Below are 120305 nucleotides of genomic sequence, written 5' to 3' on the forward strand. Positions count from 1 at the left end.
ATTTTAATTCACTACTTTCTCTCTTAAAAACTTGGTCCCTGGTGCTGTCATTCATTTATGTTTAATATATGTATGTATCATTTGTTTCAGCACCTAGCCTCAACTCTATGTTTACATTTACGTTTACAGCATTATTGCTCGTACCCACTGAAGCTTCTATATGTAATGTGTTTATGTTGTCCACTTGTCTTTGTGAGAGATAAACAATTAGATAGAGCCATCGTTTGTCTAATACATGCCTAACGGCTGTCTGTGTCGGCTCTATCGAAGTTGTTAGTGAACGGATGCTGCGAGGGTGGGGGAGGGGCTAGCTGGAGCTTGTGACCTTTGACTACTGGGGTGGTAATTTGCATACGGGCGAAATGACTCTGGATCAGAAGAATGTTTTTTTGGACATTCCGATGGTCTAGAGGCTAGTTTCGCTTGGTGCATTATCGCTAGGCGGTGGTGTCGAATCCAGTGTCACAGGTTCGGGCCTCGGTCGGCGCATGCCCTTATTTTCGTAGCATTTTAATTCACTACTTTCTCTCTTAAAAACTTGGTCCCTGGTGCTGTCATTCATTTATGTTTAATATATGTATGTATCATTTGTTTCAGCACCTAGCTTCAACTCTATGTTTACATTTACGTTTACAGCATTATTGCTCGTACCCACTGAAGCTTCTATATGTAATGTGTTTATGTTGTCCACTTGTCTTTGTGAGAGATAAACAATTAGATAGAGCCATCGTTTGTCTAATACATGCCTAACGGCTGTCTGTGTCGGCTCTATCGAAGTTGTTAGTGAACGGATGCTGCGAGGGTGGGGGAGGGGCTAGCTGGAGCTTGTGACCTTTGACTACTGGGGTGGTAATTTGCATACGGGCGAAATGACTCTGGATCAGAAGAATGTTTTTTTGGACATTCCGATGGTCTAGAGGCTAGTTTCGCTTGGTGCATTATCGCTAGGCGGTGGTGTCGAATCCAGTGTCACAGGTTCGGGCCTCGGTCGGCGCATGCCCTTATTTTCGTAGCATTTTAATTCACTACTTTCTCTCTTAAAAACTTGGTCCCTGGTGCTGTCATTCATTTATGTTTAATATATGTATGTATCATTTGTTTCAGCACCTAGCTTCAACTCTATGTTTACATTTACGTTTACAGCATTATTGCTCGTACCCACTGAAGCTTCTATATGTAATGTGTTTATGTTGTCCACTTGTCTTTGTGAGAGATAAACAATTAGATAGAGCCATCGTTTGTCTAATACATGCCTAACGGCTGTCTGTGTCGGCTCTATCGAAGTTGTTAGTGAACGGATGCTGCGAGGGTGGGGGAGGGGCTAGCTGGAGCTTGTGACCTTTGACTACTGGGGTGGTAATTTGCATACGGGCGAAATGACTCTGGATCAGAAGAATGTTTTTTTGGACATTCCGATGGTCTAGAGGCTAGTTTCGCTTGGTGCATTATCGCTAGGCGGTGGTGTCGAATCCAGTGTCACAGGTTCGGGCCTCGGTCGGCGCATGCCCTTATTTTCGTAGCATTTTAATTCACTACTTTCTCTCTTAAAAACTTGGTCCCTGGTGCTGTCATTCATTTATGTTTAATATATGTATGTATCATTTGTTTCAGCACCTAGCTTCAACTCTATGTTTACATTTACGTTTACAGCATTATTGCTCGTACCCACTGAAGCTTCTATATGTAATGTGTTTATGTTGTCCACTTGTCTTTGTGAGAGATAAACAATTAGATAGAGCCATCGTTTGTCTAATACATGCCTAACGGCTGTCTGTGTCGGCTCTATCGAAGTTGTTAGTGAACGGATGCTGCGAGGGTGGGGGAGGGGCTAGCTGGAGCTTGTGACCTTTGACTACTGGGGTGGTAATTTGCATACGGGCGAAATGACTCTGGATCAGAAGAATGTTTTTTTGGACATTCCGATGGTCTAGAGGCTAGTTTCGCTTGGTGCATTATCGCTAGGCGGTGGTGTCGAATCCAGTGTCACAGGTTCGGGCCTCGGTCGGCGCATGCCCTTATTTTCGTAGCATTTTAATTCACTACTTTCTCTCTTAAAAACTTGGTCCCTGGTGCTGTCATTCATTTATGTTTAATATATGTATGTATCATTTGTTTCAGCACCTAGCTTCAACTCTATGTTTACATTTACGTTTACAGCATTATTGCTCGTACCCACTGAAGCTTCTATATGTAATGTGTTTATGTTGTCCACTTGTCTTTGTGAGAGATAAACAATTAGATAGAGCCATCGTTTGTCTAATACATGCCTAACGGCTGTCTGTGTCGGCTCTATCGAAGTTGTTAGTGAACGGATGCTGCGAGGGTGGGGGAGGGGCTAGCTGGAGCTTGTGACCTTTGACTACTGGGGTGGTAATTTGCATACGGGCGAAATGACTCTGGATCAGAAGAATGTTTTTTTTGGACATTCCGATGGTCTAGAGGCTAGTTTCGCTTGGTGCATTATCGCTAGGCGGTGGTGTCGAATCCAGTGTCACAGGTTCGGGCCTCGGTCGGCGCATGCCCTTATTTTCGTAGCATTTTAATTCACTACTTTCTCTCTTAAAAACTTGGTCCCTGGTGCTGTCATTCATTTATGTTTAATATATGTAGGCCTAAATTTAGATCTAGTTTAAAAAAAAAATTGAAAAAAAAAGCAAATTTTAGAAGTCGGGTAATACTTGCTAAGCGTACTTAAATACATTTGTCAATAGATCTAATTCTAAAAGATCTAGATCTAGAGTCCAAGTCTAACGTATTTTTCAAATTGAACCACCTGTCCATTACTCTTATTTTTTAAATTGCTCGCCTTCACTGGATGTGGTAATGAAACAAAAACTAAAAATGGCTTACACATTTTTAAGAACACCGTTTTCCGGAAATTCCTTTTTAAATATGGCGGTGTGCTAAGGAAAGTCATTATTGCACCTTTGCCATAAATTTAAACAAAAAAGACTATAAAAATTATAAGATGTTTAAGCGCAAACAGGATGTCGACAAGCATGTAAATGCTGTATTATCAAGAAAACGGGATGACAAAGAGGTAAAGATCTATATAGACATTTTAGTCAATTGTCAATTGTCTAAATCTGATAGATTGAATCTAAATTTAAAATTACTAATTAGACTTTCACTTTATTAACTTTTTTAATAAATTAATTTAACTTTAAATTCCAATTTAACTTCTAGATCTAATTCTAAGTCGAGTAAGTCTACTCTACCTCTAAATAAATTAGTAAAAATCAAAAGTATTCTTAGTATTTCATCTTTGCTATTTCTAAGACTGACTAAGTTAAAGTTAAGTTAAAAAGTTAAGACTTAAGTGTCTTAAGACACTGACTTAGTCTTAAAAGTTAAGTTAGTTATTACTTATTATTAGATCTAGATCTAGTAAATAAAATCTAAATAATTATTGAATTATTCGATTATATATTATTAACCCTAACCCTAACCCTATTTATTATTAAAATTATTATTTATAAATATTATAATGACTGATATTTAGTGATAGTCAAATCTAATTTTAAATTTAGTTTAGTAATGAAATGAGTCTAGATTAGAAGCTGGGTTAGGCCGTAGGGAATGGAGGAATAGACAGACTCACGCCACTCACGGATAGTCTCTAGGTCTATTACTATTAGTGGATTGAATGGAGTGAGTTTAAAAAGATGGAGCTGGAAAAGACTATACTAGAATCTAGTTCTATGACTACAGTACTGTCAGTACTTAACTACATCTAGTTAATTCTAGTTAGTCTACTAGAATCTAGTTCTACAAGTACTACAACTAGAGTACTAGATCTAGTTAAAGTCTACTAGAATCTAGTTATACGACGATAGTACAAGATCTAGTAAAATCTAGTTAGTCTACAAGAATCTAGTTAATCTAGTTCTATGACTACACTACAGTTCTAGATCTAGTTAGTCTACTAGAATCTAGTTCTACGACTACAGTACTAGATCTAGAAATAGAAATGAATTGATTCTAGAAGGAGAAAAATATTACAATTAATTACAAACATTTTATTTGCCACCCCTTATTAATGTAAAAATACATGAAGTGTTAAAACCATATTTGAATGCTGTGTGGGCCTATTTCTATTGATTTTGGATGACCAATACACATTTTGCTTAACCCTAAGCAGGTCAGATAGTAGATCTAGTTATGCTAGTGATTAAATCTAGAAGAATGCTTGTCTGGTTGTTTGTGCTGTCTTTACAATGTAGAGAGCTGCCCTTTCTAGATCTATGTTTTAAGTTTCAATCTTTTTTTTTTTTTTCCAGAAAAGTCTTCAAGGTTTTCAAATTGCAAAGCTTTATGTAGATGTCAAGGAGTATGCCACAGCTAGAAAGTAAGCTTCTTCTTATTCTTATCTTAATAATTTATACACAGTTGTTTAGGTTAATCATTACATTTTGTATTTAGTTGTTTTTTTTTTTAATCAACTCCAGATCTTCATCTTGAGAAGTTAAAATAGAATTTAGTAGAGACCAACCTACTTAGATAGGTTCAAATGTGCAGCGTTTATGATCTGTAATATAGATATAGAATAAAGCTTTCTTTTTCTTCAGAATCCAGAATCTGCTGTAAATGTTCCTAAATCTAATTCAGTTGTAGATCTAGACCTACACTTTCCATCTAAGAAAACTTTTGTATTGATAGCACTTTGTTTTTATGAACATAAGGGGCTGGTTGAAAAAATATATTTTAATATTATTGATCTTGTATTTTTTTTATTTAATAATTTTACTTTAAAAAAAAATTATATGTAGATATATTAGTCAGGATTTCTAAACATATTTTAATGAATTTTTGTTTGTTCTTTTCCTTTTTATCAATCAGTTCTGGCTAGAAATGTGTGAAATGTTTTGCCCACAGGATGAAATCATTTATAAGTTAACTTATTTTTATTTTTTTTTGTTTTATAAAGATATTTGTCAGGATTTCTAAAAGTACGAGAAGATGTTCCACAGGCCTATCAACTTCTTGGAGACATTAACATTGCCCTAGGGAATAAAGAAGATGCGCTGGAAAATTATAAAAAGTTTGTATTCAGCCAATCGTTATAATGATCTTTAGAAGCAAATGTAATTTCATGAATGCATGCATTCCAGATTCTTTTAATGTGTGTTAACCAAACCCCTTCTACATTTTTTTTGAAACAGGGCAATATCTCTAGGTGGTGGCTTTGTAGGTTCCAATCGCTCACTGGTGAAAAAAGGTAATTTTTTTAAGATACAAATTTATTTTTCATTGGTTCGTTTTTAACTTTTCAAATGTAAACTTGATATTTATTAAGAATAAAGAAGCTTTTTATAATAATATTTTATTTTTTAAAATTTTTGTTTTAGTATGTGAGCTGTGTTGTGAGTTAGATGTTGATGGTCAGATGATGAAGGTCAGTCAGTAGTTAAGTCATATTATTTTCATATTATTTTTATTTAAATGGTTATAACTTTTTTGTTCTCCATAACATTTATTGAATAATATTTTGTTTTTCAATCAGTTCTGGCTAGAAAAGTGTGAACTGCTTTGCCCACGTGATGAAATCATTTATAAACTAAAGGTATTTGATATTGTTATATGTTTATTTTTTTTAAAGAAGTAGAATATTACGCATGTATTTATATACAAAATTAAAAAAAATATATTTATTATCAAGATAGAGAAACTAATAATTAAAGTAGAATTTAACTTAGAACTATTATACAAAATTTAAACATTGCTAAACATTATCCATCAGGCTAAAGTGTTAGAAACAGTCAATGGCCATGATAATGTTGACAAAGAAAATCTGATTGCATCTGAGCTGGTAAGCTATAACTAGATCCTTTCTTAAAGTTTTTTTCTGAAATCTCCAAGATAATCTAATCATATTATTCTTGAAATACAGATCAATCAGCCAACTAACTTGAGCCTGCGCATTAAGCTCCTGAATTCTTACATGGAGTCTGGGAAATACGATGAAGCCTATGACAATGCTGTGAGCACTGACTTGACAACAGCCTTTATAGATCAGCTGCAGTGGTTTGAAACATTGAGTATTGTATTCCAAGTAAGTTTTCTTTAAATTTGGTTTTTATAAGAGGGTCTCTCATATATATTCCCATTTTATAATTTTAGCCAATAGTGATTAAAGGTAAATATTCTAATCAGGTAATTGTTTTCATAATGTTAGTACATAAATAAATCTTTGTGTTTTCAAGAACCAGCAGATGATTTAAAGTTTACTGGTTTTTCAATGAAAAAAAAAGTTTTTAAAAGAGGAGTTGTTCACAAAGTATGATGGCCTACCATGTTTGTTCCGACAAATTTTTGGTATCATTTAGAGCTGAATAGACTAGGAATTAATGCCCCAAAAATACCTGTACATATCTTAGAATTTGAGTTCAATATTTTTTTACCCCTCAGACACTTAATAATTCTTCTTGTTAATAGGCTTCTATTAACTTTATCACTGAAATATGCTCACATTCATTGAAGATAAACTATCACAGAGGAATGACATATTTGTTCCTCATTTGATTGCAAAGCAGGTTCAAAAAGAAATAAATTTGAATTCAGGCCATAGAATAACCTTTAATTCGTTAAAAAGCTAAATGTATTATTACCAAGCACGTATAGTGTATTATTTATGGTCATAAAAGTGTTTTCATTACAAGAAATGAATGTTTTTGAAACAAGAACTGCAAATGAAATCCAAATAAGTGTTTACAAGAAATTATAGTTCTGCTGAAACTTCTCTCTCTCTCTCTCTCTCTTCCTCTGTCTCTCTCTTGTCTTGATACAATAAGCTTCAGTCTAATAGACATTACTACAATGTTGTTCTGATGTGTCCAGGAGTACAGCAGTAAACATCAAGACTCTCAGTCAGATCCAGGGCATAATGAGCACCTCTTGCACATTTTAAGAAACCTGTCTTACCTCAGCCTGTGGAAGAAAGATATACAGGAATGTGTCCTTGCTTTAACCAGGTAAGCCTTGTAACAGTAGTTAGACATAAGTGTGACCTTTTGTGGTTGAGATTATTGGATTGAGTGCTGTGGGTTGAACTCTGAACATATATTTTAATTTTTTGATGGCTACTATTTTTTTTTTAGTATACTATGTATGCTAGAGAAGGTTTCTGTAGCCTTTTTTTTTTATACACATTCACTTTTTTTTGTGGGGCAGGGTAAACTTATCTTTTCTAAATCCTTGTCCATAGCAAAGTTTGGGTGTATGCGGGCCATATATTTTTAATTAGTGCTATTCATCAGGATGATTGACTATATAGAAATAAGAGACATGGTTCCTCAAGAAATGAAATGTAGGCACAGTTCATTGAGGTCCACTAAATAAATGAAAAAGAACACGTGATTAAATCTGACAGGGTTGAACTTAAACAACATTGAAATTAGGAAGCCACTGACTGGATTTTGTTTTTTTCTACTGATTATTTTAAAATGTGTACAAGATGTTTAAAATAAGTCCAATTTGAATGACAGGTTTGACAGACAATTAAAGAAAGCATATTCAATTGCTAATCAAGATGAGTCTTGGACTGCCATGTTAAAGGAGATGAAAGGACAGCTGTTCTTTTTGTCTGGCTTGCTGCTGTTGAAGAAAGCCCAGAATGTAAGATCACTTATGTACTCAAATAATCACTGAAGAGAATTTAGTAATGAATTTATAATTAATCCATTTCATACAATGTCTCAGCTAGTTCATCTCTGGAGTCTATTAAAGTATAATTTCAACATTTTTTATCATTTTAATTTCAAACATATTATAAATAAAGAGAATAGAATATGCTAGATTTTGTACTTTTCATTGTTACTTTAGGTTTTGATCTAGTGGTGAATAAGTTCTCTTATCTATAGTAACCTGCTCACAACATTATCACTTTGGCCCATCTGTAGCACTTATTTTTTAAAGTATGATTGTGGTCTGGAAAATTCCTTAAGTTATGTTGTTTTTTTTTAAGTAGGATGAACTCAATACATAACAATCTTCCCTTTTTATAAGATGTTTTTGATATATTAAAAAACAGGGTCAACTTAAGTGGCAAGAAGCCAATCATCTAGCTGGAGCATGTTTTTTGGCAAGCCGCAGTGTGGATCCATTAGATGCCCAGGCTCCATGGTTTGTGACAGCTCCTCAGGACCATTCCAAATTCTATAGTTGGTGGCATTTACAGAGTTATGATAGGCTTTCTCAAGTTGGTAAGATATTGTATTGTTCTATTGATCTGATCTGTAGTTTTTACATATTGATGATATACATTTATTTTTGTCTCATTTTCATGATAAATTAGAAAATATATTACAATTCTAGAATCATTTTTTATTTTCAACCCAGAGCATTTCACATCCATCAGTCTCTAGGCAAAAATTAAGTAACAATTTTCAAAAAAATCATCTAAAAATGTACAATATTTGTATCTAAAATGTCAATTAAACAGAAAAGGAATTCACACCTTAACTTATGGATCAAGAAGTGAAATAAAACCTTTCAAACTGCTTTTCTAGGTCATATGCTGCTGAGGCTCTCTCAGGGTGAACTTACAGACTGGACAAGAACTGTCAAGCAGCAAGTTATGACAGCCGTAGGGCACCAAAAAGTTTTCAAGACTCTCTTCTTACCCAGGGACCTGAAGGAACAAGGACAGTTATCTTTCTTCTACCAAGCTTCTGAGATGTCTGATTCATCGGATAGCAAGGAGCCTCTGACAGAGAGGCAAATGTTGGAAATTGATAGAGGTTTGCACGATTCTATATTATTTTTTTGTAATGTCTAAAGTTGAAGGATTTTTTTTTTACCATCATGATGTAAATGATGTATTTTGATATAAGTATAATAAGTTTTGTGAGTGTGTATTGGATGTATTGACAGCTTTCCTTTCATCTTATTAGTGCATTAGGCTGTTAATATGACCATTCATGCTCTGCTTTTGTTCATAACTTGCAATGTTTGTTAACATGCACAAAGTCTCAATCCCTTGCAGGCCTCTGTTATGATTTGTTATGATCACTATTAAAGTGAAAAATTAAAAGATAAAATCTAAGTTTTCTCTGAATATTAAAAAAAGGAGAAAACTTTGCTGAAAAGTTTTGCTTAAAAATTATTTTGAGACTTACATGCCAGGACACTATTGTGTTTTATTTCTAACACTAAGTAATGTGATTGTAATGGATAACACTCGAAGATCTATTTTGTGATTGTAGGGATTATCTCTCTTTCTTGTAAGTATTTTGGAATCCTCTTATATAAGATCTATTCTCTGATTGTAATGAATCTCTCTCTCTTTCTTGTAAGTATTTTGGAATCTTCTTATATAGGATCTATTCTGTACATAAAGTATATAAATGATATGCTTCTTAAAATGTCTAACCACATTTACTTCAGGGCATGTTTACTTTTGCCACTCTAAAAAATTGTCTCTGTTATGACCTAAGACTTTTCAATACTACATTGTCTTGTAAAGCAATGACACAACAAATGACTGGTCTTAAACTACTTGATTGTAATTTCAACAAAACATCAATGTTCACCGTCTTGTTCCATCCACTCTACTTCTGTTTGTTAACCTCCTTTTAATCAACACGCATTTGCACTATCCCACATTCACATCGCTCTCAGACTGTAACACTCACTAATGATTTACTTACTATTTGGTTTGTAGTGGTTAGATTAAGTAATACTTAATCCATATGTTTATTGCTTACTTATACTGGCTTATCTTATTTCCAGTGGCCTACCAAGTACATCTGAATGATCTCTCTCATTTGGTCTGGTTATGTCTCCAGCGTTATTCTCCTGACAAAGAAGCCCAACCAAACTGTAAGCATCGTTTCTTTTTTTTTGATGATTGTGGTTTGAAATGATCTTAATGCATATCTACGTTAAAAGCTGTTAGCTTAAATATTTTTGCTAAAAAAAAGTTGAGTGTAGTAAGCATATGATAAGAAATAAATGTTTGCTACATTATAATCTAATAATTTGTGAAATATTAATTAATGACATGTTCTTTATTAATAGAACAGTACTACCCTGTACTACACACATTCAGCCTCATGTAGTTTTGAATGTATAGATTTGATCATTATCAAACATATATCTAGTTAATCTCACCTGAACTTTTGTATTGCTTTGGCTTTAATTGTCTGTGCTCATTTCCAGATCATTTCAGCATACTGGAGAACATTCAGCACAGCGTGAAAAATTTGGACAACTCTGGAGCTGAGACGTTATGTCAGCTGGATTTATTGGTCAGTAGGGGATTGTTTTCAGTGTACTTTGGCCTATAGCAAATCTTAGTTTACAACTGAAAATGTGAGGTTTCTGTTAAATATAATGGATAGGTCATTTAGCACTTCACTGATGTTAAAACATTTTGACCAGGAAAATATTTTAGTAAGACTGATAAGTCATGCAACAAATGATTTCATCTTGTTGTTGACTGTGTAGACAAAAATTCTTGAATTAAATGCAGCATTATAAGAAATTCTTGAAATTAACCAACATTATTCTTGAAAATACCTTGATGGTTTTGCTAAAGATTTTGGGTAAAAGATATTTTGTGCAAATGTAAATTTTGTTTAGATTAAATAATATTGATTCTTTTACAATTAAACATTTTAGGAACATACTTTATAAAGAAATAGACATTACGGAAGAATACAACCATTTCTGATTGGTTTTACTTGTGTATGTGTAGGTGTTTCTTCTGGCCACAGTGAAATGTGCTTCCAGCGCTCTCCGAGAAAATAAGTACTTGTATGATGAGCATTCTGGACAGCCCACACTGCTGCCAGTTTGTTTAAGTAAGCCTTTGTGCACACTTGAGCAGTCTGAGTGGTGGTCTGCGGCTTACAAGTTTTGTACCAACACTGTCAAGTAAGTGGAGTTCTGCTTCTGTAACTGATATGACCTTTTTAACAGTACAAACAAGTCACATCTAGGGCTTATTTCAAATTGAATGTTTACTTAAATCTATTAAATTGATCCAAAACAAAAAATGGCTAGTTATTTTGTTTTGGTTTATTTATTATTATATTTCATTATGATTATGTATATTTTCATATTGTAAGCATTGATGCTTAGCTTATAATTTCTTTTAATGACTACCTCTAGTATGTGAAATAGTTAGCTTATTGAAATGACTTGTGTAATCTAATGAAGAGACATTCATTTCAATACTGCAGACCTGAAAACTTGTTCATATTGTCATATTGTATGGCTTTTAAAACAAACTGTGTAGATTTCTATTTTATATTATATTCAAGTTTGGATTAGGATTATAATTTTAGGCTGAGAATCTAATATTCATGCCTTTATCATGAACCTCACCATCCCATTAGTTTGTCTCGAATGTCCTGTCATGATAGAGCAATGTTAAATACAATCAATAGCATACATTTTTGTTCCTGTGATCAGGGAAGATTTCTCAAAGCTAAGGAGAATCCTTATCAGAGGTATAGAGACAGTCAGGCTGATTGGGTCTCATGGAATGTCCATCTCTATGACAGTTCATATTGCTAAGTCACTTGATGCTAAGGTAACCTGAATTCATGAAAACTACTTGTAAAAGTTACATTTGTTAAATTATTATTTTTTTCCCCACTGCCTTTCTGAATGTGCTTGTAGTCATATTGCTTATGTATTTTGTTGTGCAGGTGAAAAGCATCAAAAAGTCAGAGTTTGGTTGTCGTTGTCCAGCATATGAGCTCACTGCTTTGGAAAGTAGAGCTGCCTACTACTGGGAGAAGGTCAAATTTATGCTAGAAAAGTTACATAGGTTAGAAGATGCTTGTTTTATTTTGATTATAACATCTGCTCCTTCTCTTTTTAAGTTTACACTTTTTGAAAGTTTTACAAGACAATTTCATTATCTGAAAGCTAATAGTGAACAAGGGAGATTTGACCCTCAGACCTCTCTATTATAGTTTCAATGGTTAAGGTTTTTTGAATGCTAAACTTATCTTCTCATATAATTTTTGTGTAACTGTTTATGTATTGGGCAACCATCATGCTTAAAGTATGCTCAGAGTGCTGTGGCCTATCGTTAGTGGGGGAGGGGGTTATCTGGGAGTAGATTTCTGTGCTGCCTTGAGGCACTCAGTAAACACAACTCTGGCCCCTTGATAGGTAGTTTGTTTTTTGCGACTTCTTTGTAGTAACAGTTTTATTTAAGGTAATTGTTGAAGACTAGGCCATTGAATTACTAAGAAGTTGACTGCATCACAGATTCAATAGTTTTGGGAAAAAAAGAAATAAGATAATAGTTCCTTAAGCTCCTAAGAGCAGCTTTTTCTGTGAATAAAAATGCAGTTCCATTGTAGCGTTTATTCTGATGAAAAAGGATCACATATTCATCTTTCAGAAACCAGTATACTCCTGTACCTAAGCAAAGACTTTTCAAAGAGGTGGGTGACAGTGATGTCGATCTGCCGCCACGATTGATTGACAAATTCACTGCAGAGTCCAACTTTGCTCTGGCTTTGGTGGCTATGAACAGTGGAATGTATGAGAAAGCGTTGGAAGGATTTTCCACTCACAGATCGCCTTGGGCAAAGTACCATTCTGCACAGGTCAGTAACTGTTTAGTCATGTGACATTGAGAGGCTAAGAAAAAAAAAACAACAAAATTTATTGTTCCGTCTTTAAGCCATTATTAATAAGACAGTTTAGTGTCTTGTCGCACTAGACAATTCCAAATAAATGTTTCTTTATTTCTATCTTGCTCTTTTCAAACAAAATCTTTTTTTTTAATTAGTCTCTAATTTTGTGTTAGAGAATTAGTTTTACCTACTAGTCTTCAAATCTTGAATGCAGCCTTTTTTTTTTAAATTTTACGATTCATATGGCAGTTTTATGAAGTATGAATTTCTTTCTAAATTAATTAAAATTTAAAAAAATGGAAATGCTAAGAAATACTAGATAAAGGAACAGGATGATCTCTGTATGGGTTAAAGGACATTCTTATTTATTTATTTATAAATAATTCAACTATTTGTTAGTTTAAACTATAATCTGACCATTGAAACCAATGTATCAATTTATTTGTATACTAAAATTCTTGGAACTGACAGATCTTTAAACTGTTAGCTGAACAAGAAGACAGAAATGATGGTTCCGAAGATAGCAGTATCAAGAAGCAGGCTCTGCTGAATAAAGCCAGAGATTGTCTCTATGATGTGTTGGACAGACTTGGCGGAGACAAGAGCCATGTAAGCAAACTTTTATCACTTGTATTTGTCAGGCTCTTTGAATAAGGAAAAAAGTGTTGAAATGTGAGCAATGAAAGAGCCATTGTTTTGTACACGGTTCAAGTCTAGATTCTGGTCTCCCATCATTCGGTAAAAGGTTGTTTTCTGTTCATGATCCTGGCTTCTAAAATGTAACATTTTATTATCCTTAGATAGTTGTTAGTTTTAAAAAAATTTACTTCTGGGGGGAAAATTTTTACACTTATTCTTTTTCTGTAGTTAATTGTTTTTGTTTGAATATTGTAGCAATTGAACACTCTGGTGTCCAATGATTTGGATGATATAGAGACACTTATCCATGGTGCTGAATATGGTAAGTGTATTTGTTCATTTAAAAAAAAAATAAAACACAGAAATGTTGAAATGGTTTATCTAAACCATGGTACAGTGTGCTTCTAAGGATGGTTCTCAGATTGAAAAATGTATTCAGTCTTTAAAGGTTGAATCTCTAAGCTGAAATTCACATCTCTCTAACCCATTATAAACTTTTAAAATTTTTATTAAACTCAACAAGGATCACTCTAAAGATCCAATGAACAGTAGTCCTTCAAGGTTGAATCTCTAACCTGTTAGCTAAAAGCTCAGATTCAAGTCTTTAACCCATTATAAACTTTTAAAATTATGTATAAAACTCAAATAAGGATCACTCTAAAGATCCAATGAACAATTTTCTTCCTGTTGCAAGAAATCATTGATTAGTTCTTCACCTACCTATCTTAAGAGCCCCCATAAATTGGAAGTTAATTTAGTTGCACTGGTGTCCCTCTGGGCAGGTGGTTTGTTAGGTGCTGGCTTAAATCCAAGTGAATACACTGGGGGACACTCCGTTGTATGGTGGCAGATTGTTTTACCAATTCATCAACAGCTCTAGTTTTGTACTCTCACAAAGTCAAGACTTTCATTCTTTTTGCTAGCTACACGATATCTTTGTAAACTCAAGGGACAACTCACTTCTTGCCTATAGGAGTAACTTTTTGCTTATAAAGAAACATATTTTTGTATAGTTTAACAAGATAGGGAAGATAATATCTTTTTAGAAATGTAAAGTTATTTATCAAAAAACAAATTTTAAAGTTTTTCTGTGCAAGATAAAATTTTTAGCATCCTAATCATGTTACCAATGAAATGCACCATTTTATATTATACTATTTTATTATATGTATTAACAAAAAAGATAATCTAGTTTAAGCTTCTCAGAACCACATTTTGCTTGCGGTTCTTTAGTGGGTGAAAATTTACTGCTGCAGGGGTGAACAGCTGTACAGAAAGAAAAAAAACATACCTTAATAAACCAGCAGCGTTTTCTATGTGTATGATTATTTAGTGGGTGAAGCATTTTTATTCTCCCCCTCTCCCCCAAAAAATCTACATACATTTATTTACAATCTGAAATGGTAAGAATAGCACCAGCATAGATTGATGTGTGTGGTGCTTACTTAAAAATGAATATAATACTGAATATGAAAAGATGTTGTAAAGGATGACTAAAAAACTAAATCATTGATATTTGCTGTCTATTATATCTACAGAAGAGAGAGAAGCCAGTACCAGTAGCTCTTTCCATACACCCTCCAAGTTCCCCAATGAATTAAGGGCTACACCTAGCACCAATGGTCTGGTCCACAGCACCCCCAGGAACTTCTTGTTGGAGGCTGATGAACAGGATTCTGGAAAAGTAATCTTTTACAATTTTACATTGTTAGATGTGTGTCTTTCATTTATACAAAGTCATAAAGAACAAAAAAGAATTATCTTGAATTTGATTAGATAAAGAATATTTTATGTTCTCATCTAGTTTTTTAGTACTAGCTAATATTTGTAAGTTGTAAATATCACTGGTTAATCAGACCGAATCCTATAAGAACTGAAACAAATCTATTATACACTTGAATCTGGGTAATCGAACTAGCCAGATTTTAGGACCCAATGATTGCATCTTGATGTGGTATGATTATTTGGATTTGATTGTAATGATCATTGATTACCTTGTTTACTTTAAAATAACAAAGATTTGCTGTTGCGGGGGTGAATAACTTTAAAAAATACAATAAATAAAATTATGGTAATCCTGCCATACCAAGTATAAACAAAGGACTTAGACAAACAATTAACAAATTTGTGTTCCCCTTAGGGGACAAGAGCTTTGTCTGCATTAGATGTGTCGAAATATGCAGGTCGTAACTGTGTTTGCTTAGTCATTTGAAATGCTGCACTCCTATTGTGTTGTCTTTTTTGTCTGTTTTGAAGCTGATGAAGGCCTCGTGGCCCAGACATCTTTATTTTGTTTTTACTTGGTCTGGCTGGGTTACCCATGTGTATGTTTATTGTATTGGCTACTTAAAGTAGCATTTTTATGGTTGAACATTATTGGAAAGGAAGAGTTTATTCAATGTATTTCTCCAAAGTTTGTGATTTGTCTTATCTGTTGATTAGATCAGTTTTAACTTTTTACAAAGTATTTAACCTGTTTAAAAAACAAAATTATTTCAATGCTCATGAATACTGTCCTGTAGAGCAATGTGGAAACTAATACTGGCAGAAGAGAACACAATGTTTCATCTTCCACTGACCATTACGACAGGCCCAGGCCCTCGCCAGAACGTCTTGACTCTCAGATCAGGTCACTGAGCTACAGCCAGACGTCTCTGTTTAAAATGGTTCTGGACAGGAATGAGGAGCTGATCATGATCAACGGGAAGATGATGGAGGAGCTCCGAGACAATAATGTCCAGCTGAAAAATGTCTTGACTGAAAATAAATCACTCATGGAAGAGTTGAAGGTTGGTTAAGTTGCTCTGACATTTTTTGAGAGATATCTTTACAATGGTCATTTACAATAATCAATTCTATTTAAATTGTTTGTACAGCCGTGTTAGTAATTTAAGTCTACATTTACTTTTTTTTTTTTTTGTGCAGAATTTCTTAGTTGAAAACAGAGATATGATGAAAGAAATGAAGGTACGTTTTGTTTTTGTTGACTTATTAGGGTGAGATCTGAATATTTTTGTTTACTTGCCTCACTTTTTAAAAAAATGCTTCATTAGCTTGTCTTTCATGCGCTAGCATGCTCTGTGAGCTGTGGTCTGATTTCTTTTGTGGACATGTGGGGGTGGGGTGGGGGTTACAAGGGAAATGGTTTCTGTAGCGTCTCAGCTAAATTCATATTAAAAATTCCTGGTTTACATAGAGATTTGAACTGTAGCTCTCTCTTTAGGTTGCATCTGTTTATGCCTTTCACCTACAAATGCTACTAGTCAAATCTTTTTCCAGAATGATTATTTTAGATATATATGTATATGGAATATCTTAATAACCTTAAATTAATTGGATTAAATTTTTAATTTTATTAATTTTTTTCTAATAATTTTTGTTTCTTGTCTAGTCTGAGTTAAATGCTCTCAAGGTCAGTCACCTTCCTGGGCCAACACCTCCCATCCCACCAGCACCTCCACTTTTTGTGCCCCAGATTCCTGCTGCTGGTCCACCTAGACCTTTTCCTAGCTACCCACCTCCGTCGTATGGTGGCTATGTGATCAATTCTCCTGTGCCCCAGCCTCAAGCTCCTCTGAGTGCTGCTGGGCCTACATATCGTCCAAGTGGTCTGCCAGGGTCAAGGACTTCCAATGTAGGAAAGTACAGGCCGCAGTCAGAGGAGGATGAAGAAGAGGAGGATGACTTGAGTAACATTGAGAGGGAGTATTTTGAACATGAGCAGTCCTATAATCAGTACTTTACACCCGAGGCACAGATCATTCAAGTAAATATAATCCTAAGAGTACTATTTATATGTAATTAATAATACGTTTTATGAGCCCTATATGTCTTAAAAGATAAAGCTTTCTTTGTTGGGCTTTCTATGCCAGGACATTAAGCAAGTTTCTCTTTGGACACTGCGTTTAGAAAATATAAATAAAAAAAAACTTTTTTTCATGTTATCAGTCATTCATGTCCCCCAGCTGATAAAGGCTTTCTCTGGATTAGATGGGTCAAAATTTCAGGTGGTAACTGGGTTTGCATACTCATGTGAAACACTGCATATCCTAAATCTTTTGAGTCAAAGACAGTGCCATTTATTCTTTCAATCATTTGACTTTTCTTTGAACATCTCCATTCCATAACTTTAGCAACTTGTGTGCATTCTTGTCCTATTTTCTGAAAAATTCCTAGATTCTATCAAGATTTTAACTTGATACCTTTGATTTGGTAAATAAGCTCATACCACTCACCCAGAAGCATTATTATAATAGTAATGATAATTTAATTTATAGAGCGCTGTTAACAAACATAGTGTAGGCTCAAGGAGCTGTGAAAATTTTACATGTAGCTTTCAATGTTATAAAAAGAAAATAATATGGCTTATGAATATTTTTTTTTCTTTTAATTCATTTTAATCTTATTTAGCTAAAATATTTTTTTTTATTCTTAATGTTACTTAACTAACTTGTTTAACTGTATATATTTTAATCTGTATTACCTTTTTTCTATAATCTAAGCATTAAGGGCATTATATCTTGAAATAAAACTATGGAAAATGTATATTGTTGCCTTCAGGATTGGTCAGTTACCAGCAGGCCTGGGATAGAAAGTCAACCTCCCATGTCAATTCCACCTTTACAGCCAAGAATGAACATACCTGCCCCTGGTTATTTTGCATCTGCACTAAGAGGTCAAGCCCTACAGTATACCCAGAATACACCTGTGCAGCCTCTGCCATATGCACAGAATGCTCCCGGTCAGCCTCTGCAGTATGCGCAGGCTACTCCCGGACAACCGGTCAGTCAAAATGTAGATAAAGAGAAGGTTTTCTTAGAAATCTAGATTCTTTTCATGTTAATCAAAATCTTTCGTGTTTTATTTTTTAAAGGTGAAGGCCACACCTGGTCCAGGGTTTTTCTCTTCCCCGGCATTAGTTACCACACCAGTTGTGCCAGTATGTTTTTTTTTTTTTTATGAATAACCTTAAGATAAATACTTTTATTATTTTTCAATGGCAAACTGAAAAATGAACATGGTGTCATGACTCAAAATATTATAATAGTTGCTTGGCAATTTAAAAAAAAAAACCTCTATAATTATTTCATTCTTTTAATTTCTCTTGACTGGTAACCATGTATTTGTATCTAGATATCCACACCTAGCAGCGCCAAACCTAGTGATGCATCCTCCTCACCAGCTTTGATGGCAGCTTTGACTTCTCATGGGTCCATAACAAAAGGTATTACATATGTACTGTACTTACTAATCATTATTTCATCATATTATTTACCAACATATGCACAGATACATATAGATTTCATTTCTATTTGGTTATATTAAAATGTTGTTGAGTTCACCTGTGTCTTCATTGTATTTAGGTATATCCACAACAGTCAGCAGCACAACCCCTGAAGTTGGAGCATCAACTCAAAGTGAATCCAGTAAGTATATTTTCAAAACTTGTTAATTCTAACTACAAACAGTTCAGTATGGATTAGCAGATTCTTCTGTAACATTAATTCTTGAAGTAAAAGTTTCCCTCTCAGACCTTCTATTCTTTAGGGAAGAGGATGTTTCATCTTTTTCTTTGGCCAACGGTTAACAAGCATGGTGTCATGTGGCCATCACAACTACCAACCGCTTTACTTTCCCCAACTAAAGTCAGGTACCCATTAGAGCTGGGTGGACTCAGAGGTGCCTAAGAAACTGAAATTCAAAATCCCAGTCTTCACTAAGATTTGAACTTAGGACCCCAGGTTTGGAAGCCAAGCGCTTAACCACTCAGCCATTGTGCCCCCTTAAGAGTCATCTTTAAACATAAAGTATTGAAATAATTATAAAGGATAGAAAATTAAATGCTTGTTTGGAAGCTAAACACTTTATCCTCTTTAATAAGGATAGGCATTCTAGATTGCTTACTTAGTGGCAAGTAAGCTGTATATTACTTGTCCTCAAAGAAGACATTACATGCAGAAAAAAATTCTTCTTAATGTTTCACACATTTGGGATATTATAATAGTAATAGTGGTAGTAATAGTAATAGATAAGGATGAGTGCAGTGTTTCACTTGACTACACAAACCCAGTTGTAACCTGCATATTTTGCCACATCTAACCATGTGTATATATTAGTTTTCTAAAGACATCGTCCAGCTAACATTAATTTCCTTAAATGGAATTCAAAACTTTCATCCACATTGTTTTCTTAGGTATATTACCAAATGTCTATTGTAATTTTGTTGTAAAGTTGAACTGAATAATGAAACTTTTTCTTCCGATGCAGGAGTTAAAAGTCTGTTCCAAGCTAGAGCAGTCCTGGAGCCAAAGAAGACATCAGGGAACATGACTGTAAGTTACAAACACATGTGTTCTGCTTTACATTTAGCGCCTTTTACTTGGCTGGGTATCACATACCAGGAATAGAAGCATTTGTATTTTTACAATTCAACACTCTGGCTGGCAAAAAGGAGGAACTCTGTTTAGAGAAGAAAGCTGAGCTGGTTCAGCCATATTGAAAGACATGACTTATAAAAGTCATCTTTCAAGGTACAGTGGAGGGTGCATGAGGAAAGGGTCATCCAAAAAAAGTCTGGTTGGACAACGTGAAGAATGGGCCAACCTCTCTTTGATCTCCTTCTTTCCAGCTGCCGACCAGAAAAGGTAGAGGGATTCGGTTACACCATCACAGTACCCATATTAAAAAAGTCAATCGTCAGATGATGATGATGACTTTTCAGTAAACATTAGTACTTATTGAACACAGTTTGATCAAATTTATCTGATCATGAAATGTTAAAATGAAATTTAAATGCATATTATCATTTGTAAGGAGGTAGGTACACAAATAAATTAGAAGTTCATTCTGAACACTAAAAATCAGATTTTGTAAAAATTGTAAGGCAAAAACAAACAAAAATTTATTGTTTTAAATCTTTTCTGATACGTTTAATTATTCATTCACACAACCTGCTATCCATTCTTATTATTTAAAAACTAAGTCCTCCATGTTGTCTTTCAGAATGGGTTTTGATTTCATTGCTATTCTCTTTTCACAGATCTACTTTGACTCCTTCAGCAACCGAGCCACAGTTTTAATGATGAGTGATAATAAAGAAATTCTCTTTCACCATGACGTCAATGCTCTGCGTATTGAGCCATCATTTAATCCTACACATGTCATCTGGACTGGCATTAAAGTTGGATCCCAGGACTCGCAGAAGATCACTGTAAGCTTGGAGAATGCAGCTCTAGCGAGTCAGCTCAAAGAGGTCAGAGTTTGTCAGATTTTATTTTTTTTTACTTTGTACACTAATTCATAGTTTTTTTTAAATTTATTTATTTGTGCATTTATTGAAAACAGAACTAATTGTTAAATTTAAGAAACAGAGAGTTAAGACTCTTTATATCATTCATTTTTTCTCTTTTGTAAAAAAAAAGATTTTGGCAGTAACTATATAAAGGATGCTACCATGTTTTTGAATGGCAGGTGGGAAAAACAATTTAGTATGTCTCATGTTTAAATTACAAGCAAGTGATCAGTTTATCTCTTGGAATAGTTATCAACTTATATCTAGGGACCCTTGTGTGTTGTCATCCTTGTGTTGTCCATACTCAAGTATTTATTCACACTGTGGTCGTCTCCTGTGACTGTTTTAATGTGTGATACCTTTTTGTAAAATTTCATGTTTTTTTATTGAAATCAAATCTCAATCTCATGAGGTCTTGCTTCAGTTCATTGCGTCTTTCTTCTTCTATGTTGTAGATTCAAAACAGTTATTCTGCTCTGGTTCTTGTTAGTTTGTTTCTGTATGATCCAAAAAAAAAAAAAAGAAGGGAAAAGCCTTAACGAGCACTATAAAGCTCTAATATCAAGTTATACACCCACATTTTAATACCATTTTAATGTTCATGAAAGTTTTTTGTCTTTTTCAGTATTTATGATAGTATCTAGTTGATAGCTAAACAATACTGAATATATAATTGTGAAAGCATCTTGTTTGTTGAATGGATGTATCTTCAGTTGAGTTCTCATATGTTTAAATATAATTCAGTGGTTCCATGTTCTCATAGAACTTGGCTTCAGAACAAATCCAAGAAATACAATTCTGAACACTTTAATCAATCAATCCAATAACAAGTTCAGTAGAATTATAACATTGAAATCACAGAGATTCATAAAGTCAAACTATTAATTTAAAATGAATGAACCAACAGAATCTGAACTTAACAAACCCCACTAGGCTTCTCTTTAAATACTCTTTATTGATGACTTATACAGTCCAAATATATCTTGTAGGCACATGATGACATGGCCAGTAGTTTCCATCTATTCAAGTCCTTTCTGGCATCACTGGCTGTGATGTGACAAGCAAATGGTCACCTTTTTTACCATGTGTGAAATTACTCTTCACTGTTTTTTGGTTCCAGTTTGGGGGACCTGTGCTATAAATTTAGTCGTGATGCCAATCCATGATTTTTTGTATCATGTACTTTTGCTATTTTAATTTAGTTTCATGTTGTTTTTTGTACTGTTGCAGGCTCTTCTAAAAGCTGCACAATTAATACAGCCCAAAGTTCCTGCCACGCAAGGTATTTAGTCTTAAGCTTCTCATTATCAAAGCAAAGCATATAGTAGAATTAAAATTCATTTTAACATGCAGGCTAACCATCAGATTTAAATAGGCTGCTGTCAGGGTGTTCAAACACAAATGCATAATTTTACTTTAGCATCTAAAATATCTGATGCACATTTTGCATGTAAATTATTAGTGAGTCTGGTGTGAATGTATATTTTGGTTTTCTATTGTTAAAATAATGTTTGGTGTAGTTCTACTATATGCTATGTCTTGTCTACATTTGGTAAGACAAATGTTCTTATGGATACAAAATATTATTATTATTATTGTTTTTATAATTGCAATATGTGGCAGATCATGAAATGTTCTTTTAATTCACCACTTTTACCAAGTACATTTTTTTATTGATGTCATTTCCTGTTCATTTTAGTTGCTGATTGTCACTGTGACTCCATAATGTTATTTTATTCTAGTTGCTACTCCATCTGCTGGCATTGGAAGTATTTTTGCTCCAGCAGCCACAACATCCAGCACCCCAGGCTCCCAAAAGACATCATCTACAACTTTTGGTGGCTTCAGCTTCAACACAAAGCCAATCGTTCAAGAAAGTAAAGCCCAACCTGCGACTCCAGTCCCTAATAAACCATCACCTGGTAAGAAGTGGCACTGTCAGCTTACTCCAGCAACATTGGTTGTAAAGATTTTTTTTTTGGTCAAGCTCCTCACATATAATTTATTTGGTTTATCATGACCAGTCCTTTGTGTTCCTCATGGAACCTTGGGCCTCAGTAAAAACACATCACTCTCCACTGTCTCTTCCCAGCCTTTTTCAGCACACTCTGCTTATTCAAATTTGTTGTAACAAGGCATACTTAAAGCAATAATTTTTTGCTGACTTTTTTACACAATTTCATTATTCATCACATTTTGTTCTTTTTGGTTTTCCTCTGTACCTGAACCTTGGTGGTTCCAATCTAAGGCCTGTCTAGCTCTGTTGTCGGCATCTTTTTTCTTTAGGTGTGACCAATAATCTCAGCTAAGATTTGCACCTATATATTTCTCTGTACACCAACAATTATTATCCCACTGACTAAGAAAAAAAAAAGATAGACTATTTGTGTCTCTATTTATTAGATATAACAAAATTTTGAGACCTGTATGCCAATGAAAACTGCTTTGAAAATTAAACAACCTAATGTTCATTGTTGGACATTCACTTATTGTTGTTCTATGCTCCAGCAGGTGCAACTTCTAAAGATGCTGCACCCAAACCATTCGCTGGCTTCACTTTGACTCCATCTTCCCTTGGTACTAAGTCTGAGGGTTTATTTTCAGTTCCTGCTAAAGCTGGTAAGATTTGTTTATTTTTTCAGTTCACTAAACTGACTCACTTTTGTTTGAATAATATTCCACAAAAAGTAATGGAACTTGTAGCATAGCAGAATTAGTGCAAGAAGAAAGTTTGAAATTTGAAATAAAATATTTTTTTTTTAAATTTTAAGACTCAACAACTCCTGCAGCAAGCAAGCCTCCATCAGGTCCTTCAACTCCTGTGAGTAGCAAGTCAGCTTCTGGTCCATTAAAGAGTCCAGCAGCTGTGACCAAAAGTCCAGGGGGCCATGAAGATGATCACGTTGAAGACTATGAGCCGAATGTGGACTTTAAACCAGTCATCTCACTGCCAGAGTTAGTGGAGAAGAAAACTGGAGAGGAAAATGAAACTGGGGTATGTAAATAAGCTAACCTATATTAGAAATTATAGATCTTACTTTAACACATGTTACCTTATTCATTCCTATTAATTAGAATGTAAGTCAGCTTAGTCCATGGTTTTTCAGGCAACCCATTCCATGTCTTTTAATGGTATTCAGAGAAAAGAGCTGTATGAATTTATTTTAGTTTCTAGAACATTATATATGTTTTATCTTTCTTAGTGTTTGACTATTATTGTTTTTTTTTTTAAATGGTTTTTATTTTAATATGTTCTATTCCTTTTTTACCTTTACCTTTTAATTTTCTGTCTTGTGATAAACCTTTTTTTTTGTATATATGTATATATATTTTTTTAGGGAGGCAGGGGGTTGTTGTCATAATTAATTATTTTTTTTACCAGATTTTGTTCCAGTGTTTTTGTGTAAGAGGTCATAAATAAAGTGGGTTTAAGACAAAAAAAAAAATTGTATTCACTGTCGCATCATTGTTTGTGACGTGAACTAGATGTGCTAATTAGAGCAGACCTACGTGACAACAAGTAGTACAACAGTTCAAGTGAAGGAAGGCAACCTTAATTACTGTATAGTAGACACTCTAATATTCATAATCAAATGTCACATATGAAGAAGTGACATTCACCTTAGCAAAAGTGTATAAGTAACTGATATTAACATTTCCATCTTTATGGGCTTTGATTTGCCAGGGAAATGTTCAGTAAATGGTAGTGCTCTGCAAAGCTCTTTGAACAATAGGAAAAAGTTGTATCAGATTTAGATACGAAATGCAATAACATTCCATTCTTTTTCCTTGCTTTAGTTTTCTCTTGTTACTGTTTTCCTCTGAAGGTATTTGTTGAAAGATGTATGTTGTTCCGCTTCGACCATGACAGCAAACAGTGGAAAGAGAGAGGTGTGGGGGAATTGAAAATTTTAAAGAGCAAAGACAGATTGAAGTATAGGATTGTGATGAGAAGAGATCAGGTAACCTTTCTCAGTCTACTTCTTCTAGACTTAAGTCTATTGTTACTAAATACAATTAAAAACCCAGAGAGAATGAATTGTTTGCAGTATATCTTCAACTTAATGCTTTTTTTTTTTATTACAAAATAATTTTATAAATTCTTAAGCTGAGTTTGATTAAATTCAATGCTGAATATATTGTCTCGTAAGACAATGGATGCTGAATACTGTTTCTAACTAATTGATTTTCTGTACATGAATATCCAGCCCAATTATGCTCATATTTATAATTTTACATAAATTCTACGAAATCTTGAACCTAAATTGACAAATGCCAATAATGCTGCCTATTTATTTCATTTCTTTCAATTCATTTGGTTATCTCTTTTAACTTGGGGTCTTAAAATGTTTAAAATATGACACCGTAAAAAAATGAAGTCATCTGCTACCCTAACACATTTGAAATAAGCATCTAATTAGCACAAGATGCTCCCTTCTTGACGACCCTCAGTGTTTAGGCTCCTGGGCCAGATCATCAGAAAAGTATTTTAAAATCTATACTACAAAATACTGAATATTTTAACAATGATTTAATTTGTTTTTGATCTTTTAGATTCTGAAACTGTGTGCCAACCACACTCTCAATGCTAATCTAAAACTGACTCCCATGGCAACGTCCGACAGAGCCTGGTGCTACTCTGTCATGGACTTCTCTGAAGAGGAGATGAAAATGGAACAGTTGGCAGTCAAATTTAAAACCGCTGAGAAAGCCAGTCTGTTCAAAACAGTCTTTGAAGATTGCTGTCAGCAGCTGCAAGCTGCAGAAGAAAGTGCTGATGCCAAAGAAGAAAGCTCTCTAAAGGGTATGCCATTTGAAACAGTTATGTCATCAGATGAACCCATTTCATTATTAACTATATTCGGACTCGAAGACTAGCCTAACCTTATATGAATGTATACTTTATATATATCGTTTTAAGTTACTTTTTCTGAAGTGGCTTCAATTTTGACAGGCAAAATGTGAACTAACTTCGTTTAGACACTTTCTTTAGATAGAAACTCTAACTAATTATTTCCCATTAAAATGTCTTCTGCAAGTGTTAACCCTATTAATGTTCAAATGAATCACACTTGACTCTGTGTATATCAAACTAAGCCATTTCCACAAAGTGTCCACCAAGTTCAAAGAACACCAAGGTTGCTAGTTTTAATGAGCATGATTTCTTTTTAGTGTTTCTTTCATTTCTGTTTGACTTCATCTGAATAGTTAGGAATGTAATAGTAAATTTTGGCTTTAAAATCAAGCACACAATTTAATTGCTTCATATTAGTTTTCCTGTTAAACTAAATGTTTTTTATATTCTTGTTTTTATTCACAAGAAAATATTAATACTAATATATCTACATGTTATTCACATGCATGGCAAATCAGAAGCATTGACCTTTATTTATGTTTTTGATTCTGTGTGTCCAGAGCAGAGCAAACCAGTTTCAACTAATGTAACTGATTCCAACAATTCAACTAATGCTAAACCTCTAAGTGAACTCTTCAAGCCCAAAGCTGGGGCCTGGGAGTGCCAAGGTTGTTATATCAGAAACAATACTGATGTCCTGAAGTGCCCTGCATGTGGCACTACTAAACCTGGAGCTGTGCAGTCTACAGCGCCTGTTAAACCTGCTACTGAAGCTGTCAAGCCTTTGAGTGAACTGTTCAAACTCAGCACAGGCACCTGGGAGTGTGGTGCCTGCTTGGTCAGAAATAAGGCTGATGTGGTCAACTGTGCAGCTTGCAATACTTTGAAGCCAGGTGCAAAAGTTGAAAGTACACCCAAGACAGGAGCTAGTGGGCTTGCCTCAGGCTTAAGCTCTGGATCTGGCGGTAAGTTGATACTGATTAACTCACCAGCAACAGTTCTCTAGCAGCCATAGTTCTATAACAGCCATAGCTCTCCAGCAGCCTTAGTTCTCTAACAGCCATAGTTCTATAACAGCCTTAGTTCTCTAGCAGCCATAATTTGAAACTGTTTAACTGTGATACATATTAATACCTGTAGAATGATAGTCTGTTGTATCTTTTGAAAGTGCCACACACCATCTTCATAAACATTAAGTAAACATTATCCTAATTTTAAAAAATCATAAATATTCTTCTTCATCACCACACACAAAATATTTTATGAAAATATCTCATGTCTAACTACACATTTTTTAATTATGTCTCACTGAAACATTTTCTCTGCAGGTACTGGCTTCAAGTTTGGTTCAGCAAGTACACCATCAGCTGGAGGCTTTGGTTTGTCCTCTTCTGCTACTAATGCCACATCTTCGGGTTTCATATTTGGTGGCCCTGCAGCTAGTGCTGGAGCAGCTGCTCCAACAGGAGGCTTTAAGTTTGGTGCCCCTTCAACTAGTGCTGGAGCACCTGCTCCAACAGGAGGCTTCAGCTTTGGCCTGGCCAGTACAACAACTGCTTCTTCAACCACCACGACAACTGCTACATCTACCACCACCACGACCTTGACAACAACATCTTCTGGATTTAAGATTGGTGCAACAGCTTTTCCTACAACCACCAACTCAAGTCTAAGTGGAACATCTACTGTAACCCCAACGGCCACCCCTAGTTCAAGTGGTTTTAAATTTGGAGCTTCAGCACCTTCAGAGTTCTCCTTCAAAGTGAACTCTGCAACTCCAGCTCAGCAGCCCACTGGGAAGTCAGAGTTTGTGTTTGGGACTCCAGCCAAACCCTCCACTGTACCTAACACGAGCAGCTTCTCTTTTGACAAATCTACCCCTAAAGAAGCCACCAAAGGTCCAGACACAACAGGCCTGCTGGCTAAACTACTTACATCAGAAGATACGCCTGTTGCAAGCAAATCTCAAAGTGAGTATCATGTCTTGGCTTCAAACAGACATTCTCTAAAACATAATGTCCATATTCAAGTGTTGTGTATGTATTTTTTCTTTGTTGCAATATTATATTAAACATATTTAAAACAATAGTTTTGTGCTAACTTCAATTTCATTATTCATCACCTCTTGAATACATGAACAATGTATATATTTGGAATTTGTTAGGGAACCATTTTTTATTTTACTGAGATATAAAGTTTGACAATGTTACACTGGAATTGTGTAGATCTCACTTTGCATTGACTAAATCTAGAGGATTGTTTGTTCCCACACAAGTGTATTATAAATACAAATCCATAAAGAATAAAGTTTAGAAATACTATTACAATCTAATACTTAAATTAAGAAAAATTCTACAACCACACTTTTCTGGCATTTTAGATTTTGAGAGACAATTTTGTCTCTTACCAACAGGACAATTCTATGCATTGTAATATGCGATCAATAGTTTTGCTGAAATTTTATTGCCAGACTAATCTATCCTTCTCTTATATAGTCTATTAGTTTCCTCAATCATTCTTACTAAACATTTCCTGAGCTTTTTTTTAGCCTTCTTAGAATGACTAGAAAACAGGAGATGTCATACTTTTATAATTTTCATTGTGAACAAAATGTATTAGTCACACCTGCTATCTACATTTGTGTCAAATAGCATCTGCCACCCAATGCGCGAACGGTGTGGGAGGATCTAAGTCGTAAGTAAGTAACCCTAAGCTTCTGTTGTGAATACTAAGTAACTACTTATCTTTTTACAGCTGGGTTTAACTTCACCATGCCCTCCAAGTCAAATACTTCACTATCCAATGGTCAGCCGTCTACCCCAGGGTTCCAGTTCTCATTCAACAAGTCACCAGTCAAGTCTGGTGTGCCAGAGTCTCCAGAGGTGGATGAGCAGGGCTTGTACGTGAACAAAGAGGGGGATGACTCTCATATACACTTTGAGCCAGTTGTAGCACTTCCTGACAAAGTGGAGGTAATCATGCAGAATCTTTTTTTTTTTTTAGCTTACACCAACAACGATGTGTTATGACCCACTCGGCCAGCCTTGTAAGAGAAAAAAAAACCTTCCATTTGTTCATGTTGTGTTGTTACTTAGGAAATTTCTAAGCAGAGAGATTTCCATTTTGAGATTGCTATGATACTGTGTTATAGCTATTCAGTAGTACTAATTTGAATCTTGAAATGGGTATTGCTTGTTTGAATCTTCAAGCAAATAAAATATTTAAAATGTTGAAATAGAAAAAAACAAATTTTCCTTTCCAATATTCACTACTCTGCTGTATGTTGTGCAGGTGAAGACAGGAGAAGAAGATGAGACGATATTGTTTGAGTCAAGGGGTAAGATGTACAGGTTTGTCTCTGGCGAGTGGAAAGAGAAAGGAGTTGGTGTAGTGAAAATACTGGAGCACAAAATCAACAAGAAGACCAGAGTCTTGATGAGAAGGGATCAGGTCAGTCAACAGAAACCTTGGATACACATCTTTTCAAATCTAGTCTTTTAATTTAATTTTTTTTTATAAAACCCGTTTGATTGTTATTGAAAGGTTTACTTCCCATTGTCCTTAAGACCTTCTTTAAAATTCACTTAGACAAAACTTGTTCAACTATTTATATATATTTTTATAGGTTCTAAAGATTTGCTGTAACCACATTATTGATTCAGCAATAAGTCTGCAGCCAATGGCCAAGAGTGATGGCAAAGCATGGGTCTGGTATGCTCTGGATTTTACTGAAGAAGAAGGTCAAATGGAGCAGTTGGCTGTTAGGTGAGCTACACATGTTTTAGCCATAATGGAATTCATTGATTCTGTTTGGATAGAGTACTAAGCATTGGAAGATATGTTTCACTAGTTAAGTCATTTTTAAATCAAACCAATGAAACAGGAAATAAAAGATAATGATATATCATAAGTTTTCTTATTATTAAAATATAATCCAACAAGAATTTTAAGACATCACATCCTTAGGAATATTCTCAAATGCTAATTTGCTATTTTTTTTTATTATGGTTACATGCAAATTTTTTTTTTGACCTTTCTTTAAGTTTCCCTGTTGGTGTTTGTCATATTTTTGTGATTTAATTTACATTGCGATTGAATTTCAAACTGGTTTTGATTTTTTAAAATAGGTTTAGAACAGCAGAGATTGCATCTGAATTTAAAACTGTATTTGAAAAATGTTGTGCCAATGCTAATTCTACAAGTCCTGCTAAACAGCAAGTGGAACAGTCTGCTAGCGTTACTGTGAAGAAGGAGCTTTTCAAAGGTAATGTCACCAATTTTATTATTTTTTTGCAATAAAGTGGTTTATATTATTTTCCTGAAATATACCAATATACATAATGTAAGTTTTCTTATAACATTTTTTTAACAAATGTTTAAAAATTAATTTCATTAGGTAAATAAGTGTAATGCTTTTGTCTACAATTCCTTAATAATAAAAAAAATTCACACAAACCAAAATCTACTACAAAACAGGAAAATCACTAAACTTAGAAACATTAGCTGCTGAGTAGAATTTAGAACATTAATAATAGTGGCTAAAAGTCATTAAAAAAATTAATTCGGACATGTTGATGAAAACACCTCCCTGATGTAATTTTCCAGTACCATTTGAGCATTTCATGTGTTGCCTCCACTTGTCAAGAAAACCAATTAGATAATACAAGTTAACAACTTAACTTAGAACACATCTACTTTCTTTTCTTTTTTTATATTCATTATTTACCAAGATAGGTAAATGTTAGGAGATAGTGTACTGTTGTTTTTTTCTATTTTGGAATTGTTTTTTACTTTATGTATTTATTTTATGCAAGGGATTTTCAGTTTGAATAAGATTTTCTTTTCCTCATAGTAGATGATAATACCTCCGATGATGTTGTCTTTGTGGGGGAAGACAAACCAACCCAGGAGCAGGTCCTCAAAGCTCGCCAGTACCTCCTGCCAGACACTTTCTACTTGTATGAGAACAAATCTCCATGCCCCGGCTGCATAGGCTGTAATGATGGGGAGTTGCCTGCTACAGCTTCTAGTACAGTTGCTACATCTAAGGCTACACCAGAACCAAAGTCAGTGGCTGCACCAGTGGCTACACCAGTAGCTTCATCAGCAGCTACATCGGCTCAGAAAAGTGAGTTCTATTGATTATAATAAATTGTACATGAAGAACATAACCATTGTTGGACAACGTATTCAACTCAACTAGCTTGGATTGTGTTAAAGTCTTCAGCTTTGCCATTTGGATGAAACCTTTTTGTAAAATAGAAAGCTATAGTTTCATTCAAAGAATACTCTTTTACCCTTGTTGGAATCGTTCTGTAGACTAAACTTCATATAAAAAAAAACTGTTCAATTAGGTCTTGTTTACTGGATTTTTTTTCTTACAGTTCCACTTTATTAATAATGTTTTATTGGCTTTAAATTGCAGATTTTGTTTCGAATCTGAGTTGAAAGACAATTTTTACAGTTATATTAACATAAAAGATTTTACATTCTCAGTCAGGGAAATGAAACAATCAATAATGTGTCTAAAGATGATAATTCTGTTTGAGTGAGCATTGTGTATTTATTTTTCAGAAGATTCTCAAGTCAAAGCGGCAGTGCCTTCATTGTTTGGTGAAGACAGCGCTGGTAAAAGTAGCTTTATGTTTGGTTCTAATGTGACTGTGGACTTTTCAAGCCTGGCTTCAAGTACAAGTGCTCAAGGGTTTACTTGGAAGAAAGGTAGAGAACTCATGATATTTGTTTTTAGCTCCTAATCTAATTATGTGTCTGTGAGGCCATTGATGATTCCAAGAAGATATACAGCAAGGCAAGCTCTTGGTTACCTTGACCCTTAAGAACAAGTGGTAATTTAGCCTCTAGACATTAGAAATGTAATTCCATTTTGCATGCAAACAGCTCAGCAATTTAAGGGTTAAGGACTGCTAACTTTTATTTTTAATTTTGAAGTCATTATGTTAGATTGTATTTGTGAATCAGCCAATCATTTGTACTTTCAGCTGAGTCCTCGTCTCCATTTCATTTTGCTGGTGCTGGTCAGAAACTGTTTGGAGGGGGAACTAGTAGTAGTCCATCTGGGGGTGGAGCTAAGACAGAAGAGAGTGAGGAGGGTGATGACACCGCCGTGGCACCAAGTGATGATATTCATTTTGAACCTGTTATACCATTACCTGATTTGGTGGAAGTCAAAACAGGTAAGTCTAGTTGCTACAGATTTGATTTGGTTGTGTAGATGAAAATGAGTTCTTATAGGATCATGTCCTTAGAATCAATAATAAAAATAGAAGGATTTGTTTTAAAAGTTAAAATACCATCCGAAATATATTTATATAGATTTTAGTGACCTATACATGCATCATCCGTTATTGATATGCATGTATCTTTTATCGTTGTCTCACTGATCTGTGATTTATGAATAATTCATTGATTCCCATTGCCCCCTGACCTCCCACACTTTTTTGTTTTTAGGAGAATCCCTCTAAACATCAAAATTGTAATGATAAATTTTTAATTGGTTTCAATTAGAGTCTAAAACATTATTCTTATTTGTATCTTAAACTTTCTAGAGAAACTTGAAATAGTTTACTTTCAGGTTCTTTGGTTTTTAGAACCAAATGTCATTTCTAGTTCTAGCATGCTGCTAAGCATTTTGTACAGATTTGTTTTTTTCTAATTCTTTTTTGTATTGAAAAGAAAAAAGTTTTTGAGTTGTTTCTGATTTATTCTCCAGGGGAAGAGGACTGGAGCCCATTATTCTGTGAAAGAGCCAAACTTTACAAGTTCGACAAGAGTCTTGGTCAGTGGAAGGAGCGTGGTATTGGAGATATGAAGATAATGAAACACACGATGAAAAGTAAGGGAATTGTCTAGAAATAGTTTTAAAAAGAGTTCACAAAATATTTACAACTTTTCAATTTTGGATTTCCAGAACAAATAGCGAGTGTCTTTAATCTTAAGACTGAGGAATCTGTCTTGATATGTATGCACAAGTACAATTAGATATTTTCTCACATCTAACGCATATAATGCCATTGTATGCCAAGGCTGATGAAGTTCTCTTTGAGCTGTCATATTTGGCATTTGGAGTTCAGACAGATATCTTAATCTTATAATAATTTTTTCATGAAATTAAATTCTAGGTAATCTCTTCAACATTTACTTTGTTGCTTGGTAGTTGTGATGCACAAACAGTAGTTTAGTTTTTTTCATTAGGATTCCTTTACAATTAGGATTATTTTTTTCTCCCTATGGAGATGGCATCTCGAGTAATTATCAGCAAGCAACACCTGCTCAATTCTAAAGAAAGTAAAGCTGTGATAAAAGTTTGATTTCTGTTCTGCGTTGAAAGAGTTGTGTGTTTTATGTTTAGTTTGAATGAATTAGCATTTTACTTTTTTGTCTTCTTCTCCTGCAGTCATGTTTAGAATCTTGCAGCGTAGGGAACAGGTTCTCAAAGTCTCCTGTAACCACTTGATATCTGTTGACATGGATCTGAAGCCAATGGCTACCTCTGAAACAGCCTGGTGTTGGGTAGCTACAGATTACACAGATACAGAGCCCAGCATTGAACAGTTTGCTGTCAAATTTAAGGTGGAAACATTTTCTTACTGTTGTAACTTTCTTCTGTTTATTCCTGCCACTGTTTGAGTTGATGGAATATTTGTTTCAAAACTTTATAAACTTTCCATTTTAAAAATCTTATTTATTTCTTCTGTTTTTGGTATTCACTTTGCAATCAAGAAGAGTTGAGAAGTTGTTTTTTTTCATCTCTATTTTGTGTGTCCCTCTCAGAATAAAGAGTTGGCCAGCAAGTTTAAAGACATATTTGAGCAATGCCAACGAGATCTTCAAGCAGGAGAACAAGGTATGTCTTGACTCTGAAGACAAATATGCTCGTTACTTTAATCATGTCTTTCTTTCAGCCGATGCTTTTTGTAGTTATCAGCAGGAAACAGAAGACAACAGGGCCTACCACTCTAATGTGTTGCCAGTCTACATAGCTAATGCAGTCAACTTGAAAAAACCAACTCTTGCAGCATTTTGTTTTTAAAAGTTGAGAGCATCAATGTTAAAATATTTTTATTATTTCATAAAACTTGATATGCAGTTCTAAAAAAGCTAATCAGATTCAGTCTACATGATTTATTCTGTGTGTGTGTGTGCGCGCGTGTGTGTGGTCTGTGCCTTGGAACTGTTTTATAAGGTTAAGTGTAGCTAGAATGTCTGTGGTTTTCTGGTTTGTATTTGTCATATACTACCTTTACAGCCATTTTCAGCTGAACTATGATTTTCTGTTTTGTAATCCAACTGAATATTGATTTTGGAAAGTTTTAAACAATAACAGTGAATGTAAATCTGTCTTGTAAACTACAGTTCCCTTTCACAGCTGGTATCTAAATGACTTATGTAATAAAATAAAATAGTCCATTACAGTTCAATGAAACATAATTATGTTTTGTAACGATGGGTCCACATAACCATCTAATCCACTTATATGAACATTTTCTGTTATAAGATGGTTGTGGTGAATTATGCTTGAGTTGTTTACTATAAAGCTTCAAAATGGATTAGACTTAAGTAATATAGTTAGAAGATTATATCTAATGTTTTTCTTATTTTAGTGACACCTGACCAAGAGGGAGTCTCTAAAATACACAAAAACACAACTCAGTTGTTCTCTCTACATGTTAGTCAACAAGGCACTACTGATCTTACTAAGAAAACTAGCTTGATGTACAAACCTTTTGCTGAGACAGAAAGTACATATCATTTTGTGACTCCACTTGGTGATAAAGGCAATAGACACCACACAAAAGCATTGGATGTGTCTGGACAGGATGAAATATTATCTGCATCATACACACCTTTAGGTGGAGCCAAGGAGCCATCTTTGAAGTCCACATTTGTGACTCCACTTGGTGATAAAGGCAATAGACACCACACTAAAGCATTGGATGTGTCTGGACAAGATGAAATATTACCTGCATCATACACACCTTTAGGTGGAGCCAAGGAGCCATCTTTGAAGTCCACATTTGTGACTCCACTTGGTGATAAAGGCAATATTCACCACACAAAAGCTCTGGATGTGTCTGGACAGGATGAAATATTACCTGCATCATACACACCATTAGGTGGAGCCAAGGAGCCAACTTTGAAGTCCACATTTGTGACTCCACTTGGTGATAAAGGCAATATTCACCACACAAAAGCATTGGATGTGTCTGGACAAGATGAAATATTACCTGCATCATACACACCTTTAGGTGGAGCCAAGGAGCCATCTTTGAAGTCCACATTTGTGACTCCACTTGGTGATAAAGGCAATAGACAACACACAAAAGCATTGGATGTGTCTGGACAAGATGAAATATTACCTGCATCATACACACCTTTAGGTGGAGCCAAAGAGCCAAGTTTGAAGTCCACATTTGTGACTCCACTTGGTGATAAAGGCAATAGACAACACACAAAAGCATTGGATGTGTCTGGACAGGATGAAATATTACCTGCATCATACACACCTTTAGGTGGAGCCAAGGAGCCAACTTTGAAGTCCACATTTGTGACTCCACTTGGTGATAAAGGCAATATTCACCACACCAAAGCATTGGATGTGTCTGGACAGGATGAAATATTACCTGCATCATACACACCTTTAGGTGGAGCCAAGGAGCCATCTTTGAAGTCCACATTTGTGACTCCACTTGGTGATAAAGGCAATATTCACCACACAAAAGCATTGGATGTGTCTGGACAAGATGAAATATTACCTGCATCATACACACCTTTAGGTGGAGCCAAGGAGCCATCTTTGAAGTCCACATTTGTGACTCCACTTGGTGATAAAGGCAATAGACAACACACAAAAGCATTGGATGTGTCTGGACAAGATGAAATATTACCTGCATCATACACACCTTTAGGTGGAGCCAAAGAGCCAAGTTTGAAGTCCACATTTGTGACTCCACTTGGTGATAAAGGCAATAGACAACACACAAAAGCATTGGATGTGTCTGGACAGGATGAAATATTACCTGCATCATACACACCTTTAGGTGGAGCCAAAGAGCCAAGTTTGAAGTCCACATTTGTGACTCCTCTTGGTGATAAAGGCAATATTCACCACACAAAAGCTCTGGATGTGTCTGGACAGGATGAAATATTACCTGCATCATACACACCTTTAGGTGGAGCCAAAGAGCCAAGTTTGAAGTCCACATTTGTGACTCCACTTAGTGATAAAGGCAATAGACACCACACAAAAGCTCTGGATGTGTCTGGACAGGATGAAATATTACCTGCATCATACACACCTTTAGGTGGAGCCAAGGAGCCAAGTTTGAAGTCCACATTTGTGACTCCACTTGGTGATAAAGGCAATAGACACCACACAAAAGCTCTGGATGTGTCTGGACAAGATGAAATATTACCTGCATCATACACACCTTTAGGTGGAGCCAAGGAGCCAACTTTGAAGTCCACATTTGTGACTCCACTTGGTGATAAAGGCAATAGACACCACACAAAAGCATTGGATGTGTCTGGACAAGATGAAATATTACCTGCATCATACACACCTTTAGGTGGAGCCAAGGAGCCAACTTTGAAGTCCACATTTGTGACTCCACTTGGTGATAAAGGCAATAGACACCACACAAAAGCATTGGATGTGTCTGGACAGGATGAAATATTACCTGCATCATACACACCTTTAGGTGGAGCCAAGGAGCCATCTTTGAAGTCCACATTTGTGACTCCACTTGGTGATAAAGGCAATAGACACCACACTAAAGCATTGGATGTGTCTGGACAAGATGAAATATTACCTGCATCATACACACCTTTAGGTGGAGCCAAGGAGCCATCTTTGAAGTCCACATTTGTGACTCCACTTGGTGATAAAGGCAATAGACACCACACTAAAGCATTAGATGTGTCTGGACAAGATGAAATATTACCTGCATCATACACACCATTAGGTGGAGCCAAGGAGCCAACTTTGAAGTCCACATTTGTGACTCCACTTGGTGATAAAGGCAATATTCACCACACAAAAGCATTAGATGTGTCTGGACAGGATGAAATATTACCTGCATCATACACACCATTAGGTGGTGTTGAGCAGCCTGTTGCAAGTAAAGGTAATTCCCATCGTCAAGTCTCTCATTTATTCTTAACATCAACCACTGATATATCTAACAGCTAGTCAATCTGCTACTGCTGTTCTTTCTATTTATCTCTAGTGAAGCATTCGAAAGCATCTGTCTAAAGCTCTCATTACCTGACTTAGAATATGACACCACATATAAATGTTTCCATACTTATGGTATGGATGTGAACAATATATTACCTGTAATTAGGTCCTTATTGAACTGCATATATAATGCCTCTTCAGAAATCAAATGGTTCTCTCTTATTTATTTTAAATGTGAACCTTAAAGAGAGGAATACCTATGCAATTCAAAAAAAGAAAATCACTTCATTGTAGTTATCATTTCATTTACAGTTCAGCATTAACATCATATAAACAATTGTGCTTGCATATAACGTGAACTATAAAAGCCTTTGGCTTGGGCATGTGTTGCACTGGTGATAATGCACAGCTTTCTGTAACCTTCATGACATCTGCATGTTTTGATTAACAGATGTCATCTGTAGTATTAACACTGTATTTCTCATGTACTGTTTTTATGCCAAGTACCAGCTGACAACTGTAAGGGCTGCTACTCTTAACATATCCGTTTCATATATATTTAGTGTTCATAAATATAAAAGTTTTAACAATGTATGTGATACGGTGTATATTTATGTATATAATTTAAATCACATTAATCATTTATTGGCATATATTTGAAATAATACAATCCTCTATATTGGAATATTTCGTTATTTAATACATTTAGTAAATCTGTTTACAGTATTCTTGTCTTTCAAAAATCTAAAATTTTTGTAAAAAGCTGAATTATCAACATGTTTTTAAGCTGAATTATCAACATGTTTTAAAAGCTGAATTATCAGCATGTTTTTAAGCTGAATTATCAACATGTTTTTAAGCTGAATTATCAACATGTTTTTAAGCTGAATTATTAATGTTTTTAAACAAACATAGGGCACAATAGTTATAGCATTAAATATTTTGCACACTAACATCTCTTAGATTTCTTTAATAAGCGACCCCCCCTTGGAAGGTATGAAGGTGTGAAAATTGGGCTATTAAAAAGATCAAACTATTGTACAATCTGTAGGTTTCTTTGATTCTATCCCTGTATCTGTTGATATCTCAACCAAATAATTTCTTAAATAAGATTGTTATTATTGTTATACAGGATTTCTAACTATACAGACAGCATACACAAATTTGTCGCTGTTGTAACATTTTTTCTTTTTTTCTTTCTTATTGTGGCCTTAATTTTGGGGTTGGACCAGCATCTTGTCCTTGATTTGAATGTCTTCTTTTAGTGTTAATCTTTTTTTTGCCAATGATCAATCTGTTTTTATATTTGTATTTTGATAACAAAGCAAATTTTTTTTTTTTCAGTAATAAAATTGTTTATTGTCATGATTTTTCTTTTATTAATATACTTATTTTTTTAATATCTAGTTGAGATTTTTATGTTCAAATTTAGTTTTTATTTAATGTTGATATTTTCTGAGCCTTACATGATAGAATCTATCCTTATGTACTGCTATGATGTTTTATTTTCATTTATGCATATTAGTATTCTAGATGTATGTATTTTTTTCCTGTATGCTGTCATATCATATTTATAATTATTTACAATCATCAGAAATGCGGAAAACCCTACAACATACTTCTGAGGGATTATTTCCTTTAGGGTTTATGTACATTTTGTTGTAGACCTTGAAAAGAAATTCACGTATTCAGTATACGTAATATTCATTACTGTTAAAAAATTAAACCCTTTTTTTTAATTGGATAAACATAGGTCAGAGCTGAAGTCCTTTTTATTTTTATCTAAGATGATGAGCATTAATTTGTATACAGGTTAAGTTGGTATAAAGGAAGGTCATGCTTTACTTGTAGCTTATGTATTAGCTATGTTCTGGCAATCAGGGTCATGGATTATAGATGGCTGCTTGTTGTGTGGTATGCACTCTGGACTGTTTTGTCAATGGTCTTGGGTTGGAACTCTCCTTGCTGCTATCCCCTTTCATCCCGTTTGGGCTGGGCTGGGATGTATGAAAAAAGTAATGTGCCTCTTTTCATGACCCCTGTGAACTGTAAGGGAGATGATGTCAAGAAAATTTGATTCCATGGCCAGCACCTCCAACCAACTGTCGTTACTTTTCCAAACTAAAGTCAGGTACCCTTTAGAGTAGGTAGGGGTTCAGAGGCATCCTACAGATCCAGAAACCCTTCAGTTTGAAAGCCAAGCTGTTTACCACCCAGCCACCATGCCCCTGTTTGGCTAGAATATATGTCAAACAATTCAGGGTCATATGTGCTGTAGGCTCTGTTTTCACTTCAGATTTAGGTTGAGATTTTTTACATCACTTTTGGCTTGCGCCCTCTAGTAGTCACTATTATTTCCTTTCTACATGTCTAGAACTTTCCTGTCTTGTGTACATCAGAGTAAAGCTAACACCCATAACCCTTTGGCACCTACTCTATTTGTTTGTTTTTTTAGGGTTATCCAGGCATTTCTGATGAGTATCTAGTTTCTTAGGAGCTTTCTTCCATCTACTGGGGCTTATATATCAAAGGGTTAACCATTCAATATTTAACCTCATTCAGAATATTTATGGCAATTGTATTAAGTATTTCCAACAATTCTCATAAAACAAAAAGATCTACATCTACTTTGTGGCATACAGTTAGTTCTATACATCAACTAAACTGGGATTGATACTTTGTGACATACAGTTAGTTCTATACATCAACTAAACTGGGCTTGATACTTTGTGACATACAGTTAGTTCTATACATCAATTAAACTGGGCTTGATATTTTGTGACATACAGTTAGTTCTATACATCAAATAAACTGGGCTAGATACTTTGTGACATACAGTTAGTTCTATACATCAATTAAATTGGGCTTGATACTTTGTGACATACAGTTAGTTCTATCTTCTCTCTATTTCCTTGTTGTTCATAAACTAACAATTAGTGGCACCTAGTGTATTCTGTTTAAACCTGACTTCTTTGGACTTGACAATATGTTTCTTACATTTTCATCATTTCAAATTTGTTGCTAATTAAAGATTGTAAACATAAGAGATTAATTTTCTTTTAAACCACATAGGACTAGAATTAAGACATTTTATTTTGGGGGAGGTCTTTTTGTATTTTATTTTCACCATTGGTTCCTATCTTGTTTGATGTTGTAGCCCCAGCTCCGACAGAAGGAGTGACTGTGGTAGAGGCTGATGAAGGTCAAGGAGACTATGGAGAGTACAATGAGGAGGAGGAGGAGGAAGATGGAGACAAAGTTCTTCTAGACAAAAGAGTGACTCTCAGTTCTTTCGAGAATGGCTCATGGAAGGTTTGTCTTTTGGTTTTACTTAAAACATGTTATCTTATCAGAGCTACAAAAGGAATTTTTTTTTTTAAGGAATGATGAAGTGGTTTTTAACTCAAGAGGAGATCTTTTGGAGACATTAAGTACTTAAGGGATTGATATAAGAATTAACATAAATTGCTTGAGACATGATTACATAATTAACAAAATAGCTGTACTGTAAGCTTGTGTTTGTTGTAGTGTGAACAAAGTGGGCGTAATGTAGAATTGTTTTTTTTGTTATCTGTTTGATTGGAACTTTGCTCAAGAATATTCAAGATTATACAAATATGTGCAATTATATTTTAAAATTAACAAATTTGTATCATTATATTTTGTATTTTCAGTCAGAAATGTCTGACTGAATGAAAGGGTATTATTATATTGGCCTAATAGTGAGACTTAGTTTGCAATCTGGGGCTAGATCTAAGCATCTCAACAACTATCAGAAATTCCATTGTTTAGTTGAATATTTGTGTGGCATGCTTTAACAAAGGTGTCATACAGTCGGAAACTTTTTCACCAAAACAAAGCAATGCCATGTACTAGTTTGATTTTGTAGATTTGAAACTATTATATATATATCTAACCTTCATTTAATGAGTTACATAGTTTATAAATCATGCTTATTCTAATAGTGAATTGAGAGCGTCTCAAAAATTTTCTTTGGCTTAGTTTAGTGTTACTGTTCCTGCTACCAGCTGACACTGTCTTCATGGAAGATCAAAAGTTGGAAGTTGATCAGAAACTGAAAGAAAGAATTGAATGGAGGGGACTTGGGGTGGGTGGGGGGGGGGGGAAGCCTAAAATTGTGTTCCTGAAAAAATAGTGAACATTTTATTTCAAGCTTAAGTTTCACAGATTTCAAAGTGTTAAAGCTAATAGCAAAGTTGAAAGAACATTGTGCTAAGGCTGAAACATTCAAACTTTAGAATAGCGGTGAAACATTTAATCTTTATAATAGCAGTGAAGCATTTATACTTTATAATAGCTGTGAAACATTCAAACTTTTTTATAGCTGTGAAACATTTAAACTGTATAATAGCGTTGGCTCTTGTAGTTTATTTGATTCCCCATGCTGGCCATTATTAGTTTTCAATGGCAAATAAAACATCAGTGTTTAGTGGACTATATTTCTGAACATATGTTACAGTTTGATTGTTAAACACAATATGTATATATTACTTGTATGTTTTGTTTCAGAAACTGAGTGTTGGGACTCTGCAAGTGAAATTCAATGAAGATGTTGGTGGCCACTCAGTGGAGTTTATGACAGACAATGGAGAGAGAATGTGTAACCATGTCATCTGTCAAGAACATCATGTTCACATGTAAGGACACCTTGTTGTGTGGATGTTTGTAACTTTGTTATCACTAACAGGCCATTTCAAACATTTTGCTACCCTTTCAGAACAGAGTGAATTGAAATGAAACTATTTCATGTTGTTTGATCTATTCCTTGTGGAAAACCATTCCTAAACAAAGTCACACAATGCCACAATTTTTCAACAAGTGGTATATAACTAATACTAGATTAATAATAAAATTAGTAACCCCTAAATTTTCAATTCATTTGTTGCATAAATTATTAGTTATGATATTGTTACACTTCTCTCCTAATCAGGCTCTTTGTAAACACTGCTCAACATTACAAACTCATAGCTTAAGAACTTGACAATAAGAGTTCCAAAATAATGTGGTAGTTTAATAAATAATACATCAACAGCCAATACTACACAATTGGCTCTATATTACACAACTCTACTGTCTGATACATAACTGTACTGCCCTACTAAACTCTACTGTCTGTCTGGAGTGAACTGCTTCATTTAAGGACTCACATTGTACCAGACTTCACTGTGAACTAACAGTATTGAACTGCACTGCTGTGCTCAACTGACTGGCTTCTCTTACTCTTGTCTCTATTCTGGTCTCCCAAGGTCTTCTCTAACAATCACCCAAATTAGCAGCCCTCATCCCATGACCATATGAGGGTTTAGGTGTGAAGAGTTGGTACCAACACAGTCTTTTGCCCTTTAACTTAGTTGACTGCTAAGCAGCATACTGAACTATATTACATATGTGTCATGTGATCAAACACAGTTGACCTTATCATGTCACCACTACAGTTATAACTATATTATGACTTTTAATAATTTTATTGAAATGAATAGATGTGAAATTATCATCATAATTATTTTGGTTAGTTCTCATGACATGCATTTGAGTTTTGTAAACTTGAAGTTGCTCTTCATAACAACAGTTGGTGCTGGAATAGGTTGTGGATTTGTAGTTAGACGTTCCATCTTTCACTCTACAAGCAGAATCCAGGCATCTATGCAGTGATAGAATTTAGTCTTAGAACCAGGACTTCACTATACACACAAACTGGAATTTAACCCCCTATTTATTTTAGTTTTTAAGAGGTAATAAAAAGAAAAGAAAGAATATATCTTATACCTCATGACATCTTTTGTTAGGAATAGAGTTAATGAAGTTACTGAACAAAAAATACTAGCTATAAATCTGAAAAATGTACATCTTTGATACATGATGTGTATTTGAATTACTTATTGAATACAACTGATAAACATAAACTGAACAAAGCACCTCTCATTCCAGCGATGTCAAAAAGCACACTTGTGAGTGGCAACCCATCGACTATTCTACAGATGAACCAATCAGGAAACACTTCTCTGCCCAGTTTAGCTCAGCTGCTTCAGCTGAAGAGTTTGCCCAAATATTTCAGGAGGTAAGTCTGTAGTAGGGTCTAAGACGTCCAATAGTTGACAAGCTCAAAGACAGTTCAAAGTTCATTTTTTGCTGACGTTCTAATTGCAATACAGTTTTGAGATTTAGAATAAACTTAATGCTAATTTAGATATTGATAAACCTGTAATACTTTTATGAAGGCTAGCATCAACATAAATAAGAACAGTGCTTTACTTATATTTTCTGATACAATACTAAGTACCCCTTCAGAACTTGTCATCTCTAGGGTAGATGATGTTGTCTGTTTCAATGGCTGATTGCTAATGAGGGTTATATGTCACCAGCACAACGACCAACGGCGTTATTTTCCTCAACTAATGCCAGACTTATATATTTAGAGTTGTGGACAATGGGACGTCCTTAAAATTCCGAAATAAAAATATCCCAATCTTTCCTGATTGTCAAAACCAGGAACCCCTCCGTTAGGAAGCTTTACAACTCAGCCACTACACCACTTATAATACACTATAAAATATGGTAAAATATCAGCTAACAATCAGTTAAATATATGTTTCTGTATTGAGACTTTATCTGTAAGTCTTTTTTTTTTTTCTTGCCATCTTCTAGGGCCAACAACAAGCCGCAGAGTTTGGGATCTCCGAGAATGTCCTCAATGAAATAGATGTCCCAGAAATATTTTCAGGAGGAGCTTTGACTCATTAAGGTAACGCAGACATGCCTACAGTCCTGCATTATGTGGAACCGTCCTGCAAAAGCATCAAAAAAAGCTCACATGTTCCGCATTCACGATTTTTTGTTCCGCCAAGTCTGAATTCCGACACAAAAAAAATAAAAAATCGCTGATTTTTCATTATTTATTAATAGTGCGATAAGAAAATACTGAATAAAAAATAAAATATATATATATAGGTCTGTGTTTATTGTTTACATTTCATCTCTTCCCGGACCCGGTTTGTCCTAAATTTACGAAGATATGGTTGAGCTAGATTCTGCTAGATCTAGGCATACTGATATAGATCTAGTACACTAGAAATACTTTGAAATAGATTTAGAAGGTGATGGATCTCTAGATTTCTATGTATCATTATGTAATAAATTTAGTTCCCAATAAGTCTCTAGATCTAGACATAAATATTTAGATTCTAAATTTTAGATCTATAATATAATTATTATAATCTGTGTTTTTAGACTTAAGACTGTTAGAGGACTTATTAGGTGTAGGTCTAGACTAGTAGACTCTTAAATTATTTTAGATCTAGAACTAGAGACAACATCTAGAGTTAGAGTGACTAGAGTAGAGCCTAGAAAAGGATAGATAATCAAGTAGATCTAGTCATTAGATTTAGATCTAGATCTAGTAGTAGTAACAAATAAAAATATATCTAGACTATTCTAGACTAGTAACATTTGAGTCTAGTCATTAGAATACATTTTTTTTTAGAATTCATCATATAGGAACTATTGATTTCAAACAAAAGATAATAAATATGAATTACAGGTTGTCTTACTTTTAATTATACTATTTACATCTAATTTATAAGAAGCAAACTAGTATTGTTATTAAAGTAATAATTAATATAATTGAATTTTTTATTTATATTGCGTACAGTATGGCTGACTAACATAAATGTGTTTATGTTCCACATTGGGGCCCAAAGTTCCACATTTTCAACCTGAGTGTTCCACATTCTGGGTCTTGGGGGTAGGCATGTCTGGTAACGGCTGCTGGAATATCTTACCTTCTACCCTGTATCATATGTGTATAAAGCTCTTGTCTCAAGACATTTTCTCCATCTCTTGTCCAAGGCTGCTTGAAACATATTGATTTCTGCTTTAGTCCCTTCTCAGTTATCTGTATCAACATTAGTGAAGTTTAGTTTAGTTCATTCTTTGATATACAATCAACACAGAATTCTAGTCTCAACATTAGTGAAGTTTAGTTTAGTTCATTCTTTGATATACAATCAACACAGAATTCTAGTTTCAACATTAGTGAAGTTTAGTTTAGTTCATTCTTTGATATACAATCAACACAGAATTCTAGTCTCAACATTAGTGAAGTTTAGTTTAGTTCATTCTTTGATATACAATCAACACAGAATTCTAGTTTCAACATTAGTGAAGTTTAGTTTAGTTCATTCTTTGATATACAATCAACACAGAATTCTAGTTTCAACATTAGTGAAGTTTAGTTTAGTTCATTCTTTGATATACAATCAACACAGAATTCTAGTCTCAACATTAGTGAAGTTTAGTTTAGTTCATTCTTTGATATACAATCAACACAGAATTCTAGTTTCAAGTGTTATTATACATGTATCTAAAGAATCTCACATTTTTGTTTTCTTTCCATTGCAGGTCAAGTGAGATGTGTTACTGTCCTGATCTCAATGAAACTTAATTGTGTACAAACTCTAATGTTTATATATAGTATGTTGTTTGTTTCAAATGGACTTACACAATGACAAAACTTGAAATATGTCCCATACATAAGGAAATTTAGCATTCATTATCCATGATATTGTCATAGCAGAGATCTACAACTTTGTACATTGTATGTAGTGTAAGCTTTTTACCAGAGTTCTGTACCATGTATTTTCAATAGCAAGGTATCACTATATAGTACTACATGTATTGGACATTGAGAATTGAATTATGACATTTGCATTCATCATTCCACATGTCTAAGCTGATCCTGGATCTAGTTCTTTAACATCTACGCTTTCTTTTAATGGCTTAATGTAACTTCTAATAGAATTATGTGTTTTCGGCAATTACGATGTACTGCTCTGGCCAATGGAATCTTATAAAATATTTTAGTCTTTACTTTGTTCTGTAGTGGCTAAACACAACAATGTTGCTTAGCGTTGGCACATTTTTTGTTTTTTTTATTTCTTTCTGAGACACTGGCAGAGCTTGACTGCACTGTGGTTTTAGTTAACAATCAGCTGTAGGTTCTAACTAGGCTCGAAAATTATTTTCTCCAATCATTTGGGGGTTAGGGTTACCCTTGCAAAGGCCTCACTCATTACCTGCATGGATATAATATTAGTATGGCTACTCTATTGGGCACTAGGAGTTTTTTTGTGTGCTTTCAACTGTGAATAATCATTATCACTGACATTTTTTGACCAAAATAAAACAGTGAACTGCTTATTCCAATCATTTCATTGCTTCCAAATAATTATTTTTTTATTTGTCTAATAAAAATAGTTTGGTCATTTGAGTTTGAAAATTATAGCAGTGGTTCTCAAAACTTTGCATTTTTTTTAAATAAAATTTATTTGGCTTGAGACTTCAGTTACTTTGTAAAAAAAAATAATTAAAAAATGGAAGAATGACCTTTGGAGTCATGACCTGAGATTTGAGAACTACTTGCATAGGTCAGTTTTGTTACCCTCCATTTTGTGTTCATTTGTTCAATGCAATTCTAGACATTTTATCTTACAAAAGAAAACAACCTTATGAAAATGACTAGATGATTATGTCGAACAGGAAGTGGTTCTATTTCTTTGTTGACCCATTTTCTTTCAGCCTCTTAAAATTTTATGTTCGCCTCTCATTGGTTGGTTTGTTTACCATCCGACATGCACTATTTTATGACTCAATAAACGTTTGTTAACAAAATATAAAGTGACCACTTGAAATTATTCATTGAATGAAAGAGTGCGGTACAAGGTGAAGTCTAGTTGACTTGTCGGTGTCCTAATAAAAGTGAAGTATTCCATTCAGACCTAGTGATCTATGGCACATCTGTCTCTGGGACAGTTCACGAGGGTGTCGAGTGGGAACTATTTTCTGGTATCCATTAGAGTCGGGTAGACCTCATCAGTTTGGAAGCCAAGTGGTCAGCCACCACAACTAAGTACGTAAATTCTCAGTCAAAATGAAATTTTAGTATGACATGAATGGATTCAAACACATACTAAATGTGTAATGTTAACATACGAGATTGACATTTGCTTTCAAGCATTTCCCATGGAGGGCTAATAGTGTAAACTACTGGAGACAGCATTTATGTTAGTATCTATTGCAAACTAGTAACTTACACACATACTCATAATATTCCCTTGGTGCCTAACCCTGTAAATACTTAAATCATCGATTTATCAAATTAATAGATATTACATCCTTAACTCTTTCTCGCCTAACTGACGATACCAACGTTGATTCCACCAGAATGTGGTAAATAATTACGGAGAGAAAGAGTTAATAGATATTACATCCTAAATGGTGTGGACACTTCAGTGCCTTTCTGTTTGATTCCTCACTTCCGGTGAAAGCAGAAAAATAAAAATGTATAAGTGGTTTAACGACATTAACCATGAGTATCTGATTATGTGCATTCATAATTAATCTTCGAATAAGTCCTTCTACCATTGTCAGGCCCGTCCATTCTTTTGCGCTATTTTCCCGTTGCTTTCTCTGTCTCTATCTTTCCCCTGGTACTGTTCCCTGCAGGAATGTCTTTGCGAGCCATGAGGACCTCGTGATATGGTCGTACAGTTCAAAGGTGCTCTGTTTAGCAAAGGCAAGTCGTGCTTCTTACACTGGTGATGAACTATAAATAAGGTAGATACCAAATCTATGACTTACCCTAGTAGTCGTTTTATTTAAAAAAAAAAAAAGATAACTTCCTATAGCCAGTAAGCAAAGATCGATATGGATAGTGAAGGGATTCGAAACTCGTACGATCATGTCCACTATTTAATGCGCATATTATACGCGCAGCCAGGTGGCGCTGTTGACTTAAGAATTTTTTACAAAATAGTTTTATGTAACGAGGTCGGAGGTTCCTAATTGTAACTGCTGATTTTATTTAGATTGGACCAAAAGCGCTCTGAGCATGCTATAAGCATGAAAGTAGCGCTATATAAAAGCTATAATAATAATAATTAAACGAACTTCTGTTCATTACGGTGTAGCCCTGCCTTCCCTTAAATCCGACCCTGAACGATAATAAAGTCAAACGTATATCCATGTTACTGGAAGGACGAGGGTGGGACTATATCCTATTGGTGTGTAGGGCATCAAATGATGTAAAGCCGGCCCTGCTTGAAAGTTGTCCTGCATTTATTCCATTGCGATACATCTACTGCACAATTTAATTTGAAATGTACCACGATTGAACTTTCAAAACGTGGACAAGTTAATATGACAGACATTCATTTTTTTTTAACGCGTTCACAAAGTTTCATTTAGAGATGAATATAAAAATATAAACCTAATCGTTCTAAACTTTGATTGGTACAATTTAGCCCACTTTTGGTACCTATTATTGCTAAATAGTCACTTTTCTGGCTTAATGATCTTTACTCTCCAGCCTTGCTTTTATTAGTTGGCTGAGTTGGCAGCTATGTTTGACTTCAATTAACAGCTGAAACTCCTACTTCTGAATATGAGCCATTTTGCTGAGGACCGTAAAAGCTTTTCTTCCGCCTTTTTGCTAAACCACGACTTCTTCATGAGTCTCAGATTCCGCTGGACCTTTCTTTTAGCATGTGTGTAGCGTTCTCTGCTTTGGGAGCTATCTGGATTACACAGAAAGGCCTTGAAGCAGTGTTGCTTGTGTTGAAGCAGTGTTGCTTGTGTTAAAGTAGTGTTGCCTGTGTTAAAGCAGTGTTGCTTGTGTTGAAGCAGTGTTGCCTGTGTTAAAGCAGTGTTGCTTGTGTTGAAGCAGTGTTGCTTGTGTTAAAGCAGTGTTGCTTGTGTTAAAGCAGTGTTGCTTGTGTTAAAGCAGTGTTGCTTGTGTTGAAGCAGTGTTGCTTGTGTTAAAGCAGTGTTGCTTGTGTTAAAGCAGTGTTGCCTGTGTTAAAGCAGTGTTGCTTGTGTTGAAGCAGTGTTGCTTGTGTTGAAGCAGTGTTGCTTGTGTTAAAGCAGTGTTGCTTGTGTTGAAGCAGTGTTGCTTGTGTTAAAGCAGTGTTGCTTGTGTTAAAGCAGTGTTGCTTGTGTTAAAGCAGTGTTGCTTGTGTTGAAGCAGTGTTGCTTGTGTTAAAGCAGTGTTGCTTGTGTTAAAGCAGTGTTGCCTGTGTTAAAGCAGTGTTGCTTGTGTTGAAGCAGTGTTGCTTGTGTTGAAGCAGTGTTGCTTGTGTTAAAGCAGTGTTGCTTGTGTTAAAGTAGTGTTGCCTGTGTTAAAGCAGTGTTGCTTGTGTTGAAGCAGTGTTGCCTGTGTTAAAGCAGTGTTGCTTGTGTTGAAGCAGTGTTGCTTGTGTTAAAGTAGTGTTGCCTGTGTTAAAGTAGTGTTGCCTGTGTTAAAGTAGTGTTGCCTGTGTTGAAGCAGTGTTGCTTGTGTTGAAGCAGTGTTGCTTGTGTTAAAGCAGTGTTGCTTGTGTGTTAAAAGCCGTTCGATTAGCACGCTGTTTTTGTCAAACCAATCTTGGTGCTTGCGTTTTGGCTGGCCGAGGACACGGCTAGCTATAGAGTAGCCTACACAGAATCCCTCAGTTTATTCCATCTGTTTTCCACATCCTTGTTCATGTGCATGGCTTTAATTTCACTGTCTAGTTTGTTGATGAGCTCTTGTTTGACGTTTTGTCAGCTTACCAACAGGGCCGGTCCTAGCAATTGCGGGGCCCTATGCGAAACCTAGTCTGGGTGGGAATAAGGGTAATAAGTGGAGATTTTGTATTAGAAAATACATTCGGCTTTGCATTTTATTCATTCTTTTTTTTAAGTACAAAATTGCGATCAAGTTAATCATACTTTACGAACCTTGCAACATGAAAGCTGACAATGCCTTTTTTTTTTTATCGCGCATAGGATTGGTGTTTTCCGTAATGAATGACACCCACAAATGACAATTTTGTCTATTTTTGAGGAGATTTTTATGAGTTTTCAGGAAATTTTAATAAGTGCAGGACATTTCCAGGAATTTTTCGTACATATTTTGAAATTAATAATTACACATCAGAATTAGCGTGGGGCCTATGAAAGCGCGGGGCCCACTGCGACCGCATAGGTTGCAGTGGCCTAAGGCCGGGCCTGCTTACCAACATTTTGGCGATTTGCAAGCTTGCGTTCTTAAGGCTGCCTAATTGGTTTGATGCATATTTTCAGCTTACATAAAATAGGCAACGATGAGTGCAACAGTCCGCTCCGCATAAATCTTTTTGTTCACTTTTGTGTATGTATGTTTTATTGAATTGAGTTTCAAGATATTGAAGTCAAGAAAAATGTATTCTTACACTGTGTTTCTTCAGAGTGTTTAAACTCTCTTGTCTCGCGTATTTTTTGAGAGACAATATTCTCACAAACAACTCGTGATAATAGGCCTGCTGATAAAACTTAAGATGATTAAAAGAAGATATTCACTAGTTAGGATGATAATTTTTTAATTCCACTAACATTTGAAGACTTTGTGACCTCAATGGAACGTTAAAACAGGGAGACAACTGTTTTACCATTAAAAATAACACTGAAATTCGTCGTATAAAAAAGTATAAATTACTGTGTGTAAAATGGCATATAACAAAGACATTTTTTTTAAAAGTTCCCCCTTCAGACCTTGCGATCTATGGGTCAGATGATGTTTCTTTTCTGGATAACACACAGGCGTCCAAAGATTCCAAAATTTAAAATCCCAGTCTTCACCAGGATTCAAGCTTTACCGCTCAACCACAGCACCGCTTGCCCATAGTTGTATTTATCGTAAACAGGTTCAAGGTTTGGGGGTCTGTGCTATTAATTTAGTCGTGATGCTTATACAGATTTTTTAAAATTTTTATTATGATGAAGTTTCTGATGTGTTAACATGTACTTTTGTTGTTTTAATTTAGTTTCATGAATTTTGTACTGCTGGATGCTCTTCTAACGGCTACTCAAGGCCTAACTCCATAATTGTGTCAACATAATTACCAATTATTTCATCTCTAGTATTCACTAATTTTATTTTTTGAATTACTTTTTTGTGTGTAAATATTTAATGAAACAAATCTGAACACGTTTAGGACTAAATCAATTCTGAGCTTTCATCTAGTCATCATAAACTGTGACTCTGTTCACAGCTTTTATTACTTTTGTTGAGTATCGATCGTTAGTCGCACCTCATTATGCCCCATTCTCTCCCCTTTGCTCTTTTGTTTAAAGTTGACATAGACTATCCTCTTAATACTTTGTGATTATCTACTGTAATTATATGATGTAATGGATGGCCAGATTTTCACCGAAGCCTCGACCGTCAGATAATTTATTGCCTTTCATGTCTTTACTTCTTTGGCTATATTTTCTTTTGTTAATTTCTCAACTACATTCGTAATCGCTAGGTCTATAACTTGTGCATTCTGAATATTTTGATGTCAAAAAAATTATTGCTAGATCTGATCTATACCTACATTTCTTTTTCATTATTTTAGAAAGCAATTGTAAGATTTTTTCCTTGGATTTTACTGACATCACTTGTTCTTTTGTTAATGTTGGTAAAGTCAGAACCTGGCTGATGTCATTGGAAGAAGTCTTCTATTTCTTTACGTAATATATCTATACCTGTAAGTTTGTTTAGTATAGTTGACTTTATATTAAGAAAACAAACAAAAGAAAAAAAGATTAGGCTTACCTTTAAAACAAAGCTTACCTAAAGGAAAGAACTGCGAATTACTACCATTTATCTGAGAATGGCAGGGTTTAGTTCCATTTCTGCCATTAAAACAAAATTAATTAATTAATACTAATTGATAATCTAATCGGTTAATTTTTGGATTGATTTGTGTATTGTCATCGAGTATGCAAAATTTCAACTTGATCCGAGAATGGGTTTTGGAGAAATAACGTGTACAAACATTTTACCAGACAGAAAGAGTGAGTTGATATAAGCTTTGTAACCATACTTATATTATTAATAATATATATAATCTACATGCTAGTTTTTGTTTACATAAAGGCATTGTTTGTTTTATGTTTACGCTTGTACCTCAGAAACCTCAACACTAACCCATATAAACGCTTCTTCATAATAATAACTTTATTGTTCCAGATGTCCAGACTAAACATCAGAAAGTTGTTTATTGTAGCCGTCACCTCAACACTAGGGTCTGTTATTCTTAATCTAACAATTAGTACAATGAATAGTAACGTGAACATTGGCCTGTTTCAAACAAAAGGTAATCGTAAGTTTTTTTAAAAATGTGTATCGCTAGATCTCGGTCGAACATACGTGTGCAGCTCTAAGAGTTAGATACATGTAGCTATAAACTATAAGTCTTAAGTGCATGTATAGCCATAACACTTAGATGCATTTATAGCTATAAGTAATACCTTCATAAATATAGGCTAATACTTAAACTATACATTCTCTGCGAAAAATGGCCAGCTCCTCTACCACCAAAGCGAAAGCCACCTTCATCTTCGATATTTGTGGAGTGTCTCTCCACAGCCACATGAAAAAGTGTTCGAGATGAACCATAGTGGCTCCACGACTGAAGGAGGCCAACACACACACGTTCCATGTACAAACCCATATATATCCTTCGTGGTTGAATTGCTAAGAAACTCGAAAATGGCTGTAAAGTTCTATCTGTACTTTGAAATGTCGACCACACTCAGGGCACTGGTATGCTGGGTTTAATACTGGGTTTATTGCAGTATTGCCTGCTTTTATTTTATTTTTGTGACTGATTTCTTATCTTTATTGAATTAAATCTTCTTTACCTCAAGGCTTGAAACACGGTTACGCTATTCTAGGAGCGATCTTGGGCTAACATTTTCTAGTCGGATGATTTCATTTTCCTTGAGGTTGCGCTTGAGAGTATCTTGGTATCCCTTATATTGACCACACAAACTATTCTTTTCAAAGCATAGTTAACAAATTAGCTAAGTCTTAAATAGATGCATAACATACATATATAGACACATGAATTTGAACTATATCGCTTTTATATTAAACACACACTTGAATTTTTTTTTTTTAAATCACATCTTGTTCATCGAAAAATGAGTTGAACAAAAGTTAAAATGAGTTAAATAGGAGTTAAAGGTTTGGTTATATTTAGCAGACATGTAAATGTAGACCTAGATCTAAATGAGCTCAATAAAATGAAGGTTTACTGTAAAATGTGTTTTAAAAGCATAAATCAGTGTAAACATTGGAACATAAACTATTTATTCTACTTTTTTTCTCTTTGTATTACGAAGGAAGGAGGAGTTGTGGCTCAGTGTTAAAGCGCTTGGCTTTCGAACCGGAGGTCTTGGTTTAAAATTCTGGTGAAGACTGGGATTTATCTTTTCGGGATCTTTAGGGTGCCTCTGAGTCCACCCAGCTCTAATAGGTACCTGACATTATCTGGGGAAAAGTAAAGGCGGTTGGTCGTTGTGCTGGCCACATGACACCCTCGTTAACCGTGGGCCACAGAAACAGATGATCTTTATATCATCTGGCCTATAGACCACAAGGTTTGAAGGTGGAACGTATTACGAAGGAAGCTAAGCTTTAAACCAACAAAATCACTGTTACTTTCTCTAAAAGTTTTTGTTGTTTTTTTTCAGATGTCAGAGAAAACACAGTTCTTTATGATCAAGAACAGAATAATTCAGAATATATAAACCATGAAAACATTCTTGATGAGTTTATAAACCACCAAATAAACAAATCCAAGAAGATGGGCCACAGTGAAACCGATTTGGTAATAGCAGAAGATTCAACATTTCTTAAAGGAAAGACTTTGACAGTGTTAGATTCCATGCGGGACGTAAATGGTAGTGACACAGCTGTGACTAACACTCTACAAGACAGCTTTAGTCAAGACTTTACAACGAAATCAAGGAATGATTTGGCAGACTTACCAAAGGATAAGTCTCATATAACAACGATAAGTGAGCCATTACAAGAACAAAGCAACGAACAGTTGGAGGCATTCAATGTATCTTTGAAACACACAGATGATCCAAGAGATGGAGAAACGGAGCAGATCTATCTTCAGTTACAACAAAGAGAACAGTTAGAATCAGAAGATACGCAGTTACATCAAAGAGAACAGTTAGAATCAGAAGATACGCAGTTACATCAAAGAGAACAGTTAGAATCAGAAGATACGCAGTTACATCAGAGAGAAAAGTTAGAATCAGAAAATACGCAGTTACATCAGAGAGAACAGTTAGAATCAGAAGATACACAGTTACATCAGAGAGAACAGTTAGAATCAGAAGATACGCAGTTACATCAGAGAGAACAGTTAGAATCAGAAGATACGCAGTTACATCAGAGAGCACAGTTAGAATCAGAAGATACGCAGTTACATCAAAGAGAACAGTTAGAATCAGAAGATACGCAGTTACATCAGAGAGAAGAGTTAGAATCAGAAAATACGCAGTTACATCAGAGAGAAGAATTAGAATCAGAAGATACGCAGTTACATCAGAGAGAAGAGTTAGAATCAGAAAATACGCAGTTACATCAAAGAGAACAGTTAGAATCAGAAAATACGCAGTTACATCAGAGAGAAGAATTAGAATCAGAAGATACGCAGTTACATCAGAGAGAAGAGTTAGAATCAGAAAATACGCAGTTACATCAAAGAGAAGAATTAGAATCAGAAGATAAGCAGATACAACAAAGAGAAGAGTTAGAATCAGATAACGACCAAATAGAACAAAACCCACAACAGGTAGAACAAATGGTAGATGAAGAAATTGAGGGAGTAGCTGATTACTTGACATCCAACAACTTAAGTGATACTTCTCTGGAGAATGTGATGAAAACAGCACCTGGACCTGTAGGCGTCTCCCTAACTACAACCCCAACCTTAAACTATTGTCCAGACAAATCTTCCCATCTCAGTAAGTTAACATTTTATGTCCATTTTGTTTTTTCTTAGCAACTGTCTAGTTTTTTTTATATATGCCTAGCATGAATCATTTCAACAGGTATACATTGGACAGTATCATATAATAATAATAATAATAAGGCTTGTCTTCGAGTCCAAAGATTAGTGAGGAATGCAGTATTTCACGTGGCTGCTCAGCCCCAGCTATGACCTACATATTTTGCCACATCCAAGGCAAGCATAACCATTGTCCGCAGGTGTTCGATTTAGATTTTCTTTTCGCCGTCTACGTCTGTCCTCGGCAGCGGATTTTCTTTTGGTCTCAAATGAGTGACCACCAGCTGTCTCGTTCTGAGGCTGCATGCAACCATGTGCTTTCTTCTAGGTCAGCTAAGGCAAGTTGGCGCCAAAGCTGGTCTTTGAAGCGTTTCCGTGGGGCGCTTCTGTTACGTCGACCACCTTTTAGCTCACCAAAAAAGACTGCCTTTGGCATACGTTCGTCCCCCATACGGGATACGTGCCCTACCCAGCGTAACTGTCGGACCATAAGAAGTCCCTCTATCATATAGAACTGTCCATAATAGTACTTTTGCATAACCTTTCCAACAGTGAGATACCTCTGTAGCTATTACAATCAGCGCGGTCGCCTTTAAAAAACAAAGTTTGCATCTTTTCAGGGCCGGATTTAAGGCAGGTCAGGCGGGGCTACAGCCACGGGGGTCTCCACAGGAAAGGGGCCTCCAAAAAAGAGATAAAAATATTTCCGAAGTTCGACGAGTCAGAAACTTATACGTTTCTTTTTTCTAACATTTTTTTCGCATTTCTACTTTTGGCAAAAGTGTCGTGATTAAGAAGTGTACGCTTGTAGCATGCTCGGAATAAGTAAATACAGCTCCGGATTTACGAAGGTGCGTCTACCAAGGACCTTAACCTCCACGGAATCTAAAAATGTGCATGTTAAATATTTTTTTTAAAAAAGGAAATTGAGATTAGATTTACAAAAACCGATTTCTTTCTCCTAAAATAAAGCATGCTTTTAGATTTAAGTATGTTCATTCATAAGTGAATCTTTATTTAAGCTTTCAAAAAAATTGTAGGGGCGGCCACAAAAACCCTGCCCTGGGGCCTCCACAAAAACCCTGCCCCTGGGCCTCCACAAAAACCCTGCCCCGGGGCCTCCACAAAAACCATGCCCCTGGGCCTCCACAAAAACCCTGCCCTGGGGCCTCCACAAAAACCCTGCCCTGGGGCCTCCACATCCACAAAAACCCTGCCCTGGGGCCTCCACAAAAACCCTGGCCCGGGGCCTCCACAAAAACCCAAAACCCTGCCTTGGGGCCTCCACAAAAACCCTGCCCCGGGGCCTCCACAAAAAACCCTGCCCTGGGGCCTCCACAAAAACCCTGCCCCGGGGCCTCCACAAAAACCCTGCCCCGGGGCCTCCACAAAAAACCCTGCCCTGGGGCCTCCACAAAAACCCTGCCCCGGGGCCTCCCCATACTTAAATCGGGCCTGCATCTTTTTAAATCCTGGGTCCCGGGGACTGTTCCTTTTTTCCAACACAGGCTTAGCAGTTCGTGGAGTGGCTTCGTTAAAGTATGCTCTCCAGCCTAAAATGATAATGAGGAATCCCTATGAATACTTTATCTGCGTGCAATCATGTCAATTGTATGCACCTTATAATTCTAAACTTCATTGCTGTTTAAGGTTAAGGTGAAATCTAATTTAAACCTGGACTTCACAAAGTATCGCGATAGAAGTCTCTGTTTTAATGAACTCAAACCAGTTAACCTTGACATTGAAACTGGATGAAGGCTGAATGTCGGTGTGGAAAGATGAGCAGTTCATATTAACACAGATTGCATCCCATAAAAGCAAATCTTAACAAAACAATCACTTTTACCCAAAGACAACACACCTTTGTTTTTTGCAGTCGGCCATCTTGCAGGATTGCTACGGGAAACCACGAGAGAAGAACTAATCGATTACTTCCCGGAAATGGACAACGGTGGACGATTACGCCCCACAGATTGCGCAGCGAGACAGAGACTGGCAGTCATATTTCCTTATCGAAATCGATACCAACATCTACATGTAGTCCTCCATAACTTGCTCCCGATTTTAAAGCGCCAGCAGGTCGACGTCACATTTTTCGTCATCGAGCAGGTGAGAAGTTTACAGTTTTAAACTAGATCAATGTCTCCACTCCTATTTATATATCTGTAGATCTATACACTGTTCCTTGACGTTGTTATTGCCGGAAGTGGTAGTGGATGGAGAGCTCTACTGCCTATTAAACTTCGTCCAATGGCATGCGTCTAAAACAGAGTGGCGAAGACGCTTGGCTACTTTTTAAGGAGCTCGATCTGGAATCCCGACTAGAGCTGAGTTGTGTTTGCTGAGCGCCTTAAGACAGAACGGAAACCAACGCCCATATACCCCCCTCCCACCACAGGTCCACATTGCAGAACGCACTGAGCATGCTATAATCTTGAAAGATGTGGTATACAAAAGTAATTAAAAAAAAAACCTGCAGACAACGGCTTTGTCTGCGTCATGTGTGGCTAAATATGCAAGTCGCAATTGGGTCTGCGTAGTCACACCAAATCATCGTTAATATTTGAAATCCAAGAACATGCATTATTAAAATTCGTAGTGTTTAATCATGACATGAACCCAATGTGTTTAATCATGTGTTGATTTCGTTCACTTTCATCATGTGTTTAACTTGTGTGATTGATCATGTGTTTAACTTGTGTGATTAATCATGTGTTTAATTTGCGTGATTGATCATGTGTTTAACTTGTGTGATTAATCATGTGTTTAACTTGCGCGATTAATCATGTGTTTAACTTGTGTGATTAATCATGTTGTTTTCCAATCCTGTGTTTATATTTCTAAGTCAGCACTCTCAACGTTTAACAGAGGAGCACTTCAGAATATTGGGTTTTTGGAGGCTCAGAAACTGAGTTCTTTTGATTGCTACATTTTCCACGATGTGGACCTGATCCCGCTGAATGACAACAACTTATACAGATGTGAATCTAATCCCAGGCACTTCGCAGTGGCATTGAATAAATTTAATTACAGGTAATACGCACTTTAAAGCTAATTTTAGGCATAGGCATCTAAAGGGAAGAAAAGAACAGATTGGCCAGATTGGGTATTTTAATGATCGTTGTCAAAGAGTATGAAGTTTCACCTTATATCTGTCCAAGGTCTCGTCTGGAGAATTGGCCACCAACTAGCTTCCTCCAGGCGTCGTACTGACCTTTGACTTGCCAACGAGCATTTAGTCTAAATTGCCCACGGGTTGTGACGTTGCAGGTCAGTGTTCAGGCCTTCTATAATGAATGGCTTTGGATGAATGCCTGGTCATTGGTTAGGGTCGGAACGATGTTGTCCATACAGCAGTCCGGCCCCCCCCCCCCTTCGAAGTAACAGTCTGTAAACAGCGGCGTCGCAGGATCTGCCAGGATGTAGCACTGTGTGCTGCAAACTGCTTAATGGTCGCTTGCTCCTGATTTTTTTTCTCAGGGTTGACTCCCGAATCCTTTGTCATGTTTTGGTATAACTTCAAGGCAGCAGGGGTTTAAATTCTTTTAGGGTGGGTTGGCAGCGAAGGCTAGAGAGTCTGTCGTTATATACATCCTATATACATCCTATATACATCCTATATACATCCTATATACATCCTATATACATCCTATATACATCCTATATACAGCCTATATACAGCCTATATACATCCTATATACAGCCTATATACAGCCTATATACATCCTATATACAGCCTATACACAGCCTATATACATCCTATATACATCCTATATACAGCCTATATACATCCTATATACATCCTATATACAGCCTATATACATTCTATATACATCCTATATACAGCATATATACAGCCTATATACATCCTATATACATCCTATATACAGCCTATACACAGCCTATACACAGCCTATATACATCCTATATACAGCCTATATACATCCTATATACAGCCTATACACAGCCTATATACATCCTATATACAGCCTATATACAGCCTATATACATCCTATATACATCCTATATACATCCTATATACAGCCTATACACAGCCTATATACATCCTATATACATCCTATATACATCCTATATACAGCCTATACACAGCCTATATACATCCTATATACAGCCTATATACAGCCTATATACATCCTATATACATCCTATATACATCCTATATACATCCTATGTACATCCTATATACAGCCTATATACATCCTATATACAGCCTATATACATCCCATATACAGCATATATACATCCTATATACAGCCTATATACATCCTATATACATCCTATATACATCCTATATACAGCCTATATACATCCTATATACATCCTATATACATCCTATGTACATCCTATATACAGCCTATATACATCCTATATACATCCTATATACAGCCTATATACATCCTATGTACATCCTATATACAGCCTATATACATCCTATATACAGCCTATATACATCCTATATACATCCTATATACATCCTATATACATCCTATATACAGCCTATATACATCCTATATACAGCCTATATACAGCCTATATACATCATATATACATCCTATATACATCCTATATACATCCTATATACATCAAAATTTCAAAGAACGAAAATTGACAACTTTCAATACAAAGACTTACTTCAAAGACCAGGATGACTCTAGCTGGCTTATTTTTTGTCTTATCTATGTCTGTCTAAATGGTGTTTCCCGCGAGTCTCTATCTACACCTTCACTCTCTATCCTAGACACCATCCATGTCTCTCTCAGACTGATGAAACTCTTCTAGATCCAAACTTTTATTTGCATATGTGGACAACACAACATGCTGGAAAGCGATTCACAAGCAAGGGGCATAAGTGCATAATTAACGCTCATATTCAGTAGACCACATCAAACATGAAAGTTTAATATTTATAGATATCACCTTCGGGTAATTCATTTAGCTATTCTTCAAAATTACTCCAATTGCACAATATTATGTTTTTTTTTAAATTGTCAAAATAATAATAAAAAAAAAAGTTTAAAATTATATATTTACATTCACATACAAGAAAGCATCAATAATTTTGTCAATGAGATTTTGCTACCAATATATCTTTCTATTCCACTACCCCTGCACATGTGGGCGTATTCCAAGCTTTAATCTCCTTGACATTAAATAGGAGATACAATTTAACACTAAACCTTTAAATACTTTCATCGCCTTTATTTTTAAAGGCATTTGAAAAAAAAAACGCATGGATATTAACATTTTGAAAATTGTAATCTTGCTAAAATGTATTCTGTCCTTTATCATGTTTAGTAGATTTTAATAAAGTTAAAAAAAAAAGCAAAACATCCGTTTCATACCCTGCAATCTATAGCGCAGATAATGTAAAGGCTATCTGTTTCTGTGGCCTAAGTTAACGAGGGTGTCATGTATAAAAAGTCAAATGTCTAAATAGTTAACGAATACAGAGCAAACAAGTGAGAGTAGTACCCGAGGACACGCTGAATGACTAATGTATGAAGCTCCTCCCCAATCCTATAAATGTCAGGTGACTTGGGTGGACATTATCTGGTAGAAAAGAATAGTACGATCAGTCTGAACAAGTATGATGGCATCACATACACGGGCATACTATTCTGCCTCAAAGTGGCGCCCGTGTGGAAACGGTTACTTGAGGGGGTAACTAGGCTAAATGAATGGCGAAACAAAACTCCCGTGGGAGTGTCCAAGGGTACCCGAGAGTGGACCCATTGCACGGACGGAGTTGAAAGAGAGCTCTCACGGCCCTGTCGATAATCCATGCGCCGTTCCTCAAGGGACCGTTACATTTATGGCGAGTTCCCCCATGGTTAGCTTGTTATAACATAGGAAGATGGTGGAGGCTCCCGGTAAACTCGGTCCTTTGGCCATGTCTAGCCCATGTGTCCAGAGGCCAGTTATGTCGGATATAGCAATGCTTTATATAGGCATTGACTTGGGTCTCTTCCAGACAGAACGGTGGTCCAGACAGGTTGTTTTTTTTTTTTACTGTTTGACGCTCAAACAGGTTTTTTTTTCAAACTTAGAGCTCGAAGAGCCTTCGGCTCAGCTCTTAGACTATCAAACAGTATCACATTAAAGCTTAGGTCACGTCCTAACTTAACCACACCCCCTCTTCTTTTATATATAAAAATTAGAAGGGAAGACAAGATGTCTTCAAAGCGAAAAAACAAACAAACAACGCTTTCATATAATTTACATTAAAGTCCTCATAACATAAACAATTTTTGACATGGAGTTACCATTTAATGGCATAAGAAACTATCATTGGAAATCATTACTATTGTTACTGATCTAGATAGTTTACAATGCATTATGAGCAATCATTTGCAACGTGTTATAAAAATGGTCTATACTCAAGTGCATACAATTAGCATATTATCTTTAGGAAAACAAAATGGGGCACTGACAGTCAGCGTAAACACAAAAGCGGCTTTACCCACTTATGATATGCTATAAACATGTCTCGGAACTTCATGTGAAGCACTCTTACACCGGTACACCATGTTTTGAGGCAGCCGTTTTGTTTTTTGCAAACATAAAAAACATACATATATATATATATATAGCGCTAAAATGGAGCCAAAACGGCGGCGACTAAACGGCTGTGCCAAAACGCCCTGCTTTGCCCTTACACACGAGATTCGAGAATGTCCTTGGCAATATACATAAATGATTGCAGACTGCTTCACAGCAACTACTTTGGTGGTGTGGTTGGATTCTCCAGAGAACAGTATCTCAAAGTCAACGGAAACTCTAATCTCTATTTTGGCTGGGGAGGAGAAGACGACGACCTGCGAATCAGGTAAGAAACACATCCACCTGTGCTAATCAGGTAAAAAACACATCCACCTGTGCTAATCAGGTAAGAAACACATCCACCTGTGCGAATCAGGTAAGAAACACATCCACCTGTGTGAATCAGGTAAGAAACACATCCACCTGTGCTAATCAGGTAAGAAACACATCCACCTGTGCGAATCAGGTAAGAAACACACCCACCTGTGCGAATCAGGTAAGAAACACATCCACCTGTGCGAATCAGGTAAGAAACACATCCACCTGTGCTAATCAGGTAAGAAACACATCCACCTGTGCGAATCAGGTAAGAAACACACCCACCTGTGCGAATCAGGTAAGAAACACACCCACCTGTGCGAATCAGGTAAGAAACACACCCACCTGTGCGAATCAGGTAAGAAACACACCCACCTGTGCGAATCAGGTAAGAAACACACCCACCTGTGCGAATCAGGTAAGATACACACCCACCTGTGCGAATCAGGTAAGAAATACATCCACCTGTGCGAATCAGGTAAGAAACACACCCACCTGTGCGAATCAGGTAAGAAACACATCCACCTGTGCGAATCAGGTAAGAAACACATCCACCTGTGCTAATCAGGTAAGAAACACATCCACCTGTGCGAATCAGGTAAGAAACACATCCACCTGTGCGAATCAGGTAAGAAACACATCCACCTGTGCTAATCAGGTAAGAAACACATCCACCTGTGCGAATCAGGTAAGAAACACACCCACCTGTGCGAATCAGGTAAGAAACACACCCACCTGTGCGAATCAGGTAAGAAACACATCCACTTGTGCGAATCAGGCAAGAAACACATCCACTTGTGCGAATCAGGTAAGATACACACCCACCTGTGCGAATCAAATAAGAAACACATCCACCTGTGCGAATCAGGTAAGAAACACATCCACCTGTGCTAATCAGGTAAGAAACACATCCACCTGTGCTAATCAGGTAAGAAACACATCCACCTGTGCTAATCAGGTAAGAAACACATCCACCTGTGCTAATCAGGTAAGAAACACACCCACCTGTGCTAATCAGGTAAGAAACACATCCACCTGTGCGAATCAGGTAAGAAACACATCCACCTGTGCTAATCAGGTAAGAAACACACCCACCTGTGCGAATCAGGTAAGAAACACACCCACCTGTGCGAATCAGGTAAGAAACACACCCACCTGTGCGAATCAGGTAAGAAACACATCCACCTGTGCGAATGAGGTAAGAAACACACCCACCTGTGCGAATCAGGTAAGAAACACATCCACCTGTGACAATCAGGCAAGAAACACATCCACCTGTGTGAATCAGGTAAGAAACACACCCACCTGTGCGAATCAGGTAAGAAACACATCCACCTGTGCGAATCAGATAAGAAACACACCCACCTGTGCGAATCAGGTAAGAAACACATCCACCTGTGCGAATCAGGTAAGAAACACACCCACCTGTGCGAATCAGGTAAGAAACACACCCACCTGTGCGAATCAGGTAAGAAACACACCCACCTGTGCGAATCAGGTAAGAAACACACCCACCTGTGCGAATCAGGTAAGAAACACACCCACCAGGGGTACGGGAAGACTTTGGATAGGTACGCGCTGCACCTCATTAACTTTGCCATTTACCCATTTACAATGTTCTGTTCGTAAATTAAAATAAATTATCAATACGTTTTAATTCACATTCTTTAATATTATTTTATGTTATATTTAAACAAAATGTTATAAACATCTTAAAATACAATTTACAAAGTTCGGGTAATGAATAGGAATATTTTGCAAGGTTAAAATAATGACACTTTACTGGAATTAATGTTGTTAGACTCTTTTAGAGTAAAAATTAATCCCTCCAATTGAAAATGTAATTGTAAGAGATCTATGATTTATGATGTGCCAAATGGCACAAAAAAATTATAAAAGGGGTTCACATAGGTCAAAAGTTTGGGAAACACTGCTGTATGGTGTCCTCTGACCTGAAATCCTTCGTGAAGCTACGATACCATGTTATTTGAGAAGGTCCCTACTTTCGCTTTTGCCACTCCACCTGTCGGAGAAACATGTCCCGCTAGCTTCATGCGACTCTCAGTCACAAGCTTGCTAAGTGGTCGAGTGCGCGTTCGGTATTTGAGAAGTGCTCTGTCACATTTCACTTGTTGCTTCATTTCACAGAGCAGTGCAGACATAATTATTAATGAGTGTGGTCCTAATAGTAAAACGATAAGCTAATATTTATTATAATGCGCAAAAGTATGAACCATATTTTAAACTTGAATTATTTATGTATTTAACTGTAAAAATGCACATAGGTAGTATAAAACGTGTATTGGCTTCTTTCTTCTAAAAAAAAACAAAACAATAACACATTGGCTTGGTTATTATCTTGTAATGACATCTTTTGTCTGTGATTGCTTAGATCGAATTCTGGCAATGCTATTGAGTTTCGAATTGTGTTTTTTTTTTCTCATACACCAAAGTCATAATTTTTCGTTGCATGTATTTAACTATAATATTCAAAATGTGTTGTTTTTTCACTGAAACAGATTATATAATAAGCACTTCAAATTACTAAGGTATTCTCCAGACATAGCTCGCTATCACATGATCAAACATACCAGAGACATAGGAAATGAGCTCAACCCTTTGAGGTAATCATGTTTCGTTACTGACTTTATGACAAGCTTGACAACCCTATAATTAATTGTCCTTTAAGCTGTTGCTTTACAAGAAAAAAAATTTTTTAGCAAAATATTATAGTAACTTATGACGCTGTTAACAATCAAGCAGTTAGTTAAATTGTTGTTGGTATCCTTCAGTTGTATGACTATGGTTTATCTCGTAAAGCATAATTTCATGTGGCCGTATTCTTGAGAGACATTCCCATCCACATTTAACGCAGGTTAAGGTGACATTTGCTTTGGTGGTAGATGAGCCAGACATTTTTCTTTTGGTACGCTTTTCTTCACGCGGTCTACGGCTGTCTTCATTCCCTTTGTTCTGTCATCCCAATCATCTACTTATAGTGCGGTCTATGACTATGTCTTCACAGTCCCTAGTCATCCCAATCATCTACTTATAGTGCGGTCTAAGACTATGTCTTCATAGTCCCTAGTCATCCCAATCATCTACTTATAGTGTGGTCTATGACTATGTCTTCACAGTCCCTAGTCATCCCAATCATCTACTTACAGTGTGGTCTATGACTATGTCTTCACAGTCCCTAGGCATCCCAATCATCTACTTACAGTGTGGTCTATGACTATGTCTTCACAGTCCCTAGTCATCCCAATCATCTACTTACAGTGTGGTCTATGACTATGTCTTCACAGTCCCTAGTCATCCCAATCATCTACTCACAGTGCGGTCTATGACTATGTCTTCACAGTCCCTAGTCATCCCAATCATCTACTCACAGTGCGGTCTATGACTATGTCTTCACAGTCCCTAGTCATCCCAATCATCTACTCACAGTGCGGTCTATGACTATGTCTTCACAGTCCCTAGTCATCCCAACCATCTACTTACAGTGCGGTCTATGACTATGTCTTCACAGTCCCTAGTCATCCCAATCATCTACTCACAGTGCGGTCTATGACTATCTCTTCACAGTCCCTAGTCATCCCAATCATCTACTTACAGTGTGGTCTATGACTATGTCTTCACAGTCCCTAGTCATCCCAATCATCTACTCACAGTGCGGTCTATGACTATGTCTTCACAGTCCCTAGTCATCCCAATCATCTACTCACAGTGCGGTCTATGACTATCTCTTCACAGTCCCTAGTCATCCCAATCATCTACTCACAGTGCGGTCTATGACTATGTCTTCACAGTCCCTAGTCATCCCAATCATCTACTTACAGTGTGGTCTATGACTATGTCTTCACAGTCCCTAGTCATCCCAATCATCTACTTACAGTGCGGTCTATGAGATTAATGGCAACAGATACGGGCTATTTCAGTTGTCACCCAAGCACTTCTCAGTGGCTCCTGACCTTCTTTCAGATTGCTCATCGATCTAGAAATATTTTATTGGTATTGAAACTGTGTTGAGAATAGCGTGAACCCAGATTCTTGAAAATGACCCCATGTGCTTTTTAAAGTTTAGCTGAAGTTAGAAATTATGATTTAGCATTTTGCTCATTTCTTTCTTTCTTGTTAATTAAGACATGTATTAATTGTACAGTTAAATAAATTTTACAACAGTAGTCTTGTCGGCCCAGTACCTTTGTAAATGAGTATTTTTTTTTTCCTATTTGATGTCATATTTATAATTACTGTCACCTGGTGCATTGTCCAACCCCCCCACCCCCCCAAATACATCGACGCCAGTGAGTAAAACCACCAACCACTCTTCCTCATTAGGTACAGTCTTTTGAAGAATGCTGCCGCTAGACAAGACATTGAAGGTCTAAACACTGTCAAATACAGAATAGTAAACATAACATTTGATCGCCTATACACTTGGATCACTGTGGAGATAAACACTAGCGAAATACTCAAGGTCAGTATGATTTTAAAAAAAAAGCGTGATTATTGTCCCTTGAAGGCTATGTAAGAATCTCCTTCTGTTCTTCTAAATAGGGCCGGCCTTAGTTGATTGGAGACCCTTGGCTAAGTGAATTGGATGGCGCCGAATGAAATAGAAAAAACATATAAGACGAAATGAGTTAAAAACCTTCTGTATGTGTATTTACACCTAAATCAACAAATAAGTTAAATTCATATATCGACGACAGCACAAATGTGTTTCATGGACAATTCTTAATCACCAGTCTAGAAATAACGTTTCGACATTTCACTAAAGGAAGAAAAAAATGCTCCTCAAAAATATGTAGTCTAACAAGTAGATCTGAATATTCTTAAATAAACCGCTAATCACAGTGAAGATTTAAGACATAGTCAAGCCATGGTGTGTTTCGCTATGTTTTAAATTTGATCCATGCTTTGCAATTTTTTCTCTACAAAAAGTAATTTCTTTGAGTCCTGTGCCTAACTAGTCTATGCCTAAGGCCGGCCTTTTTCTAAAATGTAACTTTTTGTTTTGTCGTTGACATCCTTAGAGGTGCATCGCCTCATTATGAGCTTGTTTAAATGTCTAGATCTTTAAACATATAACAAGCTCAGTAAATTAAGCGCTAAAAATGAAATCATGTCAAGAAAGATCTGACACCTTCGACCTATGTTCCAAGATGAGCACAGTGTCATGTGTTATGTAGAAGCTGAGCACTATTACAGTATAAAGTAAAATACCCCTTTTCAGACCGTGTGATCTATATCTATTAGGCAGATGATGTAAAGCTCAACACAACGACCAACCACCTCTACTTTTCCCCAACTAATGTCAGGTACCCATTAGAGATGGCTGGACTCACAGGCGCCATAAAGATCACAAAATTGAAAATCCCAGTCTTCACCAGGATTCGAACCTGGGACCTCCGGTTCGGAAGCCAAGCGCTTTACCACTCAGCCACTATTATAAATTAATCAATTTTTTTTTTCAAAGTCTATTTTCTTTGAAGAAACGTTATTATTGTTATATTAAAAAAAAAAAAAAAAAAAAAAAAGACTGATGAATAAACAAACACGTTTGAGAGTGCTCCTAACAGATTGAAACTTTCAGACATTGATCTCTAACGTATGTCTTATGTCCAACACAGACCACTCCCGCCTTAACACAGAAAGACATTGACCAGGACTCGAGGAAATGGAGAAAACGAAAGCCTCCCAGCCAGAAGATTCCGTTAGAGCAGATTTCTAAAAGCTAGAGAGAAAGACGGGTAGAATCACGTTGGAGGAGATGGAATTAAGACAATCGTGGAGCTAAAATTAGGACGCCATTATTAAAGTCTGAATATAAGTACGCATATAATACTCTTACATTGCTATATGAAAATAAAAAATGTTTTTAAAAAGACATTTAATGTTTTTTTTGGTTACTGCCAAATTATTTCATTCATGGTTGCAAGATGTAGCATACGATGGAGTGGAAAGAAAACACACTCACGCCACCCGCACAGCATTACTCGATTCTATATTACGTTCTGTTGTGAAATGTTCCTTTTTTAATATAGTTGTGCAATATGGAGCGACTGTCTTTACAACATACATGTCTTGTGCTGTCTGAGTAGATGTGTCTCTCGATGTGTCTCTCCATGTGTCTCTCGATGTGTCTCTCGATGTATCGTACAAACAAAAAGAAGTCTTATATCAAGTCTTCGGCTTTGTTCGGTATAAGTCTTATTACTTACATACTTTTTCAAAACCTTCCTTCTTTCTTTGGGCATTTACTTTTTTTTGTGGTCAATTGTAAAGAGGAAAAGAAAGAGAAAGAGAGAGAAAGAAAGAGAGAGAGAGATAGAGAGAGAGAGAGATTAGATGAAGAAAATAATGAGTGACGCGAAACTGCATTTGATATCTGCAAATGTTCACATACAAAACTTTATTATACTTTATTGTAAAATAAAATTGTTTCTGTATAACACTGCCTGGTACTTGTTTTCATTTCATTGCACTGGTATTCGAGTGTCTTATTAAACATAAGAAAATGTGTTTTATACTTGTATATTAATGGCTGCTATTTAGTACAAGTTAGGTTTATGTTTTGTGGTAAGCAGTGTGCGGTTCCAAATGTGTGGCTTTACGTTTCATATTAGGTATTGCCGAGACGTTTTATATTAGGTATTGCCGAGATGTTTTATATTAGGTATTGCTGAGACGTTTTATATTAGGTATTGCCGAGACGTTTTATAATAGGTATTGCCGAGACGTTTTATATTAGGTATTGCCGAGACGTTTCATATTAGGTATTGCAGAGGCGTTTCATATTAGATATTGCCGAGGCGTTTCATATTAGATATTGCCGAGGCGTTTCATATTAGATATTGCCGAGGCGTTTCATATTAGATATTGCCGAGGCGTTTCATATTAGATATTGCCAAGACGTTTCATATTAGATATTGCCGAGACGTTTCATATTAGATATTGCAAGACGTTTCATATTAGATATTGCCAAGACGTTTCATATTAGATATTGCCTAGACGTTTCATATTAGATATTGCTGAGGCGTTTCATATTAGATATTGCCAAGACGTTTCATATTAGATATTGCCGAGACGTTTCATATTAGATATTGCCGAGACGTTTCATATTAGATATTGCCGAGACGTTTCATATTAGATATTGCCGAGACGTTTCATATTAGATATTGACCAAGACGTTTCATATTAGATATTGCCGAGACGTTTCATATTAGATATTGCCGAGACGTTTCATATTAGATATTGACCAAGACGTTTCATATTAGATATTGCCGAGACGTTTCATATTAGATATTGCCGATACATCTATTTATGTTTTATTATAAGTGAAATGCTTTTAAAAGAAAAAAAAATAAGGAGAACGAACTAGACAACAACAGTCACTTCGCAGTTCTTACAATGAATTAATGCAAAAACAGTAACCGAACAAGGATCTTGAGCTTTATATAAAAAAAAAACAGACATAGTGACAAATGGTCAGCTTTTATAATACAAGGTATTTATAATATAAGAAATACAAGGCTTTATTATCTTTAGTACTATACCTACAAAATAGACTTTATAAACATGACCAAACAAAATTTGCATTGACTTTTTCTTACACTATTATTATTAAAAAAAAAAGTGTGTGCATAGAGAATACTAAGATACCTATCAGCCATCACAATTAAATATTTTAAATATATGGGCGAGTTCAGATGGTGATGTCAGTTAAGCAATCGAATTACTTTGTCAGTATAAATGTGACGAGTCATTTTGCCTCCCTTTAATTTTTGTTTTAAAAAAAAGCATTCTCTTGTAAAATGTCGTTTCACTCAAAGTATTAGTGCTAGCGCTGACGTTTGATTTACATACAATTTAGAACTTTCTACCAAGATAAGAAGACATAGATACTTTAACCTACATTCGACCAAAAGATATAAATGCTACACTTCATAGTTCGGTCAAGCTCCAGCTGGACAATCAGCTGATGGGAAATCACTGAAACTTTTGTGTTTTAGTCTTAAGAAAACCATATTGCCTCACTGTTTGACGAACAAATTGGCCCATAATGCGGGGTCTATTCAACAATATTTTAAGGTCATGCGGACTTTTGTCCGCGTTTCTTCTGGTGACTGTGGTCGCCGCGGTGGTCCAGCGGGACGTCAATACTCAGCTCATCACGCCGGCCACAGATCAAAACCTCACGTGGTGGCAGACGGCCATATTTTACCAAGTGTATCCAAGGTCGTTCAAGGACTCTAACGGTGATGGTGTGGGGGACATTCAAGGTAAGAACTTACTTCAGCCTACATTTAAAGTTAACATTTCAATGGATTGAATAATGTTTCGATCCATTCAGAAGATTAAATCCTTAAACATAATCGATATTAAATAAATGTCTACAAGTTTCTGATGGTTCTTCACATTCTAAAGATAATTACATCCTAGTTCAAACCTCCCGCAGGGTGGCGGGGAATGGTAGCGGGCAGTGTTTGAACCCGTGACCATCAAGATCACTTAACAAAAGAGAACGAAGAAGACTGAACGAGAGTCCAGAGCGTACACCACACGACCAGGCAGCCATAAAAAGGCGAAGCCAGATGATCTTATTTCAAAACGCAATTAAAAGAGAATACACTTTAAAGTAGTGCGCATGCGCAAATGGTACTTTGAACTAATCTCCACCGAAGTACAACTGATAAGAAAGACATGACACCTTGACATACTTCACCTTTTAGGTCAGTAATTCGCTACATTTAATGGCATACCAATATAGCTATATCAGATACACATTTCTACATGTGTGTTACTCCCTTGATCTTTGTAAACACAATTATTGTAATTAAGAATAAATCCTCTCATCAAAACAATGACGGCAGAATGGGACCCCCACTATTTTCCACCATCATAATAATAAGGCTAGTCTTCGAGTCGGAAGATCAGTAAGAAATGCAGTATTCCCCGTGGCTGCGCAGACCCAGCTGTGACCTACATATTTTGCCACATCCAGGGCAAGCATAACCATTGTCCGCAGGTGGTCGATTTAGATTTTCTTTTCGACGTCTGCGTTTGTCCTCGGCAGCAGATTTTCTTTTGGTCTCAAATGCGTATCCCGCGGCCTTCGTGAGTGACCTCCAGCTGTCTCGTTCTGAGGCCGCATGCGACCAGGTGTTCTCTTCTGTGTCAGCCAAGGAAAGTTGACGCCTGAGCTGGTCTTTGAAGCGTTTCCGTGGGGCGCCTCTGTTACGTCGACCACCTTTTAGCTCGCCAATAATAAATAATAAAATAATAATAATAAATAATAGGCAGTTGTCACCCATGGATTCAGAGAATATATTTTTTTTCTCCTGATGAATGTTTCCCAACTTCTTTGAATGACACATCTGTGACAGTTGTACGCTTCAGCCTTCTAACACCGCTCCAAGTTCACTGACTTCACTCAAGGAAAAGCAAAGTAGTTCTTCCACATTTCAGGTTGACAATTTATAGATCTATATTTGTGATTCCTTTCACCTAAACTCGGTAGCCAGTCAGTCTCCCTTTAGACTATGCCAGGTTCTTCTCCTGGCTCCGCTAGGAGTATTTTCAAATTCTCTCATTTTAATCTAACCTATGCAAATAGAAACTTTACCAATTTTATTACTATTAAATAATCAGTAAATAATCTCTAAACGTAATTACATTTGATGCTAAAACTACCGTTTGTAGAGGTTTCTCTAATTGATTTGGGAAAAGCGGTCATTAAGTTCCTTTGGACCTTTCAGCCTGTATACAATGGCGTGGGTCTAAATGACAGAGGGATACATAAAAAAGTTACAATAAGAATTCAAGCTTGTCAGCTGGCAAACGCACCAAAAAAAAGAAGATATATATTTGAACCTTTGGACTTCTATAGGAAATAAAGACAGATGTTTCCTAAAGAATCCCAATATCAAGGACTTCGTTCGTCTCCAACAGTGGACAATGGTCAACCTAGTGACCGTCAAGTTTGGACAGTTTCTGAACAATGTAAGCATTAATTGTTGAATAAACCGGGAACTAACGTTTTTGCCTTATGTGTTGTTGGAGTTGTTGGTAATGTCATCTCTTCGACTCGACTGAATAAAAAAAATATTTTTTAACTATGAAAAAAAAACAACACTTTAATATCAAATGTGCAGTCAAATAAATGTGTTTCTCAAACTAAGCATATGACGTAACCCAAGCAGATGTCACGAATGAACACCTGTTGTCAACGACTGGATACTGTCCTTTAATTTGATTCTCTACATTGAACTGGATCTTGGTTTCAAAGGTTATCATGGCCAGGGGGTGTCAATGGGAATAAGCTCTAATTGTCTATAAAATACTCCTAATGGCATGCGTCTCAAATAGCCTCTGACAACTACATGCGTCTCAAATAGCCTCTGACAACTACATGCGTCTCAGATAGCCTCTGACCACTACATGCGTCTCAGATAGCCTCTGACAACTACATGCGTCTCAGATAGCCTCTTACCACTACATGCGTCTCAGATAGCCTCTGACAACTAAGTCCAGTACCTGGCCTGCTCGTTTGGGTTAGATATTAATCCCGGCGGAACTGCTCTTACTAACAGGGAGCGTCGGGCAGATGGAGCTCGTTAGCCTAGTAAGTCAATTAATCTAGGAGAGGGATACTCTGACTTCAAACTCCCGCTGCCTTGCAGTACTGAGGCTTCAGGAGACAACCTCGAGAAAATATCAGGAGTGAAGCCACTAAGGCGTTGGGAATAGCAACTATGACATTCCCTCCGGCAGCTTCTGCAACTGAACTGGTGCCAAATGTTATGCAAAACGTTCCTTTGGATCACATTAGCAAGATCGGGAGAGGGACCATGACGCATGAACCACCGATGACCCCTGTATCTAATGCCCAGGAATGCGCCCCGGAGAGGAAACTCTGGTGCTGCTGCAAAGCGGCTAAAACAACACGGGAGACAACAGTTACGGGTTATAAGTCCAACTTGATTGGCATAATGTATAGACGCCACGGGTTGTATCTGACGGTGGGAAAGGTCATCGCGCCTCACTGATCAGCTACCGCCCGCCTCAACCTGAGCAGCCCCCAGTCAGTTAGGTGCTGATTCGCCACAGCCTGCCTGCTCTAATGGGTTCAAAAAGGAGCCATATTTTAACCGGATCGTCTCAGTAACATATTGAGAAGTAACCTGAAACAAAAGAAATGATTATTTTTAGAAACCTGCCAAGCATTAAGCAAAAATAAAAAAAAATTAAATTAAAATGTCTGAGTGCTATCAATACACACTTGCACTACCCCTCTCATTAACCAATGTTTTCATCTACTGCAGTATAATAACTGACTCAACTCTCTATCATACCTTCCAAAAAAACAATCAATCAACATCACATGCAGCCTGTTTACATTCATAACCTGGGAATGTATAAACAAAGGGATATAACTCTTTCATACCTAAATAGCAACGAAGAAACAATATATTCAGTCTCGCCATACCTGCCCCTGACTACACAGACACATGTTAATATGTCAGTTACTGACCGGAAGTAGAACTCACTGCTGCCTATCTCCCCTCTCTGTCTCACTCCGACAAATTGTGTTGTGTTGTTTAAATGTTTGAAACGCAGAGAAAATGAATGGAATTATCCATCCATGACCAGGCCTTACACGGCATCTTCTTCCACAATGTTCTTTTTCCTGTTTTAAAACGTAGCTGCTCACTGACAAATGTAGCTTTCCGCTGATAAATGTAGCTATATAACCACTGGCAAATGTAGCTGTCCATTTACAAATGAAGGTAACAAATGACAAATGTAGCTGTCCACTGAAAAATGTGAATGTTCACTAACAAATGTAGCTGTTCACTGACAAATGTAGCTGTTCACTTAAAAATCTAGAGTTTCTAGGAAAAATGTAGATATCCAATTAATAATGTAGCTGTCTACTGAAAAATGTAATTGTCCACTGACAAATGTAGATGTCCACTTAAAAATATATCTGCTCAGTAAAAAATGTAGCTGTCCATTAAAATATGTAGCAATCCACTAAGAAATGTAGCTGCCAATTGAAAAATGTAGCTGTCCACTAAAAATAATATAGCTGTCCTGGGCCTGTCCACTAAAAAAAATATAGCTGTCCAGTGAGTCAGATATTTGAAGACAAAACGTGTTTAGCAACTAGTTTTATATGATACCGCAGGGTGTTGTATAAAGATGTACACATTCTGATGAAGCAGATCTAGAGCCAATTAGTTCTTCAAAATTTTATGTCTCTTTGGGAAAGTAAACGAAATGATGTCTCCTTTATCTTGTGATTAAACAAACCCATAACGGAATGTTTATGTTTATTGACCTATCTTTGCTAAGTCACACGAAAATAGGTAGCACCACCTACCAAAGACATTGTAATGGTAAGTGGCCTGCGTGATAGCGCATTAGCCTTTAAACCTGGTTTACACGTGTTCGCGTATCATTACTATTATTATTATAGCGTTTATATAGCGCAACTTTCATGCTTATAGCATGCTCAGAGCGCTTTGGTCCAATCTCATTTGTGGACCAGTTGGGGGAGGGGTATCTAGAAGTTGGTTTTCTGTGCTGCCTTTAGGCGCTCAGTAAACACAACTCTGCCCGAGTCGGGTGTCGAACCTCGAGCCCCCTTCTAGGTAGCCAAGACAAGCCAAGTTCAAGCGCACCACCATTCAAAGTTTACAATTTAAAAATCAAAACTATTTAGACTATTTTTGTTTCCCTTCTAATCCAGGGATTATATCTGAGTTGGATTACTTTGTTGACCTCGGCGTAGACTGTATTTGGCTAAGTCCAGTCTACAAGTCCCCCATGAGAGATTTTGGTTACGACATCTCAGACTACAAGGACGTCGATCCAATCTTTGGCACCCTTGACGACTTCCGGGAGTTGATTCAAGAGATACACAAAAGAGGTCAGTCATTGATTCACTTGTTACAGTTTTTTGTTCAAAGATAGATCTAGAAGATAATAGAGGTTAAGTTGCTAGCCATCTGTTTAGTCCACACCAAGAGTGTGTAAAGTTTTCACACTAATTCCCATTTACGCGAGTTAAAATGCACTGGGCGTGTGTTAGATACTTTAGATCTGAACTAAACGTCTATTAACTCTTACTCTCCGTGGCGTCATTATTTTCCACGTTTCGACAGAATTCTTCATTTTGCTCAGTAGTATTCCATACCCCTGTAATGATTAATGACGTTTTCGTTTGTTATAAAAAAATGTTTGTTGTTTTTTTTTTGGTCTAGAATTAAAGGGGAATGCATTCTCTTTTTAAATAAGACAATGTAAAGTTTATACAATCAAACATTTATTTAATGAGTTCAAATCAACGATGCTATCAACAATTAGCATAGAAAGAGTTAAAAACTTACAATCTTAGAAATGCTATTCGAATGACGTTGTTCGTCTATGACTTTATATGAAAAGTTCCTAATCAGGGAATGTGGTGACTGAGTGTTAAAACTCTTGACGTCCGAGCAGACGGGTTCGAATCTCGCTGAAAACTGGGATTTTGAATTTCGGGATATTTTTTTTTTGGACGCCCCCTGATTGAACCCAACTTTAATGGGGTACCTGACATTAGCTGGCGAAAGTAAAGACGGTTGGTCGTTGTGCTGGCCACATGATACCCTCGTTAACCGTCCGACATAAAAAATTTCAGCATATTATGGAGTGTGATGTGTGTTTAAAGGGTTACGGTGGGAAGAGGTTAGTGATTGGTTGTGAATGACGCAATATAGGTGGCGTTGTCGTCCTTTGGTGTTAGGGGAGACGACTCCAGAATGTAAGACTGAAAGGTTGTGTTATTGTTGTTACATTTTTAAAAATTATATTTTTGCTTAAGTCTACTACAGTTATTTCGTTTTGATAACATGTTGATTTTGTTCATATTATAAATAAAGTTCTATTTAGTTTTGTCCACAAAAGGAAGTTATTGAAGTTATTTGAAGTTTTATTAGTTAAGATACATTACGCCTACAACGGTTTAGTTGTCTACCAGAAGTTTGGTGCTACAAGTCAACGACCGGTAACAACACACCATTAAAAATGTATAGAGAGATGAATGTGAAAAATAAACAGCCCAAATGTAGACTTAAACAGTCTCCAAACACGTAACATCATAATATAAACAATGAAAACATTTATTTTAGGGGCACATCTTTATAATTTTATGACCATAAAAACTTATCAAGTTAATAGGCTCTTTGGCCATTTTTATATTATGGTTTTTATGTTATAAACAATTTTTTAAATATGTGTATACTGCTTACAATGTGTTTCGTTTCCAACTGCAGTATTTTAACTAATTGACAGGACTTTAACTAAACTTTACTGTAATTGACAGGACTTTAACTAAACTTTACTGTAATTGACAGGACTTTAACTAAACTTTACTGCAATTGACAGGGCTGAAGTTCATCAGTGACTTTGTGCCTGGCCACGTCAGTTCTGACCACGAATGGTTCAGACGTAGCGTTAAAAGAGATGGGAAATACACCAACTACTTTGTCTGGAGCGATGGGAAACTGTTGGACAATGGGACCAGAGTACCACCGAATAACTGGGTCAGTGAGTTCATGTTTTCTAGGTCAGCGAGTTCATGGTTCTAAGAAGAAATTGCAGCATTGTTCACACGTTTCGGTGTCTTAGTATCAAAAGTGTCTTAAAAAGATTAATTGTATATTGTTCCTTACAGAGATTGCTTGAAATTGGTTGATTGTTACTTACCAAAAATTATTGGATAATTGTGTCATAAAAAAAAGGAAAATGGTTGGTGTTTTTTTTTTGGTCTAAAAATGCTTTTGCCATTGGAAGAATGTATTTGTCAGTTAGTTGGGTATAGCCAGAACACCGCTCCTGTAAAGAACACAGTCTGCATCGATATATATATACATTTGAAAACATTTTATAAAGACCCGTTGAAATTTCCCCATTTTTTTTTCTTTTTACTGTTGGTGTAACTGTGGCATAACTTAAGACAAACAATGCAAGAGATTATTATTATTATTATTATTATTATAGCTACTTTCATGCTTATAGCATGCTCAGAGCGCTTTTGGTCCAATCTCATTTGTGGACCAGTAGGGGGGACGGGGTATCTAGGAGTTGGTTTTCCGTGCTGCCTTTAGGCGCTCAGTAAACACAACTCTGCCCGAGTCGGGTGTCGAACCTCGAGCCCCCTTCTAGGTAGGGCCTAGCGCACTTGGCCTCTCGACCATATGAAAACTTCCTAACACAAACTTTTCTTTGCGTTTTTTTTTTCAAAGATAAAATTTAATTGAGATTTTCAGAGTATACATTTTGTCATCAGAACTATTATTTATTTCCTGTCAGCTGTCTGTCTTTGGTGGCTCGGCCTGGTCGTGGAATGATGAACGCCAACAATACTACTACCACGCTTTCGACCCCCACCAGATCGACTTGAACTACAGAGACCAGAACCTTCAGTGGGAGATTAAAGTAAGATGGTCACGCAGACCTGACATTCAAAACAAATCATAAACATGCAATGTAAACTACCAACACTGGTGTGTTTGAAAGTTAATTTTCCAATTCAAAATAGAAACTCAGAGTTGGAGAAAGTAAGAACTCATAGGCACATTCAGTCCAGTCTAGATATAATGTTTATAGGTCTGTGGGAAATGTCTATTTTAATGATCTTGAAAATGTATACCAAACTAATGAACTTTAAAAACCTGAAAGGCCTATCTATACTAGAGTCAGACTTTACTTTTGAAATTCAACTTTGTCCTCAAGTGACATTTTACTGACAACTTTAAACATGTTTTTTTTTAGCATAAATAAATAAAATATTATCCAAGCATTCTATCATAGGCCTACTGTTTATTAAGTGCAATATGACTTATTTTTAGATCTATAAAAAGTGATTTAAAGCTGTGATGGTTAATTAAAAAAAAGTGTAAGATAAGGCACTAATCAATCTTTATAAGGACCATTAAAAAAAAAAAAAGAGAGAGAACTAAAATAGACCCGTAATTAGAAGGCTTTGTTTGCTTCAGATGACAAATTATGTAGGTCACATTGGGGTCTGTGCATAGCCTCGCTAACGCTAACTTTCAGACTAGAAGTTTTACTAATATTAATTGTTCACTTCAAGATAGAATCAATGCAAGATGTAGATCTACTCATATCTATATAGACTTATGGAAAGAATGACCTAGACCAGGTCACCAGGGGTGGGCAAATTACGACCCGCGGGCCACATGCGGCCCGCCGGAGTGTTTTATGCGGCCCGCCGTCACCTACAGAAATCAGGTGTGTCCACAGTATATACATATAAAAATGCAAATATATTGAACCAGTTTTCAATAGGTACCATCAGCTTACCATTTAGCGCAGAAGCTGATTCAGCTCCAGATGACATAACTCCTAGCAAAGAGAAGCCCCAGTCAGTACCTCCACGGGAGTCTTATGGGTGCGAGAAGCTGTATTTCAACACTTAAAAAAAATGTGCTGCAGTTTACACTATTTGGGTACACATACATCTGTTCTTCTTCTCAGTTCTCATTTTACATGTTGGAGGGTTCAGATCAGTAATCCTATATCTGAGATGAACCGCGCAGTGGTCTCCAGATCAGGCAGTTCTCCGAATAGTTTTGGTTCTATAGGAGGGCTTTGGGGCCAGAGTCTTGTTCGGGTCTCTTGATATAGTATGCACCATTGAAGGACATCGGGAGCATTCTCTGGTGATGCTCCACAAGGACAAGCTTCGCTCCTCCCGACATTTAACTTCCGGAACATATATTGTCTCATTCAGTAAACAAGCTTTTTTTTGTGGAAACTAAACAAGTATAAATACTGGTCTATTTGACTGACTGTAATTTGACAGCAGTCACAAGGGTAATAACTAGTAAGCTAGTTCCACAGTTCCAGAACATTATGCACGAGTGTAAAAAGTAAAATACTGCACATTAAGTACAATTGTGTATTTGTGGGGATATCGTTAAATTGATTTTAAAAATTGCTAACTTTTGTAATTCCTTAACGTGGCGTGTGGAAAAAAAGAAACGCGAATATAATACAGAGTAAATATGAATTAAAAGACAAAAAAAAAGCTAGAGTATCTTTCTAAATTGTATATACATATGCGGCCCGCCATTCCCAAATTTTATAAAAATGCGGCCCTCGATACCAAAAGGTTGCCCACCCCTGACCTAGACCATCCTATGCACAGTGTAAGTGCTAGAGAAACTAAATCGTTTTTCTAGAGTTTCAATAGACTTTTTGTTTTCTTATTATTACCAGGACACGTTCAGGTTTTGGTTGGATTATGGAGTCGACGGTTTCCGAATTGATGCCTTCTCCCAACTCTTTGAGAATGAGAATACGTCACTAGACGAGCCTCTTTCTGGCAACAATGTTCCACCAGTAAGTAGAGAAATAAAATACATTTGCATATGGCCCAAAACCAAGAAAATAATTAGTGTGTCTGATTTAGACGCTATAGAGAAACGTAAAAACTTCTTCCGAGATTGGGATGGCATTACATATAGTTCGTTCATCGTGGTTCGATGATGATCACTTTTTCATCCAGGGGGGCTGAGGGCTTTGCACTGGGGTTTTATGCATCCTCATGTGGCTGGTGAGACCTATGTGAGCCCGGAATGTTCGGCCGCACACTGGGCAGGTTATTCCAGCTGGAGCTAGTGTCATAGGCCTTGCTTTTCTTCTCTGGCGTTTTTCTTCTGCCAGCGTGGTTCTCTTTTCTTCAGCAACCTGTGCGCCAGTTTTCACAGCGCGACGCCATGATGCTCTGTCATGTGCCTCTGTCTCCCAGGTGGTTGGGTCTATGCTGAACGCCTTCAGAGAAGCTTTGAGAATGTCCCTGAAGCGCTTTCTTTGACCACCTTGCGAGCGCTTTCCTTCGCTTAGTAGGCCATACAAGAGTCGTTTAGGGAAGCGGTGGTCTTCCATTCTGCAGACGTGTCCTGCCCATCACAGCTGAGACTGCATCAGGGTTGTATGGATGCTTTGCATGTCATTGTAAGAGCTTGTCAGATCAAGCTCTTCCCATAATAGTGTGAACCACATTTTATCTTATAAGTATAATTATCTTATAATTATAATAGTTCCTTTCAAATGAGAAGATCATTACGTCCTACGAGTATCCATTTGTTAATCTAGTCGTGCATGTTAATAAGAGACATAAACTCTTCTAAGTCATTGGTTTTCCTGGCTGATTCACGCAACCCGTTTCACGCTCTAAAGAGAGAGATAAGGCGATTTGAAAAAGAAGTTAAGACAAGGAAATGAAGGAGAAAGATAATGGATCAGCAAAATGTTCAAGACTTGTTGCTCTAAACATTGAACGATAAAATGATGACATTAATCAGTGGTTAATTAATCAGTGGTCGAAAATAATTGTTAGATTTTAGGATGAATATATGCGTTGTTGTTTTTTGTGTGTTCACTCTGATTTTTTTTCTAACAAGACGCAGTCATAGTTTTAGTAGCAGAGCAACTTAAGAGATTTGTTAGTAAATAACAATCTAAACGGCCAACATTATAAAAGTAGGATTTATTTTGTTTGTTGAGTAGACCATAATGTAGCCTTCTGCCTAACTTTATATGAACTTTTTATAAAAGGGAATCTAGATATCCGTTGACTTACGTTTTCCGGTTACTCTCTGTATTGTCCAGACTGAATACGCCTATCTGAATCACATCTACACAGCTGACCAGCCGGACAGTCTTCCGATTTTAACGTCTTGGAAAAATGTTGTGGATGACTACTCCAAACAAGATGGAAAAGTTAGGTAAGACTGGGAACAGATCCGTAGTGCTTCTATCCATGGGGCAGACCAGTGTGTAATAAGTGAATGACTCTAACGGCTGGTAGCGTCTTTAGAAAGTGTCTAGGTGAGGTGGCTATTAAGTTAACTGGACAACTAGATCGAACTATCAGTAGTGCCGTCAACACATGATGAATGTAATAGTCGATATTGCTTATAACAATGATTGCACTAGTTGGTTGATGTCACACTAGTAATGTATTTACTTAGACTTATTTATTTTTAAATAACATTGAGATCCTCCCGCACAGTGCGGCGCACATGGCAGCAAGCATTCTCCAAAGAGCTCGGTCACAAGCGACATCCGGCCTCTTCCCAGCTGGAGCCAACGCAGTTTAGGTTTTCTTTAAAGGTGCAACGCTATGTTAGACGTGGACGGCTCGGATTTGTCATGTTGATAGCATAATTTAATATCAAATCAAAGCTGTCCTTTCAAGCCTTACGATCTATAGGGCAGATGATGTAAAGGTCATCTATTTCTGTGGCTCATGGTTAACGAGGGTGTCATGACGCCAGTACAACGACCAACCCACCTTTACTTTTGTCTTTTTTAGATCAGTACATTTTTCTTTATCGCGTATTGTTTATTTAATGCCATTAAAAACTATAACAGGAAATATCTTATTACAGTACATCAACAATATAATTTTCATGACATATACGGCTAAATTCTTTGAAGTACAGCTAACGTTTGATAATCCGATGGTTTCGATTTTCGATATGGATGGCTGCCTGGTCGTGCGGTTTGCACGCTGGACTGTCGTTCAGATTTATCGATGGTCCAGGGTTCAAACCCTTCCCGCTCCAAATACCCCGTCGTCCTGCGGAAGGTTTGGACTAGGAAGTAATTATCTTCAACTCTGAAGGAACATCCGAAACATGTAAAACATTTTACAAACATATTCCTACACCATTACCCGGGACTTTAACAGTCGGATTATCAAGGGTCAACTGCACATCTATGTTAACTGTTGATTTGAATACTATGCAATCATCTGCACACATGTCCTTAGATACCTGGTTGTGGAGCTGTACGCCCCTCCCAACGTCAGGAACAAAATCTACGGGGTAGGGGCTGTGCCTTTCAACTTTGACCTTATCTCCATGGGCACACACCCAACAGGACGTGACATTTTCAGCAAGGTCATGGACGAGTACATCAACCTGCCCAGCGGAAAGTGGCCAAACTTTGTGGTCAGTATCTACCTAAACCAATAATTATAATAAACAATAATAATAATAATAAAGTTGAAACAATTGTATATTTTAAAAAAGACAGGACATGACGAAACCTACTCTGAAGAGCCAATAGATAAACTAAAACATAGATATCTAATTAAGGTAGGAGCTGGTGACGTACTAGGCTGCCACTCCATGGCCCTTTCCTTTTCAACCAAAGGGTGGTATCACTGAGGATTAGCTGTATGATTAGTGAATTAATTAGTAGATGTCGATAAGGGGACTACAATGACCGTGACAGATAGTGACAATTAGCACACACTTACGACAGTACCAATAATTTAATTTACATTGCACTGTTATCAAACATAACATAAGGTTGAGCCCCTATGCATTTAGTGATGTGTACTGAGTATTGAGTATGCAATATATAGTTGTGATACTACATCTTTAAAGATCTTATTAAATTTTTAATCATTAACTACTTGTGTAAACTGAAGATACATTACATCAACTTTATTGTTCAAAGATAATTGCCCAAAAAAATACAGTAGTGACAATAATAATAATAATAATATAATAAAAGGGAAAAGAAAAGACCAAACGAGGATATTGTTAAATGACCACAACACACAAGCCTCTTCGTGTTTCCTGGCCAAGGAGCAACATATAAAGCTTTATGCATGCTGCCCCCTTTCTAAAAATAATTAAATAAGGTATTGCTTTCTAGTTCTAAGTTTGACTGTTATTAGGACTAAGGCTGCTTCGATGTTATATTGTATCAACAAACTAACGTTATAACTCATCTCTTCTTGCAGCTCGGCAACCACGACCAGAAGCGTCTCAGCTACAGGTATGGGGCTCAGTACGTCAACGTTTTCAACATTCTGCTGCTGACCCTCTGGGGGACGCCCACGACCTACTACGGGGAGGAGCTGGGCATGCTCAGCGCTAATATATCATGGGAGAACACCGTGGATCCTCAAGGACTTGGTGCAGGACCGGTAAGTGCGAATAGCATGGAGAAAACGGAACCTCAAATGGCATGATGCATTTTGATAAGTGTAACCTTTCTTGAAGGAACCCCTGGGAACACTCCTGGCGAAGAAGCGATAAATACCAATTATATAGGTGTCCAGTAAAAGTGATATGCGGATTCGGAGGTGTCATTAGTCTAAAATAAATACTATGAAAACAAAATAAATAACACAGTGCATATAATATAATTTCCTTGAGTTTAATTCCTTTCAACAAAAACGTGACACAATAAATATATATAGGTTAGTATAATATTAATGATGATCAAATAAAACAAGATTCTAGCTATTCACTTTAAACTAGCGACTTCTAGCTTATCCTCTCTCTGAGTCCCTTAACACTAACTGACCCTGACACTGACTACAAATGTCTACCAAAAAAAAACAACTCAAATCTATGCCTTATAATCTCGTTCCCATAACTCCTAGAACCTTCCTCACGATAACTTCAGCCTTCACCTTCCTTTTTTCCCGCCTTTTTGTCACCTAACCTAACTCATGCACGTGGATCTGCACTCATAATCGTTCGATCATATGACGTCACATTCTTCCGGCTAGCCTTGACCTTATCCTGGTTACATCCTTCAGCGTGACTAAAAGAAAATGCACTTGTTCAGAAAAGGAAATTGCTTATAAATTCCAATCAGATGCAGAAGTGATATCGATTAAAATGTAAAGAAAACAATTTCATTCTTTGAAATGTTTATAAGTTGATTTGAATATTTGTCCATTTTTTTTTTTTTTAATTTAGGAACGTTACCAGTTGTTTACCCGAGACCCATCCAGGACACCCATGCAATGGTCCAACGACTTCCAAGCAGGCTTTTCAACGGGCAATACGACATGGCTTCCACTGGCAGAAAACTGGGCCACTCTTAATGTTAAGGTAAGAAACAGATGCAGGACTGTCTTGATCTAGTGTATTTTACTATATGTATAGTTATCATATTGTATTATGGAAGTCAAACTAAAATACGTTACAGATGTTTACACCGGCTTTAAAAACAAAACAATAAGAGTGGAGAAACAGGTAGCAGTGGCGTAACTAGGGATTTGGGGGCCCGGGTGCTTGACCTCTTTGCTGGCCCCTGCATTTTGACATTTGACATCATGACATGAGATAACGGCGTAATATTTAATGTAAAATCAAATGTAGGACATTCATTTGGGGTAACCCCTCAAATGTGGGCCTGGGGAGAGGGGTAAATTTGGACCCACCACCTTTCCTCACCCTAGCTACGCCACTGAAAGGTAGTTTAGTTACCATGGTTACATTAAAAACAACATCATCTCGCTTCTCTTCATTCTTATTAAGTTCTATGATACAATATGGCCGCAGCAATTATTTGAACGTGTGCTGATATTAGCATGACCTGACTGCTGGATTTAAGCATTGGTGTACCTGTCACATTCCTAATCATTCTAGAATACTGTTTGTAATGTTGTTTGTTCATTTTCAGACAGAGAACAGCAGTTCTCAACAAACACCCTACAAACTGTACAGGCAACTGGCACACTTGAGGAAAAACCAAGCTTTCCAAACTGGAACATTTAGGGTAAAACCTAGATAAACTTTTATTGCGTGACCATTAAGAATATAAATAATGCAAATATCGGTTTAGATGGCGCAGGCCATGGAATTTGTCATTGGGAAGAATAAGAACTTGACGGAAAATGTTTGGCTTTGTTCCATGGTGACAAGGTGGACAAGGCTGCATCGCCAAGGTGGTTAAAAGCAAGAGAACTGAACCAGGAAACTGAAGGCTTTGTCACAGCAATACATGAGACAGTTATTAGGACTCAAATATTTATTTACATATCCTGAAACTCGATGTTATTGATGTCAAGGTGGGTTTTACGGGTTTATCTAGGGCAGGGATTCTCAACCTGTGCGTCGTGACCCCTTTGGGGGTCGATTGACGATTTCCCAGGGGTCGCCTAAGACCATCGAAAAATGGATTGTTTTTGTCCATTCTTCTATTGCTGTCTGTGTGTGTGCTGGAGGGGGGGGGGTCGCGGCAGAGTGGGGGGTAGTAAAAAGGGGTCGCCGAGTTGAGAACCGCTGATCTAGGGGATGATATGATCAACTTGGTTCCCCACTTTAACAGGCTAATGTATCAGTCAAAGAACAACAGCAGACCAGGTTGGGTGTTAACCAAACTGTAAATAAGTGGCCAACGAGCGTTGAACAATAGCAATACTTAATACTAAATACAAACAGTTCAGTTTCAGAATATGTACAAATCATGTGATAATAAGTTAATGCATTATTAATTGCACAAATGAACACACCTCACGCACGCACACTCAGTTTCGGCCGCACGGCCCGGTAGCGCCAAATACTACACCACGGAGATGTAAGGCTCAAATTAATCACGTGGTCAGTCACGGCTCCAAGGGCGAGCTCAAAACCACGCACTCCATCGTCGCCCCAAGCCTAACACCCTGAAACGAAGAATAACTTTGATCTAGCGATGCCGTTAAATCACAGAACTTTCACTATCGACACCCGTAAGGAAATATCGACCTGATTAATACAGTTATGCATGTACTTACCGTTAAAACGGGGAAAGAGAAAATAACTGTGGCGCAAACAGAATCTCCAGGCAGAACGCCCTCTCCGATAAAAGAACACTACATGAACTAAGCGTGACTTAAACACACACACAAAATTCTTGACAAGATTTCTAAGGTTTATTTTGTAATAGTTTCTCTGTTAATAGTGCTTACTGACTCTCTCGTAATCTGATGACCTCTTTAGTTGGTTTAATTAAATGTCTATTGATCACTTGATAATAATGGTACTAGAATTGTGCATTTTTCTTGTAATATTTTGTTTTGTAAATCTAAAAATGCAGGCCGCCCTAGTCACTGATAACATCGTGTCCTACCTGAGAGAGGGAACTTTACAGAGATATTTGGTCATCATGAACTTTGGACAGGAAACCACCGACGACTATAGAAACTATGGCGGACCTGCTGCAACTGTAGTTGCTATAACACCAGGTATTGTATAATAGAGACAGAGCCACTTATATTACAGGAAGATTTATTTACTAGCGATAAATCCACATTATTTGAGGAAGATTCGTTTGCTAGAGACCTATCCACTTTATTAGATGGAGATTTCCATGTGCAGTCGGATGAAAACAATAGATCAGAACAAAATATTTATCAGGTACTAGCAGAAATGCCCGGCGTGTTATGTGTTGATTCTTAAAAAAAAGGCAGTACAACTGAAGGAAAAACGCTTTTAAATTTAATGCGAATTCGGAGAAATTGCAAATTCGGAGAAATTGCAAATAAATGTGTGTGTGTGTGTGTGGGGGGGAATAGTAAAATAGTCAGTTGTCTCTTTAATGGGTTAATATTCTTACTAACTTTTATTACTATTGGTCAAACGATTGTGATTTTTTTAAAAATAACATACATACATAACGTTTATCCGATTTTACACAGAAATACCAGTTTTGAAGTAAATATATTACACATTTTAAAATTCACTTTAAAACTTAGCATTAAGTGTATGTTACATCAGGACTAAAACGGAACTAAACGATGGTCAACTGCAAGAAGTCCAAAGAAAAACGATTTAGTATCTGTTATTAAATGAATCAATTAATTATGTTTGATATCGAAAAGGGGAAATAAATCTTACAATATTGAGATATTTAGCTGTAAATGTAGAGTTTACTACCTTTATGGACGCTTTTAAAATTTAAAACAATTATTTTATTATTTCTTTTGTTTTTCAATATCTTAAGGTTTGACAGGTGTGCAAGAAGGTCAAAGGTTATCGTTGGATGCTTTAAAACTGGAGCCTGGTCAAGGTGTGGTGTTGTTACTGGACCAAGACTTTGTCCCTACAATAGGTTAATGACATGGAACAGATCTTCAGCATAGGAAGTTTTATCTTATTAAAGTCAACGCTATACATTTAGCAATATAGATTTGATTGAATGATTAAGTATGTATGTGTACACATGTATTGTCAACTTTAAAGAATGTGTGTCTTGAGAATAGTATTTTGTAATATTTTACTGTCATACTAGAAATACGTAAATACTAATTAAAGCAAGAATTCATATCAATGATGTGTCGATGTTTTATTTTGTTAGCTATGTGAATCGAAATATGAAAATGCAACTCTGTGGTCAAAGATGAGCACAATCCCAATTCATATTGACATCCAGTTTGCAGTGGAGTCCTATCTTTACTTTGAAAGTCACTAACAATCAGAGCACAGACAGGTCTGGTCTATTGCTGCCTTGTCTGCATTTAGCTTTGAGTTTCTTAGCTTTTCTTTTGTTTTTTTGTTTTCAGCTATCTTTTTATCTTCTTAGCTAACTACATTCAAATAGATGTGGTTAAACACAACTTTTCTACCTCAGAGATAAATGATTCAGCGTGAAGACTTGGTGTGTGGTAAGACAAAGTAGTTGGTTAAGAACTCGCAACACGCAGAAAACATATTTTAAAAACTACCTGATCTGGAAATCTGACTGCACAGTTCATCTCAGTTATAGGACCTAGCAGCGTGGCTAGGTACCCATGGGCGATTGTTAAGTGTAATAAAAACCAAATTGAGTCAGGCTATATGTATCAGTACATCTACAAAGGCATTCAAATGTAGGAACTTCCTTCCACATGTATTTCTATCAGTGTTATTACACTAAAATCAGTTACGACTTCTAACAGGTAATGTATGAACAAAATTCATTGAAATTAAATTATTGAACATTTTTTTTTGATCATGGGCCTCTTTGGGCCCTTAATAGTCATAGGCCTGGGAGCAATGAGCCCCTTTGCGCCATGGTTGATACGTCTCTGTATAGGACTGATTAATTCAACCCTTTAACTTCATAAAAGTTGAAGAACTAAAGATAGAATAAAGGGGGATAAATATATTTTGCTTCGGTTACATCTTCTATTTTTCGATTGTTGCAAACTGCCTAAGGGTCGTCGGCTCCTGATTTTTCCTCAGGGTTGACTTCCGAAGCCTTTCCCATGATTGGGTATAGCTGCAAGGCCACAGAGGTTTGAATTTATGTTTTCCTTCTCTTAGGTAGGTAGCCAGCCAAGGTTAACAATCCCCTCCTGCCCAACTTGCACTGGCGGATCCAGGGGGAGGGGGGATGGGAAGGGGAAGGTAGGGGCAATCGCCCCCCCCCCCCACTCGGCCGACCCCCCGCAGGGGGGGGCGGACGAATTCTAGTATAGAATTTACACAATTTGTATACGAATTTATTACTTATGTTAATAATATATACTAATTATTTATATTTCAACCTATTTTTAGATTATTTCGCCCACCCCCCCTCTAGTATGTTGGCCGATTTGGTGGGGTCGGAAGGGAGCGATGGTATCAATCCCTCCCCCCCCCCCCATACACTTTCGAGTGGGGGGGGGCGGTTCAATTTATTTCTAGAAATCACAGCTTGCTAACAGAATCAATTAAATATCTGTATAATTAAAACTTGTTATTGATATTTTAACCGATCTCTATATTATGTCGTTCCCTGTTTGCCGATTGGAGGGGGGGGGGCGAATACCTCTACTGCCCTTCCCACCTAAACCCTTTGAGTGGGGGGGGGCGGTCCTACTTTTATGGAGAAATCATAATTTGTGAACAACATTAATTCAATTAATATATAAATTTTATATTATGTCAATCCCTTTCTGGTATCTTGCCAATTCGGTAGAGTTGGGGGGAGGGCGATTGCATGTACTGCACTCCCCACTCTAGCCCTCTGAGTGGGGGGGGGGCAGTCCTATTTTTATAGAGAATCATAGTTTGTGAACAAAATTAGTCGCCCCACCCATATTCTTTAATGCCAAATGCTATCTTGAGCAGAAATTATTAAAGGAGCGAGGATTAATCGTTTTAACTCTACCGCCCCTCCCATTTCCAGACAGAGTTTATGTAATTTCACATTAATTTATAATAATTATTTTAAGAACGTTAGAATTCAAACGAAATTTTTCAGTATAAGAGTCACGGTTGAGATGAGTTCTAAACTCGAATGATACACCCATAGTCCCTTTTCCCAACCTTTACTTAATTTGATATTTTGCTAGTTAAATACATTTGGGACTAGAACTCACAATTTATACTTGATTCTTATTGAATATTATTTTTCGGCGTCGATCCTCAAAGCCAAAATCTAAATATGTGGGTTATCTTATCTTTTCAAGGAAAAAATCGGTTTTATTTGCAATGTATTGAGGGCCTATAAATTCATATTAGAATACTTTTCAAGTACAACATTATTTGAAAAGTCCTTTTTTAGTAGTATGAATAATAAGCTTTAGGTCAGGAGAATGCGTTTCTTCTGTGAAGAATGCAAGAAATCTTTTTTGGCGTCGGAACCCCACTGATGAATAATGAGCTGTAGATGTCAGGACAATACGTTTCTGCAGCAAAGAATGCATAAAAACGCTTTTGGCGTCGGGGCTTCGCCCCGAACTTTATTGATGAATAATGATCAGAATGCAAGAAAACGCTTTTGGCGTCGGGGCTTCGCCCGAACTTCATTGATGAATAATGAGCAGTAGATGCCAGGACAATACGTTTCTGCAGTGAAGAATGCATGAAAACGATTTTGGCGTGGGGGCTTCGCCCCGAACTTCATTGATGAATAATGAGCAGTAGATGTCAGGAAAATGCGTTTCTGCATTGCAAGAATGTGACAGAATGCAAGAAAACACTTTTGGCGTCGGGGCGAACCACTAGGAAACCTTATAGCGCTGCCCCAGTTGTTTTGTTTTCGCCGGAGGTTGAGAAATCCTGCTTTTTTTTATTCTCATATATCACGCTCATTGTGAAACTGAAACCAGACCCATCAACCCGACTGCAGTGCTTCTCACATTTTTTCTTTCGGGTGGGGGGTGGGGGAAACAACACCCCCCTCATTTTTTTTTCCGTTACAGATAAATCTCTACCAGTATAAAGGCTCATACAAGGCTGACTTGTCTGACAACTGCTGGAAGTTATGGTCGAAATGCCTAAATAATTAATACCGAGTCAAAGAAAGGAAGGCGAACAGGAGTTAGTACCCAAAGACCCTGGCCTTTTAGGAGCACCCTCCAAGATAGTATCCACGAGTACTATCTTGTACTTATCCTAACAGCCGTGGTGTTCTAATTGCCCATAGCTCCACGTTGCCCACTACAGCGGATGCTGCCCAATATACCGAGTGCCATCCACTCTGTTCGCAGAGCACATACTGCAGACTGGGGAAACCCTTGATCTATTTTTGGGCTGCGATTTTCTTGGAATTAAAACAGGCCTGCAGAAACAAAAGCCACAGCTTACTTAACACAGGTATGCTCAGGTGACACAGCGACACAAACTGTGAATGCAAACCCTAAAAGCTTAAACTCAATACTTCTAAACACTGTTACTTGTGCTACCTGATTACTACATGTGTTGGAGAGTTATAGTAATATAAATATAGTGGAAAAACAACAGAGTTTAAAATGCAGATACACATGTGTGTGTGTGTGTGTGTGTTTGCTATCGTTGCTGCTGTTATACATGAAATGAATTTTCGGATTTTCCATTTAGTTTATAAATAGATCAGGAAACCGTACAATGCAGTACAGAAAATCTAGACTTGTACAATATAGAATACTTAGGTAATGTACACTATTTTTTTGCTTCCTTTAATAATTGTTATGATGTCTGCTTATTAATAAATATATATTATTTTTTAAAAGACTTTTTGTTGCTTAAAGAGAAGACATGTCTTTAGGTTTTAATATGTTCTTTAAAAAAAAAAACACAGAGCACAGAGGCGGACAATATGTCGTTTTAAGAAAACGCTAACCGTATTGATATACTTGTTCTAGAATTAGATCTAATTAGTTTGAAGCCCCCATTTTGTGAAGCTACGTATCCATTATTTGTACGATGGCGGACTTTCAGAAGGAAATGCAATTAATATGTCTGATTGATTGTTGATCGAGGCAAGAAGCGTTCAAACAAATGCACACCTAAAACATGGACTGAAAATTGTTATTTCTGCAAAGAATAGAATAGGTCAACCTTGCGGGAAGTATTCTCCAGTCTCTCTCATCTGTCCCTTGACTTTCGTCGTAGGGGTGCTGTGACAGTTCGTAGGGGTGCTGTGACAGTTCGTAGGGGTGCTGTGACAGTTCGTAGGGGTGCTGTGACAGTTCGTAGGGGTGCTGTGACAGTTCGTCGTAGTGGTGTTGTGACAGTTCGTCGTAGTGGTGCTGTGACAGTTCGTCGTAGGGGTGCTGTGACAGTTCGTCGTATGGGTGCTGTGACAGTTCGTCGTAGTGGTGCTGTGACAGTTCGTCGTAGTGGTGCTGTGACAGTTCGTCGTAGGGGTGCTGTGACAGTTCGTCGTATGGGTGCTGTGACAGTTCGTCGTAGGGGTGCTGTGACAGTTCGCGTAACAAATCCCTCTACCTTTTTCAGGTCAGCAGCTGTCCTTTGCAGGGTATTCACCAGGACCGTTATCCAAAAACAATTCTAGGAATATAGGAAGACTATATGACTTTATTTATGTCACTGAATAGTATTGAAATTCAAATTTTAGTTTTGTTAAGATCTTCTTGTTACTAGATGCAGATGTTTGGTATCGATTTGTTTTCTAAACTGGCTTTAACGTTAACTAAGAGTGGCAATATCAGCGAGCGGAAATATAACGAGGTTATTTTTAGACATGTAATAAAATTAAAAAAAACAAAAAACTCTCCAAACGAATCACCCTTGTGTACCGCAAATCTCTTGAAGTTTTCCTAATTAAAAAATAGTCCATCTAAAGCAGGGGTAGTCAACCTTTTGGTTCCATGCGCCGATATTCTTCACTTCTGAATCAGATGCGCCACTTACAATCCTTACAAGTTTAGGTCCTTTAAAGTATGGTATTTTGTACATATTTGGTTTGTTGTACACATTTGTGTTTATTACAAGAGATGATTTAAGAAAAAAAACAACACTTTATTATTATGTCTGTCTTTGTTAACATTTTTAATTTGCATTTATAATTTTCATTTATTATTTCTTACTGACCTAAAGACATATCTGTCTATGAACACAGTTAGAAAATTTAAATAAATTTAGCTTTAGCAAGTTTTTCAACATTTGCTTTGCTTTCACCAAATCTCTAATATTGAGAGTTCATTTCGTGACCTCAGTTTGTTTTTGATCATTTTCATAAATCCTAGCTCACTTCACTAAGAAAGATAACAGTTCCAGTAATTCTAACAGTCATTGATGGCTTAGTTTACTTTAGTTGACTTTATTTAATTGATGATTTCCTAGTTATGGCTTTACTTTTCTCAAATATTTCTGACCATCTTTTTTTTCCTTAAAAGCCGTTAACCTTTAGCGAAACTCTTTTCGTGCCTCATTGCTGAGCTCTATGAAAATCGGAAGGGGGGGGGGGTTTAACTGGTTTGATCCAAAGGAAAGGTAGTTAGTAAACGTGACATCCACTGAGTTAAAGGATGACTTAAACTCTTAAAGCCTTGTGGTAAGCGCTTCGGACTGTCACAACAATGGTTCCAAGTTCGGATTCAGGCCGCTGATATCTTCATTTCGAAAGGAACGCCCGAAACTTAATGAAAAAGACGATCCCAAAGTGATCCCAGTATGATGGATCTCGTCTTCCTCAATGTTGACTCGTGAAGTAAATGCAGCATCTAGGCTGCCGAGTTTTGACATATCTCTGTAAAGTGTAACGGATGCCTGTGTACTAAGATGTACTTGAAGTATTTCTAACTATTTTGATACTACTAGATCAGGGGTGGGCAAATTACGGAACGCGGGCCACATGCGGCCCGCCGGAGTGTTTTATGCGGCCCGCCGACACCTACAGAAATCAGGTGTTCCCACAGTAGGCTACATTCATATTAAAATGCAAACATATTAAAAATAATATCTATATAAATTATTGAAACTGTTTCATTATAAAAGTGTTAAGTAAACTAAGATTAAGCTAATTGGCTATACATCAATACACTCAGTCAAAGACACAATCTCATGCCAGTATTTATTCAATGCTAGGAAGAACTGTGTTAAATATTGAATATGCTTAAAACAAGATGGCAAGTGTAACAACTGATGGAGTTCGTGCTTTGAATGAAAAAATAGTTGTTGTTTTATTATTATTTTGTATATGTCCCAACCATAAACTTTAAACAGCAAAGTTTGCACAAAGCTGCATAAAATTGCCACTTTGTAACTAGTAAACTCTACATAGTAATAGTACTAGTTACCAGATCTGGCAGTTCTCCAAATAGTTTTTGTTCTATGGAAGGGTTTTGGGGTCTGAATGTTGTTCGGGTCCCTTGATTTAGTATGCACAATTGAAGGACATGGTCATCATAATCTGGTGATGTTTAACAATGACAGGCTTAGCTCGTCCCGACATTTAACTTTCGGAAAATATATTATCTCATTCATTGAATAAACATTTTTCAAAAACCTAAACAGGTATAATCACTGCTTGAAGTTGACTGACTGTTATTTGACAGCAGTCACAAGGGCAACAACTAGTAAGCTAGTTCCACAGTTCCGGAACATTATGCACGAGTGTAAAAAGTAAAATACTGCACAATATGTACAACTGTATATTTGCGGGGATATTGTTTTTATAAAAAGACAACTTCAATTTTTTTAAAAATCGTATATGCGGCCCGCCATTCCCAATTTTTTTTTTTTTAAATGCGGCCCTCGATACAAAATGGTTGCCCACCTCTGTACTAGATGCATGCGTACCTTGTAGTATGTGTTACAGTTGCGAGTTAACCACATCAACATCACGTCACATATATTGAACATGTACCAACAGGAACAAAAGGTTCAATAACTAAGTTCACTCCTGATGAACAATACTGTCAATCTTTAATACAGAATGGGTGTCAGGTTCTTGTGTTCTTGTACTTATCAAACTATTATTAGATATTTCAAATGTGAATATTTATTTAAAATTAATATTATTTCAATGTGTGAAAATGACCAAAGAAAGGATACTTTACGGTAATAGGAGGATAAAAAAATGACTTTCTCTCTGTCTTTTAATTATATTATCATGTTTCTCTCTCTGCGTCTCTTAGTCACATTAGTTTCTCTGTTTCTTATCTTATATTATACAGACGTTAGTTCAAAAAGAAGCTGATTACGTCCTACGCGTCATGCATCTAGTCATGCATGTTATTGTTAACCAATGACCTAAATTCTGCTAAGTCACTGGCTAGCTCAGGCAACCCATTCCATGCTCTAATAGCACTAGGGAAGAAAGAGCATTTGTACAAATTTGTCCTAGCATATGTCTCAATTACATTATCAATCTTCTCTCTGTGTCTCTTAATTTCATTCTTAGTTACATTGTCAAGACCGGTCGGAGGGTTACCATCAAAGTAAAATGAACGCTCAGGACTGGAGAAAGATTGAGCTTAACTGGAATGCCGTCACGAATGTCAAAGACGACGACATTATCACCAGCCTCTATCAGGTAAATGTTTATTAAACAACACAACAATGTCAGGGTTCAATTAATATATATACTTGGCTCTTTTTCTTGTGTTTCTTGATTTGGCTCGTTAGGGGTATGAATACTCAATTACACTTATTAATACTTGCTTAGTTACTCACATAAGAACAACTACTACTAGATACACTGAAACTCAAACTATAGATATCCATTGAAATAAGAATAATAGTTTAATATTCAATAAGCACATACTGAAATCAACTCTCAAATATTATTAATCAACAATCACCAGTCCATCGACTTTCATGTCATATACATATATAAACACCAGTCCAGGAAGCAACGTCCAACCTTCCTGGACCGGGAGCAAGACCTTACTGACCTAACACACTTTCTCGCACATTCAACGAAGACTAAATCATTCAGTCCACAAGACGTGCAACACTTCGCATTCACAACAAGGGGATATAACAATCATACCAAAATATTAAAGGGAAACTCCGATAGTTTTTCAAATTTTAGTTATTGACATATTTAAATTCTGCGTAAAAAATTGTAATAGTAAACATTATATCATTTTTTATTTAAATGCTCGGAAAATTTTATATTTAATAAATTAGACAGAAAATTCTCCACGCCCCCCAAAAAACGGGGTTCTGCGAGATGTTTTTAGTTTTTTAAACGTGACGTCACAAGGGTGCTGGCTAAATTTAGATCTAGACCTATATAACCGATAAACTCTCTAGTCTAGATCTAGACCTATCAGATCGCATTTATTGTTACGCTTCACAGCTAGATCTAGTCTCCACGTTGATTTATAATCGGTCATTGTTTATAAATAATATTCTAGATCTAAACCTCTATTTCTACTTGAAGAAAATTAAATACTGTTCTTCAGCTTGTTGCAGTAGTTCCAATCACAAAGATAAAATCAGCAAGTATGCTGACACAGAAATTATTGTCTCTTTTCATTTGTTTCCAAGAGATGAACTTGAATGAAGTTTTAAAGGGAAAATGGGAAAAATTTATTCGCCTGGAGAGCAAATATTTTACAAAGGCATTAGCTAATTCCTGTTTATGCTCAAACCATTTTGAGAGAAGCTGTTTCAGCAACATCATTTTCATTGCTGTGGAAATGGGATTTGAAAAAAATTGAAGTTAATACCAGGTGCAGTACCAACAATACATTGGATTTCCAGGCCAAAGAATTCAATTAATGATACTACTGAGACATTTAAAAAAAACTGAAGTTCATAAATATAAATGAAATCAGATTTGTGAGCTAGAAATTTACTACGAATACTAGATCTACTATTAAATTTCTTATTTAATAAGTAGATCTATCGTCTACGAAACTCAATTCCAACTTTTTAACTTTTGACCTTGGGGGTGTGTCTCGCCGGCTGAGCCAGCGTCAAGCTCTCTCATCACTTTTTCCATGTCAACCAATGTTAGGTCAAAACGGCACAAAAAAATCATAACTTTCTTACTGTCAAACATACAGTCATAATTTATACACCATTAGAAATTTCTTTTAAAGTATTTTAATGATGTACTAACGAAAATTTTTTTATCAAAGATAATTTTTTTTCCTCGTCCTCGTATAACTTGGCGCTTCCCTATCTTTAGGATTTGAGTGCACCTTCGTGACGTCACACAGAAATTCAGTGAAAATCTGACTGTTTTGGATGCGCAGAAAAATTATGTCACAAAAACATCAATTACTAAGTTATTCTTGCAAATAAAAAAAAAAGAATAATATATTCATTATCTATAAATCAAAACACATATTATATCAAAAATTGTCAAAACCATCGGAGTTTCCCTTTAAAGTAAAACATTCTCGCCATACCTCTCCCTGACAAACAACAAGAAACTTGATTCCATCTCTCAGGGGGTCGTTTGATAGATTGTGAACAAATCTGGTTTAGGTTGTATAAAGAAGGCGAAATGGTTTAATTTGTTGACACATATATTCTCATTTCCTATGGACTCGAAGATGACTGTAAAGTCCAATCCTCGCTTTAAAAAGCCGGCCGCATACGTAGCATGGTGCAGGGCCGGTCTTAGGCATAGGCAAACTAAGCAGTAGCATAGGGGCTGGCTGGGGCCTCGCACAGGACTCTGTTTTAAACAATTTTTCAGAGAAGAAATAGCGAAACATGTCCCCATTGTTGGAGTTACTAGATTTTAAATAAAGGACGTCATTTTTTTTTCCCGCTGTTTATTTATTTTATTTTACCATTTCATTTTGGCCACCAAATTCACTTCGCCAAGGCCTACACTTATCTAAGGCCGGCCCTGCAGGATGCATGGATAAGTTGGGTCAGTGTGTGTGTGTGTGCATGTATGTGTGTGCATACTATAAGCGCTTGTGTGTTCATTCGTGTTTGCTCTGGTGCAGCTCATCCTCGGTCATTGTAGCTCCAAAAAGCTGGTAGGCCTACAACTAAACCGATTGGTCAAATTTTCGATTCTAAAAAAATGTCAGGGACACCATATTAAAATTACTGATGCCAACTATATAACTAAAATATTTGTGCTACTAGCAAAACATACAGAAAACAAAAGACTAACAATGACTTATTATGTGTGTCGAGTAACTTCTAAATTACATAACCAATGAATATTCCTATATTCCTTACACCGGATACAACTAATAGCATCTATTTATAGTTATCCGAAATAGATGAGAATCACAATAGTGAAATACCATTATTTTTATTAGATGCATTCAAGTCTATTAACTCCTCTTAGTGACTTACTAGTCAGGTTTGGTTCTGTGATTGTAATTAACAGCCAAATACAGCAACCTACGGAACAGGCCTAGTCCCGGAAAGATTTAAACACACATCCTGCCTTGCCGCAAACTCTACCACATCAAAAATGATTAAGGATACTCTTTTAAGCTGTATTAATAAAACTAACTCAGTAAGTAAACAAAACTGATATTGTTTTCGCCATCTTTGTTCCAAATATTTCTTTTTCGCGTGGAAGTATCTCTTCATATGATAACATGAAACTAAAAGGGGGATAACACATAATATGATCTCATGACGAATGAAGGGACATAACAGGATTTCATAAACAGCCACGAAGGGCGCTTTTTACCCTTACATATCCCTTTGTCCTTTGAATTGAAAGCCCCCCTCCTCCCCGCATTCTTTTATTTTGTCTTGCCATCGCTTTCTCTGTCTACCTCTTGTTCTTTTTCCTGGTACTGTTCCTTGAAGGAAATTCTTTGCGAGCCCCGTGGATCTTGTAATATGGCCATAGATTTTTAGCTTGCTATAGTTAGTAGGTCATCGTGGGGTCCAATCACTTTTCTAACTCTGTCTCTTATCTCTTGGTTTGTGATGCGGTCTTTGAATGTGATACCTAGAATCCTTCTGTAGCATCTCAATTCCATTCTCCTCCTCTCTAGCTCAGCAGTCAGCGTCCAAGACTCGCAAGCGTACAAGAATGTGGCCATGACAAGAGAGCGCATTTTTATGCCGAGGGCTATGTCTTTGTCTTTCCATATTATTTTCAGTTTTGAAAGAGCTGCTGCGGACTGTGCAGTTCGGGTCAGTAGTTCAGGTCTCGTTCTCTAATCTGAGACAATAGCTCGAGTTATGTGAAACGACGGACACTAGTCAGAAGGGCTAACTATTTCAGTTAACTATTTTGTAACGACAGATCGTTTTTTTGTGTGTGTGGTCATTGTGACTGAATATCCAATTAAAAAATCTATAATTAATATAAGAGGCTTTAACCAAGAAATAAATAAACAGAAATCGTCACAAACACAATAATGCAGGAAGATGGGAAGACTACAACTGATAGACAGAAGGAGTGTTTGTGCATATCTGGGGGTTTCAACCGTCACTGTTATCTGCTCGCTAAATATAAATGTGTTTGTTATTTGCAGAAACAGATTTTTACTCTTGAAGACAAGTCAAATTTAGAAAGCATTAACGCCAATAAAGAAAGAATGGAAGGGTTACTGCTCCTGCTCAAAGCAAAGGAGGGAGCTTATAGGTAAACATTTCCTTTTCAATGTGATATGCAAAGTGAAACATTAAAAAAAGAAATATATGTATATATACATATAAACGCAATGTATGTCTTAGGGAACTCATAGAGGCATTGAAGGTGTACAATGACTGGGTTGCTGATGCCATCGAGGGCACCAAATCAGATGCTGATTCATCCGTCAAGTCAACGAGTAAGTTACATTTTTCGATTAAAACTAACGATTTCTGAAATGTATAATCTCCCATTCTTACATTTCCAAAAATATGAATGGTAATGTCATGTAATTGATATATTATTCCACTACAAAATCAATATAAAGGTTATTTTTTTCCTTTCTTTTTTTTTAGCTATTGCATTAAAGGATGATGTGAGAAAAGTTTTGCTAGAGACTTACATAGATGCTCGTGGGGAAAAGACCAAACTCAAAGAAATAAAGAAATTCTTAAAATCTACAACAGTCTTCAATGACCATAATGAGTGGGACGATGAAACGCTTGTCAACTTCGTGAAGGAAGTATTCTGTGATGTCCAGGAGGTGGAGGTCAGGAAACATGAAAAGGGGAAAAGAATTTATCGCAGGTATTTAAATACTTCAATAAATAGTTTTAACCATGGAAGCAGCTCAATCCTAACTGTAACTGCAACGACAAAAGATACTTTAAAAAAGGGAGATTTTTAAGGGAAAGAATTGCACATTTATAGAAAGCTGTACTGTATAATTTATTTCCCCTTTCCCATATCGAATAAAAGGAATTAATTACCACAAATTATTTGTTCAATCTATTTTTTTTATTGATACATGTTTCGTTAGATGTAATAAATACTTGTGTAAAGTTTCAACTTGATCCGAGAATGGGAATTTGGAGAAATAAGGTGTACAAAATTTGTACCAGACAGACAGACAGACGGACTGAGTGGTTATAAGCTTTGTAAACAACAAGAACATACAACAAAACGTTATGTGTACAATGCTTATATCAACTCACTCTGTCTGTCAGTCTGTCTGTCTGGCCAAAAGTTTGTACACGTTATTTCTCAGACCCCAAATCTCGGATCAAGCTGAAATTTTGCATAACTATTTCTTATACCGGTTCTGCGAGGTTGTCATTGCCGGAAGTGGTAATGGATGTAAGCACTCCACTACCTATAAAATGCTTCCTGATGGCATGCCCCTCAGATAGCCTCTGACAACTATTCCAACTCCTGGCCTTTTCGTGTGTCCGGCGGAACTATTCTCACTAACAGGAGAAGGGGCAAAGGCGAGTAACTGGCGCCTGAAGCTTTGAGCAGGAGGTGCTCGTTAGCCATGGCTGGCTACCCACCTAGAAGAAGGAAAACTCTGAATTCAAACCTCTGTTGCCTTGCAGCTAAACCCAATAATGGGAAAGGCTTTGGGAGTCAACTCTGAGGAAAACTTAGGATCTGGCGACCCTAAGGTAGTTTGCAGCACCCAGTGCTACACCCAGGCAGAACCTGCAACGCCGCTGACCCCAAACTGTATCGGCACTGTCGTTCTTTTAGATATATCAGCTGCTTGAAGAGGGGAGAAACTGATGTATGGGCGACATCGTTCCGACCACAGCTATAGCCCAGGCAATCATCTCATGACCATGAAATGATCCATAGTCGCTTCGCGACTGAGGGAGGCCATATAATTTCTTTTACCTGACAATACAATAATCAATACAAAAAATTAACCAATTAGTTAATTAACTATTGGTAATATATTACTTTGTTTGCTATCTCGAACAAGGAAAGAAGCTTTACTTGACTGAAATGGTGGTATAAGCTGAGTTAGTCCCCTTTATATAAGGCTGCCGTCTTAATTAAGCTTAGTGAACGCTAACAATAAAATAGCCAAACACTCTTCACCAGCAGAGTAGTTACTGCGTTGGCTTGAGAAGACTTAAGCCAAGAAGCTCGCATTCCGGTCATTTCTTTTTAGAATACATTTAAAAAATTTAGTGACTTGACTGATCCAAACTAATTGTTACATATTAATATAAGCTTTTTTTTTAAAGTATTGTAATAACCGAAGGGAGGCAACTCAACGAGACATAGATGTTTATTTACATGGAGCCATGACAAACACATAGGACATCTGCCTTGAGCACAGCATCTTCATCTCGGGTCTAGACTTGGGCGGAAATCGTTCCCTACTCTCTAATGTCAACACCCTTCCTAGTCTGGTCACTAATAGTGCGCACCTTCTGCACTCTCTTGGATGGCGGTGTGCATGGTGGGGTTATTACAGAATTATTTTTTTTTTGCTTCTTTTATTTCATTTACTCGATAATCTGTAATAATGGGCTCTGTTGTCATTTGTGTGAGTATTGCCGAGGTAAAGAGCTATCCTGAAATTTTTGTTACGGTGGCTACGTTGTAAATTTTTGTCTTTATTCTCCTCTGTTCCAACCCAGATGTCTGACTAACATTGGACCACTGAAGAAACAGGGACAAGCCGCATTGGAATCTGGTGAGGCTGAAACAGAGAGCCAAGTTTCACTAGACCCCTACAGTGAGTCAAAAACTAAACTTATTACATATGCCCTTGATAAAGTACAAAACCGGCATACTATAGACAGCGTCAGTGTGAAATGCTGTTTAATCGTGGAATATAGATTCTAACACCATGATTTAATTAAGTACATTATTAATAGAAATTTGACAGTTTATTTACATTTTTGGGGAAAAAATAGCTACCTTATTGGCCACACAGTGAAAAGTTTTGGTTTGGCACACGTCTTATGTTAACCCAAACCGTCTTGGTCTCAAATGTTTCTTTGTATTGAGTAAAGGGTTAAATAGAGAAATAAACACACGTACATGAACTTTTGGCGCACCGTCTTATGTAAAAGTTCCAGTTATCATTCCCAGTCCTAATCGCAAGAAAGATGATGCCTATTATAAGCTATCCCGACAAGATCAACGTCTAATCTTTCGACTCAGGACCGGATACAACAGAATGAGACAAAGTATGTACCAGAAGCTCAAAATTTGAACCAGCGAATGCTGACCATGTCTTTACATTACTAAGAGGCCCGAACGAGGCACTAGCCACAAAACACCCCAATAGAAAGAAAACTATATGGAGAGCTCCCTGATTTGGAAACCACTGCGCAATTCATCTCATGTAGGCCTATTCGTCTAGTCATCTGAAAGCTCCAACTTAAAAACAAGAACAAGAAGAAGAAGAATATGCCCAGTAACATCATAGCTGGACTGTCAATAGATGAACTCCTTGCAAAAAGAAACATTACAAAATGAATAACTAAACAAATACATGGAGAAATTATACAGCATCTTATAAAGTAGGAATAGGTTCTTTTTTATATATATATTTTTTAAAAATATGTATTCAATAATATATTTACCTTTTTTGGAATGATCTGGAATTATGTAAATTATTTAATATTATGATTTCTTAAGTTACTATCATGAACTCTTTGATTATGTTTGCAGCTAAGGGCGTAGCGGTCTTAAAGATGTCTCCAGCTCATCTCAAAGTACACCTGGCGAATCTATTTCAAAAAGAAAACCTTCCTATTGATGACTTAGAGACTTTGGAGAAGAAAGGTGTTTCAGGCAGCACTTTTGTATCAATAGACTCAGAGAAGTTAGACAATCTTCTACCTAACGCTGCCTCCGATGTCAAGGAGCATCTGACCACGTTGGCCAAGGAAGTATCTCTAGCTGTGACCAAGAATACTCAAGCACTACGAGAATTTGATACCAACGTGACTCACCTGTGTAAATATGTCCCAGGTTATTTTACAGACGTGTCCGTCAACACAAGAAGCAAACTAACTTATCCCATCAAAAACTTTCACCTTGTTAAAGACAAGCATCCGCAGAAAGCCTTAAAACGCATAACTCATGAAGCCATACAGTTTATATCGGCCTGTTTAAACGATAGACGCAATGGTACAATTTATTTCGGGATCTGCCCAAACGACGAAGGGGCGTTTAGAGAAGGAGAAATTGTAGGCGTTAGACTTCCGAAAGAGGACGTGAATGCTGCTGTCCAAGACGCACTATGTGGTTCATTTATGGACGATGCTGTCAAGAAGGTCTTGAGAGATGTTGTATTTGTCCCACTAACCGGCACTGGAGACAGATATGTCATTGAAATCGATGTTGTGCCGAGCTTTGAGTTCCTGGCCGATGACATCATTTGGACTACAGAAGATCATCGTGCTGATTGTTCTAAAAATAACCAAACTCCAGTTATTTTTAGGTTTTCAGACTACGGATATCCTGAAATACTTCCAAATGAAAAATTTAACCACTTTAAAAACGTTCAGTTGCCTAAAATTGTAGAACAAAGAAAACTAGAAGAAATCAATTTCACCAAAGGCAAAAAATGGCAAGATTTAAGAACTCAACTTTTAAACTGTGTCACAGGAGGTTCTGAATTCCTCACCGATTCTATATATCCTTTTCTTGTGACAAGTCCCTTAGATACAGATATGACACAAGAGTACTTGAAAGATAAGACAGAATTTGTAAAACATTTACATCCCAGGGTGGTATTTGACTTCGATGAGAATAGTGCCAATGCAGGTTTGTTAAAGTCTCTAGAAGAACACCACACAGAAACTCCTAGGATTCTAACCACAGAAAACTTTAATCAAATCACTACAGAAAAAGCAAATGAGTTAAAAGAAAGTCTATATAAGGAACGAAGAATTCCTTGGCTGTTTTGTAATGGCCACAGAGAGCAATCAATCGCAAGTCTGAAGCCCTTGGAATGGTACAGAAAGAGAAGTCTTTCATTTCAAAACGCTTTAAAGATATTTACAGATATGTACAAAAGGGAAAGAACTGTTGTCATCATTTGCTTATTTTCTCCGAATTATGAGACTTTGATTGAAGCTTGTGAAGAGATTTTTAAACACACAGAGCATTGGATTGTCTTGTCTGAAACAGAATTTGTGGCTAGAAATTGGCAAGATAAGATGTTGAGCAAAAACAGGGTAGACCAACGGGAAATACAAAATAAGAGTGTGATTGGTTTACAGTGGGAAAATGTCAATCAGATTCTTTGTCGCGCTGCCAATGAGAGCATTAGCTTGCCGTATTCTATTGTCTGCTCTACAGGACATTTAATCCAAGTTAAAAGTAACCAACCAAATGACTGGTCTGACCTATCTATACCCAGAGACGATTTCTTGGCAAATGTCTCAGATACTAAAAGAGATGAAATTGTTAAGAATGTCGAAGAAGGATTTTATAGAGGCGATCAAGTAGACTGGCTGAATTTCCAGTTTGGGCACGTTTTCCTGCGCAGTAAATATAGCGAGCTAAAGAAAGTTGTTGAACAGGCTCTGAAATCGCCAGTCAAAGATGATCAGGAAATGATAAAAATAATTACAATTTTGCACCAGCCTGGAGCCGGTGGTACAACCTTCGCCAAACAAATTCTCTGGGATCAAAGAAAATTATACAGATGTTGTGTTGTAAACGAAATTACCGATCAGACTTGTGAACAGTTAGATGGATTTAGAAATTATAAAGATCCTAACCCAAAGCCAATCCTGATATTGGTTGATAATAACAAAAACTTGAAACGTTTAAAATATGAATTAGAAATGAAAGCAAGAGAACAATTACAACATTCAGATGTATGCTATTGTGTTATTATTGCTTGCGAAAGGACCCCAGAATTGCCAGTACAACTAATGGACAACGAAGTGGCTTTAAGACAAGAGTTAACTCCTGAAGAATTAATACTTTTCAAAAATAAATACACTATTTTAATTCAAAATTATAAAGAAAACCACAAAACGAACGTGGATCCTAAATTTTTGATAGCATTTAACATCATGAGAGAAAACTATGATCAAACATACATTGCGAACGTTGTGAGCGAGTTTTTAAATGAGATCAAGAGTCCTGATGAATGTTTCTTACTCAAGATTGTCGCCCTTTTAAATGTGTATGACCCAGATTTTGAGGAGATTCCAGTTTCTTGTTTTGACACACTTTTAAACCCACAGCCTGGGAGTGCCAACTGTGATCATGGAAGAGCTAGAAAGCTGCACTGGGAGAGTGAGCTGAGTGAATCAATCAAAGTTTTATTAAACATTTCCTCGTATCGAAGATACACAGGTATTAGAACACAGTGTGTTAAAATGTTCTGCAAAGTCATGGCGCGAGAGGTTCTAGACCAGATCAAGAAAAGATTGGGTCAAAAGGACAGCGGCATTATGCTAGAGCTTTTGGAGAAAAATATTTTTCAACAAGATACTCAGGACTACAAACAGCTGTCCATAATTGTTAATAATGTTTTCAAGAACAGAAGTAAAAGAACCCAAAGGAGGGATGGATCAAACCGATCAAATGGTTCAAAGTTTTCTGAATTCATTCACCATGTCGACTCAAATGAAAATGCGGAAACTGTGATTCGTCTTTTAGAAGAAGTGTTTTCTCAAAATAAAAACCCTTCAATAGCTCAGGTGCTGGCAAGATTTTACATAGATAAAAAAATGTGGATCAAAGCCGAAGAGTATGCAAAAAGGGCGACAGAGCTATGTCCCAAGAGCTCATTTTTAATGCACACTTATGGCTTGGTGTTTCAAAGCCAGATTTTAGAGAAAGTTTCTTCTGGAAATTTGCTTTCACAACAAGCTGTTAAATTTTCTGAATCAGATATTTGTGATCTCATTCAATTAGCAACTAAAGGTATTGACATTTTCCGAAAAGGTCAAACCATTTGTGAACTGGAACGATCGACTCAGGAAAAAAATAATCTTGCTTCCTACTTTGGTGAACTTGAAACAATTGTTGAAATACTGAATGCACTTCAAATGTCCATACCATTCCAACATAAAGATGTACTTCAAAAATTTTTAACTCATCCAGCCTATAAAACTAATCAGCACAATTTTCTCAATAGGGAAAACATTTCGTTTATCAAATCCCTGGAGGAAAGCTCACACGAGGCGATGCGCCGCCTTGACGACGAGTTTCTTCAGATGAAAAAACAATTCTCTTCCAACACAAAGAAAGACGAATACAACAAAAGAAAGCTTATTGACATGAAAGCAAAGCTAGACCACTTCTTTGGAGAGGCTGGGTTGAGAGCTCCGAACAACTTGAATGAGAGAGAGAAGTGTCAATACAGACATAGAAGAGCAAGACTTCTTGGTGCCTCTTCCCTCAACTGTTTACTTGCAAAGAGAAAAAACGGTAAAAGAGACAATCTTAGAGAAATATTTCGCTTGTTGAAAGAAAACATGGCATCCAAGATGAGAGATTTTGAAGATTATCGAAGTATGATTGAAATCACTACTGTGTGTCTGCTAGATGATACTGACATCCCTGGTATTACTTACAACGTGATACTGGAATGGACTCATTCGATGTACTTATCAAAACCAAAAAGCAAAGGTAACAGGCCACACCTTGAAATGTTTCTATACTACGCCTTGTATAATTTCCCAACTCTGGAAAGACTGAAGTTTGACAAGATCAGAAACTCTAACTTGTTGAACGTTATGGCCGAGTGGAAAAAAGCATTTGTGGAATATTATCCAAAGTCGAAGTGGTACAAGGAACGTAGGGAAACCACTCTATTCTTTTTAGCTCATAGAAAACCTTTGTCAGACATTGTTTTCTTTCAGGAGGCCGAAGTTTTACAAATGTACACCAATCAAAAGTTTCCAGAACATTTGAGGGTACTAAAAGGCATTCTCTCTGATGGAGGAAAAGAAGTTCTCTTAAACTCTCATGGCTTTCGCATGAACATTCCAGCCGCATATGTCGTTAAAAATAGCGGAATGTACAACAGAGAGGTGGAGTTCTACATGGGTTTTAGTTTTTCTGGACCAAAAGCTTTCGGAATTAGTTCTGGGAGACAACTGACATCCTTTTATCATTAGAGCTTGATCTTTATTATAAGTCATAGCTATTGTCTGGACTTCTCTATTTCAGTGGTTCACAGGGAATTATTAAATCCTAACAATCTTTTTTTCTCTGTTTAACATTCAAATCAATGCAAGCCTTGTTGCCTTCATAACAAATGAATACTTTTTAATCCAGCAAGTAATAGAAATAATAGAATAATCAGATGGATGTTAACTTTGTTAGACTACAAATTCAATATAGAAAGTATACCAGGACATGAAAACGCAATCGCTGATTATTTGTCAAGATACATTGTCCAGGTCAATGATACATTAGAAAACAATGATATTGTACACATAAGTCAACAACTTTAAGTATCACACACTAAAATTATCTTTTCATAACACTAGCACTAAAAAACATTGTCAGCCAACACAAATGCAATCTACTCTTCTATTGAATCTATTGACATCATACTCTAACTATTATTATTATAGCTTATATATAGCGCTAATTTCATGCTTATAGCATGCTCAGAGCGCTATGGTCCAATCTCGTTTGTGGATATCTCTAAGCATATCTCTGACTGTATTAGTACCCATGACACTTGAAAATGTCATATATGTTCAATTTTTTGGACTTAGACATATTGGAACTTTAGTACATTCATATTTTTCATTTTTTCAAATGTACATAATCTCTGTAAATTGTATACATATTATACTGATATTGATCTTCATTGATTTTTTTTTCTCACATATCAGTTGTGAAAACTATTGGAGCATTATTGATGGCATGAAACAATATATTTGATGTTATGGGATGTAAAAATTGATTTATTTTTTGAAAAGAAAATTGTATCTTATACATGTGTTCAACTTGAACTCTCATTAAGACATAGGAGCGAAATGACTATCATGGTTATGACTCTGATGATTTATGAGTAATAGACCTCTTTGACTTTCATGATTTAGTTGAAAGTAGCATTGTTAAAACATTGTCAGCATTTTTTCCCTATGCAACTCATTGAGACAATGTTGATATTTATGAATGTTATATTTCATTTGCAACGATTTATTTGAAATGACACTATCAATGATTTTTCATTTGACTATGTAACCACTGTCAATGTGTTTTCATTTCACTATGTAACCCGATGGAATAAACTAAGTAGGCCTGCACTAGTATACGAGTACTTTTCATGGCTGCTCATTCTGTTGAAAAATTGAGTGCAAATTAAAAGCATTCTATTGATGAATTGAGTATTTACTATAAACAAACATTTTGTGTACAGAAGAAACACTTGCTTTTATAAACAATGTTGACAACTATGAGAATTATCTACATAGACAAATATAATTATTTTTTCCAATATTGTAAACTGAAATAAGACCATATAAAATAGTATCAAAATGCTTTTGATGACATGAAAAAAAACAGCAAGTACTATGTATACGAAAGACACAATAATATTGGTATATGATTTTTTTTTTCATAGAAGAATATGAACATTAATATTTATTAAGATTTGCATTGATGGGCAAATTTTGAAAGATTTTTGCAAAGGATTGTAATGGCACAGTCTCGTTTGGCATTGCCTGCTATGTGTTCACCTTGGGTCAAGAAAGTGAAAAGCACGTGAAACACCTGACATAGAAAGAGGAAGTAAGAATGACTAAATTGACTATAGGTCAGTAGTAACTTTAAGTCAGTTGTGGAGAGAAGTCACTAGAAGTCAGTAGAGACAGCACACATATTTTTAGTTGTTGTTTTTTGTACTTAGAGCTGGATACATGTTATTGAAGTTATTCTGTTACCCGCTGTGATGCGGACGTTATTTGTATTCTAGAGTACCTAGCATATTTGATAACACTGTGATGCGGATGTAATTATATTTCAAATTGGATTATATTTGTGTAACTACCAAGACGTTGCAGTATATTGTTATTATTGAATAAACGTCGTATTTGTCTGCATAAGTTAGATTGAAGTCAATATGTACTGTTTATGTTTCTCAGGTGTCAAGTGTAGCTCCAGGAGGCACGAACCCAGCAGCCTTCAACATTACACACATTGATAACAAACACATCATTTACAACATATAAGTATCGCTTACTAGTCACGTTTCTAGAGTATTCTCTTACAAATAAACAAATGTCCTGGTTTAATCCCCATACCGGCCGATTTCTTCTTTTTTAATGAAAAAAAATCTGAATGTTTATTATTTAAACATAAAGTAAGAATTGATAAAAAAAACCCAACATATTACTTGTTTGATTTCACATCCCTCGGTAACATAAGTCAACTAAACTCATTATTCTACATAGAACCTTGACCCTGCTAAAGTTTCGCTTTCAGACCTTGCCATCTATAGCACAGATTATGTTAAAAAAAGTAAAAAAAAAGTAAAGTTTCCCTTTCAGACCTTATGGTCTATAGGGTAGATGATGTAAAGGTCATCTGTTTCTGTGGCCTACAATTAACGAGGGTGTCATGTGGCCAGCACAACGACCAACCGACTTTACTTTTCCCCAACTAAAGATAGGCAACCATTAGAGTTGGGTGGATTCAGGGGCGCCCAAAAATTCCCGAAATTAAAAACCCAGTCTTCAAACAGGACCAAAGGTTTGGAACCAAAGCACTTCACCAATACCTCCTGACCGTGCTAAAATATAAGAATTCAACGTCTTCAAGAGAATTTTTTTTTTTTAATCTGCCAAGACTCAGATTTGGCTTACATATTTTTTTAAAATGTGACGTTGACACGCGTGGTCTACCGGGGTCTTAACTTATATTTTCATCGTCAGCGCATGTCTTTGTTGGCAGATTTTCTTGGGCTCAACTGTCTCGTTAGGAATCATTTTTTTTTGCCTTGTAGTCTTCCGTCACCCTAAAGAGCAAGAAGTCTTACCACCACTGTGCATCATTACATCACCATCACATCATCGTTCATACATCATGTGAACTGGAATGTGAACTGATTTGAAATGTGAATTATGATTGTATTTCAAATTACATATTCTTTTAATATTCATGATTAATATTATCTTCGTATCTTATAAAATACAGACGTTATTTCAAATATTAAAAGATATTACACGTTTTAAATTACGTTTTGACCAGAAATATGAACATCTTATTAAAATTATTTGATTGACATCATTTTAATGGCGTATAATTGTCACTTTCCAACTTATAAAAGGAATATATATAGGCTTGTACAAAATTCATAGTCTCAGTAATTCCTACAGATAGATATTAGTTTTATGTTGGCCTTCTACGTCTGTCTTCAATAAGAGCTTTTTTTTTCTTAGGGACCTATATTGAATTAATATAGAAGGCAAAATACAGAGGCTTAGATAGCCAATCACATGATTTCATATGTTTATTTTTACTAATTGCTGAACTATTCAGTTTTTTTTTAAATTTATTATATTTTAAGAAATGCCAATGGTGTTTTTTTTGGTTAACACAGCGGTTCTCAACCTTTTATGCTCGGCGACCCCCTTTTTACAATCCCCCACTCTGGCGCGACCCCCACCCACACAGCAATAGAAGAATAGACAAAAACAATCCATATTTTCGACGGTCTTATGCGACCCCTGGCAAATCGTCAGTCGACCCCCAAGGGGGTCGCGACCCACAGGTTGAGAACCCCTGTGTTAACACATATTTCTTTTTTAGTTAATTCTTGTCACAACTGTATCAATCTTGACTGATGTAATGATAATGTTTAATATGTATAGTGTTTACATTTTATTTGTATAATTCTATATTTATTTGAGATTTTCTTGCGAATTCACAAATAGCAAGCTTTTTTCTTGACTTTATCCTTCGTACAGAATTACGGAAGGAAGTCTTGATATGCGCAGTATTTACATAAACCCTTGCTTAGATGTTGGAACACAAAGTCAGTTGTATCAATTAGCTGTCAACAGTGACCTTTCATCCTGGCATCCTTGACATTGTTTTCTTACTTTTTTTTTTTGAAGTTTCATTATGTCGCCACGCATTTCTTCGTATCACTTTTCCTCTCTTACTGAATTTAATTGCTCAAAGAAACCATACGGGATATTTAAAAATCAAAGTGCAAACAGTGAACAGATTACTGGGATGAACTCTTTGTCAGAATCGCCATTTTTTTTTAAACCATGTACTCACTTTTGTGCACTCTCTAGTGTGACCCGTAGACTATATTATATAATAAAGTCCAGTGTCTCCCAAACTGTGTTCCGCGGAACCCTAGTACTCTGCGAGGCCTGAGTAGATGTTCCCCAAACTACTGGAATAATTAACTAGTAGTCCACCACGTGAATTAATCTCTCTGAAACATGTAATTAAATTGTTTTAATAAATAGTCGGAATGTGTAAAGTGTTTTGAAAAGGAAAAAGTTTGGGAACCACTGATGTAGTCTATGGATTGACCGTAGAAACAAATTACAAGTCAAATTGTGAACTAACAGCTAGTATACGTGAGTAAGCTTTTAGCATGAGAACCTCCAATGAATTGTGTGTACACGTTGCTATAGATCTATTCTTTTAATATTGATTAATATACTAGTTAATAAATCAAACATGTTGAATTTATATAAATTTCTGAACATTTCATGTTTAGTGTTTATTTCATCGTCAGTGTTTATTTCATGGAGAGAGAGAGAGAGAGAGAGAGAGAGAGAGAGAGAGAGAGAGAAAGAGAGAGTGAGAGAGAGAGAGTGAGAGAGAGAGTGAGAGAGAGAGAGAGTGAGTGAAAGAGAGAGTGAGAGAGGAGGAGGAAGGGGGTATCTGGATGATCACTTTAAAAAAGTGAGAGACCAAATTTGAACTCGAGGCCTCAAGACCTCCTCAGCCTCCTCTAGCCAACACGCTAACCACTGTGCCATGGAGCTGCTTATGAAAATAGGTTTCATAGTTATTTACAAACTTTTCATTCTACAAACAATAAAGGGGATTAATTCAACGTATACGACCTTATCAGTCAAGCATAATTTCTTTCCCTTGTTCGAGATACCAAACAAAATAATTAATTACAAATTATTAATTAACAATTATTAATGTACAAGAACAAAGCTGACAGAAGCATATGCAACAATTACAGGAGAATTCCCCTCCTAAGTATTGTAGGCAAACTCTTTGCTCGAGTGATACTTCCCAGGCTACAAAAAACTCGCTGATGGGGTATATCCAGAATCACGGTGCGGCTTTCGCAGAGGGAGATCCACAATTGACATGATTTTCTTCATCCGTCAACTTCAGGAAAAGTGCGGAGAACAAAGCACACCACACGATCAAGCAGCCACAAGTATTCCTTTAGAATGAAAGTAAAGAATTAATTAATTCCAAAACTGATAAAGTAGATCCCCTATTATGTATCTTATATTGTATATCGATAGCTAGCGTTTCGAAAATTTTTGTTGAAAATCATAAAAATAACTCCGTTATAATGTATTGTAAGAGGTTCAAGGTAAAACTTAACAAAAACTATGAAATTATAAATTTGCTTTGAACATTTCTTGAGTACTTATGAAGTATTGTATTTGGTGTAAATTGATTTTTTTCTTGTTCTTAATCAAATGAAAGTTTTTCATATATACAGAATGAACAGACTCAATTATGTATATCTATAGTTGGACGCCTGGGGTACCGGGTTCGAATCCTGGGGAAACTGGGATTTTAACTTTCGGGAACTTTAGGGCGCCCCCTGCTATAAGCTTACTAGTGTAGTCGGAAACGGAAGAAAGCTCCAACAAGAGTTACTCTCCACAGATTAGTATGCAACTTGAATATGTTTAAATACGCAACAGACAGTAAATAAATGGCATTGCAAGTTTTTTTAAAAATGGAAGCTTATCATGTTTATCATAAATTACATTATAGTTTCGATTTTATAACACTATCAAAAGTTTAGAACGTACACAAAATTACGATGGGTGTGGCAGCATGAAAAAGAAATTGTAAAACTATAAAGATTGAGAACCTCTAAAATAGACGATGAGGTAATCGACTGTCAGTCAAGTATGTGCGTCTTAACAGTCACTGTTTCTAGTACATCTACATCATGAACTCTGGCACAGTGGACTTGAACCCAAAAAAAACACACACAAAAACGTCCTTTTTTATTTGCAGTTGCCACTGTATTCAAAATTACTATATCAACTTGTCATAGATCGGAGGTTCACAAACTGGGGTCCGAATATTATTCTTCCATTTTTAAGCTTTAATGTGGTATATATTCCTTTTTTCACTGTACATTAAACAACAGCAAGACTGCTTTATTGATCCACGTTGTAAATTTGTTGTGATTGCAAGGACTCTTTTCTCAAATAATAAGGCTTGTCTTCGAGTCGTAAGATCAATGAGGAATGCAGTATTTCCCGTGGCTTAACAGCCCCAGCTATGACCTACAGATTTTGTCACATCCAGCGCAGGCATAACCACCACAATGCCACACGAATAGGCCAGAACCTACCTAGGGAGTTTTTGTAGCTAATGTCATGTTCGGGGCTCTCGACAGAGTTTGCAGCTTTGAAGGACATGGTCAGCATTCTCTGGTGATGCTCCACGATGGCAAATCTCACTAGTCCCAATTTTCAGCTTCCGGAAAATGTGTTGCCTCATTCAGCTGTGTCCGGTTCTGAGACAAAATATATGTTGGTCTGTTTGTTTGTAAAATGTTTTACATATTTCGGATGTTCCTTCAGAGTTGAAGATAATTACTTTCTAGTCCAAACCTCCCGCAGGACGACGGGGGATGGGAGCGGACAGGGTTTGAACCCGGGACCATCGATAAATCTGAACGATAGTCCAGCGCGCAAACCGCACGACCAGGCAGCCATCTTGTTGGGATAGCTAGTAATAGGCATCATTTTCTTCATCTTTGCGAGAAAGCTGATCCATTTCTCCTTTTTCAACTTTTTTTTTCCATTTCTCCCGGGTAGAAAGGGACTGTTTAGTCATCCCCCCCTCTTTGTCCAATATGTCTGCTTTTTCATTGCCTTCTATTTCAATGTGGCTTGTTATCCGTTGGAGGCACGTTACCTTGCTGTTGATATTTACAAGAGCTCTTATCTCAATAAATGCTCATTCAACAAAATGTTGTTTTATTACATTTGTTACATATTTAATATGCATTTATTTAGCTTTTACACTTAGGGATCCTTGCACTATATATTATTAAATATTATATATTATTATATAAAGGGGTCCGCGGGTCAAAAATGTTTGAGAACCTGTCATAAATAACACAATAATAGGTAAAGCACATTAATATTTAAAAGATTTATAAAGCAATGTTGCGCCTGCAACTCGACCCATTGTGGTCTAGATCTAGATCTCTGTGGCATTTTACGTCTCGCGAGACGATCTTTTCCCTTTGCAACTTCTTGTGTGACTAAAGAGGCCAATCCTTGATACACAGCTGCGATCACAGGTTGGGCATATAAAATCACCAGCAGAGATGGAGTGACCTCTCCATTGCTGGGGGAAAGCCTGGGCGGTAAATTTGCGAGTGCTGGGCTGCCCACACGTCAGCACCCGCCTCTCTTCCATACTGACCGGGTCCAAAGGGATGGCGAGCCATCACAATTTGGGGACAGGTGGCTGCAGGAGTTTGCCAGAGAGCAGTAGTCTTACTACTGTCCCCCCGCCTACGGGGCTCCAGGACCGGATTTTCTGTTAGGGTTTACTCCCTTAGCCTTAGACCTTACAGGGACACACACACAAGGCAGTGCGGCTATTGACCTATAGCTAGGGGTTTGGTTTGTGGGCAACAGGGCGTGTCCGCACGCCGACGGGCCATGCCTGCCTCACATCTTGGGGCCAAACCTCCTCCGAGACCCTTGCAGTTTAGCCTAAGGCTTCGCAGCCTCAGTTTCCATCTGCCACCACGAGGAGGTACTGCATAGGACTTGCTGTGGAGAGGCTATGTACTGGCAAGAGAGACTTACAAAATTGCTCCCCTTTCACAGATGCTAGCCAGCGGTGGCAACAAGTTAAGCTACCACACTAGACGCTTCACACAGCCATTGGACAGACTAGATCTAAAGTTAAAGTAATTCAGTGAAAAGTCTAGTGAGATCACCCTAGAACAGTGATGCTCATCCTCACTCGGACGGCGGGCCATTATAATATACGACACTCGAGTCGCGGGCCATGTGAAGAAAAAGTGAGAAAAAAAAAGGGAATTATACAATATACCAATTTTTATTAGAAACCCGTGAATCTAGTAGTTACATTCATGAGAGACTTATCCTAAATCATAGAATTCTAGATGTTTGTCTAAGAGACGGTTTCACACGATTCATCACTGAAAAGTCACTAATCAGTCCTTGTAATCATTGGGAGCAGAACCGAGTTCGGTGGAGAGGTTGCGGCCCTATGCTCCCCTGGGAGTGCACAGGATTAAGTCAGTAAGTTAATTATTGTGATCATCCTTAACACTTGTTTTCGGAGATTTCGAAAAGTTTATGCAAGAAACATGGAGTAGAAATCAATAGTCTGCATCACTTGAACTTTATCAAGCAAGGATCCTCCAATCTAGGTGTAATCTAACTGTCGCGTCTCAAACCAAGAATGTTGCCTTATTTGTTTGATTTCCTAAAGCTCTTTAATGTTATGTTCTTTAAAAAGAGCCACTTTCTTTATAAAACAAATATGTTGGCTTACTATCGATACCAATCGATTTACTATACGTAGGGAAATATATTTTTTTAATTTATTATTTGGACAATGGTTTTTCTACTCTTTTTGCCGACGTTTCGGCGGGCGGGGACGGATGGGACCATGTCGCGGGCCGTATTTTGGGCATCACTGCCCTAGAATATTCACACAACAAAATCGACAAAACATTTTCCTTATCAAATCAATTCTTAAAAATATGTGCTCATGACCTAATTTTATCCTTCCTGGAAAAGAAAAATCTGGCAACAGTCAACGAGCTTACGACATAGGAAACACAGCAGACTGTCAAGAGCGTGGGCGTGTAAGATGTGAGATTGTGTGTGTGTTTGTTTATTTTATTAGTTGGTGTGTGAATTGTTTTTATCACGGGATTTTCAAGGGGGGACAATTAGGTTTCTAGCGGTCAGTCTAGCAGTTGGAGAGCTGACCTGGTCTGAGTAGGGTGCTGGTGTTTTGTGTATTTCATAAGAGTGATATAATTGTGTGCCTTATTAAGTATTAAAGTATTATCGATATTCATGAATATAAGGAGTTAGAGTTGATGTATACTAAGAGTTCGTATTTGAGTTAAGCAAGTATTGACAAGTGTAATTGAGAATCATACCCTAGATTATCGAGCCATATGTAAGTGGTAAAGATCTCACCCGAGTTCCCTCACAGTTGGGGGCTCTTGTGAAAGAAAACCAGGACCTCTCGTCGCATAAATTGTATAAGTAGAGCAGTTATAAATTGTTATTGATGTACTTAAACTTACACATATTGTTCTACATGTTATATTGTTGTTAACTTGACACTCATTCTATTTTAAAACATTTTCCTCATGTTATTGATGTACTTAAACTTACAAATATTGTTCTACATGTTATATTGTTGTTAATTTGACACTCATTCTATTTTAAAACATTTTATCCTCATGTGTTATGCCCCTTGATTTGGCCTGAGGAACGGCGGTGGTTTGAAGTACCAGTACAGAGAGGACAGCGACAGCCCGAAGTTGCATCACGAGGACAGGTTGGATCACGTGCAGGGAGTGGAAGTTAAGTGATTTGTGTTACCTCTCGTGTAGCTGAACCCTCTACTCTCTAGCCTCTATTTTCTTGCTCTATTATAATTTGTTTCAATTTGACTATCATATATTTTCCTGCTTTTTTTTTCTTTGCTGTCATACTAGCCTCTCAATTTAAGGCTTCAGTCATTTCATTCTGATTTTATCGTTGCCAATTTTTGCTATAAAAGCAAGAGTCTTCTAACTTCCTATCTGAATCTAATAATCTGATCATTATTTCAATTTGTATTTTTCTGTCTTGATCATTTACTTGCCTAATCTATTGTATAACTAAAAATATTCTTCAAAATTAGGATTGATTTTATTTTCTTATTGTATGTATAATAGAACACTATAATTATTCTTGAGGTAGTAATTTAAGGTAAAAGAAATAGTAGGACTGTTATTTTAAAATTTTCTGTAAAACTTAGTGTAGCAAACGTACTGAGTGCTGTGTATTATAAGGATTAGAAAGTAAAACATGGAAAAAGAAAGTGAGGCAGAGAAACAAAGAAGAGAAAGGTTGGAGAGGGCGGAAGAAAGAGAAATGTCCAAGCTGCAACAGATGATAAGATTAAAAGAACTGGAATTGGAGGAAAAAGAGAAAGATAGACAGGAGAAAGAGAAAGAAAGACAGGAGAAAGAGAAAGAAAGGGAACACGAAAGAGAAATGAAGAAACTTGATTTACAAATCGCCCAGGAAAGAAATAAAACGCCAAGTGCAACTACCGGAGTCACGGCCCAGAGACCAAGACTGAGTAAAGGTTTCCCTGCCATGACAACCGAAGATCTACCTTGTTACCTCGACATGTTCGAGATGGCAGCTAGGAGAGACAAGGTTTTAGAAGAAGACTGGGTGGCACAGCTGCAGGAGAAAATAACACCTAAACTAAGGCAATTCCTGACACAGAGAAGATTAGTGGACTGCACTGACTACGAGAAGATAAAAAAAGAACTCCTAGACTATGTGGGAATGACGGAGGAAGCCTGCAGGAAAAGATGGCATGAGACTGTCCCAATTGAAGATGGCCCAAGAGAATTTTTTGTGGCATTACAAAAGAACTTCCGACAATGGTGCGAGGCGGCGAAAATAGAACGAAACTTTGAACAGCTGGAGGAGTTAATATTGAAAGACTCTATACTCAGTGCCCTAAACGAGGAAGTAAGAGAAGAGATCCTAGATAAAGAACCTGAGTCGTTAGAAAAGCTAGTTGATTTGTTGGAGAACAGAAAGATTATCTTCTCGAGCAAAAGCATTTTCAAGAAATCGAGAATCTATCAGGCCAACGCAGTGAGTGACAGAAGAGATTTGAATAGGCAAAATTACCGCTACCAAACCAGCCCTAGCAGCGCAAACTACATCAGGCCAAACATTGAATACCATGAGCCCAGAAGAAATTTCGTCAGACCCCGCTATAGCAATTCTTACAACAGAGCAAGAGGGCGATGGAATAGGCCACATTACACATTTAGCAACCAAGTTAACAACAGAAGAAACAACTATGGAAATGGAATGTACCAGAATAACCAAGGAAGGTATAGGAATGAGACAAGAAGGAACTACTCCAATCAAGCCGAATGTGCCGTGGTGCAATTGCCTGAAAGACAAGGGACTTGCAATCTGATCTACCACAATCCAGAAAGTGTGGCTAACTTCATTATGAATGACAAGTCTATTGGATCGCTAAACATAGAAGAAGGAAAGCTGAATGGAAGAAAGGCGTCGATCCTGAGAGATAGCGGCTGTAGCGTTATCGCCGTAAGAGAGACACTTGTCAATGAAAAAGATATTTTGCAAGAGAAATGCTCCTTGTGCTTAGCAGACGGACAAGTATGTATATACAAAACCGCAAAGGCAATGCTTGACACACCTTACCTGAAAGGAGAATTCATCGTTGTGCTATTTCCTGAGCCGGTCGCTGATGTGTTAATAGGCAATGTGAAAGGTCTGTTTGTGTCAGCCGTAAAGACGAGAGGAATGAAGGACAGAGAAAGGGAAGAAACTCATGTAAAGACTCCGATTATAAGAACAAGTATAGAAGGAAGTCTAGAGAAGAAACAAAAAGAAATTGAAACTCGGGCACCACTATGGAAGAAACTTATGACCAAAGAAAAAGAAGTTGACACTAATTATACTAACTTGTTTGAATATCTTGAGGAATTAAAAGAAAGACTACAAAGTACAGCTAAGCTTGCATGTGATAATGAAGACATAGCGAGGCAAGAACAAAAACGATTATATGATAGAAACACTGTAAAAAAAAGTTTTGATACAGGAGAAATGGTATTAGTGTTGAAACCAAAAAAGGGAGATAAGCTCAAATTATATTGGGAAGGCCCGTACAAGATAGAAAAGAGGTTATCAGACTTAAATTACATAGTAAAGAAAGGAAACAAATCAAAGATATTTCATGTAAACAGATTAATCAAATATTACACCCCAGTTGAAGTAACAAGTAACAATGTTGCCAACAGTAGCTGTAAGAGTAACATTTTGTCTGCTGCATTTATTGGAGTCGTGGATGAATATGACCATGATGAAACAGGGCAAATCATTGATAATGAAATAGAAGAATTAAAACTACCGGAAATGATCCATGGAAATGGAGAAATAAACCAAAGGGCAATAACCATTAATAAAGACCTAAACCAAACTCAGAAAAATGAAATTGAAAAACTCCTTGAAGACTTCGCACACGTAATCTCAGATGTACCAGGAAAAGCGAAAGTGGAGCCCTTTAAAATAACTCTAACATCGGATAAGCCTGTCAATTTAAAACCTTATAATGTACCAATGGCATTGAGACAAAGGCTACAAGAAGAAATTGAGTCGATGATTAACATGAATATTATTGAAGAGAGTGAATCGCCTTATGCATCTCCTATGATCTTAATCAAAAAGAAAGATGGAACTTTGAGACCAGTTGTTGATTATAGGCAACTAAATTCTATAACAAAATTTGATGCAGAAGTGATACCAGATCAAGAGGAACTATTTATCACACTAAGGAAAGCCAAATATTTTAGTAAATTAGACCTAACGAAAGGTTACTGGCAGGTGCCATTAGAAGAGAGTAGTAAGCAGTACACAGCGTTCAAAGTACCTAATGCACACTATCAATTCAAATATCTCCCATTTGGTTTAAAAAACAGTCCTAGTTTCTTTAACAGAACAATGCGTAGAGTGCTAAAAGGTTTAGAACAAGTAGTTTGTTATTTTGATGATCTGTGTGTGTACAACACTGATTGGCAGAGTCACATGTTCTCATTGAGACAGGTGCTTGAGAGGTTAGGAGAATTCAATATTACTGTTAAGCCTAACAAGTTACTAATTGGGTTCCAAACTATTACATTCCTAGGCCATAAGATTGGCCAAGGCTTTCTTCAGCCTGAAAATTCGAATGTCAGTAAGATTCTGCAGCTACGGTACCCTAAAACAAAGAAGGAAACCCGATCATTATTAGGTCTGCTCAATTATTATCGCTCCTTCATTCCAAACTTTTCAAGCTTGTTGTCTCCCTTTACTGAAATTCTTAAAAAAGGGCACCCTTCTAAAGTTGCTAAGACTGTGGAGGGGGAGGTTGCATTGGAGCGTATACAAAGATACTTGACTTCTCACCCCATTTTAATGTTGCCTGATCCGGATAAATGTTTTTATCTACAGTGTGATGCTTCGGACAAGGCTGTTGCAGTTGCTGCTCTACAGTACGTGGGAAACAAATTGCATCCTGTCCGTTTCCTCAGCAGAAAATTACTCCCACGTGAATGTAAATACAGCATAATGGAGCGTGAGTTGTTAGCATTAACATGGGGAATTAAGAAGTTGGAACACTTCTTGTATTCACGTAAGTTCATTGTTTGGACTGATTACCTGAATCTCAAGTATCTCAAGTCTGCAACCACCAATGCTCGCATTGCTAGATGGATATTATACCTTATGGACTTTGACTTTGAAATTCAGCACATTAAAGGTACAGACAACTTTTGGGCTGACCCATTGTCTAGGCTGACAGTTTGAACTCACATTATTGTCTCTGTCAGAAGCATACCTGGTATTGTAACGTTTTCAGACTGTGCACATCTCAGCAATCCAGTATGTACGTTGAACTTTTTCAACTATGATCGTCTCGTCAGAGAAGTTACTACTATTACTACTACTACTATTATTATTATTGCTCAATTAAATTGACTGAACTGTTCATCTCTTTGTGTTTTAATTGTACTTTGCACAACACGCGTCGTCTCATCCAGTATTGAGAAGCATCGGAAGTCAAGTCTTAAGCTCTATATTCACAAACAATAAACAGTAGCCTACATTGTAACCTGACGTCACAAGAGAAGGAACTGGACAAGTGGAACAGATGAAGATTAGTTTAGTTATATTATTAGTTTTATTATTACATATGCATTATTATTGATGAACTTGTTTTGTTTGGAAATGGAAAGATAATTCATGTATTTTATTAATGTTGATGCATAGAAACGAAGTATTCATTATTTCATACTTAAACTCATGGGTGTAGTTTGTTGAATTGAAACAAATTACTTGTGTAAACATAGTAAGATGTACTGTGTATTTTTGAGTAGTATTTCTTTTAACCATGTTGTACTTCAACAATGTCATTAATAATTTTTTTTAGTGTACATAATATAGACTTAGATTTTCAGGGAAAATCTAGGGGAAGTAAGGGGGAGATGTCAAGAGCGTGGGCGTGTAAGATGTGAGATTGTGTGTGTGTTTGTTTATTTTATTAGTTGGTGTGTGAATTGTTTTTATCACGGGATTTTCAAGGGGGGACAATTAGGTTTCTAGCGGTCAGTCTAGCAGTTGGAGAGCTGACCTGGTCTGAGTAGGGTGCTGGT

The 120305-nt window shown here is 36.6% G+C and overlaps 4 protein-coding genes and 1 long non-coding RNA gene across 9 annotated transcripts; 4 read left to right on the top strand and 1 right to left on the bottom strand.

Moving 5' to 3' along the window:
• Positions 1–2872: 2872 nt before the first annotated feature.
• LOC106072186 (E3 SUMO-protein ligase RanBP2-like) lies at positions 2873–46268 on the top strand. 5 transcript variants are annotated; one of them, XM_056011773.1, is made up of 54 exons: positions 2873–3040; positions 4281–4348; positions 4928–5041; positions 5163–5218; positions 5349–5395; positions 5504–5563; positions 5741–5809; positions 5891–6052; positions 6838–6971; positions 7485–7614; positions 8030–8201; positions 8508–8738; positions 9730–9819; positions 10159–10247; positions 10697–10875; positions 11416–11536; positions 11655–11776; positions 12362–12569; positions 13071–13208; positions 13494–13560; positions 14777–14922; positions 15761–16027; positions 16164–16205; positions 16630–17004; positions 17799–18020; positions 18112–18177; positions 18372–18462; positions 18602–18664; positions 19506–19570; positions 20278–20490; positions 21760–21811; positions 22272–22451; positions 23038–23148; positions 23301–23524; positions 24357–24491; positions 25084–25333; positions 25945–26349; positions 26713–27354; positions 28139–28356; positions 28676–28834; positions 29010–29149; positions 29512–29648; positions 30237–30512; positions 30959–31105; positions 31384–31578; positions 32115–32237; positions 32799–32974; positions 33176–33248; positions 34006–36528; positions 39739–39893; positions 41112–41239; positions 42531–42660; positions 43248–43344; positions 45000–46268. In XM_056011773.1, exons 1-53 carry the CDS (start codon positions 2969–2971, stop codon positions 43341–43343), a joined length of 10554 nt encoding a protein of 3517 aa, XP_055867748.1. In that variant the 5' UTR covers positions 2873–2968; the 3' UTR covers position 43344; positions 45000–46268. The 5 variants fall into 5 exon arrangements, with proteins under 5 accessions (XP_055867748.1, XP_055867751.1, XP_055867749.1 ...); XM_056011776.1 differs by having other exon boundaries at positions 30962–31105; XM_056011774.1 differs by having other exon boundaries at positions 30240–30512.
• A 4542-nt stretch (positions 46269–50810) lies between these two features.
• On the top strand, positions 50811–67734 carry LOC106052897 (uncharacterized). The gene is made up of 9 exons (XM_056011739.1): positions 50811–51124; positions 51610–51736; positions 53118–54407; positions 56328–56560; positions 57297–57484; positions 61176–61298; positions 63850–63954; positions 65672–65810; positions 66967–67734. Exons 2-9 carry the CDS (start codon positions 51610–51612, stop codon positions 67072–67074), a joined length of 2313 nt encoding a protein of 770 aa, XP_055867714.1. The 5' UTR covers positions 50811–51124; the 3' UTR covers positions 67075–67734.
• A 1543-nt stretch (positions 67735–69277) lies between these two features.
• Positions 69278–86479, top strand: LOC106067289 (maltase 2-like). The gene is made up of 12 exons (XM_056012912.1): positions 69278–69618; positions 74091–74270; positions 75767–75924; positions 76694–76819; positions 78626–78748; positions 80021–80136; positions 81186–81366; positions 82170–82355; positions 83140–83274; positions 83849–83944; positions 85247–85394; positions 86153–86479. The coding sequence occupies exons 1-12, from the start codon at positions 69399–69401 to the stop codon at positions 86263–86265; spliced, it is 1782 nt and encodes a 593-aa protein (XP_055868887.1). The 5' UTR covers positions 69278–69398; the 3' UTR covers positions 86266–86479.
• Positions 86480–89711: 3232 nt separating this feature from the next.
• Positions 89712–110329, top strand: LOC106067288 (sterile alpha motif domain-containing protein 9-like). Its single transcript, XM_056012256.1, has 7 exons — positions 89712–90026; positions 93746–93877; positions 97767–97876; positions 97969–98063; positions 98221–98452; positions 100294–100391; positions 101336–110329. Exons 2-7 carry the CDS (start codon positions 93788–93790, stop codon positions 105754–105756), a joined length of 5046 nt encoding a protein of 1681 aa, XP_055868231.1. The 5' UTR covers positions 89712–90026; positions 93746–93787; the 3' UTR covers positions 105757–110329.
• On the bottom strand, positions 108414–113746 carry LOC129923085 (uncharacterized). The gene is made up of 2 exons (XR_008774999.1): positions 112188–113746; positions 108414–111026 (listed from the first exon to the last, which is right to left on the bottom strand). It is a non-coding gene; the product is annotated as an uncharacterized LOC129923085 (long non-coding RNA).
• Positions 113747–120305: the final 6559 nt, after the last annotated feature.

The sequence above is a fragment of the Biomphalaria glabrata genome, chromosome 15 (genome assembly GCF_947242115.1).
Source record: "Biomphalaria glabrata chromosome 15, xgBioGlab47.1, whole genome shotgun sequence".
NCBI lineage: Eukaryota > Metazoa > Mollusca > Gastropoda > Planorbidae > Biomphalaria > Biomphalaria glabrata.

What these genes read in the sequence shown, in the direction of transcription:
- LOC106072186 (XM_056011773.1), top strand. Translation starts at nt 2,969, where the DNA reads ATGTTTAAGCGCAAACAGGATGTCGACAAGCATGTAAATGCTGTATTA. An exon ending in GCGCTGGAAAATTATAAAAA is followed by an intron (nt 5,042 to 5,162) that starts GTTTGTATTCAG and finishes TTTTTGAAACAG; the next exon opens with GGCAATATCTCTAGGTGGTG. An exon ending in TTTGGTGGAAGTCAAAACAG is followed by an intron (nt 31,579 to 32,114) that starts GTAAGTCTAGTT and finishes TTTATTCTCCAG; the next exon opens with GGGAAGAGGACTGGAGCCCA.
- LOC106052897 (XM_056011739.1), top strand. Translation starts at nt 51,610, where the DNA reads ATGTCCAGACTAAACATCAGAAAGTTGTTTATTGTAGCCGTCACCTCA. An exon ending in TGGCCTGTTTCAAACAAAAG is followed by an intron (nt 51,737 to 53,117) that starts GTAATCGTAAGT and finishes GTTTTTTTTCAG; the next exon opens with ATGTCAGAGAAAACACAGTT. An exon ending in TTGAATAAATTTAATTACAG is followed by an intron (nt 57,485 to 61,175) that starts GTAATACGCACT and finishes AAATGATTGCAG; the next exon opens with ACTGCTTCACAGCAACTACT.
- LOC106067289 (XM_056012912.1), top strand. Translation starts at nt 69,399, where the DNA reads ATGCGGGGTCTATTCAACAATATTTTAAGGTCATGCGGACTTTTGTCC. An exon ending in TCAAGAGATACACAAAAGAG is followed by an intron (nt 74,271 to 75,766) that starts GTCAGTCATTGA and finishes TGCAATTGACAG; the next exon opens with GGCTGAAGTTCATCAGTGAC. An exon ending in GGGCCACTCTTAATGTTAAG is followed by an intron (nt 83,275 to 83,848) that starts GTAAGAAACAGA and finishes GTTCATTTTCAG; the next exon opens with ACAGAGAACAGCAGTTCTCA.
- LOC106067288 (XM_056012256.1), top strand. Translation starts at nt 93,788, where the DNA reads ATGAACGCTCAGGACTGGAGAAAGATTGAGCTTAACTGGAATGCCGTC. An exon ending in GCAAAGGAGGGAGCTTATAG is followed by an intron (nt 97,877 to 97,968) that starts GTAAACATTTCC and finishes TGTATGTCTTAG; the next exon opens with GGAACTCATAGAGGCATTGA. An exon ending in AGTTTCACTAGACCCCTACA is followed by an intron (nt 100,392 to 101,335) that starts GTGAGTCAAAAA and finishes TTATGTTTGCAG; the next exon opens with CTAAGGGCGTAGCGGTCTTA.